General features: G+C 33.8%; 7 protein-coding genes across 10 annotated transcripts; 2 read left to right on the top strand and 5 right to left on the bottom strand.

Annotated features, from left to right (window-relative positions):
* Positions 1-4,136: 4,136 nt before the first annotated feature.
* Positions 4,137-5,552, top strand: LOC111986799 (uncharacterized). The gene is made up of 3 exons (XM_065773438.1): positions 4,137-4,313; positions 4,921-5,054; positions 5,442-5,552. The coding sequence occupies exons 1-3, from the start codon at positions 4,259-4,261 to the stop codon at positions 5,529-5,531; spliced, it is 279 nt and encodes a 92-aa protein (XP_065629510.1). The 5' UTR covers positions 4,137-4,258; the 3' UTR covers positions 5,532-5,552.
* Positions 5,553-22,953: 17,401 nt separating this feature from the next.
* LOC112039752 (pre-mRNA-splicing factor ATP-dependent RNA helicase DEAH1-like) lies at positions 22,954-25,998 on the bottom strand. The gene is given in 3 exon segments (XM_065773475.1): positions 22,954-24,752; positions 24,755-25,529; positions 25,531-25,998. Coding segments are annotated over 3 exon segments (3,042 nt in total).
* A 2,929-nt stretch (positions 25,999-28,927) lies between these two features.
* LOC112039753 (uncharacterized) lies at positions 28,928-29,410 on the bottom strand. The gene has a single exon (XM_024072659.2). It carries the CDS (start codon positions 29,408-29,410, stop codon positions 28,928-28,930), a length of 483 nt encoding a protein of 160 aa, XP_023928427.2.
* A 10,488-nt stretch (positions 29,411-39,898) lies between these two features.
* LOC112039747 (SKP1-like protein 1A) lies at positions 39,899-42,741 on the bottom strand. The gene is made up of 2 exons (XM_024072655.2): positions 42,372-42,741; positions 39,899-40,150 (listed from the first exon to the last, which is right to left on the bottom strand). Exons 1-2 carry the CDS (start codon positions 42,699-42,701, stop codon positions 39,977-39,979), a joined length of 504 nt encoding a protein of 167 aa, XP_023928423.1. The 5' UTR covers positions 42,702-42,741; the 3' UTR covers positions 39,899-39,976.
* A 14,482-nt stretch (positions 42,742-57,223) lies between these two features.
* Positions 57,224-82,871, top strand: LOC112039733 (pre-mRNA-splicing factor ATP-dependent RNA helicase DEAH1). Its single transcript, XM_065773474.1, has 27 exons — positions 57,224-57,446; positions 58,541-58,645; positions 58,733-58,863; positions 59,015-59,134; positions 59,271-59,342; positions 59,924-60,010; positions 60,532-60,565; positions 60,713-60,767; positions 63,413-63,472; positions 63,622-63,693; positions 65,172-65,235; positions 69,373-69,452; positions 69,665-69,732; positions 69,826-69,883; positions 70,075-70,132; positions 70,422-70,490; positions 70,919-70,987; positions 71,161-71,257; positions 71,363-71,575; positions 75,115-75,209; positions 75,683-76,723; positions 77,072-77,134; positions 77,611-77,734; positions 77,835-77,935; positions 80,302-80,364; positions 80,470-80,542; positions 82,398-82,871. The coding sequence occupies exons 2-27, from the start codon at positions 58,546-58,548 to the stop codon at positions 82,442-82,444; spliced, it is 3,114 nt and encodes a 1,037-aa protein (XP_065629546.1). The 5' UTR covers positions 57,224-57,446; positions 58,541-58,545; the 3' UTR covers positions 82,445-82,871.
* A 4,579-nt stretch (positions 82,872-87,450) lies between these two features.
* LOC112039746 (UDP-glucose 6-dehydrogenase 1) lies at positions 87,451-90,964 on the bottom strand. 4 transcript variants are annotated; one of them, XM_065773436.1, is made up of 2 exons: positions 90,828-90,964; positions 87,451-89,136 (listed from the first exon to the last, which is right to left on the bottom strand). In XM_065773436.1, exon 2 carries the CDS (start codon positions 89,117-89,119, stop codon positions 87,677-87,679), a length of 1,443 nt encoding a protein of 480 aa, XP_065629508.1. In that variant the 5' UTR covers positions 89,120-89,136; positions 90,828-90,964; the 3' UTR covers positions 87,451-87,676. The 4 variants fall into 4 exon arrangements, with proteins under 4 accessions (XP_065629508.1, XP_023928420.2, XP_023928419.2 ...); XM_024072652.2 differs by having other exon boundaries at positions 90,838-90,964; XM_024072651.2 differs by lacking the exon at positions 90,828-90,964 and adding an exon at positions 89,948-90,248.
* Positions 90,965-95,615: 4,651 nt separating this feature from the next.
* Positions 95,616-105,838, bottom strand: LOC112039736 (diacylglycerol kinase 1). Its single transcript, XM_065773435.1, has 8 exons — positions 105,585-105,838; positions 103,628-105,112; positions 102,050-102,416; positions 101,574-101,650; positions 99,169-99,288; positions 98,147-98,311; positions 97,526-97,663; positions 95,616-95,947 (listed from the first exon to the last, which is right to left on the bottom strand). Exons 2-8 carry the CDS (start codon positions 104,786-104,788, stop codon positions 95,798-95,800), a joined length of 2,178 nt encoding a protein of 725 aa, XP_065629507.1. The 5' UTR covers positions 104,789-105,112; positions 105,585-105,838; the 3' UTR covers positions 95,616-95,797.
* Positions 105,839-128,075: the final 22,237 nt, after the last annotated feature.

Below are 128,075 nucleotides of genomic sequence, written 5' to 3'. Positions count from 1 at the left end.
GTTATCTATTGAAATCTTTGTTACAAATACTATCTTAGGTATCAACTCATAATCCATTTCATATCCATGATAAAGACCTAAAAGTACTAAATATACCTAACAATTGATCACAATATTTAGTACTAAATATTCCTAATACATCACAATAGTAATTTTTTAAAAAAATTTAGATATTATCACAATATTTATACTAACAACCAAAACAAATATTCCCATATGTTGTAATAACATAATTAATCACAATATTTTGTACTAAATATTCCCAATAATCACAATATTAATTTTTTTTTTAAAAAACTTAGCAAATAATTTAATCACAATATTTATACTAACAAAAACAAATTCCCAATATGTTGTAATATCACAATATTTAGTTCTAAATATTCCCCATAATCATCATAATATAATGTGTGTATATAATGTATTCATGATCTTAAAAAATATATAATGTGTTTTTGTTAGTGTAAATGTGTGTATATATATAATGTATTCATGATCTTAAAAAATATATAATGTGTTTTTGTTAGTGTAAATGTGTGTATATAATGTATTCATGATCTTAAAGTAATGTATTCATGATCTTTTTTAGTATTCATGATCTTATAAATGTATGTATATAATGTGTCAAAAAAAAAACTAGCAAGTAACAAAAAAAAATTATAATATATTAACAATTTAATCACAATATTTACACTAACAAATAACAAAAACAAAACTTTTCCTAATATGTTTTTAAAATTTTCCTTCAAAAAAAAAAAAAAAACTAGCAAAATAATCACATTACCTGAGATGATGAGTGTTGTGTGAGTGCAAGTGAGAGAGAGCAGGAAGAAAAGCTGATGAAGAAGAGTGTTGTTTGTTTATGAAGAGGAGTATGAAGAGCATGTTCAAAAAGGAGCTGAAGGTTCCGGGTAAGGAAAAAGGTCCCCCAGTTGGGACCTATGATGGCAACACGTGGAAGGGATGGGACAATGCTTAGAAATCGACTCCAGAGGAGACGATTTCCAGCTGTGCACGTGACTCTGCCCCTCTGCCATGGAAGAGACTGGACGGGACGTCTGATCCCCCAAACCCAATTTCATCATTTCTCAAAACCCTCACCCTTGTTGATTCAAAAGAACCCTTTCTGCTCCCTGTAATTGAGGATTCTGAATTAGACCTATTAGATCTTGGTCTAGAGGAAGTGTTCATGACTAACACAGAACCAAAGGTAGAAGAAGAAGATGATGTTCTTCGACCTAAGCAGCCCCCTCCTCCACCACCAATATTTTCCCCACCACCTGTAATCCCAGACTACCAAACCAGATTGACTTACCCATCAACCACTGACTCCAAAAATCTGTTCACTCTTGATAATATTCCCCCTTCTAAATGGCATGAAGAATTTTTCAACATGTACTCTTGGTGTATAGCAGAACTCCAAGCACCAAATGCCACTGTGTCTCAGACCATTGCTAAGTTTGTTGCAAGGATTACAGGAAGACTAAGAGAATGGTGGATTAATCTAGGAGAGTACAGGCAAAGACAGGCTGCTCAGTGCAATTCCTTGGAGGATTTTTTCACAATAATCCATAATGAGTTCCTTGGATCAGTAACTCACTACACTGATGTAGCAAGAGAAGAATTCCTATTGATGAAATGTTGTTCATTTGAAAGAAAAGATTTGGAGAAACATTTTGACAGAATGTCAAGAAGATACTATTCTTTCAATGGAATGGATGATGTCAATGCCAAATATACTTTCCTCAATTCTCTTCCACAACCATTGGGAGATGAAACTCTTCGCATGATGAATCTCCAAAAAATAACATTGCAGCAAGCTCCTTGGAGGATTTTTTCACAATAATCCATAATGAGTTCCTTGGATCAGTAACTCACTACACTGATGTAGCAAGAGAAGAATTCCTATTGATGAAATGTTGTTCATTTGAAAGAAAAGATTTGGAGAAACATTTTGACAGAATGTCAAGAAGATACTATTCTTTCAATGGAATGGATGATGTCAATGCCAAATATACTTTCCTCAATTCTCTTCCACAACCATTGGGAGATGAAACTCTTCGCATGATGAATCTCCAAAAAATAACATTGCAGCAAGCTTCCTTGGGAGAAATTTATCAGCATGTTCTTATTGCCCTAGAGAAACTCTGCAACCAGAGAAAATTTCTTTCGGAAATCAGCAAGATTCATGGCAAGCTCAAGGATAATTGTAAAAAGAAAGATTTGCAGATCAAGTGCTATGACAAAGATTGTACCTGTCCAACAAAAAGGGGAGATCATTTCAAAAAATATTCCTGGAAGAAAAAGCATCATACAAGTCACAAGAAGAAATCTTTTCGCAAGAAGAAATGGAAATTTCTCAGAAGAAAGCAGTTCAAAGGAAAAACCTCAAAGGTCTGTTTTGTATGCAGGCGGCCAGGTCACTTTGCAAAAAATTGCCCAAAACGAGAAAAATTAGCAAAACTTTTGGAGCAGGCTCAGATTCATGCAGATGATATTCCTTTTTCAGACGTGGAGTCCCTATTCTCATTGGATGATGAATACTCCCCTCAAGCTTTAGCAGTCATGGCTTATTCTACTTCTGAGGAAGAATCGGACTATGAAGAAGACTCAGATCCAGAAATTTAAACTGATCAAACTTAGAGGCTTGAACATATTCTTTTACAGTAGAACTCCAAGCACCAAATGCCACTGTGTCTCAGACCATTGCTAAGTTTGTTGCAAGGATTACGGGAAGACTAAGAGAATGGTGGATTAATCTAGGAGAGTACAGGCAAAGACAGGCTGCTCAGTGCAATTCCTTGGAGGATTTTTTCACAATAATCCATAATTAGTTCCTTGGATCAGTAACTCACTACACTGATGTAGCAAGAGAAGAATTCCTATTGATGAAATGTTGTTCATTTGAAAGAAAAGATTTGGAGAAACATTTTGACAGAACATTTGTGGATATAAAAGCGGTGCATTTAAGCCTTCAGAGCTTCATTACCACTCCACTTTCAAAGAGATTCGAGAAGTTGTGGGCTCAATAAGTCCTTCAGAAAGGAGGGTAGATAGCTCTTGCTTGGCTAAAGTCAAATGTTCTGGGTTCATACCCCTGTGACTGGCTTTTGTGGGGTTGATATCTTCATTCTTTTTGAAGGGTAGGCTAATGAAGAAATTTGGGTTTTTCCACAAAGGGTTTGGATTTTTAAGGAGGAATTCAGAGTGACTGTTTGCACAACAATCATTGATAATTTGAAAGATGCTGGAATAGAGCACTCTTGTTTGGCAAGGGAAATTTGTCATCTGTAAGGAAATGGTTAAGATCCTGATAATCAATTGCTTGGATTTTCTTTTTCAGATCCTCAATAAGGGAGTTTGAGGATGAAAAGGTGTGGGTGATGAAATTGGGTTTGGGGGATCAGGGTCTATTGCTAACATGTTCATATCTGGAGGTTTTGAGGAAGCACCAACAGTTAGATCAGGAGGTTGATACAAAGGTTCTTTGTCTTTTTTGGTCAGACCCGGTACAGTTGGTGGCTCCAAAAGTTTTGCTGATTTTTCTCGTTTTGGGCAATTTTTTGCAAAGTGACCTGGGTGAAGAATTCCATCTGCTCGGATATCATTTTTAGAATTCAACTTGGCTACCAAACATGCTGAGGTGACTTTGTGACCAAATCTTGGATGTTCTGTTTTTGTTCTAATGATCCTTTTGGATCTGGCTTGAAGGGTCAAGGTTTTTATCTGGTCCATGGAAATTGTCTCCTCTAGAGTCGATTTGTATACATGGAAATCGTCTCCAGAGAAGACGATTTCCATACACAGAAGTCGTCTCCTCTGGAGTCGATTTCTGTGTATACAAATCCTGCTCCTCCGCCTAAGTTCCTGGCGAAACAGAGAATGCACAGTAAAATCGATTCCAGAGGACTCGAATTGTTAAAAATAAAATTAGTTTCAAAGTCTGTCTAACTAATGATATTGTTTGGGATTAGTGATTATTTTCTTAAAAATTCCCTATTGTTTTGTCCCAGCTGCAATGCTACAAGAACAGCCCTTTTTTTTTTTTTTCGAAAAAGCAATTATCCCTTGGTAAATGTAAATCGTAACAAACACGGTAGCAGGCTCGAAGTCGAAAAGGGGTTATTAAGTTACAAAGCATGAGGGGAGGGCTGGGCTGTTTAGTTTGGGTAGGTTGGTCAATTCCCTCGCCACCAAGCCAAATACTAATTAAATTGTTCTTTCTTCTTCTCCTTCTTCTTCAGACAGACCAAGCAAAATGGCCTTACAGGCTGGGATTTCAACCTCCAAGGTTCTTGTTCTTGCCGGAGCAGGTCAAGCCCATCATCGTTTTCATTTTTTTTCTTTTTCTTTGGTTACTGGGTTCTGTTCTGGGTTTCAATCTTAATTTGTTTTGTTCTGGGTTTTTTTAGTTTAGACCCATATTTACTTTTATTTTTATTTGCTGGCTGTAATTCACTTTCCAGGTTTTCATTTTTACTATACTCATGCTGTAATTAGTTTCCTTCTTCTTGTTTTCATATATGCTGTTCAATTGTATATGATATGCTGCATTTTTTGTTGCCGATTTTTTGTCAAAATAAAATCTTTTGTAACAATCAATCTCACAACACTCTAGAAAAGTAAACAAAGATGCATTACATTCACCTTTTGATTGTCATAGACCACAACTAACCTACTAAAGTTAGAAGCTAGCTCTTTCTTATTTGTAGTCTACCTCTCAATCTAAAGCTGGTAAAGATATGCAAACTTACTACATAGCAAATATGCAAAACGACTCAAAACAAATCACCGTTCTAATGCTAGAATTGGTTATGACTCTTACATTTCACACAGCAAAGCAGATTATCTCTTATTATTGCTAGTACTGGAAATGCTTTATTTTTATTTTTTGGTTTTGTGATGTGTTTCGTGATTTAGGTTGGACTGTTTCGGTTGTTTTGAAAAGTGGGCGATTGTCTGAGCTCATTGCGCAACTTCAAGTATTACTCAGAGGTGTAGATGAAGCTGAAATCTCCTCTGACAAGTATGACAGTGCGGCTCTTACAGCTCAGGTTGCTTGGTCTCAAATTCCTGAATGTCATTTCATTGCCTTTAACATGCTTACTATATGATGAGGGATGCTTTAATTGTTGAACTGATATATGTAGATGGGCAAAACTTAGTTACAATACCTTTTATATGTATATTCCTCAATTGAATTCAATCATGTGGCTATATTTGATCAATGCCGCACAAAAAGTGTTATCTTACCTTAAGGAAAATTAAATTCAACTTGACTCATTGGTCAATTCAGTCACATGGTTAAACTTAATTGGAAAACCTAAGGTAGAACATCTAAGAAAGTATACCTAATTTTTGTCCTATGTATATATTCAGCTTCACAAATTTGGTATTTTGTTATATTATATATGCTCATATTTGTGTGCTCTCATTGTCAGATTCGACAATTGGCTCAAGAGATCAGGGAGTTAGCTGTTTCCCGTCCTGTAACTGTTTTCAATGGGAACTCTGCCTCCAGTGGTATGTAGATTAATTGTATTGTATCTTCTTTCTCTGAAAAATGTGGATTCTTAGTATGGTTTAATTTTTTCTATTCCATCTTTTTGACACCCTGATTTGGCATATTTTGTTACTTTTCCTTCACTCCCTTTAGTTGAATCATATTTTCTAATATTGGAAAAAAAAAAAGAAACAAAAGAAAACAAAAACAAAAACAAAAATCTTAGTGTTTCTATAAGGTGGTTAGGCTGGCAAACAATTGTTATAGTGTCAACAAGTCTATCAATATCTTTGTCTAGTTTTTGCCACCCTGCTTTGTGGAACTTCTAGGTGAGATTTATGGAGGGTTTGATTAAATGGATTGCTTTTGGATATGGGTGATAGTGAATTGATTCACTCATCTGAGCACTTGAATTTAGTGAATCAGATGATCAAGTTTGATAGACTTGATTTGAGCAATTAAGAATAAAATTTTTGTTCTGTGTTTCTTTACGGATTACATCAGTTGATCAATTGTCAACATATAAATCAGAACATCTCTCTAGAACAAAGGAAAAGGGACCTAAATATTTCTATATGAGCGTGTGGATAAAAATATTTTCAAAGTCAACAAATTATAGTTCTTCCCTTTGGGAAAAATTTACATATAGGTACCTTAGGTTCCCTTTTTAAAATTCAGCCACGTGGCTATTTAACTAAATCACTATACAGCATTACAACAATTTCTACCTTCCCATGAGAAAATCCACTTGCATTGAATTCAAGAGACTCTCTCTCTGCCCCCTTCTCTCTTTGCAAATATCAAGCATCCAGGCCCTCTGTTGTGGGAGAGGATGATGGGGCTGCATTTTATATACATAGATTCACTTACAGAAAAAGTAGTGTCTATATCACCAAGTTTATCTTGTAAATCTCTGGAATCGACATGTTGACAGCTAAGTTGTGGCCAATCGGTATGGTTTGGAGAGGCCTATACTGGTGTGCGAGTCTCACCTCTACAAGGATATCTCAATCAATTCTGTTGCTGAAATTCTTGCCTTGGTTGACCACTATAATGCCACCAAATTGAAGGATATTTCCCCCAGTTTTTTTTTTTTTTTTTTTTTTTCGAATTTCTATAATAGAAATTCTTGGTTTGGTCTAATTTTTGGGTTGGGTCTCTGTGAGTTTGGTTTGGTTTTGTTTGTTCGATTTTTTTTAGTATGATATAAAGCTGTTGCTTTTGAGTATGCTATAGAATTGTTTGATTAAATGCCTGATAGATATACAACTGTTTGATTAAATGTTTGAGAGGGAGAGAGACATGGCTACTACACTAATGGGGTTTGGTTGCTTGGTTTAACCTTCCTTATTCACATCTACACCCTACTACACTGTTGTAGAATTATAATTAGAATCCATTGCTTAATCTTGTGGGCAATATGGCAACTTTATTTGCAATTAATCTAGGGGTTTAAAATTTGTGTTTGTGCAGGCTGGGAAATTTTTGTAATTGATATTTTGGAGTTTTATCTTGAAATAATGTGTTTGGTTCTGCTTTTAAGTTTTATAAAAATCATGATATCGAACTTGATTGTTGTCTAGGTTGCATAATTCACCGGTGAGAAGCAAGCTATAATTAGTTACAAGAAATTTGTTTTAAAAACTTACAATTTAGGCGTTCAAGAAGGCTTGGCTTTTGGTTTTGGTCTTGGCACAGTTATATTAGTGGTCTTCTACACTTACCCTACTAAAGGAGTAGCCATATCCCCCTCCCTCTCAAACATTTAATCAAACAGTTGTATATCTCTCAGGCATTTAATCAAATAGCTCTATTACATACTCAAAAGCAACAACTCTATATCATACTAAAAAAATCGAACAAATAAAATCAAACCAAACTCACAGAGACCTAACCCAAAAATTAAACAAAACCAAGAATTTCTATTATAGAAATTCGCACAAGGAGATTAAAAAAAAAAAAAAAAAAGAGTTCATTGTGGATTTAAACTCAGGGAAATAATGAAAGGAAAAAAAAAAATACTAGGATTGAACAATGTGGTGGAACCACCAAGATGCTATTGGGACAAGGGCGACGAGACAGCGGGGAAAAGCTCCGCAGTGGCTCTGAACGGAGTGGTTTTTCTCTCTTTCCACCTGACCTGTTTCTCTTCTCTCTTCTTTCTACTGGGTTTCGGAGCTTTGGGTGATTAATTTTGTTTTTAAAAGACACGTGAGTCTCACATGCTTTTATTCTGTTAGTGTTTTAACGTGAGACTAACTGGAGTATTGATTTGGCGGTTGTGAATAGTTTAAGGAGTAAGTTGACTAATATAAAAGTTAAGGGGATCTTTTGGCCAATAGTTTAAATTTTAGGGGGTGTATGAATATTTTTTCCAATAGAATATAATGAAAAAAACATATTAGGGACGCTAAAAATAATTCCATAACACTTAACTGCACATACACCAATTGATATTTCATTGGCTAAATAAAGTATGAATTTTGAACCACTAACATCATAACTTTGTTTCTTTGAATTATTTTTACTTACATGTTAGAATAAAAAAAAATATTTATACTCTTATCCCCTTTTATTTTGTTTTTCTGCTTTTTATAACTTTTTTTCTTTACATGTTATATTTCAAAAAATATTTTGTAACTTAAACATTTGTTATGACCATAAACTCTCAATATTTTCTCCTTTATGTGTATTGCATAGTACAAAAAAAAAAAATGTACACATGGAATGAACGTAAAAAGTATGTTTAATGACATGTTTATGTTTAGGTTTATAAAAACGTTTTTAGAGTACGCTTCATTTTAAAGGTTCATTCAATTAAGACTCTTCCCTTATGACTCACAAAATAGGGGTTATGACCTATTACTCTAAATACTCTATGCTTGAGTGTGCAACAATTCTGCTTCTTTAAAACAATTCTATCTCATATATATATATATATATATTTAAAAACAATTCTATCATATTTTTGAACCTTTAATCATGCCAAACCAAGTACAATAGTAGGAAATCTTCAAAAAGTATGATACAAGCACTGAGGTAATCATAGAAATTGAAGGTAAGTCAATGTAATTTCATGTTAGCTGATCTATACATACCTACTCTTTAACCATATCTTAGGGGAAATTATAATACGATTTACATACATAGACCTACATGTACAATTTTGCTTCATTAACCAAATAATAGGTTGAGATCACTATATTGTAAAGGATCCACCTATTAATCCATCCGCATAGATGACATTATGATAACAACAAAAACAACAAAGCCTTATTCCCGGTTTTTGGAGTAAGCTAGATGTGAGATTAAATTTGAATTACATCTTAAGATTACGGTTAGCATTGCAATTTAACATAGGATCCCTTGTAAACGTTGGTGATACAAGAGTGTTAAGCTGATTCAATATTATGTGAAAATTTCTCTATGGCTAACGCAAGGTATCATAGGTGGAGTAATATGGTTTAAAAAGAAAGAATAGTACAAGGTACAATTTCTATATATGAATAAATATATATTATATAGGTGGGGCTTACATTTTTATGACGAAATATTAAGACTATTACAGATTCTTGTGTACATGCATAAATGTTATCATGGATGGTGGCTAATTTTTAATATAATTTATTTATTGAAAGGTTTTTTTTGATACCGAAAAGGGGAGAAAGCAACCCAACATATTACACAACAGCTGGATTAGACCAGCTACAGTTAAGAGGCACTTGACATGCCAAGTTAGCAACTGACCAAACAGAATTAACAACAAGCTTAGGCACTAAATACACATCATAGCAAAGTCCATTTTGGTTCAAAAAATCTAAATCAGCTAGCCTGATCTGTTGCAACCAGTTTGAGGTCTTCTTGTGCTGAATTAGATGGACTAAATGCCTACTGGTACCTAGAAACAAAATATAATGGAAACCATGGTTTTTAGCTTTGAGCGCAGCTTCTACCATAGCATCCAACAGTGCCCCACCTGTTGTATCTACTACATTACTATTTACACCATAGAACAAGCTATCTCCCTGCCTAGTTATAGCTTCATAAGCATAGGACCATCGTTTTTGCTTCCTATTCCTAGCTCCAACAATTTTAACTATCAGTTGCCACTGCCCTAAGGGTGAGTAGTGGTTTGGTTGAGGTCTTCTTGGTTGGCTAGTGTGGTTTGGTTGGTCAAGGAAAGCCTCTTTGTACCTGCAAGCCATAGATTGAGAAATTAAAATCACACTCATAGGATTAGGGTGTAAACCATCAAAGAGCACCCTGTTCCTGTGTAACCAGATATGCCAAAGAGTTGTAAAAATTGCTTGTAAATAAGCCATAGAAGAAGTCTCCCTGGATTTGAACTTGATGAGAATAGTGGATAGCCATTGCTGGACACTTAAATTCCTAAAATCAGTGGCATGTATGGCCAAGGTTGATCCATGCCAACAAGCCCTGGTAAAGGGGCAGAGGAGAAAGAGATGAGTTGAGGATTCAACATCAGAATTACAAAGGGGACAAGTTGTTTGGGTTGGAATGCCTCTATTGTTCAAATTAAGGAGAGTTGGCAATCTGTCCTGGATAAGTTTCCAAACAAAATTATTGATTTTCAAAGGTACTTTGACTCCCCAAATCAGATTCCACACATTTTGGTTTCCATGAATATTCCCAGAAGAATGGGAATCTTGCATAATAATCTCATAAGCTCTTTTGACATTGTAATTACCATTAGCCTCATTGGAAGACATCCAAATCAACTTGTCCTGCATATCATGAGTTTTAGGTAAGGGAACTTGAAGGATTTGTTTGCTCAAAGGAAAGGGGTATAGGGTTTGGACCAAATCAGCTTTCCAGGTTTTGGAATTGTGATCAATAACATCCCCCACTGTACCAGTTTGTAGTTCAGGATGATTCAAGTTACCATGAGAACAAGGAAACCATTTTGGATGAGTAAGTGGTATATTGAATCCATTACCAACTCTCCACTGCCCCTCCCTAAGTCTAAAATCTCCCTGCTTTACAATATTCTTCCAACACCAAGAATGATGAGGCTTTGGACTGTATTCTTGTAATGAACAATTTGGTTGGTATTTAGCCTTAAAAGTCCTTGCCAGCAAAGAGTTAGGATTATGGTACAAATTCCAATATTGTTTTGCAAGCATAGCATGATTCATGGGACCAAACTTTTTAATACCAAGACCTCCTTTCCTCTTAGGTTGACAGATTTTTTCCCAATTCAAAAGGTGAAGTTTTTTCTCTCCTTGCTCATGCCCCCACCAAAAAGCTCTAATAATGGTATCCATCTCATTACACACCTGATCAGGAACCTTGAAACATGAGAACATGTATAAAGGTAAGGATTGAAGCACTGAGGATATGAGAGTTGTTCTCCCTGCTTGTGATAATAATCTAGCCTTCCAACCCTGCAAATTGGACTGGAGTTTTTCAACCAAGAAGTGGAAATCAGCTATTCTATTACCCTTAAGCTTAAAGTTGAGGCCAAGGTACTTGCTAGGATTATGCACCAGATTAGCTTTCAGCTTTCTAGCCAAGGCTTCCTGTTCTTCCAAAGGCATATTAGGAGAACAATATAAATCAGATTTAAAAGGATTTATAGACTGCCCTGATACCTTACAATACCAATCCAAGATTTTTAGCAAGGTATCTACCGAGTGCTTATCCTTTTTGAAGAACAAAAGGGAGTCATCAGCAAACAATAGATGGGTAAAAGAAATACCATTTCTTCCAACTTTAACCCCTTTCAGCATGTTTGAAGTTTTAGCTTGTGAAAGGGAGATGGACAGGATATTAGCACAAAAAAGAAACAAATAAGGGGATAGAAGGTCCCCTTGTCTCAGCCCTTGAGTTGGTGTGAAAGACTTAGACATTTGACCATTAATGAGTAAGGTGAATTGCATTGAGGTAACACACTCCATGATCCAATTAATCCATTTTGAGTCGAACTTCATCACCACAAGCACGGCCTTAAGAAAATTCCATCTAACTTTATCATAAGCTTTGCTCATATCTATTTTCAAAGCCCTAAAACTGAATTTCTTCCCTCTCTTCCTCCTAAGGTCATACATGATTTCATGTGCTATAAGAACATTGTTAGAAATGTTCCTACCTTTAATGAAAGCATTTTGGAAAGGAGTAATGAGCTTGTCTATAAGAGGTTTCAGCCTATTAACAAGAATTTTGGAAATAATCTTATATAAGACATTGCAAAGACTAATAGGCCTAAAGTGATTAACCCCTTCAGGGTAAGTGACCTTAGGAATAAGGGTAATAAACGTATGGTTAAGCGGTTTGAAAAGTGAGCCAGAATGGAAAAAGGCTTGGACAGTATTAATGATATCTGACCTGACAATTGACCAATACTCATGATAAAAGAAGGCAGGAATACCATTAGGCCCAGGGGCTTTGTGAGGCCCTAATTGGAACACAGTGTCTTCAATTTCTGCACTTGAGACTGGTCGAATAAGATAAGTACAATCCTGGACAGATAATGTAGGAATAGGTAAGCCTTGAAGCTCATTAACTAATTCCTCCACACTAATGTTATTCCTATTCTCATAGTTTTCCTTAAAGTGATCATTAAGTATGGTTTCAATCTCTTCAAGCTTATCTATGAAAAAGCCTTGACCATTCTTGATATGGAGAATCCTACTTCTTGCTCGTCTCTGTTTAACCACAGTTTGAAAAAATTTTGTGTTCCTATCCCCATGAAGGAACCACTTAGCCCTCGCCTTTTGAGCCCACATCAACTCCTCTCTATCTAAGAGGGTTTCAATCTCCATCCTTAGAGCTTTTTCAGCTTTAGCATCCTCAACAGAGCTGATGGAATTCTAGAGAATTTGCAGCTGTGCCTTTTTTTCTTGAATCTCAGTTTCCACTCTACCAAAAACCCGTCTATTCCACTCTAAAATATTCTTTCTCACATTAGATAACTTGTTTCTCAATTGGGCAGCTCTAGAGCCAGAAAGATTTAAGTTCCAAGACTGCTTAATCAGATCATGACAAGTAGAATGTGAAATCCACATGTGCTCAAACCTAAAGGGTCGTATCCTATAGGGACCACGGACCTCTAGGTCCATGATCAGAATGGATGATAGGAAGGTTCCTAAGAGAGTGTAAAGGATACATATTGACCCAATCAACAGTAGTAAAGGCTCTATCCAGCCTTTCCATTACCAGATCTTCATCTTCTCTATTATTTAACCATGTATATCTCTGACCAGTGGCTGTTAAATCACACAAATGTAGATCATCTATCACTTGTTGCAACAAATTAGCACCAACAATGTTGCCCTGTTTGAAGGACAATTTATCCTGGGAGTTTAGGACTTGATTAAAATCCCCAATACAAAGCCAATTTGGATGAGAATGATCCTTTAAAGATTTAAGCTATTGCCAAACAAGGTCTTTTTTGGCATGATTAGGATGTCCATACACAAAGGTGATTAAAAGAGGGTTCCCTTTATTATCTAGCAAACTAATATGGATGAGATTTTCAGATGCAAAATCTACAGCAAGACTCTCTCTAGGCATCCATGCCAAGATCAACCCCCCACCAAAACGCACTCTTGGAACCTTCCACCCATCAGAAAACCCACACTTATCCCAAACTTGTTTGCCTTTGCCTTTAACTAACCTAGTCTCCATTAGAAATAAAATGTCTGGTTTCAACTCCTAGGCTTTTTTCTGGCACTTAAGAACTGCAGAGGATTTGCCCAGACCTCTACAGTTCCAACTCATAATCCTCATGGCTGATGGGGAAGCTGCTTAGGGCCAGCTTCCCAACACCCATTTGGATATTCAAGGAGCATTTCATCAATAGGAAGTACATGATGCATGGAATTAGAAAGTGATTTAGGCAAGGAAGAGTCATTGATTCCTTCTTTTTGAAGAAATCCACATAGTAACCTCTGTCTAATGTTCCTTCCCAGCCTCCCCAAATCTGGTCCGAACCTCTTCCTAGCAGCACCATTTGTCTCTGGCAAAACGGCATTACAATGCAGAATTGATAGATATCCAGGATCAGAATTAATAGAAGCAGGTGAAGGTGGACCTGGGCCTAGCCCATAGGCCTCAGAACCAAAAAAGGAATTAAGGCCAGTATCTAGGCTCATAGTCTGTGATGGGCCTGCCTCAGAAACTCTTCTAGTGCTCGGCCCAAAATTAGGATTTACACTCTCAACCCTCAGTCCATCTCTGTCCACTCTGTTGACTACAAGTTGCATAATAGAATCAGAATCTTCAGGAATATGTCTCACATCCCATGCATCGCTACGTGCCCACTCAGGACGACCTTCATTCAGCTTATCTAGATTAAACATCCTCATAATTTCAGAATCACTCTCTGTATCCGAGCTTGCATCTGTTTGAACATTCAATTCCCCGGTTGTGATATATGGGCCTGTACCATCTACCCAAGTCCTCCTAAGGGGATAATTAGGGTCAACTTCTTCATTAGGAGAACCCTGTGGGGCCTCTTCAGGAACCAAATTCAGGTCAGGGGTGTTTGTTGGGTGAATGGATGAAATATCATTGGATGAAGCAGGGGAATTCATAGGGGTATGGGGATCAGAGGTATTACCTATATTGAGAGAAACAATTGCTGAGTAGAGATTTGCATGGTCAGCCAACTGATGGTGGGTAGTGGCAGAATTAAGTGGTATTGGAGTGGTAACATCATAATAGTTTGAAGGTGTATCAGGGTCAGAGGAAACCTGGGTATTTGCACCATGGGACAGAGGACTTATAGTTGGCGGTTGATGATCAGGATTTGGATAAGTATTATGATTGTGACTAGGGTTATTTGATTGCATGTTGCCACCACCAGATTGTGATTGATGAGAAGGATTAGGGTCATGTTGATGAAAGTGATCATGGTTATTATGTTGCATGTTGTCACCACGCACCTGAGTCGTCCAATGCCTCCGTCTATTGTAGAAGGCCCTCAGCTCATTGTGGAAGTGAGGCTCCATAGAATCAAATCCATACTGCACATGAAAGATCCGCTGCAAACATTGCCTCTGACGAATCAAACACCTCTCCACCTCATCCATGCTCTCATTGCATTGTCTTCTAGTATGACCAATCAGGCCACACCTAGTGCATAATTTATGTTCCCTTTCGTAACGGCATTGAATCCAAGTTCTAGAACCATCATCTAGACGAAGTACAAAACCAGAAATGATTGGCATCCACAGATCCAACCGTACACGAACTCGCATGAACCTAATGTTCCTAGGAATACGATCCTCCCACTCAACCCTTTCAACAAAACCAATCATCTGACCCATTTGTTCAGCCAATTCAGGATATTGATACTCAAGGGGTAAGCCATGTAACTGAACCCAAATAGACACATAATTAAGATGAAGTCTGTTCACTACCAGATTAGGCCTCCATTTCTCCAGGACCAGAAGGGCACCATCAACAGCCCACGGACCTTCAGCACACATATCCTCTAAATCTTCAGCCTTTTCAAAATAAATCAAGTAGAAAAAAGAATCTCTACCTACAACAGTAGATGACTTCCTAGTAGTGATACACTATTGCTGGCATGTGAATGGTACGGTTGTTTGGTGATGATTAGTGTATCTATCTTTCTTTAAGTCATCTATCCTAAAATTTTGCTCCAAAATTTAACTATTAGATTGCATGCTCTTTATGGTCTTAACATATATATCAAATTTCATGTCAATTAGATATTAATTACTATTCAATCAATAAACTTATTTTTTATGCATAATTTTAGACTACAAAAACTTAAGGGATAATTACACTTTACCCACCTATGGTTTGCCTCTAATTCTACGTGCCCACCTATGGTTTAAATTTTGACACTTTGCCCACCTGTGATTCTCACCGTTACCCAGCCGTAACCCACCTCTCCCATTTCCGTTACTCTAACACAGAAAAGGTAAAAAACAGAACCCCACACGGATCAAAACTCACTCACTCCCATCCAACCCAACGAAGATCCACAACAAAATCCACATAGATTGGAGATGCAAGCACATGGGACGTAAGTACTGACAAATCAAGATCCTCATAAGCAAGGAACCCATTGAGATATACATTGAAGTACAGCAAGTTAAGTGCAAGACTAACAATATCACAGAAATGCAATCGAACCAAGTATTGTGCACCACCTGAACCCACTAGAAAATTCCAAGTGATGTTAAACCCTGAATCCAAATTTGTGTTTTCCCTATTCATTTCTTGGGCAATCATATACACAGCATCAGGCTCAATCTCTTGACTTGCACCTCCAGGTTTTTGTTTTGAAATTTAAATTTCAAACCCTCTAATTTTGATGAGAAAAATCACTTCAAATGCGTCTAAATTGTGTATGAAGGTTAATAATTTGAATTTATTTTTTCTTTATTTCTTGTGGGTATTTTTTTTTTTTTGGCTTAAATTAGAAGTCAATTTGAAATTCAGAATTCTGGATCTTATTTTATTTCTGGGTCAGTTTCTTACTTATTGTTTATTTTTGGCTTAAATTAAAAACCACTTCAAATGGTTTGTAAATTGTGCAGGAGGATTAATAACCTGAAGTTTCTTTTTTTATTTTTTGTGGGTATTTGCTTAAATTAGAAAATTAATTTGAAATTTAGAAATTTGGATGTTTTTTCATTTCTGGGTCTGATTCTCACTTGCTGGTTTTTTTTTTTTTTTCTTTTTTTTTTCTTTCTTGGATTTAATTTGGTTTTGTTGCTTTAGATTTTAAAAAAGGGTTACACAAATGTGAAGAACGAAGAAAGAAAAAGGAAAAAAAAAAAAAAGTTACCCAACTATGAAGAAAAAAAAAAAAAAAGAAGAAGGAAAGAAAGAACTTGAAGAGCCACGGCAGAAGAAGAGAGTGAGGGAAGAATGAATAAAGGAAAAAAGAAAGAAAGACAAGAAGAAAGTGGGGGTAGGTGGATATGTAGGTGGGAAAGGGGAGGGCACGTGGGAAGCTGAAGGAAAATTTTTTTTTTTTTTTTTTTTTCTGGTTGTTACATATAGCGGCGTTTTTAAAAACGCGGCTAAAAAAGGCCGCTATAGGCCTATACGGCTGGAGCTATAGCCGCGTTTTTGAAAAACGCGGCTATATCTCACTTGAAGCTGCATTTAAAAACGCGGCTAAAGGTGAGCTATAGCCGCGTTTTTAAAAAACGCAGCTATAGGTCGCCCTAAACAAATTTTATTCTACTGGGCTTATAGCCGCGTTTTTCTAGGTTAGCTATAGCCGTGTTTTTTATAAACGCAGTTATAGGTTAGCTATAGCCGCGTTTTTTTGTAAACGCAGCTAAAAAACGCGGCTATAGCCCGCGTTTTTTGTAGTGTTCATAGGAAACAAAGCATTACCTATTTTATTGTGGGTTAAATCAAGAGTTCGTACAGATCTCTCTAGATCAAAAACTTCATTTGGGAATGCCTGTTTAAGAGATAAAAAGTATCCATGAGTAAAGTTGGTCACTCTTCAACAGGTATCATAGTTTTATAATCCACAAGTTCTATTTATAATTTTTCACAAATTGACAAGTATCGGCCTATGATGCTGTTTTTCTTATTATCTACGCATGCATAAACTAGTTCACCTTATGTATTGAACATATATATCCATGTTGGTATTTATGTATCTCTATGTTGTAACAATCGAAACATGCATTGACTACTTCAATTGCTAACACTATTGCATAAATCAAGCCACTGTATCCAATCCTTCCAGTGTTGTCCAAGTTATGAAACCAAACTGAAAAGTTTAACCAATGACATCTTTGTACTTCAATTAGAACTATCTTATACTTTAAATTACATACAATCCACACTAAATCAGAATTGTTAGAGCAATACTGGGTGACCTCCACTAAAAGAAACAAAACTTTTACAGTTTAAAACTCCACAGCAGAGAACAAAATAAATACTTTGTCTGGTTCCACATGGCACACAAATATACATTTTATTATAAGTAAAATACATAACAAACTCGTTGCGATTTTTCTATATAAACATGGGCAGTGAGATGTGCAACAAGCATCAGCCAAGTTAGTTTCAGTTGTAGGCCAAGAATTGTAACAGCAGCCTGATTTAAGAGGCTTGATAGGAGTTTTTAGTAGTTTAGATCAGCAATAATTGGCCAGTGCACCTGTATGTAACTAGTTGAGCTGTTAGGTAGTATAACAGCTCCTTGAATGTAATTGATTGGCTGTAACAGATTCTATTTCAAGTTAGTTACTGGTTGTTGCAATAGGCACAGCCTCTTAAGAAGTTAGCAGCATAATAGACCATTGATCCATTGTATTTTACATTGAGTTTAGTGAATGAAATGCCAGCGGTTATGCTACTTTCAGAGAATAAACACACTGTGCAGACCACCAATAAGCTACTCTAAGCAAACTCTTTAATTCTTCTTAAATCTTAGCATGGGCATGCCTTTATGTTAACCTGCATCAGTGTTATACTTGATATCAAACTAAAACCCATTACTGCTAACAGAAATTTTGTCTTGCTGAAATTTTTTTTGCGTAATCATTCAACTAAAATTGAATTCTGTCATATTATTGAAAATCCCATTCTAATCTAACATTTGTTTATAAAATAGCCAACGATTCAATGACCTAACATGAAGATGATAGAAATCTATTTCCTAATATCATTTTAGCATTTTATCCAATCAAGTATAAACAAGCATAGCTCATACATCTTACAGACGCCCTGAAGTTATGTATGGTATTTGAAGACAGGAAATTTTATTTTTTATTTTTTTATTTTTTTAGGTAAAAAGCTTAAGGGAAAATAAGAAACATACCATTTGCTCCTATGGTGTACAGGACGTGTCCTAATGGAAACAAAAAAAATTATGCAAAAGTACAACAATCTAAAAAAACAAAAAAAGATGGGAGAAAGACCAATATTTAGCATCATCCAATCATACAAAGTAGGCGAGAAAAATTGCCAACCATAGGACCAGATGCAACATATCGAAATCCCTGTCCATCCAAATCACACAATTGATAACAATTATGCATGCACTCACATGGAGAAAAATACTCATTGTCAACTTTATGCATGTTGGGAGAAGAATGATTGATATACATTTGATATGATTAACTGACAATCAACATATGTTGTTACAAATTACATTCAGATGGTATCATTATTAATCCATAATATGTTCCTAGACCAATATGGTATTATGTTATAATAGCATCTTAAGAATGGTAAAAGAGGAAAAAGAAAAGAATTGTAAGAGATGTCAAAGGATGCAAGTCCTAAGATAACACCAGAATAGTCATTACTTTATTTGCGGAAGATGTTGTCAAGTGACATTAAACACATAATTAACCTTTTATGACACAGTAAAGGCAGACAAGCCAACACGAAAGTAAAGTATAACAAAACAATGTATCACTTTAACCAGGCAAGAAATCAAATGTCTCATTGTTGTTTTTTTGATAGGTAATCAAATGTCTCATTGTTGTTCTGCTGTGATTCTGGAATCCTAGCATTTGAATGCTCTTCAGTATTGTTTTGAGTGAGCAAAGATGTAAGATACCTTCACTTGTTCTCACACAAGTTACAATTCCTTCATTACATATCCTTAATCACCACAATATATTAGAGGAACTCATTTCCTTAGTAAAATCCACCAAATAACCTCTCTAGGCTCTCTGTCATACATCTTCTTTATATTTCTCCATTAGACATCTAAGTAAGAAAAAAATACTTCTATGGTAGACCTCCCTAGCATAAAACCAAATTGATAATCCGATAATGTTCAATCTGCTACATTATTATACTAGTACCCTAAAGCATAAATAAAAATCAAAAAATTAGGAAGAGAAAAGGATTGGTCACTAAAGGCACTCTCCTCCATAGGAGGAAGTATAAATCATATATTTTACATATAGAATGACTTCCCAAGTAAGCTCAGTAAAGTAAAAGAGGAGAACACGCCATCACAATTAAAGGGTACTACAATCAGGTAATTCTAAGTGAATATTGAGAAAGTAGAAATTGGAAAGATATAAAAGATCCTAATAAAGTACTATTATTACCATCATGTTGAAGGAAGGGGGCTGAGAGAGGGAGCAAATGCTGTAGCACTACCAACCATACTCACTAGCATGCAACGAATGAACATAGAATACACACACATACATAGCCCAAGACAGACTATCTGCCCAAACTACAATAAATTTGATCATACAAGCCATGCATGTAAGAATAGAACCAATTAATGTGCCATAATCAAAATATAAATATTGAAGCATACCATTTCCATGCCAAGAGTTTGATACTTCTCAAAAGCCTAAGGTGTAATGTATTCAGACACTGGCATATGGCGCTTTGACGGTCTCATATATTGACCAAATGTCATCACATCCACACCTGCTGGTCTCACCTTCTCCATATTTCTGACAACTTGCTCGGGTGTTTCTAACATTATTGAAGTTTTGGCAAGTGTTCCAGCAGGAACATAGTCCTTGGCCATCACTAAAACATCTGAAGACTGCTTGAAATTAGCACGGTAATCATGCACAGAACTCTGAAGCACTTCAACCGTTTCAATATTATGAGCAAAGACAACTAATCCTGATTTCGCCACTTTCTCTACACAGCCAGCATCTCCTCGAAAATCAGGAGCTGAAGAATCAAAATAGTGCAACATTACAGAAAGAACAAGGGCTCCTCCAAACCATCTATAGGCTTAAATCAACATAAAAGAGTCCTTGTAAAGTCATCCAACTTCCTATATATAAGCAGAATTAAATCATGTATACATTTGGATCCAATTTTAACCATGCATTCCACAGTTAAGTAAAATTTATTATTAGTTCCAAAACAAGTATTCAAATGCCTCCCTCTAAAACTGCCAGTAGTGTACATGAGCTTCCCTATAAACAAATTCCAACGTAAAAATTATTCAGCTCAACTAGTCAAAGCTCCAGAACCACCAAAAAAAAAAAGATTGTACAAACAGCCAATTAAAGGGCTTGCGTGGCTGATGAACCAAAATTTGAAAAATCATGGAGCTGCACAATCAAAAATAGTGCAAGCAACTGATTAAGGGAAAGTAAAGAAATAGTTATTTAGTTCCAGTTATATTCAAATTTTGAAGTCAAATGTATTTTATTTTAGGTATTATTAGTAAATTATATAAATTCGAAATATATTTAATTCCCAGAGTCAAGGTTATTTTGTAATTCAATAATTGGGATATCCCAAATAAATTAAAATTCGGGTGTTCCTATTTCAGTTAGAATTAGGCTTAGTCTTAAGAGTCTATATAAGCACAATAACACACTCCTATATATGAAGACAGTCTTATAGATTACACTTTGAATGATGAATAAACTATCTCTTGAAATTTCCAATGGTTAGGTGCTGACTCCAGCCAACCCTATGTGCTAACACCTAGAAGTTTGTTTTATCTTGCTTGGTGCTAACTCAAAGCACTCCAAACTCCTAGAGGTTTTTTTCATCCCTCTTGTTATGAATCCAACAGGAATAATAGAAAATGAGAAACACATTGCCAGCTTGTGCAGCATTAGCATTTAGCTGTGTTTTTACTAGCCTACATTTGCAATTAAATCCCAAGCTATCTATGGCTTTTCCAAGGAAATGCACAATCAAAATAGTGCAAGCAACATCACAGAAAGAGCAAAGATGCATCTAAAACAGCTATAGACATAAATGAACACAAGAGTCATGGTAAAGCATTCCAATTTCCTATATATAAGCAGATTTAAATCATGTTTAACCATGCATTCCACTGTCTAGGAGAACTTTACAGTAAATCCCATAAAAAAAAAGTATCCAAATGCCTCTCTCTAAAACTTCTAGTAGTGTAAATGAGCTTCCATATCCATATATACAAATTCAACATAAAAAAATATTCAGCTCAACTAGTTGAATCTCCAACACCACCAAAAGTGATTACACAACCAGCCAATTAAAAGGCTTGCGTGGCTTATGAACCACATTTTCAAAATCAGGATCTGCAGAATCCAAAAAAGTGCAAGCAACATGACAGAAAGAACCAAGACACATAGAAGACCAAGAAATGTTAACATCAAGAATCATTGACATCGTAATCCAACTTTCTATATATAAGCAAACCCTTATCATGTATAACAATGGATCCAAGTTCAACCATTCAATCCACAGTCTAGGTAAAGTTTACAATTAATTATAAAACAAGTATGTAGGGGCCTTTGTTTGGAACTGCCTATAACATAAATGAGCTGCACTATTTACAGATCATAACAAAAGGCTTAATCACCCAATTAAGGGCTGCAAGTTTTAAAACTATGACAAGCTAAGCTGGTTTGAGCAGCATTTCTCAAAAGCCACTCCACAAATTTGGTGAAATAAATAATCTTTGATTTAAAAAAAAAAAAGAAAAAAGATGCAGGCAGCTTCCGCTTTTTAAAAGCTGAAGCTTCCTTTGAAAAGACCCAACAAACAGAGCTTAAAGGGTCACTAAATCAAATGCCAATTCCTGCAATCCAGGAAAATGGACTTCAAAGGTAATAATAGAAAAAGCAACACATCTTCTGCATGTGCAGCATTAGTTGTAGCATCCACTGGCCTATGTTTATGGTTAAATTCCAAGCAATCTATTGCTTTTCTTAATAACAATTAGCTATACTTGCAAACCTTTCAATTATTCTAACATCTATATACACATTCATTAATTCTCACACTTAAAAATAAAAAATAAAAAACCAATATCTCATTCATACCACCAAAAAAAGATTATACAAGCAGCCAATTAAAGGGCTTGCGTGGCTGATGAACCAAATTTGAAAAATCAGGAGCTGCACAATCAAAAATAGTGAAAGCAACTGATTAAGGAAAGGTAAAGAAATATTTATTTAGTTCCAGTTTTATTTAAATTTTGAAGTCACATATATTTTATTTTAGGTCTTATTAGTAAATTATATAAATTCGTATTTTATTTAATTCTTAGAGTCCAGGTTATTTTTGTAATTCAACAAAAATGTTTTTGCATAATCATTCAACTAAAATTGATTTCTGGCACATCATTGAAAATCACATTCTAATTTAACAATTGCTTATAAAATAGCCAACAATTCAATGACCTAACATGATGATGATTGAAATCTATTTCCTAATATCATTTCAGCATTTAATCCAATCAAGAATAAACAAGCATAGTACATACACCACATAGACACCCTGACGTTATGGTATTTGAAGACGGGAATTTTTTTTTTTTGGTCTTTGATAGGTAAAAAGCTTAAAGGAATATAAGAAACAAACAATCTGCTCCTATGGTATACAGGTCTTGTACTAATGGAAACAAAAACATTAAGCAAAATCGCACAAATCTAAAAAATCCAAAAAAGAAGCATCATCCAATCAAACAAAATATGCAAGGAAAACCACCAAGTTATTGCATGCCAATCTGCTTTCCTGAAACTTGTGACCAGTTTTCAGTCCTACAATCGCTTCATTTCTCCACGAGACTTTGTCTTTGTACCCAAATCTTCAGCATCCTTAAGCTGGTACCAGTACGGGGCTATTTCCACCAACCACTCCCACTTTAGTTCTGTTACCTGTCTCATATATGCCTTGGTTGTGAGCACCAATTCATGGTATAGAACACATCTTGGAAGTACTTGTGCTAGCCCTGAGCTTGGGTGCATGTGAACAGCCTGTGGAGGTTTGACTGTCCGGTAAGACCCATTTGTTTGTAGCCTTGCAGAGTGTGGAAAAAAACCTGATGTTATAGCCTTTTTTATAGACTCTAAATCATTGGCATTAGAGTTTAGTTCAATTCCAACCCTTTCCAAGAGCCCCTCAAGTTGATCACGTATGTCCCTAGCAGGTTTCATACTCCTAATTTGTACATAATTTTCATAGCACCATTGTGCCAAGTAACCTGTCTCCTTCCATGAATTGTAGACATTTAGCAATGCAATGTGATCCCCCACATTTCCAGAATGAAAATTCATTCGTGCATTGTCAGCATGGACTTGTTTGTCCTTTGGCCGATAAAAGATGGAATTACCAACCGAAAGCATAGCAGCAATGGAAATCATTTCATCTGAGCACTTGTATTTATCAGAAGCAACTATTGCTTTGGATAGCATGGGATCAAGAGGGAACTCTGCCATCCGTCTACCTAACATAGTTAGCTCGCCTCTTTCGTTCAAAGCATTCAAAGAAAAGAGTAGTTCCAAGGCTTCCATTAATGCTTCAGGTGTAGGCGAGTCCATAAAATCAAACTTCAGCAAGTCATGGATCCCAAGGCTCTTAAGAATAAGGACAACATTTGCAAGGTTAGTCCTTTTGATTTCTAGTGTAGTATTATCTTCCAAATCATTATAACTGCAGACAGTATATAACCGGAAGCATTTTCCAGGACCTGTTCTTCCTGCTCGACCTTTCCTCTGATTAGCTGATGCTTTTGATATTGGAGCAACTAGCAATGACTCCATTCCAGTCCTTGGATTATAAGATTTCATTTTACAAAAGCCTGGATCAATTACATACTTGATCCCATCAATAGTCAAGGAGGTTTCAGCTATATTTGTAGCAAGAACAACTTTCCTTGCTCCTTCAGGAGTGGGTTCAAATATTTTTGATTGGAGCTCAATTGGTAGGTTTGCATATATTGGGCAGATAATCAGTTCAGCAATCTTTGTCCCTAGTGCCTTTGTCCTGTGCTTTAAATTTTCTTCTACTGTTTCAATCTCTTCTTGACCAGTCAAGAAAACCAATATATCTCCAGGTTCTTCCTTCACATGAATATGAAGAACAGTAAATATAGCTGCATCCAAGTAATCAGCTTCCGGAGCTTTCGTGTGGTTTATTTCAATAGGATAGCGCCTCCCTGGAAAGCTAAAGATTGGAGCAGAATAAAAAAAATCACTAAATTTCTCTGCATCAAGTGTTGCACTTGAGATTAGTAACTTAAGATCAGGGCGGGATCGAGCAACATCCTTCACCAATCCAAATAGAATATCAGTTGAGAGAGTTCTTTCATGGGCCTCATCCACCATTAACACACTATAGCTTTCCAAATCTGGTTCAGCCAGAAACTCTCGCAACAACATCCCATCTGTCATATATTTCAGAACAGTCTTTTCTGAAGTGCAATCTTCAAAACGGATAGAATAACCTACCTCATGGCCAAGTTTGACACCCATTTCATGAGAAACTCGAGCAGCAACACTCATAGCAGCAACTCGTCGTGGCTGTGTGCATCCAATCTTTCCGCGCTTTGTGTATCCAGATATTGGGGTATCTGTGTAGTCTTCCCAGAACCAGTTTCACCAACAATAACAACAACTTGATAATCTTGAATGGCTTGAAGCAGTTCATCGCGATATGAATAGATAGGTAAAGATTTTCTCTCCTCTTGAAGCCTCTCCAAAGCTGATTTTGCCTTCTTCTCAAGCAACTTGGACACCTCCTCATTGTCAGTATTGTAACCATCCACAACTGAAGTTTTGATAAAATCAATCTGATCCTCAAACACAAACTGATAGTCATCATCAGATATTTGCTTTTTATTCTTTGAACCATATTTCAGCATTGCCTTTCCAATTTGATAATCCTCCCAAGCCTCTTGTTCTGCAAAAGGGTTCATTTTATCCCCAACACCTTCTTGGTCTCTGCAAAGTTTCAAAGAAACATCAAATCTCTTTTCCTGATTAACACTTCCTTCTTGATCATAGGCTTCAGGAATTTTGTACTCACTTGTATCATCAACCTCCACTGCTTGCTTCTTCTTCTTCTTCTTCACGATCTCATACAATTCCTTCTTGTGCCTTAACTCACCATATTCAGCTTCAGTAAGCTTCACCCCATCAAATAGATATTCCTCATCTTCGATATCATCTCTTAATTCCTCTACTTTGTTTTTCTCCCTTTTCTTCAAGTACTCTTGCCTTGAAACTCTTCTTAAAGCTATAATGTCATCTTGCTTCAAAGCATCAATAGGCTCCATTAATAACTCTCGTGTCCCTAACAAATCCCGGTTTCTTATATTTTGCTCTAGTTGCTCCCTCTCTCTCTAGTTGCTCCCTCTCTCTTTGGTCACGCACTAGTCTCTCCTCTTCTGACTCTGAACCATCATCATCACTTTCAATCTTCTTCCTGAAACGTTTTCTATGATGAACAACAACATTATCTTCTTCACCGTCACCAGCATCTAAAACTGCATAAGTCTTCTGCTTTCTTGCCAACATTGCAGCCTCCTTCTCTCGTTTCTGATAAAGGGTTACACTACTGTCATTCTTCGCCGCGGCTTTTCGGGGTACCCTAGTGAAGATTTCTTCAGCAAACCCATGAAGGGTGTCAGTTGATGAAGCCAATGATCCACATTCCACTGAAAGCTTGTTCACCAAATCACCAGTTGACGTCGCTTGCTTAGCCAGTGCAATAACGTATTGAACCAACGTGGGCTGTGAATATCCCAGCAGCGAAATCAACTGATCAGATACCCATGCCTTCAAACTGTCGCTGCACCTCCCCATTGATATCGAAGAGTCGTAAGAATAATGCGAGTGATTGATGGTGTAAGTAAAACTAAGAGAAGGGAAGGGTTAAATAGACACAAACATCAACTTCACAATTACTTTCAAAATAAAATCTAAATTTATTATAAATAAATAAAATCTCAAGTATTTCCTATAGTGACTTCGCATATTATCGTTGGATTTTTGGACTTTTATATCAAAACTATCTTTACCTTTTTCATTATCTCTCTATTCTAAGTTGAAGCATCAATGATGAGTATTGAATTTTACATGTGACTGTGGGTGATCTGTGAAGCACTCAAGCAACTTAAAGCTTTTTATTATTTTTAATTAGCTTGTAATCTCATGTGTATATATATATGGATATATTTAAGAGAAATGATATGTCCACAATATTTTTACAATAAATTCTAAGTGGCAAGTTGTTACTGGTCGTTATTGTTAGGGTAAAAATGTAATCTTAGTGTTAGGTTCAAATTTGAACCAATAACAACTAATCATCTGTGATTTGTTGTAAAAATATTGTAAAAATGTTATGGACGTAGCAAATCTCTATGCTTAAAAGATATACATTAAGATGTATAGTATTTCCATATATGTTAAGAATTTTATAAATTAAAGATTAGAAAATTTTATCTAAAAAATAATAATAAGGGTGGAACCATAATAATTTTCTTTTTTTTTTTTTTTTAAATCTAAATTTATTATAAATAAATAAAATCTCAAGTATTTCCTATAGTGACTTCGCATATTATCGTTGGATTTTTGGACTTTTATATCAAAACTATCTTTACCTTTTTCATTATCTCTCTATTCTAAGTTGAAGCATCAATGATGAGTATTGAATTTTACATGTGACTGTGGGTGATCTGTGAAGCACTCAAGCAACTTAAAGCTTTTTATTATTTTTAATTAGCTTGTAATCTCATGTGTATATATATATGGATATATTTAAGAGAAATGATATGTCCACAATATTTTTACAACAAATTCTAAGTGGCAAGTTGTTACTGGTTGTTATTGTTAGGGTAAAAATGTAATCTTAGTGTTAGGTTCAAATTTGAACCAATAACAACTAATCATCTGTAATTTGTTGTGAAAATGTTGTAAAAATGTTATGGACGTAGCAAATCTCTATGCTTAAAAGATATACATTAAGATGTATAGTATTTCCATTTATGTTAAGAATTTTATAAATTAAAGATTAGAAAATTTTATCAAAAAATAATAATAAGGGTGGAACCATAATAATTTTTTTTTTTTTTGGGCAAAATGAAGCATAATAACTAAGACATAACCTATTATAACAGTAATTTTTTAAGAGTAAAACTTAGGTACAGTATCTTAGGTGCAATACTTTAAGTATCTCCACTTAAATTTCAGCCACATGTATTTAATTAAACATTGAACAAATAGCGTTAACTTAAAACACTTCCATCCATCCTCATTTCCCCTGCACTCACATTTCAAAGTCAAACCAGTCTGTCACACTCTCTCTTATAATCAAGCTAATCCACCATCCCACCACCCAATACATCCACCAAAACCTCATCAACGTTATCATCATCACCACTCAAATCAACAATGCTAAAGACCATATGGACCATAACTGATTTCACAAAACTGGAGTGAGTTGGATCTGATTTGTGACAAGAGGGAGTCGATTTCACTAAAGGGTCATGGAGGCCGATGGGTTTCGACTTAGTTCTAGAAGAAAGGGAAGGCGTAGATGAAGAAGATGAGGATATAGAGTCTGACTCATGAAGAAGATGAGGATGAAAAAGTAAGGAACTTGACTCTCCTCTCTGGCCACCAGTCTGACTCATGTTTTGCATCGCAGCCTGCGATCTAGTCGGAGTCACCAAGTCCATGGCCATGGCCATGCCCATCGCTTCCGCCGTCAAGATGATCCACATCAAGTCTCTCATCACAACAATCTCACTTGCGTGGAAAATTACAATCTTCGCCGGTGAGGGAGTTAGGGAAGGAGGAGAAGGGGTGTAGGTTGTGACAGTGGTGGAGGTGCGTGGAATTGCCTCCTGAACTTGCCCATCGCCATTGTTGCATTTTTCTTTCTTTCTCTTATTTTCACAGAAAGGGATATGGGATTGTGAAGTTTGTGAAAGATTGATTTTTTTTGTTTCTTTTGGGAGATTAGGACTGTTGAAGGGTTGTGAATTTTACAAAAAGTCAATTTCTTCTTGTAAGTTGTGAGATCAAAGATTTCTCAGATTGAGGTGATGGGATTTTCTTGCTTCTAAATGGGTTTTTGATTCTCTTGATATAGGGGAAAAAAACGGAAAGAGCTATCAGTTGTAACGTCGTTTGTTCAGTGTTTAAGTAAATATACGTGGCTGAAATTTAAGTGGGGAACCTAAGATACTACACGTAAGAAACTGTACCTAAATTTTGTCTATTTTTTATTATATGAAAAAATTCCCTTATAAATATATTATTCTTTTTGGTAATTTACACCTCAAACCACAATTTTGAGAAGTGTTAACCAAACACTCAATTTTTTTAAAAAGCATTTTTAATAGTTTTTGCCAAATATTCTGCTTTTTCAAAAATCTCAGTTTCATACTGCATTTTTAAAACCATAACTTTTTCAGTTTAAATATGTCCAAATAAAAATTAAAAATGCTTTAATTACTACAAATTTTACCATAAAATATTTACAAATTAATATGTGAACAACAACCCAATAAATGAAGGTTTGAATTTTTTTTTTTAATAAAAAGCAACAATAATTCAAAAATTATTTATTCGTATAGTGTAATCAATACAGCAACAACAACCAAACCAAAATTAAAATCAAAAGAGGTCAAATATATAAATTGATCACCAACTTGTGTTCTTGTACTTTTTCTTTTTTTTTTGAGAATCAGAACTATTACAACAGAACAACAACAAACAAACACAACAACTACACAGCATCCAAATGGATTACATCAGACACATAAGGAGGGATCTCTTCAAGCCAAGCCAACACTGTGTCAACATGAATAGCATTGTGGGCCAGAGTGTGAGCAACCTGGTTTGCCTCCCTCTTTGTGTGAAGGAAATTACAGTTTTTCATAGCCTTTGCCAACTGCTTCACGTCCTCAATGATGTGTCTAATATGACAAGTAGAGTCAGCAGTGTCTTGGATAGCTTTAACCACCTCAAGTGAATCACTCTCAATTATAACACAATTAAAGCTAGTTTCAATTGCAAACCTGATGGCCCACCGGATAGCCAATGTCTCAATGACCTCTACCTCTTGCACACCTTCCACTTTCTCCGACAAAGCGACCAGCACCCACCCTTGACTGTCATGCACCACCACACCTATGCCTGTTGAATTATTCTCTTTGAAGATAGCTCCATCTACATTAGCTTTGAACCAGCCTTGGGGGGTGGTACCCATTTCAAATTCTCCTTTGGTCTAGCAGCTTTTGTTCCTTCCATCATGGATTGAAATTCAAGTCTAAAATTGTTGGCCCAAGAAACCACATCATGAGGGACTTTATCAAGCTCATTCACTCTTATTTTGTTTCAGCAAAACCATAAAGACCAAGCAAGGATTGCGAATAGCTCCTGCAACTTTGGTTGATCTAATTGGAGAATAAACTTTGTCACCTCCTTAAAATTCTAATGCTGAGAATTGCTAAACAAGCTCCACAATGGGCTGCTTTCCCACACCACTCTTGTTGAAGGACAAAACCATAGGATATGGTTTGTGTCCTCTTTGTTTGCACCACATCTATCACAAACTTCCCAAACTTGTACTCCCCGTTTCTTTAAATTCATCTTAGTGGGCAGTGAGTTAATTAGTGCTCTCCATAGGAAGTACTTGATCTTTGAAGGGATGTTCAGCTTCCATATCTTAAGCGAAATAGTGTTCTCTTTGATATAAGAGCTACTTGGTTGATTAGCTTCCTCCCTTGCAAGTACTATTCGATAGGCACTACGAATTGTGTATTTGCCATCCTTCGATTCAGCCCAAATCAAACGGTCAGGTGGTTTTCGTTCACTCAATGGGATTTTTTTAATAAGAGTAGCTTTCTCATGCTAGAAAATTTGGTCAATTAAATCATTTCTCCATCTTATGTTCTCCCAATCAATGAGCTCTTCAACTTTGACATTATGAGGTAAAAGACTAATTGGGGGTTAGACCTTGTGTGTGTGTGAATTTGGCAGCCATGGGTCTCCCTAAATTTTCACGTTATTACCTCTCCCAATCCGCCACTTGCTGCCCATCTCTATTATATGTTTAACACCCTTTATACTATTCCAAGCATATGACCCCTTAGCCCGGTTATTTAGATTGAGAATATTCCCATCTGGAAAGAATCGGTGTTGGAATACTTTGTGAGCCAAAGAGCTGCTGTTGTTTAATAGTCTCCAATATTGTTTTGCTAGGAGAGCTTCATTAAACTTTATAACGTTTCCAAATCCCAAACTGCCTCCAAATTTGGGTTTACAAAGTCTCTCCCAATTTACCTAGTGGATCTTGTGCCTCCTATCAACACCACCCCACCAAAACTTCCTTATCATGATCTCTAGTTCTTTGCAAAGAGAGGTGGGTAACTGGAAACAGCTCATCACATACGTGGGAATTGCTTGTACGACTGCCTTGATTAAAATTTTCTTACCAGCCTGTGACAGTAGCTTTTCACCCCACCCTTGTATCACTCGCCACACCCTCTCCTTTATGTTGCTGAAGGAAACTCGTTTATTCCTCCCCACAAAAGAAGGCATGCCAAGATATTTTTCAAACTCTTTTATCTCTAGAATGCTAAGACTTGCCTAAATGGCATTTTTTGTGTCTTCCTCCACATTTTTGCTAAAGCAGATAGTAGTCTTATCTTGGTTCAATTTTTGCCCTGACTCTTCTTCATATTCCTGCAGGACTTGTTGAATATTTCTGCACTCCTCAATGTTTGCCCGACAAAGAAGTAGGCTGTCATCTGCAAAACAAAGGTTTGTAATCTTGGGACCTCCTCGACTTATGGCCACCCCTGTGATTTTTCCTTCCAACTTTGCTTCTTTCAATTTAGCTAAAAGACCTTCTGCACAAATAAGAAACAAATATGGGGAGAGAGGGTCGTCTTGACGCAAACCTCTCTCTAGGTGAATAGAACCACAAGGTTCACCATTAATAAGAACAGAATATGAAACAGAAGATATACACTGCACAATCAAAGAGATCCATTTTTCCTCAAAACCCATTTTCCTCATTACTTGGCTAAGATATCCCCATTCAACTCTATTGTATGCTTTACTTATGTCAAGTTTTATAGCCATAAAACCCTTTCTACCCTCACATCTAGTTTTCATGTAATGTAGTGTTTCAAACGCCACCAAAACATTATCAGTAATCAATCTGCCTGGAACAAATGCACTTTGAGTTTCAGATATGATTTTAGAAAGAATGGGTTTTAGTCTATTGGCTATCACTTTGGACATGATTTTATATATAACATTACATAAATTAATGGGACGAAAATCAGACATTCTTTTAGGGCTTGAGACTTTTGGAATTAAGGTGATGAAAGTATGGTTTACGCTTTCTGGTATTTTACATGAGTTTAGACAAGAGAGGATAGCATTAGTAACATTAGAGCATTCGTATTAGCTCATGTAAAATTTGTGTCTATTTTACACATAAAAACCTACTTTTTCTATTTTACACATTCACTTTTACAATACACCCACATCAGTTCATCTATTCTATCCTCTCTTTTATTTAAATAATCAATTTTTTCAATTATTTTATTATTTCTCAACTAACCTTTATATACGCGCTCTGTCTCTTTCTCTCTTTCCATTTTTTCTGATTCTATTTCTCTATACCCATCTCTCTCTCTCGGTCTCCCTCTCGGTCTATCTCTCTCAGTCTATCTCTCTATACCCACTCTGATCACAAGCTCTATCCGATCCACAGCTCCGATCACAAGCTCCGATCCACAGCTGCACCTATCCACAGCTCCGATTAGGCTCTGATCCACAACTCCGATCACAAGCACCGATCCACAGCTCCGATCTTCCTAACTCCAATCCACAAGCACCGATCTCCCTAGCTCCGATCAGGCAAGACCCATACCCACGAGCTCCGATCAAGCAAGACCCACGAGCTCCGGCAATCCAGATCCTTTCTTCCCTGGCCGATCCACGCTCCACACTTCACCGGCCAACCCACAAGCTCCGACGACCCAGATCGTTCCGATAAGCACCGATATCTCTGTCCGTTTCGGTTTGTTTCTGTGTGGGTGTGTTTGTGTGTGGGTTTGTTTGGGTTAATTTTCAATTGATTCTGGCCATTTGGGTTTGTTTGTGTGTGAGTGTGTTTGTGTGTGGGGTTTGTTTGGGTTCATTTTCAGTTGATTCTAGCGCGCTGGATGTTAGGGAAGAGAGGTAGGAGATGAGAGTCAGTTAGAGAGGAGGGAGAAAAAATTATTAAAAAATTAAATACACGAGCTATAGTGCCCATGTAAATTTACACGGGTACTGTAGCTCGTTGATAAATTTTCACAAGTTTACATGATTTTAAAAGGACTGATGTGGAGTGTTTTTTGGTTCAAAATGTGTAAAAGTGATCAAAATGTGTATTTTACACATTTATACAAGAGTTGATGCGAATGCTCTAGGCCCAATAATATGCCAAAATGAATGATAAAAGAGTGCAGGCATACCATCTGGCCTGGGGGCCTTTAGGGGAGCCATATGTCTCAGAGCTAGATGAACCTCCTCTGTCATGAACTCCCGTGAAAGTTCCCTGTTCATGTCATCAGTGGTGAGTTTGTGTACTCCTCTGAGAGACTGTTCACCTAGTTGCGGTCTCGTTGATGTGAAAAGGTTTGTGAAAAATTGTACAGCCACATCCTCAATTTTATCTACATCTTCATGCCATACACCATCATTATCTTCAATTCCTTGAATCCAGTTGCCCCTCTTTCGCCTTGACGCATAAGTGTGGAAGAATTTTGTATTTTGATCCCCACTTTGTAGCCAATTAATTCTGGATCTCTGATGCCACATCTTTTCTTCTTTTACCAAGAGCAAATTTACTTCTCTTCTCAATTCAGCCTCTTGTTGGACAACGGCCTCAGTTTTGGGTTCCTTTCCAAGCTTATGTAATTTTTTTTCTTTTCCTGCAAAAGATTGGTAATCTCTCTAAAGTCCTTTCTACTCCATTCTTCTAAATTCCGAGCGCACAACTGAATACGTTCAAAAAGATTTTCCACCTTGACTTTGCCACCTTGTGGGTAAACAAAAGTAAAAAAGGGTTGATTCTTTTAAGCCTGCTAGTAGTGTTATTGTTGCCATTTCAGTTCTCTTCCGTTTTACTTTGACTTTGAAACTATGGCCAAAATGGGAATATACCTCTTTCGGCCAAAATTTTTTAGCAAAATGCTCTCTTTTTGAAACTATCTAGCGATATGTCCCTATTTTGAAACTCAATTTTCTTAAAATCGAGTTTCAGTGTAGAACTCGAGTTCCTTGAAAATTTTCAAGTGGAACTCGAGTTCCACAATTTTTTTATTTTTTTTATTTTTTAAGTTTGATTTGGCTATAACTCGATTTTCTAAAAATTGGGTTTTACATTAAAACTTGATTTTGAGAAAATTAAGTTTCAAAACAGAGGCATATCGCTAAATAGTTTCAGAAAGTGGGCATTTTGCTTAAACTTTTCGCCGAAAAGGATATATCCCCATTTTTGCCTTAAAACTCTGTTCTATATTTCTCTTATTAAAAGCTATGTGGATTTTGATTTTGGGTCCATTTGGAATCCGCTTATTTTGTTGAAACTAAAAACTTTTTGCTAAAATAGTACAGGGAGACCTATGAATAGTACAGTGGGACATATGAATAGTACCAAAGAGTGCAGTGAAACTTATGAATAGTAATAAAAATAAACTAAATAGTAAAATAAGTTGGCAAAAAGAATTTTTGCCAAATAGACACTTTATATATCTGGCTAGAAGGGAGTTATCTATAATAATTTCAGAAATGGGACATTTTGATGTAACTTTTCGCCAAAAGGGGTATGTCCCCATTTTTGCCTTAAAACTCTGTTTTATATTTCTCTTATTAAAAGCTATGTGGATTTTGATTTTGAGTCCATTTGGAATCCGCTTATTTTGTTGAAACTGAAAACTTTTTGCTGAAAGTAATATAAATAAAGGTAAAAGTTAGTTGTAATAGTACAGTGCGACCTATGAATAGTATCAAAAAGTGTAGTGAGACTCATGAATAATAACAAAAATAAGTTGAATAGTAAAATAAGTTGACAAAAAGAATTTTTGCCCAATGGACACTTTATATATCTAGCTAGAAGGGAGTTATCTATAATAATTATTAAGAGGTTTTTGTTTATCCATGTAAAAGTTTACAATCATAAAACAATTCGATGAGAAATAGTTGATAGTGCTATGAAATGGCTAGGTTTTTTTTTTTTTTTTTAAATAAAATTTTATTGTTGTTTTACATTTGTGTGTATTGTTTTTAAATAGCAGTGTTGCGTGATAAGTAGACATGCGTGTGATGAGGCTTTTTTATGGTCTAGTGTCATAATTTTCCCTTTAAAAAAAAAAAAGACTTGGTTAAGTTTGTTTGAAGACATGGATTAGTAAAAGAATGTATTATTTTGTAGGCATTTTAAATGGAGTTGGAGATATATTTTTACCGGGTTATCCTCAAGTTTTTTTTCTGATTAAAAGTAAAGTTTAAGGGTATTTCTAAAGCACATAAAAGTTTAATCCAAAGAATGGAATCCTCTTTTTATATATATAAATGTACGTGAGAGCATTCACATCTTGTACAAAAATTCTGTTTATTTTAGTATAAGAACTTACTCATCTATTTTACATATTCACTTTTCTAAACACCTTACATTAGATTATCTATTTTACACTACATTCTATTAAAATATTATTCTTTTTTAAAATTATTTTTCTTTCTTCACACACAATACCTACCATTTATTTTCTTTCTTCAACCTCAGGATACATAAATATATATATATATATATATCTAAAATGAATAGTACCAATGTAGTGGGTTCCAGTTAGCTCAACTAGTAAAGTCTCTGATAGTTGAATAAGAAATTTGGAGTTCAATCTCCGTCTACACCAAAAACTAATTGATGTTTTGGTTTGATAACAAAGAATGCAATCATTAGAAGCGAATGACATAAAACTCTTTCAAGAAAATAGTTCCAATGTAAATTTTACACAATTAGTGTAGCAATTTTGCAGATTTACACAATTTTAGCTTTACTGATGTAGGTAATTTTGGAAATTAAATGTTAGAATTGATACATTTTTCTATTTTACATTGATTGATGTAAATGCTCTATGAAATATAGAATATAGCTTCTTTTTTTCCTTTTTTTTTACCCCTAAGTAGTACAGTTTAACCGTATTATTTTTTTTTTTTTTAAAGAGAATTTCAACTTATAACATCCACTCTTGATAATAGTTTTTTATATTTGGACCAAAATACCAATTACTTTTTGGTGTGAGCAGGGATTAAACCACAAATATTTTATTCAACTATTAGAGATTTTATCAGTTGAGCTAACTGGAACTCACAGTTTGACCGTGATAGGGATCAATTAAGGTCAACCCGTCCATGGCTATCATCCATGACCTAACCACATCCAAAGAACTTTAGCAAGAGAGAAGCCTAAGAATGATAGTATGCATGAATAGTACTCGTCCATTAAGAACAAGATGGTTCAATTTGAGGAAAGTCCTCCATGGACGACCAGATGCATGGACGACTGGATCATACTTGGTAAATCCTATGAGAAATTCTCCAAAGGTTCTACATAATCAGACCACGACGCACTACTCCTAAAATGTGGAAGGGGCTCCTCGGATTTCGCTCCACATACCCCATTTTCTCCATTAACCGCCCATATCACTCACGATGATGGTGGATCCAAACAAGTAGACTCACTTCTAACTCTCTATAAAAGAAGCAAGTCTCATTCGCCTAAGGTAAGTTTTTACCATTCACTATTTCTCATATTTGTGTTCTAAAGAAAAAACTGACTTAATTGTTGGAAGGTCCTTAATCGGGTTACACTAGTCACCCTTGACAATTCTTTCTTTCTTTTCAGGATTGACAACTATTACCATAGCCTGAATTATTTCAGCCTACTAATTTTTGTGCATTATTAGACCGTATTAGATAATTTGTATTATGGTGTGGCTTAATGCCTGCTATTCACCCCAAAAATAAATGCCTAGTAGTTTTGGTCCTTTTATTGGCACTTGGAAATTTTTTTTTTAAAATTTTAATTCTAATTCTAATTGTTTCTTTCATTCTTTTTTTATATAAAAAAAATATAATTGTTTGGATAGTAACTTCACGGCTAGATTTAGTTAGTGGATCAATAGAACTCTAAAGGAGATTTTGTGCTTCATAATAATCTTTTAACAATTAAATGTTAAAGGCCTTAATTTTGGTTTCACCTTAGTCCTCAAGATCCATTGAGCGGGCCCTGGTTTTTGCTTTCCAACTAAGAAACTATCAGCAGACTCTCTAGACAAAAATATAACAATTTATTATAATTTGTTAATAGCAATTTTTTGTTAATTATTTGTTTAATTGATATTAGTGGATTGAGCAATTAAATTAAATTAAATTATTGTAATAGACTTGTTTATTCTATCAATTCAAGAAATTGAAGATTATAAAATTCAATATTCGGTTTTTCAAATTGTGAATAATTTATGCGGAACCATCTATCATTGATACATATTTTAAAAGAAAAAGTGTTACAAACTCAAAGGTTAATGCTTAATCCTCGATCTCAAATGCTAAAACTTTTCAAGTGTTGAAACACCTAAAGCAACTCAAAGATTTGAACCTAAAGAAACAAATAGCGTTCCCATAAAGCAATTGCTAAGTAATTTAGTTAAGAATCAATTATAAATAATTTTAATGCCATTAAAGAGCATAGGGCACAACTTTGTCGAGTCAAAGTTAATTTATGAACTAAAGAAAATTTTTTCACTTGAGAAAATTTTCACATTATTTTTTTTTAATCTTTGCCTTTTCTTTTGAAAAAAAAAAATAGAGCATGTGGGCATTCAACCGTTTAAGTACTTTTGGACTACAAGGATAATTTACATAAATAATGTGTTTAATTATTCATATTTTCCAAGTCATATGATATATTTATTTTTAGTTAAAAATTAGATAAATGACCTATTTTATTTTAGATATTTTAAGAATTATAAAATATATTAATTTGTTATTTAATAAAAGCACGGTTCAACCAATGAACCACTAGTTGAACCAATGAACCAGTTTTTCAGTCAAGTATATATATAATGAACAAACCAAATTATTTATAGTACCCATCAATTGATTAAAAAAGGGAGAAAAGAAAAGATTTTCTTTGGGTTTGGTTTTTTGTTGACTAATAAGACATAAATAATATTATCTGTTTTAATAGAAAATTAAATTCAATTTAGATATGCATTTGAATTTTATTACAAAATATAGTATATTACATTTAAGAAATCAGGTAGGCTATTGCACCATGCAATAGTGAACCAATGGTTGGGATTGAAAATTAAAAACTCACTAATCTATATTTATTGAGAGAGAGAGAGAGAGAGAGAGAGAGAGAGAGAGAGAGAGAGATGAAAAAATATATATATATATACATATATTTTATTTTATTTTTTCAATTTATTATAATTATTTAAATATTATATAAAGAGATTATTTCTTTTTTTAAGAATAATATATATTGCAAGCATCTTAACAATGCAGTTGTCGAAAGAAATAACAAATAAAAAGGTAAAAAAATTGGAGAGAAATGAACCAAGTTGAGCCAACCTCTAGGGGTTACTGTAGGGGTGGCAATTTGAGTTTAGATGCTGGGTTCATATCGTGTTGATTCATGAGTATTTGATTATATGGGTGTTCAACACTAACCTGACATGTTTATTAAACAGATCATGATTTTTCAATCCTAATGCGACATATTTATTAAATGGGTTAGTCGTATCGACTTGTTTACCAGATTTTATCAAAGCAAAATATATATATATATATACAAATTATAATATTAACTCAATTGTTCTGAACTATGAAAACCAAACAAATAAATTTTTATAATAAAAAATCTAGAACTAATGAGTAATTGTATCACAAATAATCATTCAAAACTAAAGCATTTCTCAATATCACAAAATAATTAATTACAATATGTCAAACAAAATAAACCAATACAACTAATAAGTTTATATACCTAGAGTTTTGAAGAGTATATTGGTAAAATTACATTTTGTTAAACAGATTTCAAACAGGTTTTGTGGGTTGAACCCAAACACGACGCATTTATTAAATGGCTCAATGTGCCAACTTGAATATAACACGAGCTTGTTAAGTCTCAAACCATATATAGCCTACTAACTTCTCGGGTTGTGTCGTGTAAGATTTTGCCAACCCTAGATTATTGTGTGATAAAAGCATTTTATAGGTTTCATCTTTCATATTTCACATATATATGTCATCATTTATGAATCAAGAACTTGATTCATAATATCCAATGTCTCAAATCATTCTCACATCAAAGTTATGACTTATGAACTCTTAGGCATATATTATTAGCACCTAGGCTTGTTCAAGTATTTACTGATGTTGACAAAACTGCTTAGAACCGTGCCGATCCAACCACTGAAAGCCCCACTGAAGGTTCCTAGTGCGGTGTTCGGCAAGCTTTTTTCTTTACCAAAGTTGGATGGTGTGGTGATCGGCGACAAGATCTGCAAACTGAAGAGAAACTGAACCAACCTCCATATATATATATAAATTAATATATACATATATAATATACAATCATACTTCAATTTTAAAATACAAGAAAATGAGAGAGAGAGAGAGAGAGAGAGAGAGAGAGAGAGAGAGAGAGAGAGAGAGAGAGAGAGTACCTGTGCAACGTGAAAAGGAGAGGTGAGCATAAAAGTGAGAGAGGAGAGGAAGAAGAAAAAAAAGGGTTTAAGTTAGGTAATAAAAACTATGTCGTTTCAATGTCATTTTGGACCCATTATAAATTTTAATATTTGGTTCAAAACAAAGTCATCTTCCTCTCTCTCTCTCTCTCTCTCTCTCTTCGCCATTTGCTACCACTCACCACCACCGTCTTCTATGGCCGATGCCACAGTTTTGCAAGTTTTCCCCTCTCTTCTCTCCTCTGTCATGGCTATTATCTAGAAATTTTTAGAGTATGTTTTGATGCTCAATTGTAGGTATGTAAATTTGTATAATGCTCAGTACCTAGGCTACTATGCTTTCTATAAATATGGAGAATTGTTTGAAAAGTGTTTGGGTATTAGAGAAATATTTTGAACATGTTTTTTTTTTTTTTTTGAATATTTGGGTTGTTTGATAATTTTGTGTGGGTTGTCATTTGTTTTTTCTTTTTCTTTTTTTCCTTTTTTTTTTTTTGATGAATGGTTTTTTTTTAATATATATGTTTTTATATTTGCACTAAACCAACCACACCGCACTGTTAGGGTGAGCTAAACTTGGTGTAGATTGGTTCCTACTCCTTCACATGTGAGGTGGGGTCAAGCATGAGGAAAACCGCACCCTATAGGTGTGGTGCGAAAAATCCTCCCATAACCGGCCGCACCGCATCGTGTACAGCTCTATTAGCACCAGAACTTAATTGGTAGATACACCATTTGCAAAGTACCATTTAAATCTATGTGCTTATAGGCAAGGAAAAAAGACCAAGCAAACAGCAAACAGCAAACAACACGCACCAAAACCTATATATAATAATGATAAGAAATCTTAACACATTTCAACCACAAATTTAACTAAGGTATTTTTTAAAAGTTAATTAAAAGCATAACAAAATAAACTTTATCCCTCAAACCTATTCAAAACAAAAGTTGAATCCTATCACCGTATCAACATTCTTAAAACTAAATACAGCTGTGAACAATTCTATATTATGTCACTCAAATGCCCACTGGTTCTCCCTCCGAACTTCTTCTTCTTCTTCTGGAGTGTAATCATTCTTGATGTGAAATATGTCGCGAATCTCTTGTGGAGTCTTTCCCCTCATCATGTCTGCCACAGTCTTGCAGGTTAAATCCAACAACCCCTTAATATTCAAATAGTTAGCCGCCTGAAAATTGAAACATTGAAAAAAAAAAAAAAAACTGGTCAATACAGCACAAAGGGCATGCAATGCATACCACAATTACCAAAAAGACACTCAAGTCTGTAAACTACATCACAAACTATAAAATACGAGAGTTTCTAACTTATAACCATATTGCAACCCTATCCATAAAACTAGAAATCAGAAATTGCCTTTTTAACTTCTTAGCAATTATCAAAGATTGTAATGGACTAAGCTTTAAGGTTCTAAATAGTAAATACAATTTCGTCAACCATCAAGAGAAAGATAACATATTTTCTTCTGATGAAACTAATTAAATTCATTCAATACCCAAGAAATAACCACAAATTAAAACAAAACGCAATGAGAACTGCAATTGTTACCCATTGTATCAAGCAATCTTTTGCAACTACTGTGACATCCAACTAGGAAAAGCAACTTACAAAACATCAACCTCTCAATCAATGTTTATTTTATTCATCAATTAAAACAAAAAAAGCATGAGCTCAACAACACCTAAACTAATAACAACCCCATTCAATTGCAATGAACCATATTGAAATACAAAACCACATTGATTAATATATTCTAACAATTTCTCTCTACTCCCTAAAAAAGGAAAAAAGAAATTCAATTCAACCAAGCAAACAATACATGAAACAATAACACCACAAAATAATTACCTACAGAACCAACCAAACCCTAATTACATAACAAATTACCATAACAAAATCGTAGAGGCAGAGCTTAAGATAATCAATGTAGGGAATTAACATGTAATTCCCAACCTGTGAGAAACAAAAAATAGAGAAAACACATGCTAAAGAAAAGTAATTACCCGCACAAGACAATATTTACGTGATTCGGTAATTTGTCTATGTCCACGGAGTTGCAGGAATTTTACTATTATCAGGGAAAAAAATACAAAGTACGGCAGTACAGTGTTTCAGTTTCTCAAGAACGACAATAACAACAACAACAAAAAACCCTAATCACCAAAACTGTCTACATCCTGCGCACAGGATACGCAATGGGCTACGGCTTGGACCTGTTGACCCAAGCCTTCGCTCCATGGACTAAGCTTCAGAAAATCTCCCATTAAAAATCACGCAACATTATTCAGATCGGGTCAAGTCGTCAACCGGATCAAACATAACTAGACTCCACAAAGCCCAACAATCAACATATATCATCAAACATAATATTATTCACCTTTTTAACTAAAAACAATAAAATATAACCCAATCTTTTTCCTTCTCACCTCTTATTTTCTCAACATCTCAATGTTTTTTTTTTTTCGTAAGCAAAAAAAGACACATACTCATCAAAAAAGATGGTAAAATATAATTAAAGAAGGACAAAGTTTAATTAGAAAATTAGTTGTGCTCTTAAGTTATAACTTTACTCAATATATTTTTATTGAAAGTGAATTTTGACAAATCCACTATTGGATTACATCTTCTTCTTATATTTCTCATACTTGCAAACTTTTTAGAAAATTAAAGATTAATAGCTATGTTATAAATAAATGATTTAAATTGTATGTTTTTATAGTTTAAAATAATAAATAATATCGAATTGACACATAATAATTTGACATGTATTAAGAGCGTAAAAAGTATGCAATTCAACAGTTAGATTTTTAAAATATATGGTAATGTCTATTTTATTAAATAAGGTTGTAAATTTAGGCTACAACCAATTTTGTAGCTAAACTTTGTTTATTAAGGAATCAAAAAAATTCAGCTCATTGAAAAAAAAAATCCTTTTCAAGGCACAAAAAATTAATATTATTTTTATTTCAACTGAAATTCCTCATGTTTTTTCTTGTCACCCTTTTTATTTCTAATATGTGTGTATATTAAACAAAACCACAACAGGAAGAACGAATTTTGGATAACTACACAAAGCACGTACAAAACAATCAATGAAAACAGTAAATGAATAAAAAGCTTTCTTATCAACTCAAATTCCTCACGTTTTTCCTTATACCTTATACCTAAAAAAAAGGCTTTTTTTTTTTTTTTTTTTATCAACTCAAGTTTCCCATGTTTTTTCTTATAAATTATACTTCTGTTTTCTCAGCTTCTAAACAAAAACCCAAAAAAGAAATCTTAAACAACAAGAATTGCACAACAACCCAAAAACACAACACAGTGAATGAAAACCGTAAAACAAACGGTGAAAGCAGAATAAAAGGGCAAAAGGGTTTGTTTTTACAGACCAGTATGAGGTCCAAGAGGGTGTTCTGGTCGACCTTGACGAACTCGGCGTCCCAGGCAGCAGTGGGCGGATCTTCAGTTTTTCCATTCAAAGAAGAGTAAGAAGCCTTGGGCACGGGGTCGGCGGCCTCGACGTGCTTCTTGCAGTACTCGATGACAAGCGTGAGGATGTTGCTTGTCACGTTCGGCAATGGTATCTCACTGTAGTCGTCTTCAATCATGTGCTTTATCGTCTGTGACTCTGTCGCCACCTTCTCTTCCACCTCGAACGCCTCGCCGTCTGAGCTCCTCAGCGTTATTTTCTTCTCGGCACTCGTTGAAGAAGGTGACATTGTTGCTTAGTTTCACAGTTCACAAAGACGAGAGAGAAAGAGTTTGAGAGAGAGAGAGAGAGAGAGAGAGTTTGGAAGTTGTGAGTGAAAAGCGTGAAGGTTAAATTAAGAGAAAACACTGTAGCAATCAAGAACTAAATTTGTAATCAAACTTGAAATGAATATATAAGAACTGATCCCCTCGGATTGTGTCGAGAACGACTTTCTCGGCTTAAACTAGTCCATCTTCATTTTCTTGTCATCTGAATCCATTTTTCTTGTCGTCCAACTTATTAAAGCCCAGTTTTCCAACTCACTCTCTACAAATTCGTTGTATTAGACATTTTGGGCCTAAGTTCATCCATCATTTGGGCTAGGGACTGAAAACTAGTCCTTACAAGAGTGTAAGGACATTTTTTTTAATTAAAAAATGAGGAATCCAAACAAAGTAAGTCTCTTAAATAATAATAAAGATATAGATAGATAAATATATTCTAATAAATATTTTTTGTGTAACTTAGAAATTTAATATAAAATTCATTAATTTTTAATCATTTGTTATTTTATTTTTGTAAATAAAAATTATTTATAATTTATATACAAATTAATGTTCCAATAAATTTCTTTTGCATGACTTAGAAGTTTAAATAGAATTTGAATTCAAAAAGAGAATTCCTAAAATTTATGATTTTTTTCCCTTCACCTTAAAAAAAAAAAATTACAGTTATTGTTTATCTCTAAAATTTATGTGCATAACTTTTTTTTTANATTAATTATTTTAATCATTTGTTATTTTATTTTTTAAATAAAATAATTATTTATAATTTATATACAAATTAATGTGCCAATAACTTTTTTTTTTTTGGGGCATGACTTAGAAGTTTAAATAGAATTTGTATTTTATGGTAATTATTTATAATTTATTTTATTATAAATATAATTTATCTAAAAACTAATGTATTTTTGTCATTTGACTCATTAAGGATCTGTTTGGGATCCGCTTATTTTGCTGAAACTAAAAACTTTTGGTTTAAAGTACCATAGATAAAAGTAAAAGTTAGCTAAAATAATACAGTGAGACCCATGAATAGTATCAAAAAGTGCAATGGAGCCCATGAATAGTAGCAAAAATTAGCTGAATAGTAAAATAAGCTGACTTTTTAATTTTTGCCAAACACACACTAATCATCAAGATTGTTACTCTATTTAATTTCATGGTTATCAAAAAAAACCTTTGAAAAAGAAAACTAATAACCTTATAAAAATTAGAGTTATTTATTAATAAAAATCATGGGAATCCTTTTTACCAATTACTATAATTCATAAAAATTCTAACATTACTTGGACTCGAAAATTCCAATTTTTTTTTTCAGCCAATCAAAAAAGAGTCCTATTCCTATCAAAATTAAATTACATATGAGTCCTATAAATAAATACCTCACCTCCCTCCTCTCCATGGAAGGTCTCTTACCTTATATAGCTCTCTTTAAATGATCTTGACCCTCCATTTGTTGATCATTCAAGCCACTACTTGAGTGTTTGTCCCATCGGACACCCTCTTTGACCATCTGTGAGTTGGGGTAGTCAAGGCAGCACTGTTCAATAGTTTTCTCCACATAAATATAGCTAGAAAGTTAGCTGCAGAGCTTCAATGCGGTGACAGCAGCTTTTCCTTAAATATTTCCTAGCTCACATCCTTCCTGTATGATCATAATGCATGTTTTTATCAATAGAAACTCCTAGAACGTCACCCTAGATGATAGGAGGCACATCTTGATCTTGGTTACGTTTGGCCGAGGGGATGTTCCTCCTCGAACAACCTTTCCCAGCCTCTACAGTTATAGTTTGCTCGTGAAGTTTAAAGTATTATATCTTCTTTGCTATTGATCTATTCTCATACCACAGAGTCTCCTTGGACAAGGCCCAAGGCCCAATATACATTTGGGCCTGCATCTCCACAACTCCTATGTTTAAGTAGAGATAAAACTAAAAGAAAATCTGGTAAAAATGTAACTCTAACTCCTACTAAAATATTGTCTAAAAAATAGGACCACTTTCCTGTTATTTTTCAAATTGATTTATTCACTTATAAATTAGATTTTTAAAAGAAAAATTATATATAAAAAAAATAAAATAAAAAAACACAATTTTTGTTTTACAAAATAGGACCACTAAAAAAAAAAAAGCATCATCACACTTGCTTCGAGGCTAGTTACTATTTAAGGGGTTTCTCTTGTTTGGATTTCTCATTTTTAAATTCAAAAGTACCCCTACACCTTTATGTTTAAGTAAAGACAAAACTAAAGAACAATTCGGTAAAAATCCAACTCTAACTCCCACTAAAATATTACCTAAAAAATAGGACTACTCTCCTATAAATTTTCAAATTGTTTTATCTACTTATAAAATAGGACTACTCTCCTCTAAGCAAGTGCGTGCTCAAAGGCCCTTATATTTTTTTGGGCAAAAGTTAATAATTTGCATTTATTATAATTTAGAAATATATTTTCTATTTTTCAAAAAAAAAATAATAAACTTTAGAGATAAGCAGTAATATAATTTCATTTTTGAAGGTGAAGGGAAAAAAATTCTAAATTTTAGGATTTTTTTTTTTTTGAGTTTAAAATAAAATTTGTTATTTGATATTTATGACCATATTTTTAAATGAATTTACTCTTCATTAATAAAGGGTATTTTTGAACCATATAAAAATCCAATTGAAAGAAGAGAATCCTCTTATGATAGATATAATATATATTTAAATATATAATAGCAACTACTCCTTAAGCCAACACGTGAAATTTGTTAAAACTTTCATATCATAATGGACACATGATTATGTTGAACTTCTTTAAGTTTCAAAAGAACAAAATTAGTTTCTCAAAAAAAAAAGAAAATTTATTATTTTGCAAAAAAAAAAAATATATATATATATATATAATGTTTATAATTTTTTTATAGCGTTCACGATTTTATATTATGTGTGAAATGTAAATAGATGTAAAAGTGTAGACATTGTGTCTAACATTTCACTTTCAAGAATGTATAAAACAATCATTGGTATACTACAAGGTGCATGGCCAAATAGTGCTCTTGGCTTTTTTTTTTTTTTTTTTTTTTCAATAGCTTTTGTCTCTTTTATAGAATGCTAAAACCTTTATTATTGGTATTAATAGTGTAAATTTGGACTTCAAGATATTTGACGAAATTTCTCCACAAATGGGTTGTGCATGTCTAAGATCCTTTTAATAAGTCACACAATATATTTGTGAGCTTCTACAGATTGAGACATTCTGCACTATATTTCAAGATCGATGTCGTAGATATACAATTGTAGATGCCGTACGCTTGGTGTATGTGGTAAAAGACTACCAATTCTATGATAGATGGCACCTTGGGCATGGAATGTATATATTCCTCGGCTATTTGAGGTCACACTTTCATCCACATGCACACCCATTGAGGTAAATGCAAACATGTTGTTGTAAAACTGTATATATTGCCTACAATGTCTGCCTTGTGGTGTTTGCTCACAAATGAGCTCCATAAAATCAGGATGAATCAGTATGTTGGGTAAATATATTTTTCCATCCTTGCAACACATTGAGGATGTCTCTCGATGGAACAAACGGGCATTACAAAAGCGATATGTCTTTGGTTGTGGTAGTTGGTACCTAATGGTCTCTCTAACTTCTTTAAAATCTTTGGCACAATTGTATCTACCTTGCATACAATTTGTTACACGTGCAGTACCGTCAAATGTGTTGTCAACACCTAATTTTAATTTTGGGGAAACAATTAGAGATAAAGAGTGTAATGATAGTTGTAAAAGAAAATATTAAAAATTGTATCAAAAATTATGTTGTAAAATAAGCAAAATATTAATAATGTTTCAAATATGCAGCATGTAAACAAATAATAAATTTGATAATAATAAACATGTAAATTGAAATAAAAATGGTGACATTCAGTAACAAACCTTGTTCTCTGTAACCATCCCCATGATTTTGATCATTCATATTTTCAACTTTTTCAGTTCTTTTTACATCTGCAATGTAATTATCATTATAATTATAAAACCACCTAATGTTTATTGCACAATCTGCTAATGTAATTATCATTATAACCATAATAATTATAAAAATTGAAAGATTTTCCTAATGTATTACAAAACCACCTAATGTTTTTTTTTTAGTCACAATTGCATTCACAAAAAAGTTTTTTTTTTTTGAGTTAATTAAAAGTTATACCCTTTTTTACATGTTTTCAATTCAATTATTTAAGGGTCTTTTTTATTCTTCTTTTCCTTTCAATCATTTTAATTTTCTTCAAGCAGAGTCAACCTTAGGCCTAGGCCATAGCCTAAGGCCCCCTAACATAGAAAAGCCCTTAGATATCGAGCAGTAAGGTTTTTTTTTTTTTAGAATTAAAAAAAAATGCGAGTTAAGAGTACATTTTTCTTCCCACTCATAAGAAGGCCTAAAAAAATTAGAGTTGATGATGTCGAAAATTGTTAGTTGTGCAATCGTCTATATAGATGGATGATGACAAATTGTTCTGCCAATCAATTTGCAAGGACCACAAGAAGATAGAACACTGGTGTAGTGTTAGCCAAAGTCCTTTCGATGACTAAGTTAGATCAAGGTAAAAGGATCCATTTGCTTAAATTAGAGATTTAAAATGACTAAGAGTTGTGAGTAAGAAATTGTGTACTTTTGTGTCTTCTAGTTGTGTGGTTTTATTTATAGATCTAGTATTCATTATTTGAATGAATATCTACATTTGTGAGTTTTCATGTCATTGGTCATAAATATTAGGCTTTTATTGCCTTTCAACGGTCATTCGTCTGTTGATACCCATACATTACTCCTCAGTTGTTTCGTGCATTTAATGTCATTTATGGGTTCATTCATTTGCCTAATGACCGACCATTACAACTTGCATTAAATAGCATTTATGACTTCGTTCATCCATCTAATGGACGATCTTGATGAATTTGCCCTCATCAAGAGTTATGCTAGTATATTACAAGTTTTATTATATAAGTCTTATAAACTGATATGTCATCATTCTCAAAAAAATAAAAATAAAATAACAATATGTCATCAATTATAAGAAGTAATTCAATACTCATTTATTCTTTTGTTGAAGTGTCATTCATTGCCACATCAATTTGTAATATTTTTGTAGTAAAATTTGTAATAATTTTAGTATTTTCTCCAAAACATAAATTATGAATTAATAGAAATACAACCCAATCACCATTAAGTAAATGAAAAATGTTAAAACTAATAAAAATTTTCGACAAAGAATTTACAAACTGTTGTAGCAAGAATATGATTGGTGTCACTTAAGCAATATAATAAATAATTGCTTAAATAATTTTTTTTTTATTGGTGACATGCCATTTTGTGTAACCTATATAGTAAGTATCACAAACTCATTTTGGATGAATTAGTCATATTAATTAATAAGAATTAATAATATATTTGAAATCAAAAATTATAATATAAAAATAAACTAAATATTATTTAAGTGATATTTAGATATAAAAAGATCTCTTTAAAATTTTGGCCTTAGGCCTCAAACTATTTTGGGCTAACCATGCATTCAATATGGCTCCATCTAAAACCTCCATTATTTTAGGAAAAATGTATTGTTCACATTTCAAAACACTGCCGTATTGGTTGGACTAACTTTTTTTTTTTAATGGGAAATAGTCAAAGTACTATTATTCAAATAATTGGAAGATCAAAAATAACAAAATGAGAAATGTTTGGTGGAACAAACTCCATCTAGACTAACAAATGGGAAAAGAACCTAGTTCTCCTGGCCAAGGCATAGGCTACAGAATTACCTTGCCTCTTAGTATGAGAAAATGAATGAGTCTTTTACAATATGACCAATAGTTAAAAAGGAAAAATTAGTGGCTAAGAGAGCCTTACATACAACCTTTAAATCCCCTTCAAATATAGGATGACGGATACCTAGTTCAACAATGAATTTGGTAGCTCTTCGCACCGTTAGAGCCTCCAGAACTTCTATTGATGAGAGTTGGGATATTTTCTCGGATAATGCAGCTATTACTTCACCTCTATCATTTCGGACAATCACCCCAATTCCGACTTTAGATGAGTCTTCAAAGATCGCCTTGGGTTGGACTTACTTAGTGATACAGATTATATTAGAAACAAATGAGAGTTAAAGGATTGAAAGGGGAAAAAAGCCTCCAAGAATTAAATGAAAATGTGTATTTTATAAATTGAAAATTTCTTAGTTTACACTATAGACTAACACAAATGTATATAATGTTGTACACTTTTATGCAAATGTGTACAATATCATACACTTTTGCATAAAATTGTATGATATTATATACATTTGTTTAGTCTACATTGTAAGATTTACATTGATAGTAAAATGTAAACCTATAATTACTCCCATAAATTTTAATTTCCAAGATAAATGATGATTAATTGGCTTGATTGTGAGCTACATTCAATAGCCAATGGGCTATAGTAAGATTGTATTTTAACTTATGTCGCTAGATTCATAAAGATGACAAATTTTCCCTACTGCGCAAAGATGGTGGGGTGGAAATGAGGCAAGATTTTTCTCCCACACCTTGGGGTGGGATGGAGTGGGTTTAGGCTTTTTAGCCTTGCCCCATGCCCACTCTATTAGTGTTAAATATTTAGCTTGTATTACTAAGTATTTAAATGCATGAACATTAAAACCTTTTTGTTTTATTGTAACATTGTCTTGTTAAATAATTTTGATAATATTATTCAATCCTTACTAAAAAATAGTTTGATTAAAATAATAAATTTAATTGTAATTTGAAGTATATTTATATTAAAGAAATAGTTTGGTTTTATATTAAAAAAATTATAATAGGTTTGGGGTAGGATGTGATAGATTAACACGATGTAAAGATTTGTAGAACGGTACCCTGTGAAACCCTAAGGGGTGGAAATGGGGCAAGGCAGTTTGCCCCGCTATGCGGGGCTGGCTAGAACGGGGTAAGATAAAACCATGTGGGGTAAGGGTGCAAACCCTAGCGTTTGGCCCATCCCCGCCCTATTACTATCCATGAATTGCGATGAGTGTTCTTTATTCTTATTTGACAATTTTTTTTTTTTAATATAGATAGAATTTTATTCTTATGTCAACTTCACGACAAGTGTTCTTTATTCTTTTTTGAAAATAAGAGACTTTTGTATGATAAAAAGCAAAAAGAAAAATAAGAGACTTTATCTAGTATGTTAATCCCAATTCTTTTTATCATTTGTCCAAGATATCAATTAGTTTTTTTCTAAGTGAGATTTAACCAAAGATCTCCTATTAAAGAGACAATTAAAAAAGGCAAAACTACACTATTAGTTCATGAAGTTTATCCTGTGTGCGCAATTGGTCTCTTAGGTTTTCAAAATGAGCAATATAAGTCTTTCTGTTAACTTTCGTTAATAGTGTTGCTTATGTAGCTAATAGAATAATTACCTAACATTTTTTAATGACATGACATTTCTTTTTATTTAAAAATTACAAAATGAATTTACATGTAAGAAACAATCTGACACGTTTCAATTCAAATTTCAATCCTAACTTGGTACCAAAATAAAACTCATTTGCAATCTGATTCACAAACCCACGAAAGAGACAAGGAGAGAGAGTGATTGAACAAGCCCAAGCCCTAGCCATTGTTGGCGACGCCACTGCCCTTCGCCAAAGAAAAGGTTAGATTAAGTACCCGTTTGGGTACTGATGTGGAAGAATTATAACAGGTGTCATGAACATAGCCCGTCAGCTTCTGTTTTGGCTGACGGGTCGAGACGTAACGTAAGGTAAACGGGATGCAATGCATACCGACTAAATCAAGATGAAACTGACGGGCTGAAGTACCCAAGTCCAACTGACGGCTTTTTGAAGCCGTCAGGTTACTGAACAAAGCTTGAAGGCCGACGGAAAGCGCAGGCTGACGTCTTAATAGGCGGACGGTTCTGTGAAGACTATAACTTGGTCATCACGCATGGGTTTTAGAAATTTATGAATTAGTCATATTAATTAATAAGAATTAATAATATATTTGAAATCAAAAATTATAATATAAAAATAAACTAAATATTATTTAAGTGATATTTATATATAAAAAGATCTCTTTAAAATTTTAGCCTTAGGCCTCAAACTATTTTGGGCTAACCATGCATTCAATATGGTTCCATCTAAAACCTCCATTATTTTAGGAAAAATGTATTGTTCACATTTCAAAACACTGCCGTATTGGTTGGACTAACTTTTTTTTTTTAATGGGAAATAGTCAAAGTACTATTATTCAAATAATTGGAAGATCAAAAATAACAAAATGAGAAATGTCTGGTGGAACAAACTCCATCTAGACTAACAAATGGGAAAAGAACCTAGTTCTCCTGACTAAGGCATAGGCTACAGAATTACCTTGCCTCTTAGTATGAGAAAATGAATGAGTCTTTTACAATATGGCCAATAGTTAAAAAGGAAAAATTAGTGGCTAAGAGAGCCTTACATACAACCTTTAAATCCCCTTCAAATATAGGATGACAGATACCTAGTTCAACAATGAATTTGGTAGCTCTTCGCACCGTTAGAGCCTCCAGAACTTCTATTGATGAGAGTTGGGATATTTTCTCGGATAATGCGGCTATTACTTCACCTCTATCATTTCGGACAATCACCCCAATCCCAACTTCAGATGAGTCTTCAAAGATCGCCTCAGGTTGGACTTACTTAGTGATACAGATTATATTAGAAACAAATGAGAGTTAAAGGATTGAAAGGGGAAAAAAGCCTCCAAGAATTAAATGAAAATGTGTATTTTATAAATTGAAAAATTCTTAGTTTACGCTATAGACTAACACAAATGTATATAATGTTGTACACTTTTATGCAAATGTGTACAATATCATACACTTTTGCATAAAATTGTATGATATTATATACATTTGTTTAGTCTACATTGTAAGATTTACATTGATAGTAAAATGTAAACCTATAATTACTCCTATAAATTTTAATTTCCAAGATAAATGATGATTAATTGGCATGGTTGTGAGCTACATTCAATAGCCAATGGGTTATAGTAAGATTGTATTTTAACTTATGTTGCTAGATTCATAAAGATGACAATTTTTCCCTACTGCGCAAAGGTGGTGGGGTGGAAATGAGGCAAGATTTTTCTCCCACACCTTGGGGTGGGATGGAGTGGGTTTAGGCTTTTTAGCCTTGCCCCATGCCCACTCTATTAGTGTTAAATATTTAGCTTGTATTACTAAGTATTTAAATGCATGAACACTACAACCTTTTGTTTTATTATAACGTTGTCTTGTTAAATAATTTTGATAATATTATTCAATCCTTACTAAAAAATAGTTTGATTAAAATAATAAATTTAATTGTAATTTGAAGTATATTTATATTAAAGAAATAGTTTGGTTTTATATTAAAAAAATTATAATAGGTTTGGGGTAGGATGTGATAGATTAACACGATGTAAAGATTTGTAGAACGGGACCCTGTGAAACCCTAAGGGGTGGAAATGGGGCAAGGTAGTTTGCCTCGCTATGCGGGGCTGGCTGGAACGGGGTAAGATAAAACCATGCGGGGTAAGGGTGCAGACCCCAGCGTTTGGCCCATCCCCGCCCTATTACTATCCATGAATTGCAATGAGTGTTCTTTATTCTTATTTGACAATTTTTTTTTTTTTTAATATAGATAGAATTTTATTCTTATGTCAACTTCACGACAAGTGTTCTTTATTCTTTTTTGAAAATAAGAGACTTTTGTATGATAAAAAGCAAAAAGAAAAATAAGAGACTTTATCTAGTATGTTAATCCCAATTCTTTTTATCATTTGTCCAAGATATCAATTAGTTTTTTTCTAAGTGAGATTTAACCAAAGATCTCATATTAAAGAGACAATTAAAAAAGGCAAAACTACACTATTAGTCCATGAAGTTTATCTTGTGTGCGCAATTGGTCTCTTAGGTTTTCAAAATGAGTAATATAAGTCTTTCTGTTAACTTTCGTTAATAGTGTTGCTTATGTAGCTAATAGAATAATTACCTAACATTTTTTAATGACATGACATTTCTTTTTATTTAAAAATTACAAAATGAATTTACATGTAAGAAACAATCTGACACGTTTCAATTCAAATGTCAATCCTAACTTGGTACCAAAATAAAACTCATTTGCAATCTGATTCACAAACCCACGAAAGAGATAAGGAGAGAGAGTGATTGAACAAGCCCAAGCCCTAGCCATTGTTGGTGACGCCACTGCCCTCCGCCAAAGAAAAGGTTAGATTAAGTACCCGTTTGGGTACTGTGTTTTGCATCCATGTCTGGGTGCAAAACGCGTTTCAACATTTTTTTTTTTTTTTTTTTTTGCTGCAAAGATTGACTTTTCAACCGTGAATAGTGCATTTGTGCACTATTTACGGACCCACAAAATATCACTTTTCAGGAATTTTTTTTATTAAAAATGAGTCCCACGATGCTATTCACACATTTAGAGGGTTTTTGAATTTTTGATTTTCATAACTCAATTCTCAGTTTCCATAACTCATAACTCAAAAATGATAGGACCTATAGCAAAAAGGTTGTTTGGCAAACGATAACTCTGTTTCCATCACTTAATTTTCTAATTTTTGAGTTATGACTTGTGGAAATTGAAAACACATTTTGGCTATTTTCAATTTCCATAACTCATAACTCAATGACAATATTGTAATTAAACACACATAGGGAACCCACAAACAGTGCTCAGCCGCACCTTTTGACCACTTTTGACATTTTTTTCCTTTCTTCTCCTGGTTGGCTGTGCGGTTCTTTTTTTTTTTCTTCTTCTTCTCCCGTGTGTTGACTGTTCGGTCTGTTCTGGGTTTTTTTTTTTTTTCTTCTTCTCCTGGGTTGGCTGTTCAGTCTATTATGGGTTTCTTTTTTTTTTTTTTTTTTTTTTTTTTTTTTCATTGGGTTCGATGAGTTTGGGTATTGAAAAAAAAAAAAAACTGCATCAGGTGACAGGTATGGGGCCCACAAATAGTGTGAAAAATATTGAGTGATGAAAAATGAATGATGATGCCAAACAAACATAGTATTTTAAGTGATGAGTGATGAGTAATGAGTAATGAGTGATGAGTGATGAGTGATGAGTGACAGAAATTGAGTGATGAAAAAAAAATAATCCACACACCCCCTTAAAAATTATTTTGCTATAGTGTTTTCAGTTTTCAGTTTTCAACTGTATCCAAAAGAATCCTAAACCTTTTTTTTAGAAGAAGGTTAGATTAAGCCTAAACGTGATAAATCAAATACTTTTGTTACACTTCTTGCAAAGGCTTATAGCTTATAGTCGGGTTGTCGGGTAGTATATATTCCATCTCAGGGAAATAACTATTCAATGGAATTTTATCAACTAAAAAAAAAAAAAAAAACTATTCAAGGGAAAAAAAGAAAAAGAAAAAGAAAAAGAAACAGAAAAAGAAAAAGAAATAAATAGCATTAAATACATTTTAGAGAGCACTTACTACATTATCAGAGATGTAGCGACTGGACATTTGGGAAGCGTAAGAGTAAGTGCCCGTTTGTTTGGGCGTTTTGAGCCCAAAAGTTGGCTTTTTAAAAAAGCCAGCCCAAGTTCAGCATTTGGTGAGTATAAAACGCAACTTTTTGACAAAAGTTGCTTTTTATATTTCTGAAGAAACGCGCGTTTTAGTTATGGGAGAGATTCGGTCCATTTTGTAAAAGCTGGTGTGGGCGTTTGATATATATCCGTTGGGGGTGACATTAATTACCAAATTGCCCTTCAAAGTCTCAAGCTAAACAGAGAACACAGAATCAGTACCAAACACTCAGCTTTTAACAGCTTTTACCAAACACTCAGCTTTTTGAAAATGCACTTTTTCATTATGCACTTTTTGAAAAAGCTGAACCAAACTCACCCTATAAAAAGATTAAAGAAGAAATACACCACGATCGGCGAATTAACAATAACAACAGTGGATGTCTAAGAAGAAATGGGCCACTGTCTCTGATGGAGGGTAGCGGTGTCACCGGTGGCGGGTAGGACTTATGTTTGTTCAATCACTCTCTCCCTTTATCTCTCTTGTGTTTTTGTGAATCAGATTGCAAACTAGTTTTATGTTGGTATCGAGTTAGGATTAAGATTTGAACTGAAACGGGTCAAATTGTTTCTTACGTGTAAATTCATTTTGTAATTTTTAAATAAAAAGAAATGCCATGTCATTAATAGAAGGACTTATATTACTTATTCTGAAAACTTGAGGGACTAATTGCGTTCACTTAAAATTTAAGGAACCAATTGCACATGTAGGATAAACTTGAGGGACCAACATTGTAGTTTCACATAAAAAAAGTACTTTAACAATTAGAACTAACCAAACCTTGTGAACAATTAAAAAAAGAATAAAGTTTAGCTACAAAATTGATTATAGTCTAAGGCTGCAACCTTACTCAATATTTTTTTATTTGAGGTGAATTTTAACAAATCTACCATTAGATTACATCTTCTTCTTATATCCTCCATACATGCAAAATTTATAGAAAATTAAAGATTAATAACTATGTCATTAATAAATTGTTTAAATTGTAAGTTTTCGTAGTTTAAAATTATGCATAAAATATAAACTTATAGATCAAATAGTAAATAATATCTAAATGACACAAAATTTGACATGTATACTAAGAGCGTAAAGAATACGCAATTCAATGGTTAGATTTTCAAATTATATAGTAATATTTATTTTATTAAGTAAGGTTACAACTTAATGTTACAACTAATTTTGTAACTAAATTTTGGTCATAAAATAAATATTACTATGTATTTTGAAAATGACAAAGTTTAACTACAAAATTAGGCTAGAACCTTACTCAATAAAATAAATATTACTATATATTTTAAAAATATAACCGTTGAATTGTATGTTCTTTATGCTCTTCATTCACATATCAAATTTTATGTCAATCAGATATCATTTACAATTTCATCTATAAGTTTATATTTTATGCATAATTTTAAATTACAAAAACTTGCAGTTTAAATAATTTATTGTTGATATAATTATTGATTTTTAATTTTCTAAAATTTTACAAATATGAAGAAGATGTAATCCAATGATGGATTTATCAAAATTCACCTCCAACAAAAAGATATTGGGTAATGTTGTAGCCTTAGGTTATAACCAATTTTGTAGTTAAATTTTGTCATTTTGAAAATCTAACCGTTAAATTGCATGTTTTTTATGTTTTTAATATACATATCAAATTTTATATCAATCAGATATTATTTATTATATGATTTATATTTTTATATTTTATACATAATATTAAACTACAAAAAATTGAAATTTAAACAATTTATTGATAGTATAACTATTAATTTTTAATTTTTTAGAAATTTTTTTTAATTTTCTAAAATTTTACAAACATGAAGAAGATGTACTCTAATGATGGATTTATCAAAATTCACCTCCAACAAAAAGATATTGGGTAAGGTTGTAGTTTAAGGTTATAACCAATTTTGTAGTTAAATTTTGTCATTTTGAAAATCTAACCGTTAAATTGCATGTTTTTTATGTTTTTAATATACATATCAACTTTTATATCAATCAGATATTATTTACTATATGATCTATATTTTTCTATTTTATACATAATATTAAACTATAAAAAATTGAAATTTAAACAATTTATTAATAATATAACTATTGATTTTTAATTTTTTAGAAATTTTGCACGTATAAAGAATATAAGAAAAATATATAATCTAATGATAAATTTGTCAAAATTCATTTCTAATAAAAAAATATTAACAAATTCATTTATAATAAAAAAATATTAAGAAAAGTAAAAATAAAAAACTTTAAAACCCATTTAAAAAAAAATTATAAAAACACAAGGGATTTTTTATTTGAAAAAAAGGTCGGTTCCCAAATCACAGAACGGTAAAACTAAAACCCACCTTCCCAAGGCGCTGTCTCTCTCAGAAACTCACAATCTTCGGCAGTCTGTCTCCTCCGGTGGTCTCTCTCACATTCACACTTCACTTGCGTCACACGCTCGAACACCTCCCACGTGCGAGTCACAGCGCCATAGCCAACCTTTCTCAGAACCCAAACTCTCTCTTCCTCGCCGAACAAACCCTAGTAATAATCTCTCTCTCTCTCTCTCTCTCTGATTAGTTTCCTTAACTTTTATTGTTTTGCTTTTGAAATTGAACTTCAATTCTATCTTCTGTGTTTGGTTGCTCGGAATATAAGAACCCAGTAATTTCTTGTTTGGTTGCTCAGAAACTCATTATTTCCAATTCTAATACCTGGGTATTTGTTTATTTATGAATGAGTCAAACTTAGTTATAGTTAATATAAACACATAGTTTCATTGAATTCAATTTTCCTTGGAAAATATTAACACTGTTTGAATTAAATTGGTGGACTTAAATAAAAAAAAAAAAGAAAAAAAAAAGGGATTTTTGATTTGAAAAAAAGGTCGGTTCCCAAATCACAGAACGGTAAAACTAAAACCCTCCTTCTCAAAGCGCTGTCTCTCTCAGAAACTCACAATCTTCGGCAGTCTGTCTCATCCGGTGGTCTCTCTCACATTCACACTTCACTTGCGTCACACGCTCGAACACCTCCCACGTGCGAGTCACAGCTCCATAGCCAACCTTTCTCAGAACCCAAACTCTCTCTTCCTCGCCGAACAAACCCTAGTAATAATCTCTCTCTCTCTCTCTCTCTGATTAGTTTCCTTAACTTTTATTGTTTTGCTTTTGAAATTGAAATTCAATTCTATCTTCTGTGTTTGGTTGCTTGGAATATAAGAACCCAGTAATTTCTTGTTTGGTTGCTCAGAAACTCATTATTTCCAATTCTAATACCTGGGTATTTGTTTATTTATGAATGAGTCAAACTTAGTTATAGTTAATATAAACACATAGTTTCATTGAATTCAATTTTCCTTGGAAAATATTAACACTGTTTGAATTAAATTGGTGGACTTAAAATTTTTTTTTTAGTAATGAAAACAATGGAAATATAGCTTAAACCAATTCAGAGAGTGTTATTGTGAAAAGTTAATTTACTGTTTGTTTGCTAAGAAAACTGAGGATATGGCAAAGAAAAAGGGAAAAGTTAATGGATGTCTTGAGGGCATTGGTTTAGGAAATATTTCAAAATTTTTTTTTGGGAAAAGAAAAAAGTAAATGAATTTTTTGACAGATTTTTATATTTCCTATAAAAATGGTATTAAAACTTTCCTAAAATGATCCATTAACAAATTCCCTAAGGCACCCAATAACCGGAACCAAGAAAAAAAAATCCAAGAACTGGCTATTGAATATTTTGCCCCTTTTTATTTTATGCTCTGGGTTCTGAAAGTGATGTGAAATTTACATTGATTATTGTGATGATTCAGCTGAATAAGTGGAGGTTTTCTTCTTCTCAAGTCCATAGAAAATCAACAACTTATTCTTTTTTATTGTTCTTTTATAATTGAAAGTTTCAGCAACCAGATGACCCTAGGAGGAATTATTAATCTTTTGGTTCATTTGATCGTCTGTACTTTGATCAGCACTAGCCAATGACCTCTAGGTCAAATGGAAATTCCAATAGAAATATCCAGGGTTCAAATCCGGAAACCCCCTTCCCCTAATTAAAATGCTAAAAAATAAAAAATTTCCATTGGCACTACTATATTCGGCCACATTTAATTTTAATAGTTTGTCGCCTACATTATTTATACCCAATATTAAAAGGTGGAACCAATGTTTGATTTTGTTTTTTTGGTTACGTTATTTGATGCTAGGGAAAATGGCGAGCGATGGGAATTTGAAGACATGGGTATCTGATAAGTTGATGTCGATACTGGGATATTCTCAGCCCACATTAGTTCAATATATTATTGGACTAGGTAAAGCATGATATGGTGTACTTAACATATTTCACTTTGTGATTATGGATAGCACTTTGTTTAATGGAGATGTTGCATTTGTTGTAGCTAAGAAAGCGACATCACCTGCTGATGTGGTGAATAATCTAGTGGAATGTGGATTGTCTTTATCAAGTGACACCCGTGCATTTGCTGAAGAAATCTTCACTAGAGTACCCCGTAAATCATCTGGTGTAAACGTGAGTTTTTTACTTGATATTTTGTCAATGCATATACTTCCATCTTTAATGAGCATCTGCAGTTTACCTTTGCCATTTTAATTTCTTATTCTTCACGTAAATGAATTAAAAATTTCCTGCCTTCTCTCACTTTAAGTGGTGTCTGGAACAGCTTTATCATGTTTTTTTTTTTTTATCTTCCATTGCAGCTGCTCCTGAAACCAGAAAAGCAGATACCAATAGAAAACGTTTCAGGAAGAAGATTGAAAGTCAAGATGATGAAGACGATGAGGCATTGTGTTTATAATCTAATTTTTATATACATATATATATATATATATATATATTTTGTTTTTCCCCCATAAGCTAATGGGCAATACTTGTTCTAATGGAAAATCACTTTTGTTTGCCTTAATGCAATGCCACAGGTAATTGCGTGGGGGGAAGGAAAAGGACAGGTTAAAAGACAAACATCCGAAGATGAAGATGATGGTTCAGAGGTATCTTACTATTCTTAAGCCAAATTGTTTATTTTTCTAAGATGCTCTCTCTCTGTTACACCACAATGTTCACTGAAAAAAAGAATTCTTCTTTGTTTGGTAAGTTACACATGCCCATAGTGGGTCTTGAATCCTTGTCCTCACCCTCCATCCCATTAATATGTGAGGAGGAAATGGCATTCGAGCTATATTTCATTGGCTCATTGAAAAAGATGGCTGAGTTATAATGCAGGACCAACCTTAAATAATTGACTTCATCCATTGATTCAGTTTAATACTTTTAAGGCATTTAGCTGGTATTCTCATTGGCTGGTTCGTTTACTTGTTATATTATATAACCACATCCTACTTGGCAATGCTGGGTGAGGACATTTAAACAGTATCCTATCTAAAATTTGTTTTTTTGAATACCTACATGGTTTCATTGATTATACTATTGTTTGCCTTGTTAAAATTTGTAACTTGTGTTTCCTGAAACATCAATTCTATCAGGGAAAAACATTATTTTTATTTTCATTATTTAGTTCTTTTTTCCCCTTTCCCAAATTTAACATATGGTTTGTGTTTCAACTGTTATGCAGTCAGAAGAAGAAAGACTGCGTGACCAAAGAGAGAGGGAGCAATTAGAGCAAAATATAAGGGAACGGGATGCAATAGGGACACGGAAGGTACACATTTATTTATTTCAAAATTGTTATTTTGATCTGTTACTTTAAGCTGTTGTTAGAAGATATATTTTTAACTTGTTGGGCTATGTCTTGTTATTTCGAAGTATCATGGTTGATGTTCCCTATAGATCCTTACATAATTGATTGATACCTCTATGCATAAAGAGGCAGCTAAAGAGTGGCTGCATATCTGAGCCTATGATGCAAATATATTTGGCATATCCATGTAACATATATAGTTGTATATACAGGCTTGGATTCATTGTCCCTACATCAATGTAGATGTATTTACACTAAACAAAATTTAGTACTTTTGCTTTGATATAGCTCGACAGACTCTGCTGTGTCTTCCTATCTGTGTGAATGATTAGTATTAATTGTCATTTTTGTACATACAAGATACATATATGCACAAACAGATAATCTTTTACAACATGCTTTATTTGTTAACTTTCATGTTACTTATATCCTGTCTCTTTTATTTATTTATTTCTTCTTTTTGGTTGTTGATTTTTTAACAGCTAACAGAGTCAAAGTTAACACGAAGGGAGGAAGGTATGGTATTCTAGAGTCCTGCTTAAATACATCAACACTCATTACATCCCACAAATAATTGCATAGTTGCTCATAAAAATTCATATTGTAGATGTATATACATTTAGATGTAAATGTGGTTCAGCTATGTATTTTATTGCACAACAGAAGAAGCAATAAGGAGATCTAATGCTTTGGAGCAAGATGGCATCGGAACTTTAAGGTTGGTCATTATATATATATATATATATACCCTTGGTTGTGTTTTCATTTATTCATTTTTATTAACATGATATTACATCTTTGTTTGAAATGAAAACATCATTCTTTTATTAAAAAAATTATTAAGAGCATGATGTGTACTTGATGTGACTAAAAGGATTCTTTAAAGTTAATCCTCTAGCTAGCACAGAATGGGACAAAGGAGTCATTTAGTCAACCTTATAAAGCTGGATAGAGTCTTGCTTGAGTTTTTTGATGATAACAAAAGTAAGAGACACATTTTGAGAAGAAATAGGCTTGTTGAGATAATTTAGTTATGCAGTTTGCGACTTGCTGACTAATATGAAAGACAGTGCTTGACAGCCTACTGAAATCTCTTTTATTACACCAAGAGCCTTGTAGTTCAACTAGCACCTCCTGGTGTTTCCAATGGAGACAAGGTTCAAATCTAGGAAGCATAGACACATTATTCTCAAATTAAGAAAAAAAAGCCTTCTTTATCACATTCTATTGTATTGATTTTATCATTTAACAGTGTTAAATGAGCTTGAACATGACAAATATGATCTCAAGAATGGATTTTCATAAATTTTTAGCTGTCTATGAAACATCTAGATGAAAATTATTGAGAGTTACTAATATAAAAAGCACTGTGTTGATGTGTAGAAGCACAAACAAGTGTGCTTAGCGGACTAAGAACTATTTTTTAATGAAGTAGGTTCCTTTGTCATATTTGAGCAAAGCAGACACTGATTTGGGCATAACACATCTTACACCAAAAACCACAAAGACAGAAGTTCTTAACTAAATTTTTATAAGCTCTTGATTTTTGCCCCTACAGTACATTCCCAATCTACTTGGGTTGGCTATGATTTTTAATAATATTTTACGTTACTTATCATTTTTTTTTTACAATTAATAAAAATTTATTGAAATAGAAGAGAAGCCTCATGTGCATAGGATGTGTACACAAAGTTTCCCTAAAGAAATATATGAATCATAGAGTTACAAGCAAAAAGAGAGAGAGAGAATGAAGAAAATCTCAAATAGATTTTGTGTCTTCTTAGGCATCATCCAATGAATCCCAAATACAGTAAAAATAAACAACCCCAGTTTAATGGGCTACTGATCTGTAGTACAAAAAAAGCCACTTTCCTCAGTATCATTGTACACCGTGTGCCTCATACCACTAGAATCTCTTATTTGTAGGGCCTCGTAAAAGGAGTTAATCAAACTTTCCTTCACTGCTTAGCCTCCATTTCAATCGATTAAGTTGTTAACATAGAATCAACTCCCTCTTTCACAATCATTGAAAGCTTGTTCAAATCTAGTATTCCATGAGAAATTCCGCCTTTATTCAAAGGTCTTGGGCAACAGTGCTCTGAAACATTTTTATTTGCTGCAATAGAGTCCGTGTAACTAAGCAATATATATTTTTTTTGATAAGTAATGAGACTTATATTCATCATGAAAAAAACGCAAAATAATCGTTACAGGTGTTCATGATGGTGAACACAAAGTACACCCCCCGTGGCCCTCTATTTTTAATGCCAAAGCCTCACTCTTCTACCATCCCCAACCTCATAAGTCAGCCTTCAGAAGTACAGATCTATCAACTTGCCCTAATGCTTCTCCAAGGGCTACATCCATGCCTATTTCTAACACCATAGTACTTAAGCAATGAAGTAGCAAAGATCCGTAGATTTTTCATTTCATTTTAATATATAATAATAACAACACCAATCACAACCCCCCTCTTCCCTTTATATGAAAATCATTTGTAGAAAATTTCCCCAAAGTTGCTTTCCAAACAAAAAATGCAACCTTTGTAGGTGCTTTCAACTCCACTTAGCCTTTCAAGGGGAATCTAAATTAATAACCCCTCTCAGAGCCTCGTAATAGGTTCATTTCCATACAATTTCCAACATTTTTAATCATATTTTCCAATATTTATCCTGACCAAGTAGAGCCAGAAAAAAAAAAAAGTGTTAATCAGCAGCATCTATTGCTTATATATACTCATTCACTGTAGCAGATTTATTCACAGCTATCGTAAATAGCTCTAGAAGTAACACCTTTAGAGGTTCATCAGCACAGCAGACCATTCCCAAAATCTGATGCTTCCACAATTACTAACCTGAAATTTAATAAAACATGAAAAAGAGTCCAACTGGCTTTAATAAACTCCCACTCCATGTGTATCTCCCACTGAATTCAATGTCCAACCCCCTCCCCTGAACCATTTTTCCTACATCTGATTGCCATGAGCTCCTTCCACAAATGATGTTGATGTCTCAACTCCTCGTGCTGTTCTAAAGTCTTGCTATTTGTCATTTGTGTTTGCCAGATTGGATGAAGATTCTGCAAAAAAAATTAATAATCATTCTCATATTACCTTAATTATTTTATAAGTAAAGGCTTTATTGATAAAGAAAAAATGGTGAAGCCCTAGCACACTGGAACTATTCAAGAGAAACTAAAAAATTAGGTTCGAGAAATACAAAGATCTAAAAATTCCAAAAATGCAAAAGAATAAAGTGAAGTGAAGGATTTTATGTATATTCTATCTGTTGCACCATTTGGTGTTCCAATTTTATGTGGTGGATTAATATTGATACTAATCATCTCTTTCTTGCCTTGTTTCAGAAAAGTTTCAAGACAAGAGTACTTAAAGAAAAGGGAGCAAAAGAAACTAGAGGAATTAAGGTATGATGGATGTACATTTTGCTCTTACCTTAGTTCAGCTGCGCGCTGCAGCTTCTGCTTTTTGATGACTTTCGACCTGAAAAAAAGAATAATCGAAATAGTGGTAGGTGCTCTTTCTTAATAATTTTGTTTATTTGGCTTCACCTCAGAGACGATATAGAAGATGAGCAATATCTATTTGATGGTGTGAAGCTCACTGAAGCAGAATATCGTGAGTTAAGGTAATTTGTCTTATACTGTTTATGTATTCTTATATTATTCGTTTTCCTTCTCCATAGTATGAGTCTATGAGTACTCACTTTGCATTAAATTATCTATCTTTTAAATAGTATGTCAAACTAATATTATGTTCTATGAGATTGGTTGGTATACATAATTTTTCAAAGAGTATTTATGTGCTGGATGTTGAACCTTTATGGTGTGATGTTATATTACCATGTGTGATTAAAGCCTTCTTCTTCCGTACTTTGTTGGATTGGAGTGCTGCTTCTCTCGCTCCCCCTTGTTTTTCTCTCTTGCACTTGTTTGATCATTCTTTTTTGAATTGTTTGTACTTCTTTCATAGTACTGCCAGTGTACTGGGTTTGCTTTTTTCTAAACAAATTTTTCGTTACTTATCAAAAAAAAAAAAAAAAAAAATTTCGTTGCATGATTAGAAAAAAAAAAAAAAAAAAAAAACCTAAGACTTTTTTCCTAGACTAATGAAGAAGTCCTTTATTAGGTCTTGCATATTGTGTTTGCATGTGTGATGATGTCTCTTGGGAACTCCATCTTACACCTTTTCTTTGCCACATAACTGAAATTAATTTTTGTTCTTTCATTTTTTCTATTTTTTTTATTGTTCAATTTCAATAGTATTTGTTAAAATAATGGTTAAATGGTTAAATTCACAATTTTCTAATAGCTTTAGGTTTTTGAGATAAGTGGTAGTTTATTATAGTATTAGAGCAAGTGGTCCTAATTCCACTCTACCTTCTATTTAGTAAGTTAAAAATCCTACATATTAGGCCCCACTTATTAAGGGGGATTTTAGTCCGACATGTGAGGGGGAGTGTTAGAATAATGGTTTAATGATTAAATCAACCATTCCTAATAGTTTCCAAATAGTATAAGCTTTTTGGACAAATGGTAGTTTATCTATTATTAAAACATTTCTTTAGTTTACATTGCTTATAACTAGCAGAGGGCCGGCTTACCTAGTGGCTAATGTTTCTACTTAGTTTGGGAAAGGTAGCTAGTAGGCATTCTTTCCTTAAATTTTTGAAGAGACCGATTGCCAGAGACTTGAGCTCATGACACATCGCTTGAGTATGGTACTAGTATCAAATAAAATTTCAAAATTGTTGGCATCTGTTTCTTATACTTAAAAAAAGAAAAAGAAAAAAGAAAAAAGCTTTAGAATGGGGTGGCATGCAGCAGAAAGATGATAGAATGACTTAAAACATTCTGTGTGCTGTTCTTTATTCACATGATGCATTTTTGAACCATGTCTGTGATAATCAACTATAGTCACCCTGTGGTTGAGTACTCATGTGAGATATGTTTTGAACTTATTCATTTTGCATCCATAATTAATAGTTCAAAGGTCAGAATCCCTGTCATGGGCTCCAAACATGCCTCTCTGCTCCCCCTGCCCCTTTTTCTCAAATTTCTGGAATTTTGATTGATGACAAAATGCATGGATTTTATGTTTGTTTAGGTACAAGAAGGAAATATATGAGATTGTGAAGAAGCGGTCAGAGGAGGATGACGATACAAATGAGGTAATCAACAGTTTCTTTTTTTTGATAAGTAAATAAATTCATTCTAACCAAAAATAGTGCATCCCCATTACACAAGCTGTGTATAGAAGAAGGCACATAAAGGATACGAAAGAAAGACAAAACAGAACACATGGCAATAGTTAGTGTAAAATGAGTCCATGAACTCTAATAACCTTCCAAAAAAAAAAAAAACTCTAATAACCTTCCACTATAAAATATAAAGTCTGCAAAGTCCACTCAAATAAAGTCTTAAAGAAAAAATACTTCAACTTCACCACACTAAGTTCTTGACCCCCATTATGTTCCCTCCAAACACACCACATAAGATACGAAGGAACTGCTTGCCAAACCTCCCCACCACCTCTCCTGCCAAACCTCCCCTTAAACACTCCAACGTTGCCAACACCATGGCATCACCCAAGAAACACCAAACAAACAAAATAGCATAGACCATAACTCCCAAGCCACATCACAATGGTGAAATAGGTGATTTACATCCTCCTCGTTCCATTTACACATAAAGCACCACTCCATAACAATGATACCTTATCTCTTGAAATTATCTGCTGTTAAAGTCCTCCCCAACACACCCTGTGAAATGAAAGCAACCCCTGGAGAGATACAGATTTTCAAAGTACCCTTCGAAGGAAAGTCTGCACCCCCTAGCAATGTGTTATAGTAGCTCTTCACTTGAGGTGAAGGGGTCCACACTAATGTATCATCCTCCCCATGTCTAAATTTTGTGTTGTAGAGCTCTGCCAATAACTGGGCCACATCATCTACTACTAAGTCCTGCACTGCACGAAGAAACAAAGGATTCCTATGCAACTGGTCATCCTTATACTCTATATAATTAACCATCATAGCTTCACTATCTTGTGCCATAAGAAACAATGTAGGATACCTTTCCTTGAGGGAAGTCTCTCCTTGCCACAGATCATGCCAGAATCAAATTTTAGAGCCATTGCCAACATCAAAACAAATGAAGTGTTTGAATATATCAGAAAAAATGGTTGTGGCGGTTTGGGGTGGAAACTGATGCTCTCTGAAGGCAAGTTATAGGTATAAAATATGGTATTTCTAGGGGTGGCTGGTGTACTGATTTGGTGGTAGGGCCCTATGGTGTTAATTTGTGGAGTATATAAGCAAGGGTTGGCCTGATCTTCTGAAAAACATCTCTTGTGAAGTGGGAACAGGTCATAAGATTCATTTTTGGTTGGATATCTGGTGGAGTAATGAGTCCTTTTTGGACAGATTCCTGGACCTTTTTGAAATTGCAAAAAAAAAAAGAGGCTTTTGTAGCCAAATATTTGGATGGTTCCAATGCTTGTATCCATTGGAATCACATTCATTCAGCCTCTTCATGATTGGAAGCTAGAGGGCATGGACTTATTCCTAATGGAGTTATATTCTGTAAAGATTAATTTTCCTCAGGAGGATATACTAATCTGGAATGCTTCTTAGTCTTGAGGATTTTCAGTAAGTTCTTTTTATCAGCTTTTGAGGAGAGGTGGGGGATGCATTTTTTTTTCCCTTTGAGGATGGTGTGGTGTATGAGAGTTCCTCCTCGGGTTGGTTTCTGTGTGGTCCACCGTGAAAGGGAAGATCTTAATGACTGACAACCTGCAGAAGAGGGGTTTGATAATTTCGGATTGTTGTGTTATGTGTAGATCTGATGGGGAGGATATTGATGATTTATTTTTGCATTGTGGCGTTGCACGTGAATTATGGGTTTTTATTTTCTCTCTTTTGGGTCTTTACTTGGGTGATGCCAAAGAAGGTGCCAGACCTGCTCATTATTTGGTCTGGAATGTGTGGTAAAAAAACTTAATCTACTACGTGGGGAGCTATTCTGGCTTGTCTTTTATGGACCATTTGGAGGGAAAGAAATCTGAGAGTTTTTGAAGGATCAAAATGTTCAAATGTTCAACTGAAATCTTAAATTTTGGGTACTCTGTTTGAGTGGCTGAAGGTTTTTTGCTCTAATGTCGGTTCAGGTTTAGACTTTCTGACCTTTTTGGACAGTTTGGCTCTTTCCTGAATCTTGGTGTTGTTTTGTTTTATTCTTTTTCTTTGGTGTATTCTTGCTTTTCTTTTTCCTTCGGAGTGTCCTTAGTATACTCCCTGTTCACTTTGGCCTCGGCTCGGCCTTTCTTCTTCTTTTTTGATTGAATAAAGCTTCTTTTCTTACTGATATATATATATATATATATATATCCCAACCACTTCTAATTTACTTTCACAAATGCAATCCATATGCTCCCCTAGCCACCCCTGAGCACGAGAACTCACTACTGGATCTGTACTTTAACTCAATGAATTGTCTCCAAAGCGCCATTTCTTCACGCACATGACTCCGCAAGCACTACCCAACAAAGCTTGATTAAAGATTAACAGCTTAGTAAATCCTAAATCCCCCGTCGCAGACTGGATTGCAACAAATATTCCAGTTAACCAAATGAAATTTAAATTCTTCACCCATACTACCCCATAGAAAATCTCTCTGAATTTTCTCTAATCTAGGTAACCAACCATTTCATCAAAGCATTGTTGTCAGATCCATTTATTCATTCATTGTTCTGGTTAAATTTTTATGGTAATGTTAATTGTGTTTGTAATTACTTTGCATAGTCCCTGGTAGCGCATGACAATTTTGCAAATGTTGCATAACATTAATATTTGAGGAATTGGTTGTTATTGCCAAGCTATAAAATTAAGCTGATGATCATCTATTTTGCAATGTAGTGGGTTGGAAGAGATTTCTGCAAACCGGTTTAGATGAAAACTTTATTGCCTTTTCTGAAGAAAAAAATAATTAATTTTTGTAATTTTAACTTTTTTATTTATTTATAAGTAGTATTGCTGGGAAAAAAGAAGAAAGATAAGAAATGTGAAACCATAAAATGAATTTTCTGCCTCTCAATCAGTTAAAGATGGCAAATATTTTTGAAAGGTGATCATTGAACAAATTAGGAACCTAGATGATGATATGTACACAATTGAGTGGATTGCAGAAGTGTTTGAACCATCAAATACAGTATTTCCATTCCTCTTGTTCCTTTTCATTCTTAAGTCTGATTATTTATGGTTGGGCAGTCCACTGACTTGTAGTCAAATAATTTTCAATGCTTATTAGAGTTGCTTTCTGTTCCTTAATGTACTTTCTAGATGGAAAAAGGCAAATTCAGTTAGTTGCATTTTTACCTATTTATTAAAAAAAAAAATACTAAATAATTTTTTCCATGCTCAGTATCTCAGATCTGGATGGGAGCTACATTAAATTTAAAACTTCCATTCAATTTTAAAAACTCTTAGTTTCAGAAATATCCCCCCTAAACTTATATCAATGTTTTAATTTTTTGAAGAGTTTCTCTCTGCAATTATCAAAAAAAGAAAAAGAAAAAAAATGGTTCTCTCTGTCACATACTGACACGCAGATTGTCTATATTATATGTTTTTAACTTTCAAAAAAATATTTATATGTATTTATGCATATTCGTTTGTCTGCACATCTGAATACTTACACATACTAATGCAAGTATATGGCATGTATCTTTACGCTTGCAGAAGGTCAGATTGGTTTGTTCTTGAGTTTAGTTACAATCACCATGCATTAAGCAAATGATATTGGTGTTCAAGCTCAACATCAAACATATATGCACCACAGTAGGACAGCATAAATTGCCGGGGGATATGATCCTTTACTATTTCTATGAAAATGTTTTATGTGTCTATATTTTAGTTTTTAGAATAGATTAATAATACAAAATCCAACACACAAGTTGAAATATAGAGTTGACTGTATGCAAAAGAAGATTACATTAAAATAAATCAGATATATTTTTCCTCAAATGTAGGTCACAAGTATACATCTATGCAGTGTTGGAATATCAAACTTTAAATAATGAATTATTTTTTTCCCTTCATATCATATTGCCATTGCGCACATACTTGATTTTGGCTAGGTGACACGCTTGAAGACCTTTCTATTAAGAAATTATCCTCTTGCTTCAAATAAACTTCAAAAAACTTAAGATAATGAGTGAATGAATTCTGTCCTATCTTTTGCCTATATATGTTTCTTGTTCTTATTAACTAATTATGTGCTGTACTCCCTTACATTCTTTGGAAGTGCAGTACAGGATGCCAGAAGCCTATGATGAGGAAGGGGGTGTCAATCAGGAAAAGAGATTTGCTGTGGCTATGCAACGTTACAGGTCAGGTTACACTGGAAAGAAAGGATGCTGAGATGTTTACAATCATCACACTTCTCTCTCTCTCTTACACACACACACACACAGTGTACAATAGCCACATTTCGTTTAGGAGCTCCATCCACCACAGCATGGTTATGAATCTATTTTCTGGAAATGCATCTTGTTCAGTCTTGTTAAAGCTTTTTTTTTTCTATACTTATTGTGCCTTATAGAGACCAAGGTGCTGCGGATAAAATGAATCCATTTGCCGAACAAGAGGCCTGGGAGGAGCATCAAATTGGTGAGTTGAAGATTAGCATTCTTTTTGTTCATCATCTAATCAAAATTCTCCTCTGTGATCAGTATTCTAAATCTGAAATCATTGCCCCTGCAGGAAAGGCAACGATGAAATGTGGTTCAAAAAATAAAAAGCAAATATCTGATGACTATCAGTATGTTTATTCAATTTCCACTCTATTGCATCATTTTGGTGAATCTTGTTTACATACTTTTAGGATGTTCACTTACATTTTCTTTTTTTCTTTTGTGAAATATAATGATTACACTAGGTTGTTGTCATAGTTTCCTTTGTTTTATGTGAGCATGGTTATGACTAGCATCTGTTGCTTCTTCCCATATACAGGTTTGTGTTTGAGGATCAGATTGATTTTATCAAAGCATCAGTTATGGGTGGCGAAAATGTATGTATTTTAACTTTGCATGCATTTGAAATTGGACTATATGCTGCCTTTTTACTTATTTTATGTATTGATTCAGCTTTATTTCAAATAATATAACTTTCATCTTTTTGGAAATAAGCTAGCTTTTAGCTTTTTGTCTCATGTTATGCAAATAAGCTACCGTAAAAATGCAATGGATAATATGGATCAAATTCTTCTGTTTTGTGTTAAATTTCTATCTGCTTCTGTGGCAGTTCCTCCCTAATTTTGTGCTAAATTTCTATCTGCTTGTCACTTTCTTCACTTGCAGATTGATAATGAGGAGGCCACCGAGTTGCTTGAGAAGTCTATGGCAAAATCAGCTTTGGAAAAGCTTCAGGTCAGTTGGTAGTGAAAATAACTTTTGTGGGGGGTTTGAAATACTTCCCCCATAAATTATTAGGATCAAATTCTTCTGTTTTAAGCATGTGGCATGATTGGGAAAAAGATATCTTAAAAAAAAGATGTTTAAATAGTTCGAATTATATATTACATTAAAAAATAAGATGTTTGAGGAAATTTTCAGAAAATTGTGGAATAATAATTTTATCTAGTTGTTTAAATAAACATGGAATGACACTAAAAAATTATTGCTATGGCAGAAGTTAGAAAGGCAGAATTGCCCTAAAAAATGAGAAAAGTTTGACGAGACTGAATAACATATTCTCAAGTGAAACAACACATATTTTGGAAATTTCAAAAAATTGAGGGAAGTTAATAAATAAAAAAAAAAAAAATTGATTATCATTTTTCTTTATGCTCATTCAGGAGGATAGAAAATCTTTACCTATTTATCCATATCGAGATCAATTGCTTCAAGCCATTGAGGATCATCAGGTTTTGAATTTCTTCACACTTTTCACCTAATAAAGTATTTTATATTTATGCTTATGTTTTGTATTATCAATTTGAGAAATGTCATGTATATGTCTGCATAGATGCACACAGATCCAAATGCATGTCTTTTAAGGTGTAAACTTCTTTATGATTACCTTTTATTTTTTTGATAGATTCTTGTTATTGTTGGTGAAACTGGTTCTGGAAAGACTACGCAAATACCCCAATATCTTCACGAAGCTGGATACACAAAGCGTGGAAAGGTATCAGGTTTTTTGGTTATAAGTTGTGGTGTTTTTTTTTTTTTTTTTTTTTTTTTTTTTTTTTTTTTAGCAGCAATGGAAATCATTTCATCTGAGCATTTGTAATTGTCAGAAGCAACTATTGCTTTGGATAGCATAGGATCAAGAGGGAACTCTGCCATCCGTCTGCCCACTTTAGTTAACTCACCCAGTTTATTCAATGCACTCAGAGCAAAGAGTAGTTCTAGGGCTTTTAATAATGCTTCAGATGGAGGTGGGTCCATAAAATCAAAATTTATCAAGTCATGGATCCCAAGGCTCTTAAGACTAAGGACAACATTTGCAGGTTAGTCCTTTGTATTTCTGGAATGGTATTATCTTCCATATCATTGTAATAGTTGTAGGCAGTATATAACCGGAAGCATTTTCCAGGACCTGTTCTTCCCGCTCGACCTGCCCTCTGGTTAGCTGACGCTTTGGAGACTGGAGCAATTAGCAATGACTCCATTCCAGTCCTTGGATTATAAGATTTCATTTTACAAAAGCCTGGGTCAATTACGTACTTGATCCCATCAATAGTCAAGGAGGTTTCAGCTATATTTGTAGCAAGAACCACCTTCCGTGCTCCTTCAGGAGTGGGTTCAAATATTTTTGCTTGGAGCTCAGTTGGTAGGTTTGCATATATTGGACATATAATCAGCTCAGCAATCTTTGTCCCTAGGCCCCTTATCCTGTGCTTTATAATTTCTTCTGCTGTTTCAATCTCTTCTTGACCAGTGAAGAAAACCAAAATATCTCCCAGTTCTTGTGTCACATGAATTTGAAGAACAGTAACTATAGCTGCATCCAAATAATCAGCTTCTGGAGCTTTGTGTAGTGTATTTCAACAGGATAGCGCCTCCCTGGAAATTTAAAGATTGGAGCTGAATCAAAATAATCACTAAATTTCTCTGCATCAAGGTTGCACTTGAGATTAGCAACTTAAGATCGGGGCGAAATCGAGCAATATCCTGTTACACAAGAGCACCAGTAGTCAGATAGTAAACAAATGATTAAAAATAATATTAAATGCCAAATAGAGTCCTGAAGCCAAAGGTAGTTGACAATTCCAAAGAAAAGAATGTGCTCCCTGTACATCTAACCGGGACAAGTAAGCTGTCTGATTGGTTCCATATTAAGCATTCTTCAATTCTAATACCTTTCAATGGCAATACTGAAAATATACATGCCAAAGGCATTTCATGAATCACTTGATATATTTTCCATTATTTCCAGGAAAACAAACAACTGAAACTTCAATACACCTTGCCAATATTATACTGTAAGACTCACCAAAACATTGGCACACTGATCTACACACCCAATTACAGGATTGCCACTTGTGATTGGAAAAATGACCCAACAGTCCAATAAATGAACTTCAATTAAAAAAATAAAAACCATAAAACATTAACCGCTTTAAATTAAAGGTTTTACACTCACCTTCACTAATCCAAATAGAATATCGGTTGAGAGAGTTCTTTCATGGGCCTCATCCACCATCACCACACTGAAAATTTTGCAAACATCATGAGATTTTTACTTCATAAGGCTCCTTTTCGGCCATAAATAAATCTAAGGACCAAGTCCATATTATTATCTTAATTTATAAGATAAATAGGTTCAATGTCAAGAAAACAGCCCCAAATTCGACCACTTAAATTATGTACATTCTATAATAACTAAAAAAATATGTCTGAATTGATCTTTATCCTTTATTTAATTAATAATTAAGAGTAATAACTTTGAGTCTTTAATAAAATACGCTTGTAGAAATATCAATAGGCAAATCAGCAAACCAATCTAACTAAATCATAAGACTCTGCTGGGTTGGGAGGATAGAAAAGATTTGTGTTTTGCAACATATGTGTTTGGTACAGAAGATGGAAAAGTGGGAGGATGGAGAGAATTACTTAGATTCCCTTAATATATAAAGGTAAAAACATGAGAAAGTGGAGGGGTAATTTTGTACTTTCCTCTCAATTCAATTTCCCCTCTCATTTTCTTCCATTTGGATGGGAAAAAAAATGGTGGGCCGTATGGCAAATTTCAAACACCCATTTTATTTCCTATCCCTTTTCACCCCAACCAAACACAAAATAAAATAGCTCACCTGTAGCTTTCCAGATCTGGTCACCAAGAAACTCTCGCAACAACATCCCATCTGTCATATATTTCAGAACAGTCTTTTCTGAAGTGCAATCTTCAAAACGAATAGAATAACCAACCTGCATATGACATACACCATTACTGTTGGCCTTCAACAGAGGAAAATTAAAGAAATCATATTATGGTAACCACAAGTTTATTGCATCATTTTGACACAAACAATAAGGAGAGAACATTTCAAGAAAAATCATAAAATGGGGATAATAGTAATGTTGCAATCCCAATTAGGTTGATTTATTGATACAAAAGATGGAGCAAAATTCAAGACAAAAATTCCAATCCCTCCATATCTGGCTGTTCTTTTTTTTTTTCAGCACATGTACATCTATAACATCAGATCACATATTTGAATCAAAGCATGCGTACAGGTACAACATACATCATACATGAAAAGGCATACAATCCAACACAAAAATATACATTATTCTTCACAAGGCTTAATTAGTACTAAGAATTTAACAACAGTGGGTATCTAAAAACAAACCAGAATACAGAAATTAAGATGGCGTACCTCATGCCCAAGTTTGACACCCATTTCTTGAGAAACTCGAGCAGCAACGCTCATAGCAGCAACCCGTCGTGGCTGTGTACATCCAATCTGTAAAGAAAGGCCAAAATCATGATTAAAACCTAGGCTGAATTCCAAATATTTTCAATCACAAAGACCTCTACTTAATTTTAGTTTGAAAGGCAACTAGGAGGATACAATTTACATCAGAATGTAGAAAATGGTAACACACTTTATTTGAAGGGGGAGGATGTGTCAGAATGTGAGTGTGTAACATAAACTCAGTAACATCATCTCAAATTTTTCTCTGAATTTTTCACAAGGGAACCAACAAAAGTTAACAGCAATTGTATTGAGGAAATCACCAGAAGATTTCCACTAAATCTCATTCAAAAAAAAAAAAAAAAAAAAAAAAANTCTAAGGACCAAGTCCATATTATTATCTTAATTTATAAGATAAATAGGTTCAATGTCAAGAAAACAGCCCCAAATTCGACCACTTAAATTATGTACATTCTATAATAACTAAAAAAATATGTCTGAATTGATCTTTATCCTTTATTTAATTAATAATTAAGAGTAATAACTTTGAGTCTTTAATAAAATACTGCTTGTAGAAATATCAATAGGCAAATCAGCAAAACCAATCTAACTAAATCATAAGACTCTGCTGGGTTGGGAGGATAGAAAAGATTTGTGTTTTGCAACATATGTGTTTGGTACAGAAGATGGAAAAGTGGGAGGATGGAGAGAATTACTTAGATTCCCTTAATATATAAAGGTAAAAACATGAGAAAGTGGAGGGGTAATTTTGTACTTTCCTCTCAATTCAATTTCCCCTCTCATTTTCTTCCATTTGGATGGGAAAAAAAATGGTGGGCCCGTATGGCAAATTTCAAACACCCATTTTATTTCCTATCCCTTTTCACCCCAACCAAACACAAAATAAAATAGCTCACCTGTAGCTTTCCAGATCTGGTTCACCAAGAAACTCTCGCAACAACATCCCATCTGTCATATATTTCAGAACAGTCTTTTCTGAAGTGCAATCTTCAAAACGAATAGAATAACCAACCTGCATATGACATACACCATTACTGTTGGCCCTCAACAGAGGAAAATTAAAAAAAAGATTTATTTATGGCCGAAAAGGAGCCTTATGAAGTAAAAATCTCATGATGTTTGCAAAATTTTCAGTGTGGTGATGGTGGATGAGGCCCATGAAAGAACTCTCTCAACTGATATTCTATTTGGATTAGTGAAGGTGAGTGTAAAACCTTTAATTTAAAGCGGTTAATGTTTTATGGTTTTTATTTTTTTAATTGAAGTTCATTTATTGGACTGTTGGGTCATTTTTCCAATCACAAGTGGCAATCCTGTAATTGGGTGTGTAGATCAGTGTGCCAATGTTTTGGTGAGTCTTACAGTATAATATTGGCAAGGTGTATTGAAGTTTCAGTTGTTTGTTTTCCTGGAAATAATGGAAAATATATCAAGTGATTCATGAAATGCCTTTGGCATGTATATTTTCAGTATTGCCATCTGAAAGGTATTAGAATTGAAGAATGCTTAATATGGAACCAATCAGACAGCTTACTTGTCCCGGTTAGATGTACAGGGAGCACATTCTTTTCTTTGGAATTGTCAACTACCTTTGGCTTCAGGACTCTATTTGGCATTTAATATTATTTTTAATCATTTGTTTACTATCTGACTACTGGTGCTCTTGTGTAACAGGATATTGCTCGATTTCGCCCCGATCTTAAGTTGCTAATCTCAAGTGCAACGCTTGATGCAGAGAAATTTAGTGATTATTTTGATTCAGCTCCAATCTTTAAATTTCCAGGGAGGCGCTATCCTGTTGAAATACACTACACAAAAGCTCCAGAAGCTGATTATTTGGATGCAGCTATAGTTACTGTTCTTCAAATTCATGTGACACAAGAACTGGGAGATATTTTGGTTTTCTTCACTGGTCAAGAAGAGATTGAAACAGCAGAAGAAATTATAAAGCACAGGATAAGGGGCCTAGGGACAAAGATTGCTGAGCTGATTATATGTCCAATATATGCAAACCTACCAACTGAGCTCCAAGCAAAAATATTTGAACCCACTCCTGAAGGAGCACGGAAGGTGGTTCTTGCTACAAATATAGCTGAAACCTCCTTGACTATTGATGGGATCAAGTACGTAATTGACCCAGGCTTTTGTAAAATGAAATCTTATAATCCAAGGACTGGAATGGAGTCATTGCTAATTGCTCCAGTCTCCAAAGCGTCAGCTAACCAGAGGGCAGGTCGAGCGGGAAGAACAGGTCCTGGAAAATGCTTCCGGTTATATACTGCCTACAACTATTACAATGATATGGAAGATAATACCATTCCAGAAATACAAAGGACTAACCTGGCAAATGTTGTCCTTAGTCTTAAGAGCCTTGGGATCCATGACTTGATAAATTTTGATTTTATGGACCCACCTCCATCTGAAGCATTATTAAAAGCCCTAGAACTACTCTTTGCTCTAAGTGCATTGAATAAACTGGGTGAGTTAACTAAAGTGGGCAGACGGATGGCAGAGTTCCCTCTTGATCCTATGCTATCCAAAGCAATAGTTGCTTCTGACAATTACAAATGCTCAGATGAAATGATTTCCATTGCTGCTATGCTTTCTGTTGGAAATTCGATATTTTATCGTCCAAAGGACAAACAAGTCCATGCTGACAATGCGCGAATGAATTTTCACACTGGAAATGTAGGGGACCACATCGCATTGCTAAAGGTGGTTAATAATGGTCCTTTTTTTTTTTTGGTTTTATTTTGTGGATACATATTTTCCAGTTCTAAATGTTCACTGGCATGACATGCTCAATAAATTTGAATGATTTAAGTTTCTTTTAGTTGAGATCTTTAAAATTTTATGATGTAACTGGATTTCCAGGTGTGGCTGGATAGTAATGTCCTTTGTACTAATGTACAATAGGCTGTTCTGGCTGCATTTTCAGTAATAACCAAAAGAATAGTGATGTGTAGCTGTAGCGTTTTATTATACTTAATGATTTATGAGCATTGCAATGAATAGCCGTGTTTGAGAATTGGTATTGACCTCATTTGTTGTTTTCTCATTCAGGTCTACAATTCTTGGAAGGAGACAAATTACTCAACACAATGGTGCTATGAAAATTATATACAGGTATGGTTTAGGCACAACTCCTCTTGGTTGTAACAACCTTAATTGTGCCTATGTTTTAATAGAAGCCTATGTATTTGTTAGAATTATATGGTTAAATGATTAAATTTGCCATCTCCTAATAGCTTAAGGTTTTGGGACAATCAGTAATTTAACAGTGTTGAGGTGCGAAGGCGTTGAGATGAATTGGTTTTAGAAACTGCTAATAGCTAATAAATCTTCTTCTGGAGCTTAGTTCAGTCAGAATTAATATGTACTATATTGTATGTATAATTCTTGTTTACAACTAAAATCAGGGATTTGACACAGCTAAGTGGCAATGGTGTAACAATACAAGTGCTTCTCCCTCCCCCCCCCNTGTTGACTGTACAACAATATAGACATTCTTATGCTGGCTTAAAGGGTTAATTGTTGTGCTAGTTGTTTGTCATCATAAGTGTTCTTAATGTTTTTTGTAATTTCAATTTCAATGTTTACAGGTTAGGAGTATGAAACGTGCAAGGGACATACGTGATCAACTTGAGGGGCTCTTGGAAAGGGTTGAAATTGAAGTAACCTCAAATGAAAGTGATTTAGAACCTATAAAAAAGGCTATAACATCAGGTAATTAATTTGCTTGCAAGAGGTAGTCAAAATGATTCCTTATATATATTATCTCTGTGTGTGTTCATTGCTGAAATTAATTCTAAATGGTTCCTTTTAGGCTTTTTCCCACATTCTGCAAGGCTACAAAAGAATGGGTCTTATCGGACAGTTAAACATCCACAGACTGTTCACATACATCCGAGCTCAGGGCTGGCACAAGTAAGTAATTCATGCTTTTATTAATAATTGATGATGTTGGGTTGTGTTGTGGAGACCTATCCAAAAAAAAAAAAAAATGATGTTGGGTTGTGGAGCTTATGATTAAAGCACAATCTATTCAATCAAAGGGATAGGTGGAGTTACACGTATAATGCTATTAGATGTGTATTCTTCTTATTGTCTAGTTTAATCAAGTGATACATAGTTTGAAGCATGTTGATTCATTAAATGGTTTCTAGGATGTATAGACCTCAGGTCATTTGTAGGATAAATTATGAAATTTGTCTACCTGTGGTCACATCCACCCATGTGGATGTGGTGGATTTAGGGTGTTGATAGGAAAGCTGAAGGGTTTAATTTGGGGTTGTAAAGGAAAGGGAAAAAAGAGAGAATTATATGGTGTTTTGTGACTGTGTAAAGAGTATTCAAGAATGGTACCACGAGAAAGAGAGAGATAATGGAGGGAAGAAAGGAAAAATGAAGAAAGATACTAGGACCTATGAAGCACGAACACGGATACGGTACGAGTATGACACAATTACATGGAAATTTTTGAAAAATAAGGACATTAGTACGGAGGAAATACGTATATTAATTAATTAATTATTTAATATATTTTTATGTTTATTTCTAAATGTTGTTAAGTATCTATTTTTTCATATAATATTAAACATATCAATTTAAGAGCAATAAAGGATAGTAAAATGAATTCATGACTTACATATGATGTCTAAAAGAGAAAATAAAAGATGACTAGATTAGTGTTCAAGATTAAAACTAAAAAGAAATAAAAGATAAGTGTTGCTCCTGTGATCCTAAATTAAAAAAATTAAAAAAAAAAAAAAATAGGACAGGTGGGACATGGGTGCAACAGTGTCCTAGGTGTGTCTTGTGTCTGACACAGGTACAACACGTGCCTTTCACAACCAAATTCTCAATTCTCATTATTCAACACCATCTTTGTTTAGTACATCAAGGATATATATATATATATATAATATTTATTTATTTATTTATAAGGACTCATTCTTGTACCATTAGTATTAGGATTGCTAGTTTGACTAGTGGACTTATTTTATTTTATAAAAGGGTTTGACATTACTTTACTAAAATGCAGCCCCATGGACCCCCTGAACTTGGTGCACGGGGAGGTACCACTTGGACCAACAAGTCTGGTGTTTGACTAGTGAGAAAAAGCCAATAAAGTAGTAATAACTAATGAAAGGACTAACTTAGACTCTAAGAAAATAAAACCTAAGATACTTAGGATCTCCTAGAAAGTTATAGATTCAACCAAAATACCCTTAAGTCACAGGATTTGGAGAAATAATGGTATTGCTTCTGATTAAAAAATTGATAATAATTTGTTAAATAAAAACCCTAATTAAAAACTGTTTCGACCCTATAAAACATATAACTAAATCTTTAAAACCACAGTCTATCACTTTGATTAGACTTCACAATAAGTCTTGAAAAGATGAATTTGCAAAGCAGTAACAAATTAATCTCGAGCTTGGGGATTCACGTGTAGTGATTCCATACCGCTGTTCTTAGATTCTCTTCTTTTTTTACATAGTTTCTTTTTTTGTATATATTTTTGTTTCTTCATGCTCCTTGCATGAAGTAGCCTTGATTAATAAATTTTATCTAACTTTTTTTTTAAAAAAAGGCTTGTTGTTGGACTTGAAGTTGGAGTAGTTCCAGTTTGGCCTGTTTCTGATTTTAAAATAATTATTTTGAATGCAAAATTTTAAAAATATGAGACTTATCAGAAAAAGTAAAATGAAAAAAATGAAACTAAGGAAAATTGGTAATAACATTCACACAAAGATTTTGATGCTTCTCAGCGGGATTGGTGCTTTGTGTTAGATGTGTAGGTGCATTTTATATACACTAATAATAAATTTTTTTTTTTGGTCTACTGCCTTATAATGAGCCAGTTGAACTGTCTTGCTCCTGGTTTTCATTTTTCAAACTGGGTGTTTGGGCTTCCAAATTTATATAAACCAATGTCTTAGGCTTTCTATGTTTTAAATAAAATATGTGCTGGCACACTTTTCCCTCTTCCCTATGGAGCGAGGTGTTCCTTAACATGAAAAACCGCAATTAAATCTTAGTAAAGGAGATTTTTTAATAGCGCTAGGATGAATGAGGATTGATTATGCCACCTTGGTTGATAATGTTCTATTTTATATTTTTTGGTCTGATGTTCCATCTAGAATACCTTAACATTCTCTTCTAGTATACTCAAAAATAAAACTTATTCCCACTTGGCTGGACTGTTACAGTAGTAATTATTTAATAACTGATATCCTAAGAGAAATGACTTTGTGAATGACATTATTTTTTATCTTTTTCACCTTCAGATCCTTCCAAGATGGGTTATATACCATGAATTGGTACTCACAACCAAGGAATATATGAGACAGGTATTTGTCATGCGCCCTCGAAGCATTTGATTTTAGTTGGCTTTTCAGTCTCTGCTAATTTGGAATATTTGCTATCGTAACAAAAAATGAGAATTTGAATTACAGGTAACGGAACTAAAGCCAGAGTGGTTGGTGGAAATAGCTCCACACTATTACCAGCTTAAGGATGTCGAAGATTGTATGTTCTCTTTCTCTCTTTCTGTGTGTGTGTTTGGGGGAGTGTGTCCTGTCTGAAGTAGGGATAAAGTGGCTTCCCCTCTTCAACACTATCAATATTGTTTATGGCCTTTAGCATAACTTCACCTTATATTTTAATATTGTTAGGGATAGAAAGAATAATAAATTAAGTTTCCCTATTCTCACAAGGCCTGCTGATTAAATATTGAAATAATTAGTTTCTTTTTGATTGTTTAGACCTTTTACAATATCAATGAGGCCTTAGTCCAAAAGTATGAAATTGACTATGGATCCTCAACAAACTAATTGGGGTCATTCACATGTATTATTTTCCTCCATTCTAACTAAATTCAAAATCATACTCCCTTTGACCTCTTTAATTAATATGTCATTTTTTACTACTTGTATTACTATTTATTTAGGTTTTCCTCCACCTCTCTTCGTTCTTTTGACTTAAATCAAATCATTCTTTTTTAATTATCATTAATCGCTCTCTCTTTCCTTTATTGACTACTTGTTAGTGGATTGAAATAAAATTTTTTGGTTATATATTCCATGAAATTCCAAGCATGCTCAAAATCATTCTTCTTGGTAGAAAACCTACAAAACCACCATTATTGTTAGAAAATATTGGTTAAGTGATTAAATTCATGCTTTCCTATCAAATATTGTGTTTGGGATAAGTAGTCTCCTAAGTTTGAATCTAGTCTCTATTTTACATTTTATTAAAAAATTAAGGGTGTTCCTCTTTTTGATAGTGTTCCCCTTTTTGATATCAATAAACTTATTACTTATCCAAAAATAATAATAATAATATTCCATGTATGGGGCCCCACTTGTTAAGTGGGAGTGTGGACTTGTGAGTGGGAGCAATGGAAAATAATGGTTAGGTAATTGCTCACCATTTTTTTTTTTAATCAAGTTAAGCTTTTTGAAACAAGTGGTAAATTTTTAATGTCTATGCCATCTCTTAAGAATAGTCTGCAAGAAAGAACACTGTTTAGGAGGAAACCATGCACCTCTTCTGAATGCTGTGGGTAGCATTAATGGGCTCTATTTGCTGTAAAAGTGATGGTTTCATGTTTTCTATTTTATTTTTTTTGGACAATTATCTTTTGAAATTTTACGAGTTGTCAGATGTCTTCTCCAATATGCTTGTAAGGTTTAAAAGTCTGGCATTATTCAAGAATTTCAAAATGCAAACTTCTATCTCCCCCCTTTTATTTTTTCCTCAAAATTGAAAATAGATGTTTGCAGGTTATACAGTAATGTGGCTTCTAACTAATTGTGGCTACTGTACTTGAAAACAAAATTGGAATTTTTAAGAACAGAAAACTAGAAGTAAATAGAGGAAAACTACTCATCACTTAATGAAAAAGATGAAAATACTGCATGCACAACAGAATCTTTAAGGGTGGCATATATAATTATATTTGTGTGAATGAAAGAATGGACCATTCTTTTTTCTGTCCATTTTTTCTCCCTAGTCAGCTTTTTTAGTTTTAAGTTATTGTGGAAGCAGGTGCGTAGCTGAAGTTCTAACTCATGTAATTTAAGTTAAAACATGCATCTACTTTTGTGAGAGTGGATGTGTTCACATGTTGAAAGAAGACTAATTTCTACTGGGAATATTCTGTTGTAGCATTTTATAAACAGCATCAGTAACTGGCTCTCATTTTGAATGTTGGCATTTACACTTTTGGTTGATTTATGGTAAATATTAGTAAAACTACTTGATTTATGGTGTTAAAGTTATGGCTCCTTTTCATGTTTAATGTTTAGATAACATATAGCAAGACTGACTTTCTTATATCATTTGGTTGCCTGGATTGCTAAATTATATTTATCTGTGACAGCGGGTATGAAGAAAAAGCTGCGTGCAGAAGTAGGGCAAGGATTGTAGGACTGGCACACTGGCCACAAGTATCAGGAAAGCATATTGCAGATGATTTAGTAGAGAAGATGACTGTACATATCGGAGACACTTCAGTAGAGGAAATGTAAATACCATTCTGTATATCTAGAATACTAAAGATTTCTGAAAATTTTTCTGCCCTCTGGGTAAAATCACACTCATGCATGCTGCAACTTAGCAATTTGGAGAAGCTGCTTTTTTGGAAGCATAATATTCTTTACAAAGAAATTCTAGTGTATTGGTCCCTTTCTCTTGGGGTAGAGCATAACCTGAGTCAACAATGTAGATAAAGAATACCTGCTTGTAAAATGTTGAACATATCAAGATTAGCTAGCCACTGTCTTGCTCATTTTGAAATATTTTGCCCAAAAAAAAACATTTTTATCACTCATTTATAAATACTCATTAATAATAATTATACTATATGTCATTACAAAGAAAGGAAATGTAAATTGTTAAGATTGTATTATTAAGAAATTGCTTGAGTGAATTGACATATATTTAATCGTTTCTACTGATTTAAGTGCATAGTTAATTATATATTTTCTTAAATATTCTTTGATTGCTTCTTATTAATTTTGCTTTTGCCTTCTGCTGGATTTTGTTTCAATTATTGCCAAACAACTGTATTTGTGCAAGAGTGTCATTTTCAACTCAATTATTTCTTATGCCAAATTTAGAAAAATAACTATAAAAATTCTTTTTACATTAATAATTAGTGCACTATGTATACATAATATATGGAAAAAAAATTATTAACCTTATTAATATATTTTTTTAATGGCCACAAATTTAGGCTAGTACTGCCCTGATTACGCACATGTAGAAGTATATATTCTGTCACTAAAAGGAATGTTAATAAAATGAGTTAAGGTTATATAAATTGTTAATTGTTAAGTTTTTTATTATTATTATCATTATTATTAATTCGATAATTAAAATAGGGAAAATAATGATTTTAATTCTAGATGATTTCATTAAAAATACCAAAAGGTGTCAACCAGTTTAGTTAGTTAGAAAGCTGTTGGCACACTTAAGGTTTATATTATTATATATGCCGTTTATCCTTAAAAAATAAGAAGATTTATATAATTATAAATATTAAAATATTTTTTTTTTCGTGAATTTACAAATATTTGATTATTTTGACTAATTTGCGCTTACAGTTATTTTGGGTATTCTTGATTGCATGTGTTACTAAGTTTGCTTTTACTAATATTTTTTGTTTCAATTGGTATTTAAAAAAAAAAAAAAATTTAAACATAAGCAAGGATGTCATATTTCAAGTAAAATGTTTTTGATATAATTTAAAAAAAAACCATTTAATTATTTATAAATAATTAATTCACACATATAAATACTTAATACATGGAATCCTACTTTTATATTTAGTTATTAACTCTATTGTATGCGTTTAAGGTATGAATTCACTAAAAAAACAATATGTTAATATTTATAATTATATAAATCTTAACAATTATTCAGAATATATATATATATATATCTCTTCTATTTCTATCTCTCTTAACAATATTGAGAGTCTTCTAACTCATTTGGTTGGCACCTCTTAGTGTCTCTATCTACCAAATATAAAATGATTGATATTGTTAAGTAATAGTTTGAATCTAACCAGATTTGTAAAATCCTTGCTTATGCTTTGAGAGGTTCCATTTGGTTCAGGCCTCATCAACTTCCTCTCATATATTCAGCTGTGAGATGGAGTTTATCTCATCTGTAATCAACTCTGGTACCGCTACTAAGGCTTCCTCCAAATTCGTTGGTGTGGTGGATGTGAACAAGGACTGATAATAATCAATTAAAATCATAGATATTTCATCCTCACCCGAGCAAACAACACCATCTGAGTCTTGTAATTCTATGATCTGATTTCGGCGAAATCTGTGAGAAGCTCGGCTATGGAAGAACTGTGTATTTTGATCACCCTCTTGCAGTCATAAGGTCCTTGATCTTTGCTTCCACATCTTTTCTTCTTTGATCAAAAGCCCATTAATCTCCCATTTGAGTCTATGAATCCTATCCATTGACCCTCCTTGCATTGCCATCTCCTCTGCTTGCTTTAATTGTTTTTTCTTTTCAGTCAATGCCATTCTTTTCAGAAATTGAGTTTAAAGCCTTATCAGGTTGGTGTTTGGAGCGTTCGGTATTGGTCATATTATCAAAGACTGTAAGTCTATTTCAAGTTTCCTAAAAACCTGTTCCTTCTCACATACTCGAAGGCAGGGCAACTGTGTGGCTCATGCCTTAGCTAAACAAGCAAGGATGTCTTCCTCTCTCTTAGTTTGGATGGAGTCTGTTCTTTCAGACATTTCTTATTTAGTTTTTGTTGATATAATTCCTTAATTTTGCACTAATAAAATTGAATTATATTCCTCAAAAAAAAAAAAAAAAAAAACACTGTTGAGTGAACTAATTTCTTATCAAAAGAGTATTATGATAGTAAATCACATCATAAAATTATTCCAATAACATCATTTCTTAATAATAGTGATTACACATCCTCTTAAAAATTGAAAATCATTTAAGTAATTAAAATTGAAATCTGAAATCAAATAATGATTCAAGTTTGTTAAGAGAAATCTCAAATAAATCCATTCCATGTCCTTGAAATAAACATTGTCACTAGGTTTTTCTTCCAATTACCCTGAACCTTCTTTGATATTAGAAATTGTTTCACTTTCTCCATAAATCAAGCACAAATTTTAAATTGTTCTTCAGTCAGATCTAGTTTCACATTTTCCTTATCATATACCTCTCATGCATCAAGCTTTCTGTTGTGAACTTGGATAATTGAAAGATAATGTAGTCAATTCGAGATGACTAATCTCTTAAACTTGAGAGAGGCAATACACATTTTGTTATTAATTTTTTGCTTGCTTCATTTATAATTCCTACGTACATAAATACTAGTGAGGAGATAAGCTTCATCACAACCAAGTCCTAAAACATAGGATCCAATTCCTACTTAAATTTAAATACAAATTGAAATTAAATCCTAATCCTCATCCTGATCTACTGCATAATTCTATTAGAATTCTATTCAAATTCAAACTTCTTCAACTACTTCAGAATTATTTGCCATTTGGCCTTGGGACAACCCTTTCACAAGCTTTTGTATACTACCACAAACGAAATCTTTGAATGATGAAAAGCCATTTTAACCACTGAAGCAGCAAGAATTTCCTTACCCTAATTTTCAAAATTTAAAAGAAAATTATGATTTACAATGGAAATATATTATAAAATACTTTCTAAATCACCTAATAATTCACTTTAGCCTTACACTTCTCCACAATATGAGCACCTTTTTAACTTGCAATAAATTTGGCAGCACATTATGCAGGGAAAAATACAGTAAAGACAATAAGAAATTAGCAACCAGTTAAAAAACAAAAAAAGGCAAATTCCAAAAGGTTCATTAAAACTTTCTAGCATAAAGGTATAATAAACAGCTCTATCGATTTGTAGGTCTAACTGACCTTGTTGTCTAATTCTTCAATTTTATCACAAACAGTTTTCAGTGGTGGTAGATCATCCTTTATAAGCACACCCTCTTTAACAAAAATCTCCATCAACCAATCTCCACTTGCAGCATTTTCTTTCTCATCCTTAAGAATCTTCAAAACCACTTCTTCTTTTCTAGTCTCACATAGATCAACCATTTTGCTTAAGAGATTTAAGTGCATTAATTTTGTTCTGACAATTGCACTAGGGTAGTTCATCTGCCCTTCATCCTAGGTTTCCTTTGCCCTCACAAACAACTCGCTTTGCAATCAACCCTCTATTTTCAAGACTCTTCACCACATATGCAATGTATTTCCCTTCCATTCCCTATCCCTTATACCAGCTGCAATTGTAGTTGTTAAAAACTATCTGCACTGCCTTTTTCTATCCTTTTCCTCAAAAATAAGAACAAAAGCTAAGATCCCATCCCACTGTCCCACCCCTGCTCCTCTCATATACCGTCTGATACAAGGCACAACAGCCTAGATACCAAACTAATAAAAGAAGTGTCAAACCCATGCTAACTGGCAACAAAATTCTCTCTCAATTTGCTTGCTCTCATGTATGGTTCTCAATAGCACAAAGAAGATCATCTATTCTTTCTAAAGTATAGTTTTCTCAGATTTGTCTCTAATCAATATCAACATTCTCTCTCAGCTATTACTAATGACCAAGAGCCCCCATATGCAACAACTCCTTCAAGCAAACTCTAGCCATTCCTGACTGCAAAACCTACATTCTAAATCATGCTTACTTTAAACTCAATTCAAATGAACAAATTTTCTGACCCTGTTTTGATTCATGATTTCGTACCTTAAAATTTTGAACAGTTCAACCCACTTATTGGTGTTATTTCAACAACAGAGTACGAATTTAAAACCATCCAGATCAAGCCATTATACAGGTTGTACAAATACCAGTTCATAAAAGGCCATATTTGCAAATAACAAATTAAAAGAAAAAGAAAAAAAACACTTGCATGTGCAAGAAATCCACAATATTTTGTCATTCAGGTTTCATAACTAAATAATCCACGAAAAAAAAAAAAACCAGAACAGAGAAGCAGATTCAGGCTTACAATGAAGAATAGCAACAAAGAAGCAGAGATTAGATGGGAAGAATCACCGTAAATAATGGGAATTTGGTGTTGGTGTGCTCAAGAAAGACTCTCGCAGTGAATTCTTCAAATTACATAATTTAGATGGAATTTAAATTTATTACTCTCAAATTTCATGTTAATTTTCCACGCGTAAATTGAAAATTTCTTCATTTGTGAAGCCAAAAAAGGACATAAATAAATTCCAGAGTCCAAATTCTGGGTACAAAGGCTCTACCCAAAGTCCAAACACATAGGTAGAATCCATTCTATTTGATTCCTTTATAAACTCCTGAACATAGAGTAAAACAGCTAAGGAATTATGCAAACCATAAAATTTCTTTCCAAAGCGAAAATAATTTGCACGATTGACAACTTTCCAAAGAACTAGAAATTATATTTCATCCATTATTTCATAACGACAAATTAACCTAGGCAAATATCAGTTTTGACGATTCCAATGTGAACGACAGAAGTACCATTACATGATTGTAATGCCACACAGGCTAGAAAATAAAGAAATGAACATAAAAAATTTAAAGAATCAAATTCACCTCTAAAGCTCAGGTGCAGCTTTCAATCCACAACAGAGGATATTCATCTTATGCCACAGCAGGCATGTCCTTAATCCATGGGTCCAATGGCTTCCCAATTGAGTACACAATGAATCCTATCTCCCTCAGCTTCTTGACATTCACCATGTTTCTACCATCAAACACAAATGCAGGTTTCTGCATATTATCAAAAATCCTTTGGTAATCAAGGGTCTTGAACTCATCCCACTCGGTTAGAATGCAGATAGCATGAGCATCCCTTGCAGCCTCATAAGCGTCCCAAACTATGCTCACTTTCTTCACAGTACTAGGGCTCATTGGCTGGAGATGAACTGCATGATCCCAATCAAACTTGTCCATCAAGAGATCTCTTTGGATCTGATCCACGGTGACTTGTGGATCATATATGCTCAACCGTGCTCTATCTCTCAACAGCTCTTTGCACACATCAATTGCTGGCGTTTCCCTTGTATCCCCAGTATCCTTCTTGAAGGCAAACCCAAGTATGGCAATCTTTTTACCAGAAACTGTGTTGAACATTGAAGAGACAACCCTGTTCACAAACCGCTTCTTTTGGTAGTCATTCACCTTAATGACTTGTTTCCAGTAGTTGGCAACTTCAGGTAGGCCATTGCACTCACAAATATAGACCAAGTTGAGTATGTCTTTTTGAAAGCAAGATCCACCAAAACCAACACTAGCATTAAGGAACTTGGATCCAATTCTGGTGTCCTTACCAACAGCATGGGAAACCTGTGAAACATCTGCCCCAGTTGCCTCACAGAGAGCTGACATAGCATTGACAGACGAAATCCTCTGGGCCAAGAAAGCATTGGCAGCTAACTTGGAGAGCTCTGCTGACCAGAGATTGGTTGTGATGATCCTGTCTTCAGGCACCCAATGCGCATATACATCTTTCAATGTTTGAATTGCCTTTTGGCCATCAGGGGTTTCTCTCCCTCCAATGAGAACCCGATCAGGGTTAAAGAGGTCCTGAATAGCTGTTCCCTCAGCAAGAAATTCCGGGTTTGAGAGAATTTGATAGTTGATGCCCTTGCTATTGAAAGAGAGGATCTTTTCAATTGCCTCGGCTGTTTTCACTGGGACAGTTGACTTCTCAACAACAATCTTGTTAGATGTTGAAACATCAGCAATCATCCTGGCTGAACTCTCCCAATATGTCAGGTCTGCAGCTTTGCCAGCTCCAAGGCCCTGAGTTTTGGTTGGGGTGTTAACTGAAACAAAAATGATGTCTGCCTCTGCAACATTTTTTTCCACATCAGTGCTGAAAAAAAGGTTCTTTCCTCTGCACTGCTTCACTATATCTTCAAGACCCGGCTCATAAATGGGGAGCTGTTCACTGTTCCAGGCCGTGATACGAGAGACAGAGATGTCAACAACAACCACTTGAATTGAGGGGCACTTGAGGGCAATGACTGCCATGGTAGGACCTCCAACATACCCAGCTCCAATGCAGCAAATTTTCACCATTTTCTTTGGTTAAATTCCTGAGGGGGCAAAAAATCATGCATCATATATAATACATCAAACTAAGCTCTCTTTTTATTGTTGCAGAAAATTTTTGCACATATACAGACACGTACTACAAAGCAGGTCAAATATTACACTTGTTCTATTCATAGTCAACTACATTGATGTCCCATCACCACTGCTAAAAGGCTGCCTAGTTTTGATTCAACAGCAACTGAATTATGGAATATGGGTTAGAACCTATTAACTATCACAGAAGGTTGAGTCATATATGTCCATGTTACAAGTGAAACCAAAGCAAGCATATATGGATCTGAACAGGAACTGAAAGAAAGGACTAGAACTTAACGGTTGATTACTGCCCAAAACAAGATAAAATATAACATTTAATCACTTTGCCAGTCAAATCTTATGTGAAGTTTTACAATAATTGATCCATAATAATATGGTTGATCTATACCATTAAAATGTTCATGCTTAAACTACAAAGAACAATAAACAAACTTGAATTGGAATCTAAATCTTCTGAACCAGGAGGTTAAAAAAAAGAAAAAAAGCAAGACAATAAATCTTAGAAAGTCCTTCTTAGGCTATGAGAGGCTAGTCTTGTATCAAAATAAATTCCCAATGGTCCCAACAAACACAACCCGGGCATTTTTAGATAGCAATTCACGTTAAATAAGACCAAAACTTTAATTACCAGACTCATTAACGAGAACAAAGAGAAAAACTCTGCAGCAAACACTCAGAAAAAATAAGAATAATAAAGCATTCGACCAAAGCTTTAACAAGTGTTATTTACTAAAAAGGTCTTTGAAAAAAAAGTACCTTAATTATATAAACTTCAATATAAAAGAGACGGAAGAAGAGGGAATATATGTACTAGAATACTAGGTGAGGCAAGGAAATAAGGACACGAACATCTCCTTAAATACCGCCTATGATCTAAACTGCTGCTCTGTACTTTTACAAAGCAAAGCTAAGTCAGATTTAAACTGTGGACTGGAATGTTCAACACTTTTCAAACACACCTTCAAATAACAAACAAGGGAAATCTAGTTAAGCCACCCACCACTTAAGACTTCTATGTATATCAAATCATTATCAATATCTTTATAAACCCAGATTTGAAATTAGGATAAACACAAAAACAAAATATTTTAAAAAATAAAATATTGTGTTTTTGGGATAAAATTTTCAAGGGATATACTAAAAAAATGAGTTTGGTACAAAACCCAATTCTCACAAAAAGTCAAAAAGTAATTTTCATATCAATAAAACACAAAGTACGCACACAAGATTTTCTTACGTGGATACTTTTTCATGTGATGTGACATATGAGGCTTTAACTGGTCCCAAAAATTTCACAATTACTTGTACTCCCGACTAGTTAATTTAATTGGTAAAATTTTCTCTTTAATAAGAGATTTGAATTTTGAACGCCACTTATACCAAAAAAAATTATTAATGTCTTAGCCTGATAATGAACGCTGTTAGTTGAAATTCTTCCCATTCTTAATAAAAAATTTAACAATTCTAGTAAACAAAACGTTTCATGGCCCAGAAACAACGTGCTTGGTGGGGTTGAAACGGTGATTGAGTGAGATCAAAGCCACGGGATTAGTACATAGATGTATAAATTAAAATAAATAAATAAATAAAGTGGCTATTAGAGAGCTTGATTTAAAAGGAACAAATGAAAATTAACCTGTTGATACCTTGGAAAATGCCCACAAATCAGCAGCAAAAGAGTTTGATGGAATGGAAAGCGTGAAGTATACTACAAGAGAGAGAGAGAGAGAGGTGGTTTGCTCAGAACCAAATTGCAAGTTCCTTTAAACTGTGAGTAGGTATATATAATGCTGATTAGGAAACTAGAAAATAATTCGGTTAAAATAGGAGGTCTGTAATTGCTCCAGAAGTGTTATGTTCGTAACATTTTTATAGTACATTCACAACAAATTTTAGGTGGTTTATAAAAAATAAAAACAAATCTTAGGTGGTAAGTTGTTACCGGTTTTAATTTTAACCTACTACTAAAATTACTTTTTTGTATATCAATAACAATGATAACAACTTACTATTTAGGATTTGTTATGAAATTATTGTAAACATAGCATTTATCTTACTATTGAGCATATTCGTTGTACTTGCTTTTCAACGCACCTCACAAGTCACGTATATGGCAGGTAATTTTGTTTTTTATTATGTAGGATTCATATTGTGTGATATGTACATAACTCTTAATGAATAAATAAATATGTAAATAACCCATCTTTTACCCCCAAAAAAAAGAAAAAGAAAAAAGAAAAACTAAACTCACCAGTATAAAAGCAAAGAATTATTTTTTTTAATGCAAATATAGTAGGTTTCCATTTTTTTTGCTTTTTTAATTCAAATATAGTAGGTTACTTATATAGGAATCTTCTTGTGTGACATGTACACCACTCTTAATGAATAAATAAATATGAAAATAAGAAATAGCCCATCTTTTACCCCCAAAAAAAAAAAGGAATAGTTATTTTTTTTAATGCAAATATAGTAGGTTACTTATATAGGGATCATATTGTGTGATATGTATAAAACTCTTAATGAATAATAAATAAATATAAATATGTAAATAACCCATCTTTTTACCCCAAAAAAAAAAAAAAAAAAACTCACCAGGATCAAATAAAAGAATAGGGTCTATAATATAGCAAAGATTAAATTTTGTAAATTTAATTTACAAGTGCATGAATCTTGACTTGAAGATGCAACGGTTTAATAGGGAATCAATCACTGAAGCACACGTGTGGAAAAGAGGACAAGTGTTATACTGTGTGCCACGTGGTCCAATGGAATTACATGTTGAAGGTGACTTTGTTATACATTGTATAGTTGAGTTGTGTTCCTTGTTTTGGAAGTATGTCCATTAAAGTGTGGGGGTTTGACATATATTCATGTGCTTTGTACTTTTCTGAAAATGACTAGTCTTCCTAATATTTTATTATGCAATATTCTTATGCTTCCAAACATGTTCTTATGCAATATTTAATTTTTCCTTTGTCACATGGAAACTCCTCACTCACTAGGTCAAACTTGAGTTTTATGGTTTAAATATGTGACTACCTTTTTTTAGAAGAGAGAAACAACAAAGGATTAATCACTATGGTCACTACCATCGTTAGAGGAAAAAAAGATGACAACATACATCATTATTAGTCTTATAAGAATAAACTTTTCTATCCTACTTTTTATATTCAATTTTATACTCAACTAAATATAAAATGCTATTTTAGGATTGAATTCATATTAGTGGGTTCATGTTTTGTTGTGTTGTGGGTCAATCCTTACCCAACCTATTTAATAATAGTAATATCAAAAACCTTTAAACATGGCATGTTTTTAAGAAGTTGATGCGATGAGTCACTAGCATGCTTAATAAATATTTCTAGTTTGTTTAACTCAAACACAACCTATTTCAACCCATTTTATAGTATTAACATATTTTTATAATTTATAAACATTAAATTATTATAATTATAAATAAATATATTCTACATAAATTATATTTCATAATAACATCAACTAAAAGTACTAAACGTACTAATATGGTAATATTATATAATCTAAAAGTTAAATGTTAAAAGTTACTTTTTCAATATAATGAAGTTCCACCAAATTTAAAAATACACAATCTAAACCGAGTCATTTCAAGTTGATTTGCAAGCAACTCAAACAAAAATAAATGCTTTAATTAATATGAACCCACTTACACTAAACAACTACGTAAAAACTATGTCATGTCAAATATTATCACTCCTCTCAACTATATATGATTTTTGTCAATTTTAAATTCAAGTTGTTTTATAGGAAAGGAAAAAAAAAAAATATGTGATAAATTGCAATTAATGGAGTATAAAAAAAATTATAGAATACTCCAGAGTACAATAAATGCATATTCTCTCTTCTCACATGATTTTTTTTAAGCGCTCCTCTCACATGAATAGTAGGTTTCACCATGAATTTAATTAGTGAGATCCGCTATTATTAAGAGAAATGAATACACATTTAGTATACTTCTAGACATTTATAATTAGTTTTTTTTTTTTTTTTGAGAAAGAGTTTCAACCTATAATTAGTTAATTACCCTGTAAAGTGGAACAAAGAACTTTTATTTATCATAACAATGAAAAGCCCACCTAGCCCCTTTATTCCCCCTGACAAAATTAAATTGGTCTTTAGGATAAGTATTAAATCCCAAATAAATGACTATTCTATTGTTTGATCAAATTCTAACTAATATATTGTAAGTAAAACGAATTAGAATCTTCAAGAGTTGTTCCTAAAAAAAAAAAAAAGAATCCTCAAGAATTCTTAAGAGTAACTCAGTACCAAACAAAAAAAAAAAAAAACTTACTATAGAGTTCCTAAAATCTTGCCTATCCATCTTAAAATGAATTGATTAGGTTTATACATCATCCATAATTTTAAAGATATATTATAATGGTGATGGTTTATATTTTCTTAAATGTTAATAACATGATAAATTATACACATGTTTCAAAACGAATGAATAAAATTTTAGATACTCGATGGAATCACCCTGAAAACTCGAGAATCTTAATCCAACTAAAAGAATTGCACTATACTATACTTTCCTACCAAAAGTAACACCTTAAAAAATTGTTAATTGATTTACATGCCAATTTGTAGTTAGATCATCAACTTGCCTACCAAAAGTAACCCCTTAAAAAATTGTTAATTGATTTACCCTTTGATGTTTTCATGGTAACTAGGCGTAGTGCTCGTTGATGCCTTGGTGGGGTTGGAGTATCTATAGCTCACTATATCTAATGAGTAAGATACTTTTATGGTAACGTTTTAGTAGGAAAGCCACCTATGTTTGTACCCTCCTGTCCGATTTAGAACAGCATTAGCAAAGTGCCCCTTGTGGCCTTGTTTGTGACGCCAAATATAGCCTTTAGTTAACTCTCACAATGTCCTATAATTAAAACACGGCAGTTCATATCAAATTTGACGCGTAGAAAACAAGGCAAAATTCTTGTTGAGCATGCACCTAACCACGTTACTTACAAGGCATCTCCATACATATAATAGGAACACATTCAATCCAATACAACCCCAATATGAGAGGCTTCAAACCAAATATACTACCTGTTTACTTCCATGCAACTCCTAATGGAGAAACAGGCATCATCAAGGACCCCTCAAACTCATGCCCAGTTCTGGACACTGAGCCCTATCAAGAATCTTAAGGTGAGCCCTAAGCATGATGGCAGCACCCTATATGACTCTTTTGAGCTACGCGCTATAACCCATCAGCTCAACAAGGCTATTCAAGCCTCAAATGTGTCTTCTCCACCATACCTGTGCCACTTAAAAAATTCTCCCTTCTACCGCCAACAGCTAGGCCGTATCTACAAAGAAAATGCAAAGACATCATGGAGAGCTTCATCTTCGCTACCTGCCTGTGCAGTCCTTGACAAAAGGATGAGCATGGCAGATACAAATGAGGGTTCAGGAGGATTTGTAACACGGCTCTGGAAGAAGGTTAAACAAGGATTGCTAAGGAATGAGCAGAAAAAGGATCATTGACATGGATCATTAAGAACCAACTCTCTATTTGCCAGTTTCTGAGCTCATTAGCTGGAAGATTGACCAAACTTTGCAGTCAACTATTGTACATAATGCAACTGAAAGAAAATCCAGCTTGTATAGCGTTGCTCATGCTTGAATTTGTGCAGACTTTGTATTTATTTTCAGCCAGGAAAACTTAGCATGTTAAAAGAACTATTCAATCAAGTTATTTGTGTTTCAGGCCAGTATTTATTACAGTATTAAATTAATGAACCACCTACTCTCATAGATAGAAATCTGAAAGCAAGGTTATGGATTCAAAATCCAATTAAATGTGTACCTTACCAACCAAAAATATTAACTTGAATTTCTAGCCGTGTGAATAGAGGACCAAATGCAAGTTACAACTTTCGACACCTGCGAGCCTCTAGCTCAGAGATTGGATCCATTGGCAAGGTCCTGCACTTAACAAAAAAAAATGTCAGTTTGATCAATACACAACTTAATATCCTTTTTCTTGACATTCAGGGCACACTAGCGAAAGCATTTAACATCAAAAGTTCCTCTAGATCCACGGCCAAGATACATTAGTACCTTCTCTTGTAAAGAGAACCAACACAATAAAGAACTGCCTTACAATCTTAAACAGGCCAAGCTTAAATTCGACCCAGAAGAGTTCAGAACAGTGAATGCAAATTCTCATCTAATATTAGTCAAACACAAGAATTTTGTAAAGATGATTCTGAACACTTCTTTCTATTGATATTAAATAAGGTTTCATTTAGAAGCAAACACAATAAAGAACTGCCTTCCATTTTAAACAGGCCAAGCTTAAATTCAAACCAGAAGAGTGCAGAACATTGAATTCTAATTCACATCGTATCTTAGTCAAAACCCAAAACTTTTGTGAAGATGATTCAAAATGCTTCTTCCTATTGATATTAAAATAAGGTTTCATTTACAAGCATGCTTCACATAGAAGCAGTACATAACCACAAGATATGACACCTGAGAAATGGATATAAGTGGTTTATCAAAAAGAACTACTGCAACCAAAACCCTAACCACTAACTGGAGGACCTAGTAAAAAAAACTCTAGGACAGCCTCAGTGCCATTTCTTGTAGAAGAGATCGCTTCTGTGAAGCATTGATGACATGATTTGTCTCGGCATTCTCAAGGACATCAGTGATTATGGCAGCTGCATGACCAAGAGGTTCCTCAGCCACCCTTTTCAACATGAAGGCCTGCAGAGTCCAAAGTAATTAAAAAACAATCAAATTATAAAGAGGATTATAAGTAGAGTAAAAAGCAAAGTTTCAGAAAAACATTTTTACAACATAGAAACCAAGAAATGATGTAGGCATCAAATGGAAACAATATAGTGAGAAAACAACAGGAAACCTTTGAAATCAACAAATTTGGAATTGATTAGAGCAAAAATTGGAGAAAAATATTCTAACAATTACAGAAATTTTGTTTGTTTATTTCTTCCCCCCTCCCCCCCCCCCCCCCCCCTCCCTTTTTTTTTTCTCTAATGATAAGTACATAATAGGTATATTAATTTCTAAAATTAATATATTTCCAAATAAACAAACTTTCCATATGCACATAACAATTATGAAAATAAAAAATCATAAAAAATAACTAATCTCTCTTTCAAATTTAAAAAATATTATTTTTTTAAGAAATATAATTATATGAGTAAGATATTTCCTAAAATATATTTTAAGTTTGATTAAAATGCTTTCATTCAATTGTTTTTAGAGTTTTATTATTGCGTTGTCACCAAATAAATGAATAGTAATAAGTGTTACATTACAACATCTTGTATTTTTTGTAATACCTATTCCTATTCTTATGTAATTTCCGTTATAATTTACCAAACACGCCCTAAGTACAGGTTTTTAAAACCTAACTTTTTTTGGGTACAAACATAACCCACTTTTAGCAAAAAGCCAAATAAGCTGGTGCTGGCAGGTAGATGAAACTCTCAGCAACTTGATAGTTGAACAATTTCAATTAATTGATAAAATCATGGAAATAATGTAGTGTTGGACAGCAGACGTGCTAATACTAGTTTGTTGGAATTTGCGACTAGCATAAGCGTACGGAACATGGTTCAGCCAATTTCATACCTACATCCGTGGGTAACATCAACTAAATCCACCATCAATGATATGAATTACACTCTCAACCAAATCTCACTAACATATTCTCACAAACAACTCAAAACCTCTCACAGACACAAACATCCAAAAGCTATCAAAAACACTAACCAAATCCCAATACACCCAGAACAAACTTGAACTTACAAACTTGACACTCACAAGTCCAAAGCCCCTTATCAAAAAAAACAGTCCACAAAGCACCAAAAACCTATTGGCACTCTCACTCAAACAATAGATAAAACTCTTATTTCACACACATGGGTGTTCTTAAACCCCAAAAGAAATACTAAAAAATTCTTTGAAGAAACCACACCATCTTCTTCTTTAAGTATTCTCCTCCTCCTCATGTGAGAATGAACACTCGGCCAAAGCCATCAAACCTTTTAATGCAATACCTATATATAAAGCTCTTAGATCTAACTCTTATTGTCTATCATAATAAAGCTCTAATTCCTATTCCTTAGTGAACAAGAAATACAACATTAATTCTTTGACAACGAATAAACTTTCCGCCACACCAAGGAAACCCAAATAGATAACCAAGTCAAAATAGGAATTTAAAATGATATCCAACATAAAGGGGTAACGAAAATCCAAATATTGCAAAGATAATAAAAATACGTAGTGTAATGAAGGTGTGGGGGAAAGGGGGACCTGGCCATGATGGGATATTGCCAATGTACATGGAGGCTGAATCCAAGGCTCCCCATCAATTTGAACAGGCAATTCAGCTAAGAGCTGTATCTTAATCATTTGCCCTTGTGCAAGTCTTCGAGCACGAGAAAGGCCAACCTGTTTACAAACAACAAAGCAGTTCAGAGGCATTTCACAAGCTCAAAATCCAAAGTAGCACCAGGATTCCAGATCCAAATAGAGGCAAAAAAAATTTCCTGTTGACCCTATGATTTAGAAAAACTGGAAAATCAATATTGCCAAATAGAGCATAAACTTCTGTATCTCTGCCAAAAGGGCATTGACTTCACCTCTGGATTAAATATTTTATAGCCAAGTGCTTTATGTCTTCACCACCATGATGAAGCGTGTTACTCTAGGGCTATTTAACTTTCCTTAAATTCCAAAAACCCTCATGCTGCACCAGCTAGAGAATAAAAAGAATACAGATCCCCCTAATCCGGAAAGAAATTCGAATTTGACAAGAATACATCAAGTACATATATATATAACTTTTTCACATTAACAGAATTATTGAATTTCTCAAAAGTAGAAAATAGAAGTGTACACATCAGTAAGAGAATGATGAAGAAACCACTTTACCTGAAGCTTCCCAAGGTGCCATGTCCCTGAGATGCTCACAACCTCAAGTACCTTATCATGCATAGATTGTGGGTCAAAATTATCATAAGTTTCATCCTCATTTTGCCACAGATCTACACCACCCATGTAACTTCCAATGTTTGCAACAAGTACACCTTCTGCGTCCTGCAAATATTCAATATAATCATATAATTTGTAGGAGTAATGGGATACATTTTGAGAACAGTAAAAATTCAGGGTTGAAAATTATTTCAACAATAATTTTGCACCAAAATCATTAGTTAATAGGGGAAGAAACAAAGAAATCCAACAATAAATGTCTATAAAGAAACCTCAGATATATAAAAATGTATCAAAAGAAAAGAGACAAGAAAGAGGGTGAAAGAAGTAATGCAGGCAAGGAGGATGGGAAAAAAGATAGCTAAAAAATCTAATATTTTTCCAAGTTTTCTATAGCAAAAGAGAAGTTGGATGAGGAGGAGGAGATGAAGTGCATATTCTCATCTATAGTCATCGTCTACAGTAAGAGAAAGCTGAAAAATTTGAGACATTTGTAAAAATTTCAGGGTCACTTAGTCACAAGCGAAGGGGAAAAAGCATATCAATTGTTTCTAATTCAGAAAACTTGGAGAAAGTTGTAAAAGAAAACAGCAGAGTTGAGAGAAATTCACAAGGATTGCAATTGCATTTGGTGAAAATTTTACCTCTACGGTACCCATATTTTCTTTATGTACTCATATTTCATTAACCCACAACCAAACCCTGGAGGGAGTTCCGTTTTAGTTAGATCTCATTGGCAACAGTACCCAGAATTTAAAAAATCCATTAGAGTGTGTATGTATATTAATAATTTAATAGATCATAAATACTCCAAATTCTGTTTACCTATCAAAAAAAAAAAAAAACCTCCAAATTCATCAATAATGCTAAAGACTGTCCAAAAACCTAAAAGCCCAACCAGTGGTGACAATTTCTTTGAAAGCAAATAGCATTTCTATATGCATATAATTACTATTACTCACCTCAGGGACCTCTACGTCAACCCCATCCACTTCAACACGAACTTGCCAAGGGAAATCTTCAAATGTCCTATCCATTATGTTCCTGGCACCCTCTCTAGCGTAAAGAACTTTATTCATAAACTGCACATATATTTTACTCATTTCTGTAAGTCAAAATTAACAATCAGAATAAGATAAAATCATCCAAACAATAAATAATAATTGTGAGAAAATAGTCTGCATAGGCAAAAGGTTTTATCGCGCCCACCCCCAACCCCCCCACCACACACACACACCAACTCCTTTTTTTTCTTTCTCTTGTTTGGGGAGAGGGAGTCAGGAGCTCAACAACAAAAAGTTCATTAAAATATTAAAAGACTTGGCAATTAGATTTGTCCCTAGTCATTTTTATTATTATATATAAGTAGATTTGTGCCTAGTCATAACATGTCAACAACCTTTTTAGCAATTAGATCTGTTTCTAAGCATATGTCAACAAAATTTTGGAAGTTTGAAATTATGATATTTCGTAGACAATTTAGCTAGCATAATGGGCTCTACTCTCCATATAATTTCATAAATAAGTTTCATGTTAAGCATAATGATTCCCATCTTTATGCATATGGAAAGAAACTTTGCACCAGCTTACAAGAACTACAACTGCTAGTAACCATATAAATACATATTTTCTCTCTTTTTAATATTGATAAATTACATATGCATCTAATAGGTTTTCAACCCATGGAAATGCTATTTAAGATAGAGTTCATAGGTGTTATTTTCTTACTCATTCCCTAAATATATCATAGTGAAATTTCAAGTAAATTATTTAATGTGATAAAATATCTCCGATGCAAATCATGACAACTAGAAAAGCATATACCTTTCCATCCAAAAGGAAGTTTAGGGTCGGTTATAAGTAAACAACTATTTGGATTCAGGACAACTCCATGTAATGTCTAGTATATTCCAAATAGGAGTTCATATGTCAAGTATTCAAGACTTATCATAATTGAAGTTTAAGTTACCTGATTATAGAACTTCTCTGGATTCTCTTCTCGTAGGTTATGAATGTCCAGAGCAACCTTTGCATCGCACCCAACTCCTGTAATCAATGCAAGTTGAATTGGTTATCAAATGCATGAGAATATGTGTCATAGAACACTCGCCCCGGGGGGGGGGGGGGGGGGTGGTATAAAATATAATGGAAAATAAATCATATGAAGCAGGTAGTAGAAACTGAATGTAATTGGACCCACCCTGAAGTTGTATGCCATATATATATATATATATATATAATCTACCCAACCAAAATATTCACAGGTCCATTGGATTGGTCACTTTGCAATACTCAAAAGAAAAATTAGGATGATAACATGGTCAGGTTTGTAACTCAGAATAAACCAAGTAAACCCAACAAAATTACATACATTATAAATACATAACATAAACAGAGAAAGATCAGAGTTTGTTTTCCTTATTCGTTTTTAAGCATTGGTGTTAATTCAAACCAATTGATTTTTTGCCCAATGAACCAAGTGACTTTAGAAACCAATACTTGGCAGGATGAAAGGTGTGAGTTGAAAAAATTCATTTAATAATTGACTAATCTCAAGTTAATCATCTATAACTTCAAGTGAAACATTGCACTGAAAATGCCTACAGCAGGCCTATACCATTTATGAACCAGAATTTCTCATCTGCTTTAAGGGCACCTTTTTTCTACNAGAAACTTTGCACCAGCTTACAAGAACAAATAATATAGACTGCAACTTAGATGATCTAGCAAAAATTTTTTTTTTTTTTTTTTTCTGATAAACTGGAATTCATTAACAGCAAAACTAAAGGGACAACAAAGTATCACGAAAAAGCCTGTTATGATACATTCCTGAGCAATCTGAGTTTATAAGCTCAATCAATTCCAAAGGAGGATCAACATAAACAAAAAAGTCTCCAGCTTCAGTAAGCCCTTTCTTGGCAAGAAAATCTGCACAACCATTTGCTTCGCGATAGCAATGACCAAGCCTAACTTGGGGAATATTCGTTATCTTTAACAACTGCTAGTAACCATATAAATACATATTTTCTCTCTTTTTAATATTGATAAATTACATATGCATCTAATAGGTTTTCAACCCATGGAAATGCTATTTAAGATAGAGTTCATAGGTGTTATTTTCTTACTCATTCCCTAAATATATCATAGTGAAATTTCAAGTAAATTATTTAATGTGATAAAATATCTCCGATGCAAATCATGACAACTAGAAAAGCATATACCTTTCCATCCAAAAGGAAGTTTAGGGTCGGTTATAAGTAAACAACTATTTGGATTCAGGACAACTCCATGTAATGTCTAGTATATTCCAAATAGGAAGTTCATATGTCAAGTATTCAAGACTTATCATAATTGAAGTTTAAGTTACCTGATTATAGAACTTCTCTGGATTCTCTTCTCGTAGGTTATGAATGTCCAGAGCAACCTTTGCATCGCACCCAACTCCTGTAATCAATGCAAGTTGAATTGGTTATCAAATGCATGAGAATATGTGTCATAGAACACTCGCCCCCGGGGGGGGGGGGGGGGGTGGTATAAAATATAATGGAAAATAAATCATATGAAGCAGGTAGTAGAAACTGAATGTAATTGGACCCACCCTGAAGTTGTATGCCTATATATATATATATATATAATCTACCCAACCAAAATATTCACAGGTCCATTGGATTGGTCACTTTGCAATACTCAAAAGAAAAATTAGGATGATAACATGGTCAGGTTTGTAACTCAGAATAAACCAAGTAAACCCAACAAAATTACAATGAGCATTATAATAAGTATACACAGTTACTGCAAAAGAAAAGAAAAGAAAAAGATTAAAAAAAAAAAAAACTCACATACCAAGATAGTTGTTCATAAATTTATGTGGTTGGAGCTGTTTTTTTTGTTGATTTAACACTGCCACCTTCCACCGGTCAAGAATGGTTACTGCAGCATGTTCAATGTGGTGCAACACTGTGCAAAGGCCTCCTTGTCTCTCCACTGATCCCAAACCACCTCCCCAGGATAGGACCCTGGCAAGATCATTTCCTGTCCCAGCAGGAAGAATAGCAACTGGAGGAGGAGAAACAAAATTTTGCTTGTCTATGGCATTTAAAACCCAACCAACAGTGCCATCTCCCCCGCATACAAGAACTCTATAGTGAGGCACTTTTCTAAATAAATAAAGACCCATCTCTGGACCCTGTGCTGAGCTCAACTCAAAAACCTAAAAAGATGCACCAGGAAAATCCTGATAAAAATCAAATGGCAAAATAATAATAATAATAAATAAATAAATAAGACATACAGATAAAAGAGAGCATATCAAACATGATCCAAGTTGATAACATTTCAACACTGATAGTTTAAGGTTGCATGCTACACCAAAGATGCTGACCACATTATGAATTTTTCAAATGCCTCCCACTGACTAAAAGGAAGTCATTCCACAAAAAAAATAACATATAGCTGTCCTGTTAAATGAGCTTGCTTAATACCATCCAGTTGGCACCATAAGTGATGATCGTGACCAAACTATAATGTATTTCAACAAAGGTAATATCAAGGTATAAACCCCCTACAATTACAATTACAAAAAGTCACATCATGCCACCTCGAATGGGGAAAATTAATTAATCTTTCAGACATCATCCACATATCCAAAATCCCATTATTTTAACAAAAATATCAATTCAACAGAAATAAATGGCAGATTCCATAGCTTTATATATTGTAATAATTTAATGAGTTGGTTCAAGTTAAACCTAGTGTAATTTTAAACAATGTTACAAAACTTAATTTTTATTTTATTTTTTTATTGAAATGCGGATTTTGAAAAATCCATTGTTGGATTACATTTTCATTTTATACCCTCGATGCTTGTAAAATTTCAAAATGATCAAATCTCTATAAATATGTCATCTATCAAATGTTTAAATTTCAAGTTTTTGTATTTTAAAATTATGCATAAAAGATGAGTTTATGGATCGAATAGTAACACATTCAATTGGCATGAAACTTGGCATGCGTGTAAAGAACATATAATCCAACGGTGAAGTCGTCAAAATATTAGACTCAAAAAAAAGTTATGAAGTGGTATAACATTGCTTAGTGTTACAGCAGGTGTGACTTTGAACCCAACTCTAATTTAACATACTTCAAAGTTAATGTATTGTATATTCACCATGCTACAAAGTACCTTGTGCGTCATTCTCTGAGTGTACTGGAATGTTACAACTGCTTTACCAATAAAAGGAAAGAAAAGGGATACACATTCCACTGAGAATATCTATCTTAAAACTTTTCAAAAATCATGATCTCAACCAAAGGCATTAAGATGATACTTCCAATTCTACTTGTTCAGGAAGATGAAGAAAAAAGTTGACACATCTCCCAAAAAGTAATAACCCAAGGAATTGTGTGATAAAGAAATCAGACCTGAACAGGATTCAAAAGTAGATTCAAACGTTGCCTAAGTGAATCCCCACGCTGAGCCCCACTCTTTTTGTTGATGAAAACTAACAAGGGCCTTGCATCTGGAGACAGATCAATTATCTCATATCTCTGTTTCATCCTCAATGACTGAGTCTCATCCTTCTGATTCATTGACGAACTTCTTTTGAAACTGGGCTTCCGATCCAGTTTGCTGTCTCCATCACCATTTTGATGTTGAACCTCCACATTCATGCTACCATTACAGTTTTCCTCTATTCCATTAGAACCATTAACCATTTGGTGAGTATCAGCTGTACTTTCTGTGGAAATGTCTCCTGTACTACCACTATTTCCAGTGTCAATAGAGGATTCATTTCCATTCTTGTACTTCTTGCCCTGACTCCGGATACTTGCACGAACTGAAGATGCAAACTCATTGGCTCCATGAGTTATTGAGCTCAAAAATCCACCTGAGGATAACTCCTTAACATGGAGAGGTGATAATATCAATCTTTTGAATGGGCCTAAATCACAAACATCACCTGTTTCATTAGACATATTACTGTGGCAATCAACATGTACCAGTCGTTGACACCATAAGCAACACCATATAGGGGATCCACCCAGGAAAGACCCACTACATTGTTCCTCACAATAGCTACAGAAAGAAGTGTCATCAGGTTGATCTGTGGTCTCTGTCCATCGAACAGCCCATTGGTGCATGACATGCTCATATCCAATCATGGATATACATTTGCAATCCTTATGGGCGCTAGAAGAGCAGCTTAGATGCGCTGCCACACCACAAATGTGACAACGGTGAATAAAACTATCAGAAGCCACCATGGGGCCAAGAGTTTGCGACGGGGACATGGACTTCAAGCACACACAACAATTTAAATTTTTTCCGCGAGACACAGATTCTAGAATCCAAGTATGAGGAGCTACAGGAACTTTGTGTCTTGCCTTTGGATTTTTCTTTGACCTGGCTATGGCTTTTGTCCAACTTAGATTGATGTTTCTCCTCCACTGGAAAGCTGTATAGGCTATAGTCAAAATTCCAACTAGGGCAGCAATAAAACAAGATATAATGAAAAACCTATCTGTAGGATTCTTGTTGCCCCAAATGGGAAGCAACATCTCAATATCTCTATACTCATCCATTCCTTACAATACAACTTTTACCTATTCTATATACACAGATATGGGCGGCAACCACCAAATCAATGACAACAACAACCAAATTCAATCAATACAACAACCAACATATATATATCCTCCAATATGGTATTATCATTTACAATATCTGAAAACCACTTCCAAACCCAACTCGCTATCCTACCAAATCACTGATAGTGCCAAAAAGAGTAACAATTTGTTGAAAATATGTTACTCAATGCAATTACTCCACCCTGTCAATCCCAAGGTGTTAACCGAAAAATCTTACGCGTTGATCAGAATTTGGGGCCAAAGCGAACATCCAAATACCTGTAGAACACAATAATTTCACCTATAAAAACTTTCAAATGACAGCTTTAAATATAAGATAATTCACCTAAGTTACAAAAATCCTTTGTTGTTCAAATTTATGTCAATAATATTTAATAATTTTCTAGACTTGAACACAAAGCAATTAGTGCTCACAGTCACAGCTTCACTACTATTACAATACACATACAAAATTAGAAAATTAAGCTGCACATAAATATAAAAACTAACTACAATTTTTTTTTTTTAAATGTGAAATTTCATAAACAGAGCACTTTCAAACTCAAAAAAAAAAAAAAACTTTCACTCGCTTTGTTTTCTCCGTTATTCAACAAACAAAAACCAAACAGGAAAAGAAAAAAAAAAGTCCAAAATTCACAATATACTATATCAAACAACAATGGCATTCATTAATCAACAAAAATAAAATAAAATAAAAAATAAAATAAAAATAGAAAGAAGAAGAACTTACAGTGAGAGTGGGAGTGAGAGAGATCGATCTTAAAAAGAAGCAGAAGAAAAACCCTAGTTTTGATGTCCTTGAATTATATAGAGGAAGCAGTGAAAAAAGCCATATATTATAGACAAAGAGAATCAAAAAGCAAAATTTTAAAATTCTCTACAGCTTTTCAAAATTCGAAATCATCAAAAAAGAAAAAATTTTAAATTATTTCTCTTTTTTAAAAAAAAAGTTTTTGGGGAGATTCTGTATAATGTGTGTGTGAGAGAGAGAGAGAGAGAGAGAGTGTTGAGTACGCGACGAAGAAATAGATACGAATCTAGTTGGGTTGGCGATGACACGTGGCGGGGAGTGATGGCAATTAGGTGGCAAGTTTTCTTTGTGGGACCTACGGTGGCCTGTTGGATTCTTGACAGCTCACCGGGTTCAGACACGTGGGACTTTATTAGGTGGGGTGCATATCTTTTTAGTTTTTTTTAGAGCATTTGTAGCAACTTGTCTAGAAATTTCTGTCCGTTCTTAGAGACTGTTTAGCTAAGCTTAAAAGACCAATTTATTTTATTATTTAATATTTTTAGAAAATGCTAACGAATGCACTTAGGGCACTTATTGATAATCTATTTAAAGAAAGTTTTTATGGGGAATGAAAAAAAATTAATTAATATTTTGACATTTTTTTTCATTTTCCATAAAAACGATATCTATACTTTCCTGAAGTGAATTATTAATGAGTGTCCTAAGGGTACTTGTTAGCATGACCCAATATTTTTTTGCTACTATTTATGAGCTTTGCTATACTTTTTGCTACTATTTATGAGTTTTACTGTACTATTTCAACTAATTTTTACCTTTATTTACAATACTTTCAGCAAAAAAATTTTAATTTCAATAAAATAAGCGGATCTCAATCAGACATTTAATATAAGTACTTAATTTTTCTATTTTACATGTATTATTTATTTTATATTTTATTTTATTTGTAATAAAATCATTTTTCGTTCATTTATTATTATTATCTTCATAAAAAGAGAGAGGGAGATAATATGATGAGATGTGAGAGCAAAAGAAGATAGAGAATAAAATAAAATATTGAAATACATTGTGAACAGTGATATTGTATGTATCCACGGTTTACTACCACAACCATGGTTTTTTTTGCAAAACTTTACATTGTCGGATGAATTTTAAATTTTGTTAGTTAAAATGTGATCTTATTCTATTGTACAAGCACTAATGCGAGTACCCTATTATCCAAAGTTTTAAAATTCCAAAAAAAAAAAATTACCCCCCCCAAAAAAAAAAGCAAAATCCAATTGTCTATTCTCAAAAAAAAAAAAAAAAAAAAAAAAATCACCTGCTATAGTAAAATCTTACATAAGTTATTGTAGCAAGTGTCTATTTATTTTTAAAATTGTTTTTACTCTCTCTCTCTCTCTCTCTCTCTCTCTCTCTGTGATCTACCATCGAGCCTCCACGAAGACAGAAAAGAGAAGTCTCCACCGATCTCAAAATGCCATAATAAGCAAAGATTGTGGTTGTGGGTTTTGGTTCGGTTTCCATCGAGTTATTGATTGTTGGGTGTTAGGCTAATGGTGGTTAGGTTGTGAGATTGGGTTTAGGTTTTGGTCGTAGTTGATTTAATAGATTTTGATTGTTGACAGTGATGTGGTGGTGGCGATTGTGGTTGTTATGGTTAATTGCTTTGGTTGGTGGTGGTGGTTGGGTTGATTTGGTTTGGCTCGTGGGCAATGGATAGGATGATTTTAGTATGAGTTTAAATGGAGGGTAGTGGACGGGTTGATATGGGTTTAGGTTTGGGTGAGTGAGAGTGAGTTAGAGAGAGAGAGAGAGAGAGAGAGAGAGATGTTTATTTATATTATTCTATGGAGTAGTTTATACTTTATACTATTACTTTAATGCATTGTATTTTAAAATAAGAAATGAGATATTGGGTATATTGTTAAATGGTCTATTAAAATAGATAAAGTAGCTTTTGGGTTGTAAATAAACAATTTCTTAGAAACCCATGTGGTAATGCTAATAAGTGGGTTTCTAGTTAACTCAATGAGTAAAGTCTCTTATCAAATAAAGGATCTAGAGTTCTTTACTCGCCTATATTGAAAACTAATTGATGTTTTGGTTTGATGTAAAGAGTAATCTTCATGGAGTGGAGTAAAACATAGATTTTAATATAACTCATGATCTCTTATTCATGAAGGTTTGTTTGGGTTCAAAATCTCTAATCAACATTTTGGGACACTCCCGAGTCCTATCCATAGGAGTTTAACAAAAATCAAGTGTTTGAAGAGTCTAAACACACTAAATAAATATATTACAGTATAAATTTAATTTATAATTTTAATAACAAATTTATGTGATCATTTAGGTCCATATTAATTTATCAACTATAATTTGTAATTTGTAATTATTGTGTGCTTTACTTTTTCATATAATCTTTTCCATTTTCTATTTTTTTTAATAATACTATTTACCATTTACAAGCTTGCGTCTAATGTGTTTAAGTTTATATTTATTTTTGTTTTAGTATTATTACTATTTTTGTTTATAGAAATTAGACAGCGGAGAATATAAAATTTGGTTATGGATTTTTCGTAGTTTAAAAGATACTCCTAACATTTCCTTGTCAAAAACAAAATACTCCTAATATTTGGTTGAAAGTATTATTTTACAAAAGAAAGAACACATGCTTATTATTAGAGAGAGGTTTAATGAGAATGTATTGTAAGATAATCTTTATCTTTTCAAATTTACCTATAACAAATAACTTCATATAAGTCATTACACAAAAATAAATAAATAATTAAAATGAAAATAGAAAGTCCTCTTAACACATGTGCGTGTCTATATATATATATATATAATGTATGTGTATGTTCATGTTTATGTTATTCAAACATATACAATATTATCATGTCCAATGCTTGTGAAATAAATAATAAAAATATGTGTGTGTGTAATGTATATGCAAATCTTTTTCATGTGAAATAACTTGTCATATTAATAAAATAAGGCTTTGTCATTCAAACAATTGTGTAATCATATGAGGTAATTTATTCGTCAAATTCTAGTGATAATAACAACAACAATAAATTTGGAATTGTTTTTAAGCAAATTTCATGAACTTGGAGGTGTCGTACCTTTTATAACTTATTGGGGTTTGAATATATGGATCACTGCCACCTTTGTCGAATTGACGAAGTTATGATTTTGTGTCATACCTAACTACTGAATCACAAATTTTTTTTAAAGTTACCTTAGTGATGAAAATGTTCGAAAAACGAGTGGAATTCCTTTCAGTGAGACAAGAAATATAACAAATTTAACAATTTAAAGCATTAGCACTATGAGTTTATAACCTTTTTTTAAAAAAAAATGTTAAATTGTTACAACATGCCAATAAGATAGTTACGTCAAATCCAATTATAGGCTCCACTATGTCTCAAGCTAAAATTTTGCTTGTTTAATTTTTTGTCACACATTCTGTAACTTTAATTAGTAACTTTATAACTTTATCATTTATTTTACTTTTTAATCTCAAGACTATAATAGCATCCTAATGGAAGGTTATGCCAAATTTGATTGTATGCTTGTATGCTAACTCATTTAATGTAAGATTGTGATTGGGTTAAATAAGTGTGTTATATTTTTGTCCATGAATCTTGAAAATGTCAAGGTGGATCAACGTGATAACGGATGTTAACATCGAGAAGTGGAGAAATGTTGACAATTAATGTTTAAGAATAACAATATAAGTTATTATTATTTTTTCTAAGTAGCATGAATCTATGCTATATATTGTTATTAATATGTATTTTAAAAGTATAAACATATGTTTGTAGTTTCATTATGTATTCATAATGACCCAGTTTGGATAGCGCGTTTCCTCGCGGTGCGTTTCCAGCTTTGCGTTTTCTTTTTTTTTTTTTTTTTTTGGCCGCACTTGCTGACTTTGGGGGAAATTGCGCTGGAAAATGCAATTTTCCGGAAATCATTTTCAGTTGACTCACGGTCAAGGGTGAAAATGATTTCCGGACTCATTTTCACTTCAAATGAGTTCCGGAAAATGGAGAGAAAGAGAGAGCATGAAGACAGAGAGAGGGAAAGAGAGAAAGAGAGCACCGCCGTCGCCGAAGAACCGCGCCGTCGCCAAAGAACCGCGCCTCGCACCGCACCGCCTTCGCACCGCGCCTCGACGAAGAACCGCTCCTCACACTGCGCCTCGCCGAAGAACCGCTCCTCGCACCGCACCTCGCACTACACCGCCTTCGCACCGCGCCTCGCCGAAGAACCGCTCCTCGCACCGCACCGCGCCTCGCACCGCACCGCCTTCGCACCGCACCTCGCCGTGAACCCAGCGCTCAATCTCGATCTTGATCCCCGAAGAACCCAGCGTGCGCCTCACCGTCGATCGTCGTCGCCGCGCCTCTTCCTCTTCCTCGATCTCTTAGCTCTTTTTTTTTTTTTTTTTATTTTTATGAACTGATTATTGTTGTTGTTATTGTTGTTGTTGTTGTTGTTGCGTTTGCCGGAATTTGTTGTTGTTGTTGTTGTGGCCGGAATTTGTTGTAGGAAAATAGCATTTTCCTAATTGAACCAAACACATGAAAATATTTTCCACCCCAATTTTCATAATACAACCAAACACTTAAAAATATTTTCTTTTTCCGGAAAATAGCATTTCCGGAAAATATGTATTTTCCGGAAAATATTTTACACGAAACAAACACAGCCTAAGAATAACAATATAAGTTATTATTATTTTTTCTAAATAGCCTGAATCTATGCTATATATTGTTATTAATATGTATTTTAAAAGTATAAACATTTGTTTGTAGTTTCATTATGTATTCATAATATAGTCATATTTAGTAGTCGGATTTTGGTTTTTTGTTTCTTTAGAGAGATTTGTTGTGACAGTTTTGGTTTAGCTTGATAAGTTGTTTGTTCCTTGGACTCTAAAGTTCTTAAACTTGATTAATTACAATTTATATAGATTGTTAAAATTAGAACTTGGGGATAAATTAGTACACAAAAATTGAAACTACAGCATCAAAAGTGCGCATGTGATGACATAAAGATTAAGTACAATTCCAACACTTGTATAAATAAAGGTGGTATCTTATAGAGTGACTATAGACATAAATTTCATATATGTAGTACAATCAATTTAATAATTATATTGAATAAAAAATATCAATAATTACATTATTAATAATTATTTTGTGATTAGTTATGTAATATTTGCATATGTCTCTTTTAAATTAAGGGTAGTAGGAATAAGGTCGATTTCATGCTTAAATCTTAAGAAGGTTAAAAGAATTATCAAAATAAAGAAGGGAAAGGGAAAAAAAAACTTGAGAAGTTTATTTTATGAGTTAATGAAACTAACAAAAAAAAAAAAAATTGTCTCACCTTGATTAATTGTGAGGGGATCAACCCAACACCCCCAGGCCCGTTGTACAAGACCCAGAAAGAAATCTTGAGCTTGACTAAAGAAGGGCCAAGAATTCCACGTGTAGGCTCAGCCTTGATAACATGAGTGAAATATATATATTTCACTTATATATATATATATATATAGCTCAGTGGAAACCGAACCAAAACCCACAACCACAACCACGATTTTTGCTTATTACAACAGTTTGAGATTGGTGGAGACTTCTCTTTTTGTCTTTGTGGAGGCTCAAAGGTAGATCAGAGAGAGAGAGAGAGAGAGTAAAAACGATTTTAAAAATAAATAGACACTTGCTACAATAACTTATGTATGTAAGAGTTTACTATAGCAAGTGACTAATTTTTTTTTTAAAGAATAGACAATTGGATGTCGCTATTTTTTTGGGCTAAATTTTTAGAGAGAGAGAGAGAGTTCTTAGTGTTTTAAATCTAACTCTGAAATTTGTGGCTTTTGTGTGTGGTGTATCTCAATTTTTATAAAGTATATTATATTGAGTGAATTTTTACCCATTGCAATAATATTGTCACAAAATTAAAACTAGATGTGACTCTAAAATGTGTTTTATTGTTATTGATATGTCAGGGAACTTTATTTAGATGAGTCAAACATTTAAATACAACAAATCCTTCACAAAGGATGTTCACAAAGTCTACAAGCCTCAAAGGTCACAAACTTGATGACCTATTTGAGTTCTTAAGACTTGTAAGATTTGAGCCCTAGGATTAACATGGTTCCTTGAATATTACTAAGGAACTAAGGAATATGCTTTTACAATATTTCTTCTTTCAGTTAACTAAACCTAAATTCTAAAGCTCCCTTATACTTTTTTATGAGTTTCCTTGCCTACAGTATGTTTCTTTTCTTCTCTCTTTCACTCTTATCTTGCTTGTTACTTGATTGATTTTCCATTATTATCTTCTTCTCCTTTTACATCAGTCTTGGAGGGTGTAAATTACCACTTTATCCTCTTCTTCTTGGTACTAGAGTTGATCTCTTTGGTCTGAAGCTTCTGTGGCTTTTTTCCCTCAATTTCTTCTTATTTCGTTTTTCTAGAAACTCATGTCTGAAAGTATCATGGTTGTTTTTTCCTTCATAGAATGTTTTTTTTATTTGATATTAGTGAGGCAAAACCTATCTCCAAGGCTTAGAGAGGGAAAATTTGAAGGTTCTTTGGGTTTGATAGCGACTTCTCATTATTAGGCCTTATCCTGAAAGTAGTATAAATACTTCATTGAGATGGGTGAACTTTGAAAGCCCCCAAGCATCTTTTCTCTTTTCCCATGCTTCTCTAGCTGAGGTTCCTTAAGCCCTTCCCCATTGATACGTTGGTTTCCACTTCTCAAATTTCAAAACTTGTTGTGTGGCATCATACGTCACTTTCATTTTTCCTTTCTCTCTTAGGAATTGGATCCTGATGGTTAGTTCCTTGGTGGGCTCCTTTGGGTTCACCCTCTTCCTTGATGGGCTTTCCTAGGTATCCCTTTTAGTGATCCTTTTTCTTGGGTCATATGCTCCTTATGCAAGGCTTTTTTCCATTACTTTTCTTTGTCTTCTTTCACTATTGGGCCTTTTTACACTACCCTTTATATATTTTTAAAATTATTTTGCAAGAGTACTTAGTGGGCCACAGGCCTTTCATATTGTAATTTTTTGAGTCTTAACAATATCCATGCTAGCATTACACATAGTTATGATTGTATGGGTAAAAATATTGGAATGTTAAAAATAAATTGTTTGGTGTCAAGTATATAGGATTTGCAATCCCTTAGCTTTTCTTGGCTTTCTTACTTGATGCAAATATCTAATAATATTATTCTGCATAACTAGGAAGTCAAATAATATTTGGAAAAATTACACTTTACCACCCTAAACTATACACTAGATTACACTTTGCACTCTAAACTATCCAATTGCACACTTTGCACCTTAAACTATCACACTTTGCACTCTAGTGTTATTTTTGCTATTATATTTAATAGAATCTTGCTACATGTGACAAACACATAGTTCTTACTTAGGTGGAACAAAGTTAAAAGACTAAAATATCATTCTTCAAAATCAATTAAAACAAAACCCATCCTCTTTCCCAGATTCAATTTCAAAATATTTAAAGTTATCTCTTTGATTCCATAGCAAAATTCATTCATAGTACCTCATCCACCTTCCCCGAATCATCGTATTCTGGTTTGTGGCTTCAAAAATAAGAAAAGAGTTTTTCCACTGATATGGGCCCTGTACTGTCATTCAAAGATTCCAATGTTAAGGATTCCTTTGCATCAAGGTCCTTTTCAAATGCAAGCAACATATTAGAGGAAAATCTTTTTTTTTAGATGGTGGGTGTGTGAGAGAGAGGTAAATGTTCTAATGATGAAAACAAAACAAACAATGATTCAGGGAAGGTAGATGGGGGTACTGTGAATAAATTCTGCCATGGAATCAGAGAGGTAAATTTAAATATTTTGAAAATGAATCTGGGGAAGAGGATGGGTTTTGTTTTAATTGATTTTGAAGAAGGGTATTTCAGTCTTTTACCTCTGTTCCACCTAAGCAAGAAGCATGTGCTTTTCGCATGCAACAAGATTCTATTAAATATAACAGCAAAAATAACACCGGGTGCAAAGTGTGGTAGTTTAGGGTGCAAAGTGTGCAGTCGAAAATAACACTGGGTGCAAAGTGTAATTTAGTGCATAGTTTAGGATGATAGAGTATAATTTTGTCGTAATATTTTTGTGCACAATCAAGAGTTATACGTGTGTCTTTCATTTTTTGTACCATGTTCCCTGATCTTATTCCCATTAAAAAGCATAAATAAACAAATTTTCTTGTGTTAATCCATGGAGGCTTTGTAGCATCTAGTAGGTTGAAGAGGTTTAATGTTTAATTAGTATCATCTCCATGGATTCTATTAGACAAATTGATGGAATTGTGAGGCGTTTATGGGACAAATTGAATTCAATGAACGAATTTTTATTATTTATTTATTTTTAATCAAGACAATGTATGGCAGTTACATGAGCAATAGATACCAAAGCTAGCTGCAAAAGCCAAGATACAAAGAACAAAAAGCTGCAAAAGCAGCAAGCACAAGGTACAAAGCCAGAGAACTAGCTACCACTGGCCAAAGCTAACCTCCCAACTCAAACAACAACCAAAAAAAAAAAAAAAAAAAAAAAACCCCACACTAACAACTAATAACATATTATTAAAAAAAATGACATTCTCCAAAGATTAGGGTTTGTTTAATAAGAGATTTCAAGTATCGTTGTTTAAGTGTTGTATAATATGTGTGCGTTAAAAAGTGTTGTGGAAATATGTGTTGTGATATTTAAATGTCGAAAACTATTGTTTAAACAATAGTACCGACCACCTCCTAAAGGATTCAATTTTTCAATTCTTCCCAAGTATCTATTTGGGTTGGCGATGACACGTGGCTGGGAGTGATGGTAATTAGGTGGCAGGTTTTTTTTGTGGGACCCAATGTCTCGCTTTTATGATGGCTTGTTGGATACTTGACAGCTCACCGGGTTCAAACACATGGGACTTTATTAGGTGTATTCTGGGGTGCATATCTTTTTAGTTTTTTTTTACTGCTTCTAGCATTTGTAGCAACTTGTCTAGAAATTTCTATCTATTTTAATATAAAAACTTAATTTTTCTATTTTACACATATTATCTATTTTAAAATTTGTTTTATTTGTAATAATCATTTTTCATTCATTTTCTATTATTATCTTTATAAAAAGAGAGAATATGATGAGATGTGAAAGCAAGAGGAGAGAGAAAATAAAATATAATATTGAAATACATTGTGAACAGTGCTATTGTATATATCCATGATTTACCATAGTAACCAAGTTTTTTTGCAAAACTTTACATTGTCTAATGGGGGAGAAATTTGAGCTTTGTTAGTTAAAATGTGATCTTATTCTATTATACAAACACTAATGCGAATACTCTATTATCTAAAGTTTAAAACTCCAAAAAAATTTTAGCCCAAAAAAAAAGCAACATCCAATTGTCTATTTGTTAAAAAAAATTAGGCACTTGCTATAGTAAACTCTTACATACATAAGTTATTGTAACAAGTGTCTATTTATTTTTAAAATCATTTTTATTCTCTCTCTCTCTCTCTGATCTACCTTCGAGCCTCCATGAAGACAGAAAGAGAAGTCTCCACCAATCTCAAACTATTGTAATAAGCAAATATCATGGTTGTGGGTTTTGGTTCGGTTTCCACCGAGCTATTGATTGTTGGGTGTTAGCCTAGTGGTGGTTGAGTTATGAGATTGGTTTAATTTTTGGTGATAATTGATTTAATGGATTTTGTTCATTGACAATGATGTGGTGGTGGCAATTGTGGTTGTTGTGGTTAGTTGATTTGGTTAGTGGTAGTGGTTGGATTGATCTGGGTTTGGCTGATGGGTGATGAATGGAATGATTTTAGTATGAGTTTAGATGGTGGGCAGCGGACGGGTTGATTTGGGTTTAGGTTTGGGTGGTTAGTGGTTGAGAGAGCGAGAGACAGAGAGGAAGAGAGAGACAACTCATTGAGGATGGAAGAGAAGTGAGAGAGAGAGAGAGAGATGTTTAGTTATGTTATTCTTTGGAGTAGTTTATACTTTATATTATTACTTTAATGTGTTGTATCTTAAAATAAGAAATGAGATGTTGGGTATATTGTTAAATGGTGTATTAAAATAGATAAAGTAACTTTTGGGTTGTAAATGAATAATTTCTTAGAAACCCATATGGTAATGCTAATAAGTGGGTTTCTAGTTAACTCAATGAGTAAAGTCTCTTATCGAATAAAGGATTTGGAGTTCTTTACCCACCTACATTAAAACTAATTGATGTTTTGGTTTGATGTAAAGAATAATAATCATGGAGTGGAGTAAAACAAAGATTTGAATATAACTCACGATCTCTTATTCTTGAAGGTTTGTTTGGGTTCAAAACCTCTAACCAACATTTTGGGACACTCCCTAGTCCTATCCATAGGAGTTTAAAAAAAATCAAGTGTTCGAAGAGTCTAAACACACTAAATAAAAATATTACATTTTAAATTTAATTTATAATTTTTAATAACAAATTTAAGTGATCATTTAGGAGCATATTAAGTTATAAACTATAATTTTTAATTTTTAATTATTGTGTGCTTTACTTTTTCATATAATCTTTTCCATTTTCTACTTTTTTAATACTATTTACTATTTACAAGCTTGCGTCAAATGTGTTTAAGGTTATATTTATTTTTGTTTTAGTATTATTACTATTTTTGTTTATAGAAATTAGACAGTAGAGAATATAAAATTTAGTTATGGATTTTTTGTAGTCTAAAAGATACTCCTAACATTTCCTTGTCAAAAACAAAATGCTCATAATATTTGGTTGAAAGTATTATTTTACAAAAGAAAGAACACGTGCTTATTATTAGAGAGAGATTTAATGAGAATGTATTGTAACTTTGTAAGATAATCTTTCTCTATTCAAATTTACCTATAACATATAGCTTCATAAAAGTCATTACACAAAAATAAATAAATAATGAGAGAGAGAGAGAGAGAGAGAGAGTTCTTAGTGTTTGAAATCTAACTCTGAAATTTGTGGTTTGTGTGTGGTGTATCTCAATTTTTATTAAGTATATTATATTGAGTGAATTTTTACCCACTACAATAATATTGTCACAAAATTAAAACTAGACGTGACTCTAAAATGTATTTGTTGTTATTGATATGTCAGGGAACTTTATTTAGATGAGTCAAACATTTAAATGCATCAAATCCTTCACAAAAGGTGTCCACAGAGTCTACAAGCCTTAAATGTCACAAACTTGATGACCTATTTGAGTTCTTGAGACTTGTAAGATTTGAGCCCTTTGATCAACATGGTTCCTTGGATATTACTAAGGAATACGTTGCTACAATATTTCTTCTTTCAGTTAACTGAACCTAAATTCTAAAGCTCACTTATACTTTTTTTATGAGTTTCCTTGCCTACAATATGTTTCTTTTCTTCTCTCTTTCACTCTTATCTTGCTTGTTACTTGATTGATTTTCCATGATTATCTTCTTCTCCTTTTATATCAGTCTTGAAGGGTGTAAATTACCATTTTATCCTCTTTTTCTTGGTACTAGAGCTGATCTTTTTGGTCTGAAGCTTTTGTGGCTTTCTTCCTCAATTTCTTCTTATACCGTTTGTCTAGGAACTCATGTCTGAAAGTATCATGGCTGTCTTTTCCTTCATAGAAAGTTTTTTCTTAGACAAGTCAGATGCCATATGACATCAACAAGGCAAAACCTATCTCCAAGGCTTAGAGAGGGAAAATTTGAAGGTTCTGTGGGTTTGATAGCGACTTCTCATTGTTGGGCCTTTTCCTGAAAGTAGTATAAATACTTCATTGAGATGGGTGAACTTTGAAAGCCCCCAAGTATCTTTTCTCTTTTCCCATGCTTCTCTAGTTAAGGTTCCTCCAGCCCTTCCCCACTTATATGTTGGTTTCCACTTCTCAGATTTCAAAACTTGTTGTGTGGCATCATGCATCACTTTCATTTTTCCTTTCCCTCCTAGGAATTGGATCCTGATGGTTAGTTCCTTGGTGGGCTCCTTTGGGTTCACCATCTTCCTTGATGGGCTTTTCTAGGGATCCCTTTCAAGGATCCTTTTTATTGGGTCATATACTCCTATGCAAGGCTTTTTTCCATTGCTTTTGTTTGTCTTCTTTCACCATTGGGCCTTTTTACACTACCCTTTATATATTTTTAAAATTCTTTGCAAGAGTACCTAGTGGGCCATGGGCCTTTTGGTTCCCTCAAGGCCCACAATATGATTCCTTGGATTAGGCTTTCTTATTGTAATTTTTTGAGTCTCAACAATATCCATGCTAGCATTACGCATAGTTATGATTGTAAGGGTAAAAAATATTGGCATGTTAAAAAAAAGAGATAATTACACGTAACCCACCTGTGGTTAGGGAGACAATCACTTTGCCTACCCGTGGTTTGAAAAGTATCACTTAACCCACTTGTAGTATGTTTCCGTCAATTTTCGTAAGCCACCTCAAGCCTAGCCGTTACAAAAACACCTCTTAACACCAAAACACAACATAACGCGAATTAAAACACCTAAAACTCATAAGCTTTTCAAAAGAGAGACTTGTGGTGAGATCAACATGTTCTTCGTAGTTTTTATATCTCTTTTTCAACCTATCCCGGCCCGGTGGTTTTATCTCGTCATGGTGGTTCTGGCTCTCCTTAAGTGGTTACAAATTTTCTCGCCATTAATGAGTTGTGGCTCTCCATTTGGTGGTTTTGTGCCACCATTTGTGGGTTTTGTTGGTTTTTGCATTTGGGTGTGCTTTATTTATTTATTTATTTTTTTTGTAGAAATCACATTGGCTATGGGTTCACAATAAAGAGAAAAGAAAGATAGAAGTTTTCCCCATTGCCTCCCTCAACCCCTTGGCTAACTCCTCGAATTTAAAAAGAAAAAAATAAAAAAAAAATAAAAAAAAAAGGATTGGAAACCAAAAAGCATAACATAAACTACATTTGGGAACCATTAACAACATAAACTGTTGCCAGCACCACTATCACCACCACCACCACCACTACCTTCACCTCTCCCACCAGAACCTCCATAGCCACCCGACCCACCATCCGAAACTGCAGAAACTAGAAAATGATCAAAACCCAATTGCCCAAATCGCATTTCAAAATGGCCTAAATTCTTAAACTCGGCTCCATGGCCAGAATTCAACGGGTGAGAGTAAGAGTGGCACAAAGAACAAGTACGAAACCCATTAATCTGAACTGGGTTTGCGGGAGTTCGGGTGGAATGCGAAATAGGTCTGCGAGAAAACCCCATGAAACTGAAAAAGAGTAGGGATTTGTGAGTGAGTGATGCTGGGTTTGGAACCATTTGTTTCTGTGAAGACTGAAGAAAAACAGGAGTTGTGGGAAAGTCTGTGTGACTGTGTGGTGGGTTTTAAGCTTTTTTTTTTTTTGGGTATGTTCTTCATGTTCTTCATGTTTAAAATTTGTGTGAATGGAAAGAGAGATAAATACCACTTTTTGATCTTGTTTCTCTTACATTTTTGTTCTATTTTTTGTTTTAGGATGAGAGAGACAAAGTTTGAGCCAAAATACCTATTTACCCCTAATTTTAATAGAGTTGGGTTACGGAAAACAAACAGAATATACCACAGGTGGGTTAAGTGATACTTTTCAAACCACGGGTAGGCAAAGTGATTTTCGCCATAACCACAGGTGGGTTATGTGTAATTATCCCCCAAAAAAAAAAAAGTTTGGTGTCAAGTATATAGGATTTGCAATCCCTTAGCTTTTCTTGGTGTTCTTACTTCATTCAAATATCTAATGATATTTTTTTACACAATCAGGAAGTCAAATAATATTTGGAAAAATTACACTCTACCACCCTAAACTATGCACTAGATTACATTTTGTACCATAAACCATCAAACTGAACACTTTGCACTCTAAACTATTACACTTTGCACGCTAATACTATTTTTACTGTTATATTTAACAGAATCTTGCTGCATGTGACAAGCAAATGCTTCTTGCTTAGGTGGGACAAAACTAAAAGACTAAAACACCCTTCTTCAAAATTAATTAAAACAAAACTCATACTCTTTCCCAAATTTAGTTTCAAAATATTTAAATTTACATTTCTGATTCCATAGCAGAATTTATTCACAGTACCTCATCGACCTTCCTCGAATCATTGGAAAGGTCCCTGTAGGTTATAGTCACGCAGGTAGAGGATGTGAGGACTAAGAATCCGTTTATATTAGTCTATAAGGCAACTTTTTGAGTTGAAAATTTATTTTTGTTTAAGGTTATATTTAATTTTGTTTTAGTATTATTACTATTTTTTTTATAGAAATTAAATGGCGGAGAATATAAAATTTGGTTATGGATTTTTCGTAGTCTTAAAGATACTCCTAACATTTCCTTGTCAAAAACAAAAGACTCATAATATTTGGTTGATAGTATTATTTTACAAAAGAAAGAACACAAGTGTTGGGAAATTTAGACCCCGGTTGATAGAATTAACAAGTTTTAAACACAAGTTGTTAATTAGATTTATTATGAATAAACCTTGTTAAAAAAATAAACATCAATATCATGCACAACAGAATAGTAAATAAGACAAGATATGATGATCCAGGAAAACCAATGAAACAAACTAGTTTCATAGTAAAAAACCTAGGGGGAAACTTTCCTGAAAAACAATTCACCATAGCAAAGAGATGTTTCAGATCTAGTACAAAACTTTTGTCTCTGGACTTTACAATCCCCGTAGATAAACTTACAGCAGAAATCTTCTACTGTTTCAGAATCTTTGAACTTTTTAATATATGAATTCCCTTTTGCACAAATCCCAGTATATGACTAACTTTAGCAACTTGAAGATGTTACTGTTTTAGAACTTCTGAACTCTTTAATATACGAATGTCACCCTTTTGCATAGATCCCAGTACACGACTAACTCTAACTCTAGCAAGATGAAGGTATTGTTGACTGCAAAGTTCTTTACTTCATCAACAATGAAGATCAAGAAATACTTGGTTACAAAACCCTAAGGCGCAAAAGACGCAGTAACTTCTTGTAGAGAGAATAAGGCACTAGTCACTTTTTGCATGTGTTCTCCATGTTCTCCAACTATGCCAGCTTTAAAATAAGTCTTATATATGTCTAGGGTTGTGAGAAAAGAAACCCTACACATACATGTCAGCATGGGCCGAAAATCAGATCTGGAAATTCTGATTTCATAGATCTTGACAAATTCAGCTTCTATCAAGTTTCATTCTTAAATCTCAATAGATATTGTTTTTGTTGAGGTATCTATCAAGTTTTAATGAACAACTTTTCTTCACTTGTTTCTTGATCCAATCTTCATGACTTTAATACTTGGCTTGAACAACATATTTCTTGAAGTACTAAACCCATCATAGATTTACCTAATTATAAGTAAAGTGCATTTTGTCAAAGGATTAGCCAATTACATAAAATATGTCCTTAACAACAAGCTTATTATTAGAGAGAGGTTTCATTAGAATGTATTGTAAGATAATCTTTCTCAAATTTACTTATAACTTATAACTTCATAAAAGTCATTACACAAAAACAAATAATAATTACAACAAAAAAAGAAAGTTCTCTATACACACACACACACACACACGTGTGTATATATATAATGTTTATATTTATGTTATTCAAATATGTACAATGTTATCATGTCCAATGCATGTGAAATAAATAAATATATATATGTGTGTGTGCACATGCGCGCGCGCAAATCTCTTTCGTGTCGATTTCATGTGAAATAACTTGTAATATTAATAAAATAAGGCTTTGTTGTTGAAATGATTGTGTAATCATATGAGGTAATTTATTCCTCAAAATCTAACTATAATAACAGCAACTATGAATTTGGAACTGTTTTCAAGCAAATTCCATGGACTTGGAGGTGTTATTTATTCTATAACTTATTGGGGTTTGAATATATGGATTATTGCCACTTTTATTGAATCGACAAAGTCATGATTTTGTGATACATCCTACTATTGAATGAAGAGTTATTTTTTTTAACAACTTACCTCATGTTTTATAAGTTCCGAAAACGAGTGGAATTCCTTTGAGCGAGACAACAGTTCTAACAAATTTAACAATTTCAAAGATTAGCTCTATGAGTTTATAACAATTTTTTTTTAAAAAATGTTAAACTGTGACTACGTGCCAATAAGATAGTTATGTTAAATCCAATTATAGGCTCCACCATGTCATAATCTAAAATTTTGCTTGGGTCATTTTTTTTTGTCACATTCAATGGTAAATTGTGTGACTTTAATTAGTAACTCTATATAACTCTATCATTTATTTTTAATCTCGAGACTATAATAGCATCCTGATGGAAGGTTGTGTCAAATTTGATTGTATGCCTGCATGCTAACTTATTTAATGTGAGATTGTGATTGGGTTAGATATATAAGTGTGTTATATTTTTGTCCATAGATCTTGAAAATGTCAAGGAGGATCAACATGATAACCGATGTCAACATAGGGAAGTGGAGAAACATTGACAATTAATGTTTATAAATAACAATATATGTTATTATTACTTTTCTAAATAGCATGAATCTATGCTATATATTGTTATTAATTTGTATTTTAAAAGTTTAAACATATGTTTCTAGTTTCAATTATGTGTTCATAATATAGTGATATTTAGTAGTTAGCTTGATAAGTTGTTTGCTCCTCGGGCTTTTTATCATCATTAATTACAATTTATATAGATTGTAAAAATTAGGGCTTGGGAATAAAGTGGTACACGAAAATTGAAACTAGTGTATCAAAAGCACACACATGATGACATAAAGATTGACTACAATTCCAACACTTGTATAAGTAAAGGTGGTATCTTGTAGAGCGACTATAGACATAAATGTCATATGTGTAGTATGATCAATTTAATAATTACATTGAACAAAAAAATCAATTATTACATTACTAATAATTATTTTGTGATTATATATGTAATATATGCATGTCTCTTTTAAATTAAGGGTACTAGGAATATGGTAGATTTCATGCTTAAATCTTAAAAAGGAAAAAAGAATTATCACAAAGATGGAAAATAAAAAAGAACCTAATATTTTTTTTGTATGTATGAATTAGTGAAACTAACAGAAAAATAGTCTCCCATAATTAGTTGTGAAGGGATCAACCCAACACTCCAAGGTCCATTCCACGTGTACGCTTGGTCTAGACAATAGGAGTGAAGTACAATTTTATTGAATGACTGAGTTGTAAGGGCCACCCCATGAACAATTCAAATCTATTAACAACTATTTTAGGCTAGCGTCTAGAAAAAGGAAGCCATTAGTTCCACATTTAATGTACTTATCTACTAATATCCCCTTAGCTTTAAATGCTAAATGACTCACCTAAATAATAAGGGGTGGAGGTTCATGTCCTACTCTATCCTTTCATGGACTCGTCTTAACTCAAAGAAGAGGGATGATGTAAATTCTTCCGATATGTTTCCCTTTCCTAGGGAGAGGAACTCTACATACACTACAAGAAAAAAGACATGTTATAACAAGAACTATTGCAACAACAAAAATAATTAGGGTAATACACACACTATTGCATATGTGGATTATTTTTTGTTGTAATAGTAACTTAAATTTATTACATCGATTTAAGATTGTTGCAAAAATTACCTTGTTACATCTAAATGTGTTGTTGTAATAATTAAATCTATTTTTATGTTGAAATATGTTGTTGCAATAAGTAACCACTTATTTTGCATCAAAATATATTGTTGTAATAGGTGAAAAAAGACATATTCAACAAGAACTATTGCAACAAATTATACTAAAAAAAAAAAAGTATTAATGCACAATGCTTTGAATTTCGTTTTGTTCTAGCCGAACCGGCAAGAAAATCTCATACCAGTAAGCAAACCAAGATGATAACTCCTTTTATTCCACCTCGGACCAAATTTCGGGCTGTTCCGGTGTGTATTGATTGTTTCGACGAATACCGGCCGAAATGGAAGATTTGAACGGAATGAGTTCTGAGGTTTTCTTTTCCTTAAATCTAAAACAACATATGGTTTTAGAGTAGAAGGAAAAGGCAAGTAACTTACTTGTGTTACTTTGTTGGTGTTTGTAGAAGAAAAATAGTGGATCAAATTTGCTACTGGGGAAAAAGGGATAAAAAAAGAAAAAAGAAAGATGGAGTGGAAGAGCCACAGAGGCCATTGGTCTGTGAGAGAAAAAATAAATACAAAGAAGAAGATGAAGTTAATACATGATAAGACTCAGAGGGGGTACTTTATTTTTGAGAAGAGGACCTACTCTAATTAAGAAGGAATGGTAAAAAATGTAAAACTAATAAATGCTCCTAGAGAAAGATGACATTCATGTGGGCTAGGGAGAGACTTTTGCAAGTAATAGGAAGTTTATACTTTCTTAGATGGAGCATTATATATGTAATGTTTTTATTTTTAAAATTTAAAACATAGTATTTGCTTATAATATAAATAACTCTTTTATACATATTAGTGGTAATTTTGGAATGTGCACCGAAATAGGCCGGTATCAAGTTGGTACCAGCATATTTTGTTCCGATGAAAAAATTGGAATGGACACCAAAATGGTATTCCTAACATTGCTATTGCAACAAAAAAAAAGGGTAATATATATATATATATATATATATATCCTATTGCGCTGTAGGTTTTTTTTTGTTGTTGTTGTAATAGTAACTTAAATGTATTACATCAATTTAATATTGTTGCAAGAATTACTTTGTTACATCTAAATATGTTGTTGTAATAGCTAAACCTTATTTTATGTTGAAAATTGAAATATGTTGTTGTAATAAGTAACCACTTATTTCACATCAAAAAGTTTTATTGCAACGAGATCTAAACCTATTGCCTCAGAGTTTATTATAACGGCTCGCAACAACTTTTTCATCATTACAATAACACTTTATTGTAATAATTTTGTAGCTATTGCAACAATTTTTTTCATTGTAATAGTCTTTTTTTCTTTCTTGTAATGATATCACAAAAATATTAGAGATACCATAATACTCGATAAACATTATAATTTATTTCATTTAAGCCTAACCATACATGTTCATGAACTTGACTTTAATATTTATTTCAAATAAACAAGGACTTGAAGATAAAGATACGAACAACTAAAGCTCGATGAACATTACCATCAATTGATAAAAAGAGTGAATACAAAGAGGATTTGAGTTAGAGCATCACAATTTTCACATTCTAAGAATGTGATATTGCTAACAGTCAAAATGTATATCTTAAGGGTCCGTTTGTTTTGGTGGTAAATGATTTCCGGAAATCATTTACCACCTGACCCCAGTGTTTGGCAGGAAAGGAAAATTTTATTTTCCGGAAAATCAGCTTCAGTTTGACCGGATTTACTCCTTTGACCCGGAAATCATTTTACGCCCTTATTTTACCTTCAAATGATTTCCGGAAAAGAGAGAGCCAGAGCCGAACCAAACCGAGCGAGAGAGAGAGAGAGAGCGAGAGAGAGAACGAGCCTTCGACTTCGACTTCGCCGGCGTTCACGAGCCTTCGACTTCGCCGGCGCCACGAACTGACGAACTCACAAACCGCGCCATCGCACCGGTCTCGCGCCGATCGCAGCACCTCGCCATTGCACCGGGCTCGTACCTCGCCATCGCACCGCACCGATTGCGCCATCGCACCATCGCCATCGCAGCTCGATCGCGCCATCGCACCATCGCCATTGCACCTCGATCGCACCATCGCCATCGCACCTCGATCGCGCCATCGCACCATCGCCATCGCACCTCGATTGCGCCATCGCACCTCGTCGTCGACCCAGACCCATCGCCTCCTCGATCGCGCCATCGCTCCAACGCCGCTCGACCCAGACCCAGACCCTCGATCGCGCCATCGCACCTCGAGCTCTCTCTTCCTCGATCTCCCAGTTTTTTTTTTTTTTTTTTTAATTTGATTGTTGTTGTTTTTTTTTTTTTTTTTGTGCGAATCGCGAATGAGGCCTATGGGCTCAGCCCCACTTGGGCTCACAACTTATTTGTTTGGTGGGTTGAATTTCCTACTATGGGTAGTTCTCCAACTAAGAACTCAATGAGATCACTTTTCTCTTTCTCGGCAACACACTACTTCCTCTTCCTCCCCTCAACTGTTTTCTGTGTCACTTTTCTATTGCCACTCTTCTCTCCCCTCCTGTTTTTTTTTCCACCCTTCTCTTCTCAAAACTTCTTGTATTTATAGTCCAGAGTTTAGTGGGGAGGTCATAATTACTTGCCAATGAGTGCCACCGGCGGTCCAGTATTATCGATCGTAAGTGGGTGGTCAGGTAGGAGTGGGAAATGGTGAGGGTGGCGTTGGAACTTGGTTCCCACCACTACGATAGTTCTCGGCAGCGGTGCCCTTCTGTGGCACGGCCGGGTAGGTACAGCGCGGGGCATCCCGAGAGTCAAATATCTATCACTGCTCAGGAAGGTGTTGCCGAGAAACGATGAGGAGGCAAGGCTCGGGCTTGCAGTACGCATGGCCCGGGGGTGGGCCGCCGGGTAGAAGGGGATTGGCCTCATGGGCCATATACCCAGGCCAGGGTCCAAGGCCCAATATAGGATACGGTGCGGGGCCGTACAGTATAATATGTGTGCGTTAAAAAGTGTTGTGGAAATATGTGTTGTGGTATTTAAATTTCGAAAACTGTTGTTTAAACAATAGTACCGTCCACCTCCTAAAGGATTTAATTTTTCAATTCTCCCCAAGTATCTATTTGGGTTGGTGATGACACGTGGCTGGGAGTGATGGTAATTAGGTGGCTGGTTTTTTTTTGTGGGACCCAATGTCTCGCTTTTATGATGGCTTGTTGGATACTTGATAGCTCACCGGGTTCAAACACGCGGGACTTTATTAGGTGTATTCTGGGGTACATATCTTTTTAGTTTTTTTTTTTACTACTTCTAGCATTTGTAGCAACTTGTCTAGAAATTTTTATCTATTTTAATATAAAAACTTAATTTTTCTATTTTAGACATATTATCTATTTTAAAATTTGTTTTATTTGTAATACTCATTTTTCATTCATTTTCTATTATTATCTTTATAAAAAGAGAGAGAATATGATGAGATGTGAAAGCAAGAGGAGAGAGAAAATAAAATATAATATTGAAATAAATTGTGAACCGTGCTATTGTATATATCCATGATTTACCATAGTAACCAAGTTTTTTTGCAAAACTTTACATTGTCTAATGAGAGAGAAATTTGAGCTTTGTTAGTTAAAATGTGATCTTATTCTATTATACAAACACTAATGCGAATTCTCTATTATCTAAAGTTTAAAACTCAAAAAGAATTTTAGCCCAAAAAAAAAAAGCAACATCCAATTGTCTATTTGTTAAAAAAAAATTAGGCACTTGCTATAGTAAACTCTTACATACATAAGTTATTGTAACTGATGATGCCGAAAATATTACCAGTGAGCTGCACAATGCTTGTACTCTCGAAGCGACACCTGCACAACAAAAAGGAGAAGACCTAACAGAGAGCACCAGTGTGGTGCCGGCCAAATACCCTCCGAAGGTCAAGTTAGAACTTGTTACAACTCTAGAGTGCTAGAGATGAGTCAATTATGCGTACCTTGGTTTGTGAGAGTATTGGAGTTTTTATAGTAGTAAAGGGTTGACCTCTCTTCCTTGGGCTAGAAGTCTTTTCCTTATAGGAATCCTCATGAGCGTATATTGCAGAATCCTTTCCTTGTAGGAGACTAGCACTAAGTGTGGGATACAAGAAATTTCCTTACATACTCATGCGTGGTGATCAAGTCAAGAATACATTGGAGCCGTCAGCTTTAGGGTCGTCAGCTTTGCCTACTCCCTCGTTAGGGTCGTCAGCTTTACCTACTACCTCGTCAGGGTTGTCAGCTTTGCCTACGACCTCGTCAGGGTCGTCAGCTTCGCCTACTGCCTCATCAGGGTCGTCAACTTTGCCTACTGCCTCGTCAGGGTCGTCAGCTTTGCCTACGACCTCGTCAGGATTGTCAGCTTCGCCTACTGCCTCGTCAGGGTCGTCAGCTTTGCCTACGACCTCGTCAGGGTCGTCAGTTTTACCTACTACCTCGTCAGGATTGTCAGCTTTGCCTATGACCTCGTCAGGGTCGTCAGCTTCGCCTACTACCTCGTCAGGGTTGTCAGATTTGCCTACGACCTCGTTAGGGTTGTCAGCTTCGCCTGTACCCTTCAGCTTTATTAGGCTACCCATCTTCATTGCCTAAGGTCAACTTGTCGACTATGCGATGAGCTTCATGGACTCCCTAACATTGTCACTTACTAATGGATCCTGACGGGGGTTTGCTTACCCTCTTCAGCTTGTTCTTATCAGCTTCCTCTTATGCTTACTGTCTTCAGCTTACCGTTTTTAGCTTACTCTCTTCAGCTTACTCTCTTCAGCTT

The sequence above is a fragment of the Quercus suber genome, unplaced genomic scaffold, assembly GCF_002906115.3.
Source record: "Quercus suber isolate HL8 unplaced genomic scaffold, Cork oak 2.0 scaffold_75, whole genome shotgun sequence".
NCBI classification, from domain to species: domain Eukaryota; kingdom Viridiplantae; phylum Streptophyta; class Magnoliopsida; order Fagales; family Fagaceae; genus Quercus; species Quercus suber.
The sequence above is the reverse complement of the archived record's forward strand: the minus strand, read 5'-3'. Positions and strand labels throughout refer to the sequence as shown.

Bases quoted from the DNA above. Each gene is read 5' to 3' on its own strand.
- LOC111986799 (XM_065773438.1), top strand. From the start codon at position 4,259: ATGGCCTTACAGGCTGGGATTTCAACCTCCAAGGTTCTTGTTCTTGCC. The intron at 4,314-4,920 runs GTCAAGCCCATC...TTCGTGATTTAG, and splicing joins TCTTGTTCTTGCCGGAGCAG to GTTGGACTGTTTCGGTTGTT. The intron at 5,055-5,441 runs GTTGCTTGGTCT...TCTCATTGTCAG, and splicing joins GTGCGGCTCTTACAGCTCAG to ATTCGACAATTGGCTCAAGA.
- LOC112039753 (XM_024072659.2), bottom strand. From the start codon at position 29,410: ATGGGTACCACCCCCCAAGGCTGGTTCAAAGCTAATGTAGATGGAGCT.
- LOC112039747 (XM_024072655.2), bottom strand. From the start codon at position 42,701: ATGTCACCTTCTTCAACGAGTGCCGAGAAGAAAATAACGCTGAGGAGC. The intron at 40,151-42,371 runs GTCTGTAAAAAC...TTCAATTTTCAG, and splicing joins CCCTCTTGGACCTCATACTG to GCGGCTAACTATTTGAATAT.
- LOC112039733 (XM_065773474.1), top strand. From the start codon at position 58,546: ATGGCGAGCGATGGGAATTTGAAGACATGGGTATCTGATAAGTTGATG. The intron at 69,733-69,825 runs GTGAGTTGAAGA...TTGCCCCTGCAG, and splicing joins CTGGGAGGAGCATCAAATTG to GAAAGGCAACGATGAAATGT. The intron at 69,884-70,074 runs GTATGTTTATTC...TCCCATATACAG, and splicing joins CAAATATCTGATGACTATCA to GTTTGTGTTTGAGGATCAGA.
- LOC112039746 (XM_065773436.1), bottom strand. From the start codon at position 89,119: ATGGTGAAAATTTGCTGCATTGGAGCTGGGTATGTTGGAGGTCCTACC.
- LOC112039736 (XM_065773435.1), bottom strand. From the start codon at position 104,788: ATGGATGAGTATAGAGATATTGAGATGTTGCTTCCCATTTGGGGCAAC. The intron at 99,289-101,573 runs GTAACTTAAACT...ATATATGTGCAG, and splicing joins CAGAGAAGTTCTATAATCAG to TTTATGAATAAAGTTCTTTA. The intron at 97,664-98,146 runs GTAAAGTGGTTT...GTTTGTAAACAG, and splicing joins GGCACCTTGGGAAGCTTCAG to GTTGGCCTTTCTCGTGCTCG.